At 35.2% G+C, this 144,179-nt stretch overlaps 5 protein-coding genes across 17 annotated transcripts; 2 read left to right on the forward strand and 3 right to left on the reverse strand.

The window, feature by feature from the left end:
* Positions 1-12,784: 12,784 nt before the first annotated feature.
* Positions 12,785-24,710, reverse strand: LOC138308557 (uncharacterized). 3 transcript variants are annotated; one of them, XM_069249599.1, is made up of 5 exons: positions 24,654-24,710; positions 21,464-21,583; positions 19,234-19,375; positions 17,040-17,169; positions 12,785-16,008 (listed from the first exon to the last, which is right to left on the reverse strand). In XM_069249599.1, exons 2-5 carry the CDS (start codon positions 21,570-21,572, stop codon positions 15,877-15,879), a joined length of 513 nt encoding a protein of 170 aa, XP_069105700.1. In that variant the 5' UTR covers positions 21,573-21,583; positions 24,654-24,710; the 3' UTR covers positions 12,785-15,876. The 3 variants fall into 3 exon arrangements, with proteins under 3 accessions (XP_069105700.1, XP_069105701.1, XP_069105702.1); XM_069249600.1 differs by lacking the exon at positions 24,654-24,710 and adding an exon at positions 24,097-24,307; XM_069249601.1 differs by lacking the exon at positions 24,654-24,710 and adding an exon at positions 23,887-24,046.
* A 175-nt stretch (positions 24,711-24,885) lies between these two features.
* On the forward strand, positions 24,886-46,368 carry LOC138308556 (DNA endonuclease RBBP8-like). Of its 4 annotated transcripts, none has more exons than XM_069249596.1 (13): positions 24,886-24,961; positions 27,031-27,160; positions 30,033-30,096; positions 30,621-30,675; positions 30,745-30,785; positions 35,936-36,048; positions 36,519-36,576; positions 37,079-37,286; positions 38,070-40,209; positions 41,517-41,586; positions 42,171-42,273; positions 44,910-45,057; positions 45,560-46,368. In XM_069249596.1, the coding sequence occupies exons 2-13, from the start codon at positions 27,097-27,099 to the stop codon at positions 45,691-45,693; spliced, it is 3,198 nt and encodes a 1,065-aa protein (XP_069105697.1). In that variant the 5' UTR covers positions 24,886-24,961; positions 27,031-27,096; the 3' UTR covers positions 45,694-46,368. The 4 variants fall into 4 exon arrangements, with proteins under 4 accessions (XP_069105697.1, XP_069105696.1, XP_069105695.1 ...); XM_069249595.1 differs by lacking the exon at positions 30,745-30,785 and adding an exon at positions 31,436-31,476; XM_069249594.1 differs by lacking the exon at positions 30,745-30,785 and having other exon boundaries at positions 30,621-30,716.
* Positions 46,369-46,727: 359 nt separating this feature from the next.
* LOC138308554 (uncharacterized) lies at positions 46,728-64,809 on the reverse strand. Of its 3 annotated transcripts, XM_069249592.1 has the most exons (13): positions 64,538-64,809; positions 64,242-64,290; positions 62,924-63,059; positions 60,598-60,650; positions 59,596-59,662; positions 59,239-59,288; positions 58,769-58,808; positions 57,854-58,345; positions 55,386-55,531; positions 54,995-55,060; positions 54,533-54,728; positions 54,116-54,160; positions 46,728-53,260 (listed from the first exon to the last, which is right to left on the reverse strand). In XM_069249592.1, exons 3-13 carry the CDS (start codon positions 62,997-62,999, stop codon positions 50,985-50,987), a joined length of 3,507 nt encoding a protein of 1,168 aa, XP_069105693.1. In that variant the 5' UTR covers positions 63,000-63,059; positions 64,242-64,290; positions 64,538-64,809; the 3' UTR covers positions 46,728-50,984. The 3 variants fall into 3 exon arrangements, with proteins under 3 accessions (XP_069105693.1, XP_069105694.1, XP_069105692.1); XM_069249593.1 differs by lacking the exons at positions 64,242-64,290; positions 64,538-64,809 and adding an exon at positions 64,406-64,516; XM_069249591.1 differs by lacking the exon at positions 64,242-64,290 and having other exon boundaries at positions 46,729-53,260.
* A 246-nt stretch (positions 64,810-65,055) lies between these two features.
* LOC138308543 (leucine-rich repeat-containing protein 14B-like) lies at positions 65,056-84,932 on the forward strand. 3 transcript variants are annotated; one of them, XM_069249567.1, is made up of 9 exons: positions 65,069-65,169; positions 66,391-66,412; positions 75,300-75,576; positions 75,999-76,144; positions 76,563-76,667; positions 76,962-77,069; positions 79,659-79,791; positions 81,659-81,734; positions 82,528-84,932. In XM_069249567.1, the coding sequence occupies exons 3-9, from the start codon at positions 75,317-75,319 to the stop codon at positions 83,335-83,337; spliced, it is 1,638 nt and encodes a 545-aa protein (XP_069105668.1). In that variant the 5' UTR covers positions 65,069-65,169; positions 66,391-66,412; positions 75,300-75,316; the 3' UTR covers positions 83,338-84,932. The 3 variants fall into 3 exon arrangements, with proteins under 3 accessions (XP_069105667.1, XP_069105669.1, XP_069105668.1); XM_069249566.1 differs by lacking the exon at positions 66,391-66,412 and having other exon boundaries at positions 65,056-65,169; XM_069249568.1 differs by lacking the exon at positions 66,391-66,412 and having other exon boundaries at positions 65,056-65,169; positions 76,977-77,069.
* Positions 84,933-87,278: 2,346 nt separating this feature from the next.
* LOC138309494 (uncharacterized) lies at positions 87,279-115,742 on the reverse strand. 4 transcript variants are annotated; one of them, XM_069250707.1, is made up of 14 exons: positions 112,971-115,742; positions 111,751-111,879; positions 110,519-110,756; positions 109,936-110,099; positions 109,491-109,627; positions 105,292-105,432; positions 104,645-104,783; positions 103,969-104,050; positions 103,386-103,619; positions 102,670-102,799; positions 101,720-101,925; positions 101,041-101,163; positions 99,626-99,661; positions 87,279-92,954 (listed from the first exon to the last, which is right to left on the reverse strand). In XM_069250707.1, the coding sequence occupies exons 1-14, from the start codon at positions 115,608-115,610 to the stop codon at positions 92,755-92,757; spliced, it is 4,599 nt and encodes a 1,532-aa protein (XP_069106808.1). In that variant the 5' UTR covers positions 115,611-115,742; the 3' UTR covers positions 87,279-92,754. The 4 variants fall into 4 exon arrangements, with proteins under 4 accessions (XP_069106808.1, XP_069106809.1, XP_069106810.1 ...); XM_069250710.1 differs by lacking the exons at positions 99,626-99,661; positions 109,491-109,627 and adding exons at positions 98,850-98,875; positions 107,244-107,380 and having other exon boundaries at positions 92,816-92,954; positions 112,971-115,737; XM_069250708.1 differs by lacking the exons at positions 99,626-99,661; positions 109,491-109,627 and adding an exon at positions 107,244-107,380 and having other exon boundaries at positions 87,279-92,972; positions 112,971-115,737.
* Between the last annotated feature and the right edge of the window lie 28,437 nt (positions 115,743-144,179).

Genomic DNA, 144,179 nt, shown 5'->3' on the forward strand with positions numbered 1-144,179 from the left:
ATACAATGTACAGGACTTGAACATTTCCTTACAACAGTTACACAATGTACAAGATTTGAACTATTCCTTTCAACAACCATACAATATACAGGACTTGAACCTTTCCTTACAACAGTCATACCAATGTACAAGATTTGAATTATTCCTTACAACAACCATACAATGTATAGTTGAACCTTTCCTTACAACAGTCATACAATGTACAAAAATTGAACTATTCCTTTCAACAACCATACAATATACAGGACTTGAACCTTTCCTTACAACAGTCATACAATAAACAAGATTTGAACTATTCCTTACAACAACCATACAATGTACAGTTGAACCTTTCCTTACAACAGTCATACAATGTACAAAATTTGAACTATTCCTTTCAACAACCGTACAATGTACAGGACTTGAACCTTTCCTTACAACAGTCATACAATGTACAAGATTTGAACTATTCCTTTCAACAACCATACAATGTACAGGACTTGAACCTTTCCTTACAACAGTCATACAATGTACAAGATTTGAACTATTCCTTTCAACAACCATACAATGTACAGGACTTGAACCTTTCCTTACAACAGTCATACAATGTACAAGATTTGAACTATTCCTTTCAACAACCATACAATGTACAGGACTTGAACCTTTCCTTACAACAGTCAACACACATTAATGTACAAGATTTGAACTATTCCTTTCAACAACCATACAATATACAGGACTTGAACCTTTCCTTACAACAGTCATACAATGTACAAGATTTGAACTATTCCTTTCAACAACCATACAAAGCACAAGATTTGAATTTTTCCTTACAACAGTCATACAATGTACAAGATTTGAACTATTCCTTTCAACAGCCATACAATGTACAGGACTTGAACATTTCCTTACAACAGTTACACAATGTACAAGATTTGAACTATTCCTTTCAACAACCATACAATATACAGGACTTGAACCTTTCCTTACAACAGTCATACCAATGTACAAGATTTGAATTATTCCTTACAACAACCATACAATGTACAGTTGAACCTTTCCTTACAACAGTCATACAATGTACAAAATTTGAACTATTCCTTTCAACAACCATACAATATACAGGACTTGAACCTTTCCTTACAACAGTCATACAATAAACAAGATTTGAACTATTCCTTACAACAACCATACAATGTACAGTTGAACCTTTCCTTACAACAGTCATACAATGTACAAAATTTGAACTATTCCTTTCAACAACCATACAATATACAGGACTTGAACCTTTCCTTACAACAGTCATACAATGTACAAGATTTGAACTATTCCTTTCAACAACCATACAAAGCACAAGATTTGAATTTTTCCTTACAACAGTCATACAATGTACAAGATTTGAACTATTCCTTTCAACAGCCATACAAAGCACAAGATTTGAATTTTTCCTTACAACAGTCATACAATGTACAAGATTTGAACTATTCCTTTCAACAACCATACAATGTACAGGACTTGAACCTTTCCTTACAACAGTTACACAATGTACAAGATTTGAACTATTCCTTTCAACAACCATACAATGTACAGGACTTGAACCTTTCCTTACAGCAGTCATACAATGTACAAGATTTGAACTATTCCTTACAACAGTCATACAATGTACTGAACTATTCCTTTCAACAACCATACAATGTACAAGATTTGAACTATTCCTTCAAACAGTCATACAATGTACCAAGATTTGAACTATTCCTTCCAACTGTCTTACGATATACAAGATATTGAACTATTCCTTCAAACAGTCATACAATGTACCAAGATTTGAACTATTCCTTCAAACTGTCTTACGATGTACAAGATATTGAACTATTCCTTCAAACAGTCATACAATGTACCAAGATTTGAACTATTCCGTTCAACAACCATACAATGTGCAGGACTTGAACTATTCCTTACAATAGAGATACAATGTACAAGATATGAACTATTCCTTATAATAGTCATACACTGTACAAGATTTGAGCGCACTGCTATATCAAAACGTGAAATAAACCGACACCGTTTTGTATCGAGCCAGGTCATCTCCAATTCAGACTGAAGTACCACTAACCTTAGTCTTTTCAACAAATGAATATCATATCAACCCAAATATAGCAATCCGTCGAGATTAAAGGTGATTTGCATACTACGAGAAAATGGCGACCACGACGAGGGAAATTTAAAGTTGCGGAAAAGAAACTACTGTGTTGAACAAGCATGCGTGATAAAATGGATGGCTATGAGTTGATAAATTATTCATTTGTTGAAAAGACCAAGGTAAGTGTCGATTTTCGGTGGTAATATTTTAGAAGTAGTCTGAATCGGAGATGACCTGGACCGATACCAAACGGTGTCGGCTCGCTCTGGCCCTACACAATACATCTATCTGTCATAATGTCCAAGTCTGGAATGAGAGCCAGAGTATCTATTCTAACAGTCAAACGATATACAAGACGTGAACTATTTATTCCAACAACCATATTATAACAAAGTTGTGTTTGAAATAATAATAATTGGATAATGGTATACATTCATATGTCAAAGCCTTGATTACACCTGCTTTAGATTTTACTTTAATTTTACGAGCATTTCCAAGCGAGGTTCTGTCTGCTTTGTATATAAATCTTGACAGACCTTTGATCTATTAACGCGACGTGACGTAAAATGTGGTAAAAGAAAAACAATGAATTAGCATCAAATTAACTTATTGTCCAGTAACAGGATATTGGTGAACTTACATCAAAATATATTCAATTGGTTCTGTATCTAGTTACAGGATGTATGGAGCGGATTTCATATCGAGCCATTAACCATCGAGTCTTAAGAGAGGGAGAGATTATACATTGTCTCGTTCGATTCGGTACACGTTACAACACAGTACGTAAGGTTAGTTATCGCAACTCACTAGGGTAGGGTGTCGGTCCCAGGTCACAATAATGATTGTAAGATGAAAATATTAGCCCTACATATCAACAATCTTTTTGTGACCTGGGACCGTGCCTACCCTGTGTCGCAACTTTATTATATAGATTCGGGAGAGTCAAAAACTTTGCTCCATAGAATAACGAAAAGTAGTTTCGAAGTGATTTCCAAATCGGAAGTCAAACTTTTGTTTCGTCATATTTTCGTCTGACGCGGGCCGTGGATGTTTATGTTGTGTTAGACGGAAAAAATTAGGCTTGGGATTCTGGAGTACTCATGATCAGAAAATTTAATATCTAAACGCGATGAAAATAGCATTTCTAAATGAAATGTGGCATATAAATTATGATGAAAGAATTATTTATCTTTATATATAATAAGGGCGCAGACCTTCGTGCACCTCTAAGGTAACAGATACACGAAAATGTAAGAAAAAACAGAATCTTCAAAATTCAATAATACACACCGACAGTTTCAGTTTGCGGCCGCCATTTTTTCATACATATGGGGAGGTTGTGCGTTGCTCCGTATACATTTATATTTTACTAATGCAAATGCATAACATTTTTTTTTTTTTTTTTTTTTTTGAATAATAATAATAACACTTTGAAAATTAAAAGCTATAGAATGCAGTCAAAATATCCACCAAGGCGAAGATGAGCACAAGGAATCATGACGTCACATAACGTCAACAAATGGCGCGAAACCATAGGATTCGCATACGCGGCACTCCAGGCCTTGAATGGAAAGAGAAACCGACTCTTTGAGTTTATTTCTTTGAGTTTATGCTAGACAATTATAACATCATATACTTCTATAGTTTAAAGTGCGTCCTTTTATTTGTAAATTATGTCCTCTACATGGAATAGAAAAGAAAATAATCTGGCTGCGCCCTTTAAGGCCTTGCCTTCAGTCATATTATGTAAAACATGTTTAAACATGTACACTAAATTGCGTTTTCATTACACAATTGTCCTAAAATTAAGAAACCCCCTCACCCATAGTTATCCAGAAAATATTTTACGGAACTTCGAACGAAAATACAACTTGTAAACATTGCGTATTTATCAGTTTTGTCTCAAAGTTTCTGACACTATTTTGACAACTTTCGATTTTCGTCGTCAATACCACACAAAACAAATAAGACAACAGCAAACATTTATTTCTTCTGATCAATTTGAATAAAACCGTCGCAATTTGATTTTCAAAATATGTCCAAAGATGATCTTGTAAGCTTATTGGTGTGACTTATGATCTCTACGAGATTTTCCAATGCTGATAGATAAATCCCAAAGTGTCGCGTACATGTATTTGATTGTAGGAACACCGGACATTAGTATATACGCTGACATCCAATCGATATAACAGAAATTTCAGACAGCACGTGTGGTCAGCGTTAATTCGTCGTGTCCAGCTCCAAGCCAGTTCCGGTCAATTCATTAGAGTGAGGCTTGACGTGTCTCCTCTGACCGCCAATTTCCAGGCCAAAAGATCAATAAGGGGATGACCACACGGGATACTGCAAAGCATGATAAGCTTAACGGCATGTCATGAAACGTAAAACTGCACGTGCAGATACCACGACGACGGTCAATACACTTAAGATTATTTCCTTGTTATGTTTTCCTTTTAAAAATCTTCCTGCTGAATTCCCGCGTGCCATGTCAACTGAATCTTTAACATTAAAAACCAATGAAGAGGAATACTAACTAGCCTTTGATTGTATCGATATGTAATCCCGGGACATTGAAAAATAGTACTTTAATGGAGCTAGTCCCATATCGGTATTGGTCTTTATTGACCTCCTTGACAGGAGAGCTCCAACTTTTACTGCAACAGTTGGGCTATTATGCGTGAGGCTGACAGTAAATTACCAAGGGGGTCTCAAAAGATTCGCTTTGTAATGGAGAAACTCACGAACAGTCATTTATCTAATGAATTCTGAGATGTTGTTTTTATCGCCGATATGTGCAGGCTAGGAGACGCTGTAAAACTGCATAATAAGCCTATCTGAAAATACGAGAATTGTGTAAATATAGGGACGTAACGTACAGAAAAGTAAAGACGTAGATTTTCTATAGTAAATGGTACTATTCTGTACTGCATTGTCATCGTGTGTATTGTTATGTAACGCTTGACACAGACTACATCCGGGAAGTTCAAGATAGAATCCAGAATGAAGTCATATACCGCACTAGTAAACAGTGACGTCTAAGTGTACGAGTGTAAAATAACGTAACGGTGTAAGAGTACGAAATTATTTCACACAACGAATGTAAGAGGGCATACACGTTTTCAGCATCAAAACCAGTTTATTATCATTCGGGGAATAACTACTGGAAACACCTTTGGAAGGAACATTTCCCCAATAGGGAATGGCGTCACATACATGTATTAAGAGTACAGGATGGATGTCACGCTATGATATCATAAAAGAATGACGTCACAATGTCACAACGTCACAGAAATAGAACAAAATTGTACTGATAGTTAATTAATTAAGTCCATTCTATTCTTAAGATATGACGGCAGAGAACTAAGCGAATACAAAATAGTATCACATTTCACATCAAAATCTCCGCCGTTTTCGCAGACCGATGGTTAATTACATAACGCTATGCTGTAGTTACTGTACAACGGGAATTATTCGTGGGACACTATACTCTGTGGTTTGGGAATTTGAAATCATTTCGTGGTTATCTTATAGAACATCATCGATAATAGTGATGTGTACAAGCCATGCGTTGTACTACCTTCGGAAACCAGTGTTTAAAGCGTATATAGCATAGGCGTTTGGCTGTAGACATTTTCTCTCTATATATATTCTGTATTTGCATATTACAGAGTTATCTGCCCTTGCGGGTAGGTACCGATTGTTACGTCATGTGATTAAGTGTGTAACGTCATACTTTCCGGAGAAAACGACGTGAGTTGCGTGCTGACATATTATTACATATATAAAAAGATGTTCATACAACGACAATATCTACACAACGAACATGTCCTGTTATACAGTATAGTATCTGTAGTGGAGCGTAACACAGTCAGTCAACCGAGGATCTCCGGCGAATTTCTAACCAACGGTATATACAGTGCAGTCAACCGTGGATCCCCGACGAATTTCTAACCAACGGTATATATATTATAGATACTATATAAAAAATACTGTGGGTTAGAAATTCGTGCCAGGTCCCTGTGCAAGTAATCGCTAATTAATCGTTACGATTTTAATACGATTTTATATGAAATGATGGACGTAGGCCACGAACTGTTCTATGTCAAAAATCATTTATATATACAGAATTTAATTAACAATAACTTCGGATGTACAATTGTCTATTTCAATGTGTGTAACTATTAATATAACTATCAGTGTTTATATTTGAATTGTTATTTTTTCAGTTATTATCCCAGCAGTATTTCGAACTCTACACATCTTTGGCATCGATAAAATCTTAGGGTAGACCAAATGATGAAATACAAATAATGTAATGTATGAATAGAACCAGCTAGTTTTCTTTATACAGCTCCCATTGCTTTATACCGTGAAGAAAAACGTTTCCATTTCTCCTAACATTGACTTCAATACAAGGAAAGAGTTTTAAGGAAATGATAAATGTGTTTTCCAATTGTGGTATATGAACATGCAAATATTTGATAGTATGACAATGCTGATTTTCAAAGAACTTCCTTAAAGATGACAAAAAGGGAAAACTAATATTGTATAAATCTTTCAGGGGGACGTTTAAATAATTACGGGAGTCGTCGTAGCCACGCAATCACCCTACACGAGTTACGGTATAAACAGGACGTAGTGGAGTTTAGACAGTTTTCTAGAGTGGTCATTTTTTAGACTATCATTTAATCAATTATTATTCAGGGGCGTAGCTAGAGTTTTCTTTTACATGTGCAAGCCCAGGCGAGGGGTCTGGGGGCCGCCTAGGCCCCCAGCGGGTCCATCAGAAGGCAGCGCCCTGGTTAGGGGGTTATACTGGATCGCAGATATGTTTTATATAATATTAATGTTATGATATTCTTTACAATTACTCTTAATATATATATATATACATGTATATACAAACGTATATGTTTCATATCAGTCAAAAGAGACTTCATTGGACCTCATTCATGAATAGTTCCACACACATTTTTTCTTATTATCTGTGATTTCAAATAATTTGTAAAAAAAGTAATTAAAATTGTAGACAATATTACGATTAAATAATATGAGATGACGCTTTGTTACGAGCTTTAAAAATCCCAGAGTCAATATCTCTAATCTATACATAGCATGCAAAGGGAGGCAACTCCAATAAAGAGCGGTTACATTGTGATTACCAGCATATGTATGAACAATTAAGACGCCTAATTTGTCCAGTGTCACAGAACAGGGAAGAACGACAATGCGACAAGTGACCACGCGACAGTCCAACAATGCGTATACAGTTAGCAGTATGTTTGTTGCATGACGCATTGTCTCTCATTGCTTGTCGTATTGTCGCTCATCGCTTGGCGCACTGTCGTATTGGGCGCATTATCGAATGGTGAGGTCGCTAGGTCGCCTAATGCGATAAAGCCGAAATCAGCCACCATAGAAGAGCAATAGTGTGTCTGTACCTTTGTCGCACTGTTGCGTGCTGGGGTCGCCATTGCGACATGTTCGAAATCAGCCACCATACCGGAAAATACATTAGAAGACTCCTTATCTTCTCCATAATATTACATGTCGATTTCAGCAGATACAGTATATATGGTGCCGCACACGTGAACTCACTGGAATGTAACCCTAATGGTTCTTGTGAAAAAAAAATTAATGGATAAACACAGTATAGAAGTAAAGTTAGGAGTTCTCGGGCTAAGGGACACTCATAGAGCGAGTCATTTGGAAACAAAAAGGAAGTGACACTAAACCTCTGAACGAGCGAGAACAAATTCTGCAGAAAGTCAGTGAAATCATCAGTAAGGCAAGAATGACTTCATCATGGGGTCCAGAATCAATCAGCATTAGGTCTCAAATATATGTCCCAAGTTATTTGCACGACTGTTGAAGCTGGTGAAGGTGGTTTAGAGGAATGGACAGTACCAAACTGTTGGCAGGTAATAGCGTTCAAAGAGGAAAATTACATAAAGCAATTCCGGACAAACCCACTGCTCAAGATTGAAGAAAATATCTTCTTCGCTATTCTCGCCTGGCATCCTACATAGTTGAGAATTAGTATGTCGATACATCTGTACAGAAGGGAGACCCCGTATTCTTAGGTTTTCTGGAATCATCTATAGGACACACCAGCATTATCAGCCATGGCTAATGAATTGTCAGAAACCTTAGTGCCCTCAGTCTGATTAAAATACAGATCCTTATAACCACTACCTTCAATTTAGCGGATCTGACAACATCCCATATGTTGTCATAAATTGCTACTATGTGAATTTCAGGGGAGGAAATAGTTTGAAAAAGCTGTCAGAATTATTTCGTGTGCGTAGTCATCTCGCCCAAATAGTACAACAAAGCTTAATGTAAATGCATACTTGGACGAAAAAGCGTTTTCAATTTCTGATCTGAAGTACACGTGATATAAAGGTAATCCGAACTTGACCCCTTATGGGATGTTGTCAGATCCTCTTTTTAACGGAGTGGTAATAAGAATATGTATTTTAATCAGATTGAAGTGCCCCAGAAATCAGTGGCGTAGGAAGATGAAACGTCATGGGGGGGGGGGGGGGGGGGGCAAAGGTCCTCAATATTTTCCCCCCCCCCCCCCCCCCCCCACACCTACAGGAGGAGATTAATTAAACTCCCAACCATATAATATATGCTTTATGTTCATTTTTCATATATCACTTAATTTAATCCTTGTACACATCAGAATTTGGTGTTAGGGGGGTCCGGGGGTCTCCCCCGGGAAAAAATTCCGATTTAGAATGGCTGAGATGAGTTTTACGATGCATTTTGATGAATTTGCGAGCGCCCAAAGGCGTGAGAATTTGGTGTTAGGGGGGTCCGGGGGTCTCCCCCGGGAAAAAATTACGATTAAGAATGGCTGAGATGAGTTTTACGATGCATTTCGATGAATTTGCGAGCGCCCAAAGGCGTGAGAATTTGGTGTTAAGGGGGTCCGGGGGTCTCCCCCGGGAAAAAAATTACGATTTAGAATGGCTTAGATGATTTTTACGATGCATTTTGATGAATTTGCGAGCGCCCAAAGGCGCTAGATTTTGGTGTTCGTGGGGTCCGGGGGTCTCCCCCGGGGAAAAATTACGATTTAGAATGGCTGAGATGAGTTTTACGATAAAGTTTAATGATTATAAAGCGTTCTTAACATGGTAATTTTTCGATTTAAAGCTACCTGCATTTAGAAATGACAATTGTGTCGTCATAACATTATGCAACCCTATTCGATCTGAATATACCGGCTTCACACCATCGGCACATTGTTGTGTAACATAAAAAAATGAATTAATTGTCTCGCTAAGACATATAAACAAATTGATCTTTTAAGAGACATTTTTTTAAATAGCACATAGAATCCCTTGATGGACATTTTTAGTCTAGTTTGTGTGTATTGGATTTTCACTATTTAAGGTTTGACATTATGTGCTTGAACGTTTTAGGAAATGCGCCGCGCATTTTCTAGAATGAAGTACGAAAAATGTGTAGGAGGACCCTTTTTTCTTTCAAATAAACATTTTTAGAAAATTTCAGTCGGCGAAAATGGGGGGGCAAAAAGACATGTTTGCCCCCCCCCCGTCCTGGGGAACGGGCAGTTGCCCCCCCTGCCCCCCGCTTCCTACGCCCCTGGAAATGGAGTATGGTGTGACTTGACTTGGTGAACTCATATGACACAGTATCACACAAATTGATAGAGATTATAGTGCAATAATACCGCATCCCTCGAGAGCGTCTATGAAAAAGAATGTCCGTCCGATTTTTGTGTAAGACTTCATAACCTCAAAAGAAATTGAGAATAATGCTTATACTTAAATTTAGATAACTTAATTAGGTACTTAATAGGCATAAATTTTTGTGATTTTACTTACTTTTACAATAAAACAAATGGAGCTGAGGCGCATTGATATCTTATCCAATAATTCAGTTTGGCCAATGACTATGCCGCTTTTAAAATTTCCCGCGAAACCGTTCGGTATGTATGACGTCATAATACTTGACGTACCATGGAAAAATAACCTCAAAGATCTAACCAATAGAAATAAGCATAACATACGAAATTAAATTATCATGGGATAACGATCATTGCTACATCTAACGTTCCTCAGCTCTTCTTTTCGGCAGGATGATGGAGGCACAAGTTTTTTGACATGACTAAATAATGACCAAACATTGGCTTTATTTTGAACCAATACTTGATACCCATTTTCATGTAAAAATGTGCTGTTTTTAAAGAGACAATTTTTTTTTTTAGAAAAGCCAAATCAAATAAGGTTTTTGACGTAATATCAGTTTCCTAACCATTGGCCATTTTCAGTTTTAAACTAGACGTCATAAGGTGCATTCTTGAACAAACATTATATTCCTTCTCAGTAAATATTTATTAGTTTATAGTTTTATTAAGAATGTGCTGCTTTGTTTCTTAAAGGTCCATTGACCTCAACGATAAGCTGACTATTGACACAATACAGCACAGTCAAAGTATTCAGTAGGGCAAAACAGCTTTGCATCAATACAAAAGGAATAACATAGACTGGACTACATTTTCTTCAACTAAAAAGTGCTATATACTACGAATTCTCCGGTAGTTTCTGCTATATTAGACATCAGTGAACTTGAATGAAGGTCAAGGTCATTCGTTTAAACACACTTGGTAGACCTTCATTCCAGCACGTGCCAGACTCAATATCAGGTTCTAGGCCTCTTAGTTATTCATAAAATGTTGTTTAAAGATTAAAACCATTTTGACCCCTGTGACCTTGAATAAAGGTCAAGGTTATTCGTTTAAATAAACTTGGTAGATATTTATCCCATCTTGTCCCAGACACAAGGTCAGGTATCAAGGCCTCTTAGTTATTCAAACAAGAGATCCCAGAGGGATCTTGGCGCCCACCAAAAAATGATCAATGTCTGACAATGGAAAGAGGGATCTTTTCCCTGCTTTTCAAACTTTTTCAAACACACTACATATAAAATTTGAGACAGATCGCTATAGTACTTTCTAAGAAATAGTGGTAACAAACTTCAACGATGAAATCTAAGATGGTGGCCGGTTGCCTATCTTGTGCACCGATCGGTCCCGAAAGGCATTATGCATCAGTCCTAAAAGGTACTATGCACAACTAGGATCCTTGGAGAACCTATATATGAAATTTGAGAAAGATCCCTTCAGTACTTTTTGAGAAATAGCGGAAACAAACTTTAACTATAAAAATCCAAGATGGCCACCTGTCGGCCATCTTGTTCATCGATCGGTCTTAAAATGCAATATGCACAACTAGGGTCCTATGGGAACCTGTATATGAAAATTGAGAAAGATCCCTTCAGTCCTAGGGGAACCTATATATGAAATTTGAGAAAGATCCCTTCAAAACTTTTTGAGAAATAGCGGTAACAAACTTTAACTATAAAAATCCAAGATGGCCACCTGTCGGCCATCTTGTTCATTGATCGGTCCCAAAATGCAATATGCACAACTAGGGCCCTAGGGAAACCTATATATGAAAATTGAGAAAGATCCCTTCAGTACTTTTTGAGAAATAGCGGTAATAAACTTTAACTATCAAAATCCAAGATGGCTGCCTTTCGGCCATCTTGTTCACCGATCGGTCCCAAAATGCAATATGCACAACTAGGGTCCTAGGGGAACCTATATATGAAATTTGAGAAAGATCCCTTCAGTACTTTTTGAGAAATAGCGGTAACAAACTTAACTATCAAAATCCAAGATGGCTGCCTGTCGGCCATCTTGTTCACCGATCGGTCCCTAAATGCAATATGCACAACTAGGGTCCTTGGGGAAACTGTATATGAAATTTGAGAAAGATCCCTTCATTAAAAATCCAAGATGGCTGCCTGTCGGCCATCTTGTTCATCGATCGGTCTTAAAATGCAATATGCACAACTAGGGTCCTATGGGAACCTATATATGAAATTTGAGAAAGATCCCTTCAAAACTTTTTGAGAAATAGCGGTAACAAACTTTAACTATCAAAATCCAAGATGGCTGCCTGTCGGCCATCTTATTCACCGATCGGTCCCAAAATGCAATATGCACAACAAGAGTCCTAGGGGAACCTGTATATGAAATTTGAAAAAGATCCCTTTAGCACTTTCTGAGAAATAGCGGTAACAAGAATTGTTAACGGACGGACGGACGACGGACCATGGACGAAAGGCGATTTGAATAGCCCACCATCTGATGATGGTGGGCTAAAACGTCGTTAAAAGATTTTAAGCCATTTTAACCCTGGGACCTTGAATAAAGATCTAGGTCATTCATTAGAACAAACTTGGTAGCCCTTCATCCCAGTATGTCACAGGCCCAATATCTGGTCTCTAGTCCTCTTAGTTACATGTATTCAAAATATGTAGCCTTTTTAACACCTATAACCTTGAATGATGGTCAAGGTCAATCATTTGCAAAAAAACCTTAAAAGAGTCTAAACCATTCATGCGATATAAAATAATCTCCTTAATGTTAAGAGCAATGGACATATCTCTGTACCCATATAGCCTAGAAGTACCTTTACAGCCAAGAAGGATAGAGTGTTTAGACAACAGGTTATTAAGAGGAGCCATTGACAAAAGGTTAAACTCTTTATCATTGATTCTTAAAGTCTTGTCATTGTCCATCTGATGATGGTGGACTGAAGAAAAAAAACCAACATAACACATATTTCTTGGTTTTATTTATTAAGCTGAATTTGGCAGATTGTCTCTATACCAGTATACATTACTGAAACAAGAGCTCTAGTTAGATGCATACATACAGCGACAATAAATATCTGTGGCATGTATTTGTTCCCATACTTAATTATTCTACATCAAATCTTCGGTATGATTTTGTTCATTACATACAAAGATTCAATACACAAGCAATATCACTACAAAGAAATTGCCCAGACGCTTGGCACAAATTTCAATTCCTCTTCTTTCCATTGCGTGCACATATACAAATGTAAATTGGCTGAAAATTTGTACAAAGCCCCTGAAAACACATAAAAAACTCTCTGTTGCTATGGTAACTTGTCCCCTGACCTATGGACAGGAAAGCAATATGTACAGCAACAAAGTTTATCATTGGTAAACCAAAACAAAAATTACTGAGTATCAGACATTTAGAAGTGTGGTCTGTAATGATAGGGTAAATATCTCAATATCTTGTATAATAGAACAGGACACACAAATTATTGTTATCCCACATATTCTGTATCTGTCCTTGTGAGTGGTATTGATTGTGATGTCTTGTGGTTTTTTTTCGTAACTGAATGTAATACTTTCAGAGAAATAGACTCGAGTTTCACTCACAAAATAATGATGTCACAATGAAAACCTACCTGCAAAGGAGGCTACTATGAAATATGCAAAGAGGAAATATTAATGTTCAACACAGTGTTTCAGGAATTTTTAATAATATTTCATCAACTGGTACAATATCAATATAATGAACATTTATTTTATTGCTTCTTGAATTGTCAATGGCAGAGCGTAAAACATGTTGGTCTGAAACTGTAAATCATTGGTACTAATATCCCCGCTAGCCCACATTGCATGTTTGATATTGTAACTATGGCAACCAAATAACATTTAATGTTTTTAAAAAAACCTATAACCATTATACTGTAACTGCCATTTTTTTTAAAACCCTTAAATAGCAATTTCTGACGTGATCGGACAACATGTAAATTTTTGACCAATCAGAAACCTCCATTATGTTTCCATGATAACCATTATAAGCTGTGTTAGGTATGAAATACAGGCACCTGTTAAATCTCTTGACCAAGTTTAAAAAAAAACTGACCCAAAGACTTATGATTTATTGGATATTATACAAAACTTGTGTATAACGAACTGGTTACCATGACAACCAAGCTTTTTTGGGGAACAAAGGCTTCTTGCATATCCCAAATATAACTGTGAAGTTTCATTGAAATTGGTTCAGTAGTTTAGGAGGAGTTGTCCATACTTCTGTATATACCCTACCCCACACTTTGTAGCAGAGGGTATCAGAATGTCAACAATTGTTTTTGTATTACAATATTAAGGCCATTTTTACATCTTTTTATCTTTAAACCTGCAATAAACTGTCAAACTGAGATCTTTTTTATCACAATTTTAGAAAAATGGGCACACAATGGACAATACTTAGAAAAGACAGGGGAAGAAAAAACACAGAAAGTGTGAAGGAGAAAAATTGTTCATGTACTAATGAAAATTACAACAAGATCATGATACTTATATACAATGCTAACTGTACTCACTTTGAAGCACAAAAATACAAAAAAAAAAAAAAAAAAAAAAAAAAAATAACCAACACAAGTTGGCACAAATAGAATGCATGTTGATGCAATACAAAATATATGGAAGATGAAAGTAACATGCTTATAGGTTATTCCTGCTGTAGGATTGGTCAGCAGTATAGTTTTGTAAGCCTTTACACATATTAATAAATATAACTCTTAGTGTTAATGTCATGATCTGACAAAAATCATGTCATGAAAATTATACAATATAATTTTTTCAAAACTGGTCCTTGTCTATTGAATTTGGAACCTTCTCTATTCCAGTGTTATCGTATGGCATTTTCCTTCTTAATTATAGTAATTAAAGCCTGTATACTCTAGAAACTTGGCTATACTGGTCAAACATAAGGTCCTAAAGAGATCTGGTTAAGACAAGTTTACACTGAACATTTTTTTATCTATATAATGATAGGCAAGCTAATGATGGGAAAGCAATCGATCATTTCCGTTAGTCTGCGTATTGTTTACAAACCTAGTTGACTAATTAACAAGGACCATAATTAACTATACAGATTATACTAATGAATAATCTTAGTTTTTGATACTATAAATAATTCTAAATCATATATTAAATACACTATAAATAGAGTTAGAAACTTGCCATGAGCTAAGCTTGACAATGCAATTTTAATAAATATCGATATTTTGAAGATTATTTGTTCCCGAACCATTTGGAAATATGACAGTCATGCAAATCTCTTGGAAATATGACAGTCATGCTATATGTGAAGTGAGAATTTAACTGGTTGTTATTATGCATTAATCCCTCAACTCTTTCTCCCTTGATGATACATTTGGACTTATCCACTTCAGGGACTGGAACAATACATTATAAAATTTCAGGGGTTTAATAGGTTTATTAACCACTAGGCCTCCACAACCCAGAGGCCTCATGAACCTGGGGCTGACGGCTAGTAGACAATAAATACCCTGCCTTGAAATAAGGAAGGCTAGAAGTTAGACGTCTATACCATTCGACATATACAACCCAGTATATCATAACTGATTTAAGTACAATTATTATGCAACATTTATCAGCAGATCTCGTATTTGTCCATGCATTAATTAATAAGAGATAAAAAGTTTATACTTAAATATCAATTACACCGGTTATTTACCATGGCCACGACTGTGAATTCTCTATCATCCAGCCATACTCCTTAAAAGAGAATGGCTTCCTCTGTTCTATTTCATGATATACTACCGCTTTAAAAATTCCAAAATAAACAAAAAATATTGTCATGATATGCTATTCCAGATAAATCAGCGTAAATATATTCTCTGTTCTATACAACATAAAGCATACACGATTTTGATTGCACCCATTCAATGTAAGTACATATGTTTACCATTCAGGGTCATTTGACCTTGTTCTGTGACCTTCGTAGGGGTCAAAAAGTAAGCATTAACATGGAATATTGTGACACCTCTGATAATCTTCCTCCAGAGGGCGCCACTTTGCTATCTCGTTGACAAGTCCTGCATGCCTTCCGTTAGGGATTTAGAGGTGGTGTTCCGCTTCCTGTAGGCGTTCTGTGTTTCTATAGGAAGTATGCATTTACCATCCCAGTGAGCTTTGTGGATGGAATGAGACTGAAATGCAAAAAAAAAAAAAAAAAAAAAAAAAAAACATGAGCAATCGTTTCACAATAGAGAAGATTTACACAAGTGGTTTTCATTTGTATTGCTTTAATATATATATCAGTAGTTTATCACAAAATATAGCATTAACTTATATATATCAGTAGTTTATCACAAAATATAGCATTAACTATTTCCCACTATTAGGGTTTCAAAATAAAAAAAAAAGAAAATGTGAAAATTATTTATTATACAAATTTTTCAATAGAAAAGGCAGTTGCACTCCATTCAATAGAGAATCTGAAAACATCCCATAAGGGGTCATCTTCGGATGACCTTTATACCATGTGCACTTCAGATCACATGTATTTTATACACCTTGTTAAATCAATCGAAAACAATATTTCTTCCAAGTATACATATATGCATTTATCTTTGTTGTGCTCTTTGGGATAGATGACTATGTACATGAACATAATTTTCAAACTGTTTCGTCCCCAGTGAAGATTCCAGCAACAGCAATTTGATTGGCTATTTCTAAAGGTCAGCAGAACATGACCCCTAATAGGATGTTGTTAGATCCTCTTACCAAATGTAGTGATAAAAAGGATCTGTATTTTAATCAGATTTATAAGCACTGGTTCTTACACCTTTTTGAACAATTTTTTTTCTATTTTTGATAATACTGGGACCTAAAGCGGATGTGCAGTGTACTGCTGTCAGATTTTGTTTTCTATTTCTAAAGCCCCAAGGTATGCATGTTAAGTTTGATTTTTCCCCCTGGTTGACAATTTGTTTACACAAATGTTAGTCGCAATAAGACATGGAGTCAACTATTCAAAGGTCAAGGTCACTGCATCAAAGATCAAAGTCACGTTTTATGTGTTTAACTGGAAAGTTTTGAGAGGTTGAGGACAATGGATCAAAATCTAAAGTCAATATAACAAAATTTAGGAATCAACTGACAAGATGTCAAGGTCAATTAATCAAAGGTTTAGATCATAATTTTTTCTCTGAATTAAAAATTTGTGTATCAAACTTACAATCTTGACGTCACGTTTCCAGACCTGATTGCATTCTCCGCCACACACTGCACATGGCCGGGTCATGTGATGTCCGTCGCACTCGGGACAGTCTTTGCTGTACTTACCCTCGTACCAACACTGACCACATCTACACACAAACAACACTGCTGATTAGAGTCAATGCAAGAACATACCATGGGAGGTAACTCATATAGTTATAATGTATTGTCCTAAACACTGCTGATTAGAGTCAATGTAATGCAATACCAGGGGAGGTAACTCATATAGTTATAATGTATTGTCCTAAACACTGCTGATTAGGGTCAATGTAAGGCAATACCAGGGGAGGTAACTCATATACTTATAATGTATTGTCCTAAACACTGCTGATTAGAGTCAATGTAATGCAATACCAGGGGAGGTAACTCATATAGTTATAATGTATTGTCCTAAACACTGCTGATTAGGGTCAATGTAAGGCAATACCAGGGGAGGTAACTCATATACTTATAATGTATTGTCCTAAACACTGCTGATTAGGGTCAATGTAAGGCAATACCAGGGGAGGTAGCTCATATAGTTATTATGTATTGTCCTAAACACTGCTGATTAGGGTCAATGTAAGGGAAAACCAGGGGAGGTAGCTCATATACTTATAATGTATTGTCCTAAGCACTGCTGATTAGGGTCAATGTAAGGCAATATCAGGGGAGGTAACTCATATAGTTATAATGTATTGTCCTAAACACTGCTGATTAGGGTCAATGTAAGGCAATATCAGGGGAGGTAACTCATATATTATAATGTATTGTCCTAAACACTGCTGATTAGGGTCAATGTAAGGCAATACCAGGGGAGGTAACTCATATGTTATAATGTATTGTCCTAAACACTGCTGATTAGGGTCAATGTAAGGCAATACCAGGGGAGGTAACTCATATACTTATAATGTATTGTCCTAAACACTGCTGATTAGGGTCAATGTAAGGCAATACCAGGGGAGGTAACTCATATACTTATAATGTATTGTCCTAAACACTGCTGATTAGGGTCAATGTAAGGCAATACCAGGGGAGGTAACTCATATACTTATAATGTATTGTCCTAAACACTGCTGATTAGGGTCAATGTAAGGCAATAACTGGGGAGGTAACTCATATACTTATAATGTATTGTCCTAAACACTGCTGATTAGGGTCAATGTAAGGCAATACCAGGGGAGGTAACTCATATACTTATAATGTATTGTCCTAAACACTGCTGATTAGGGTCAATGTAAGGCAATACCAGGGGAGGTAGCTCATATACTTAAAATGTATTGTCCTAAACACTGCTGATTAGGGTCAATGTAAGGCAATACCAGGGGAGGTAACTCATATAGTTATAATGTATTGTCCTAAACACTGCTGATTAGGGTCAATGTAAGGCAATACCAGGGGAGGTAACTCATATACTTATAATGTATCGTCCTTAACACTGCTGATTAGGGTCAATGTAAGGCAATACCAAGGGAGGTAACTCATATACTTATAATGTATTGTCCTAAACACTGCTGATTAGAGTCAATGTAAGGCAATACCAGGGGAGGTAACTCATATACTTATAATGTATTGTCCTAAACACTGCTGATTAGGGTCAATGTAAGGCAATACCAGGGAAGGTAGCTCATATACTTATAATGTATTGTCCTAAACACTGCCAAAATTTAAACAAAATCTGTTTCCCTTCCCCAAAGGATGTTTGTGGCCAAATTTGAATACAATCCATGTGGAAATCAATGACTAGTAGCAGTTAAAAGGATTTACCTCTATTTTCTTTATTGGGCCCCGCCCCTCCTTCCCCCAGGGGGTCAGAGCCCAAATTTATACATTCTTTATTCCCCTTCTCCAAAGGATGTTTTTGGCCAAATTTGTTTAGAATCAATGTAGAACTCTATGACTAGTACCGATTTAAAAGAAATGTTGACGGACGGACGGCGCACCATGACATAAGGTCATCGGGCCAGGTGAGATAAAAATACCATTTGTCAGTGGTGGAGCATCTTTAAACAATACATATAATATTATATTATCTCATACTGGTAAGTAAAATAATACATTTCTTGTAAGTTACATTTCTTGTAAGTTTATAGAAACACTGGCTATTACATGCCAGATTTCGAAATGTGCTTTATTTTGTCAAACTGACTAATACACCAAAGACTTTTACTTACAAATGACAAGTATCAATTTTCTTTTGGTACTCCTCAGATTTCATCATTTCTTCCACTTCAGACTTAGTAAAGTCTTTGCCTTTATCATCCGACTGTGGTACCATGTAAAATACACTGGCTCGGGGACCATTCAAAAGCTCATCTACAAAAAATCATAGAATTTAGTTGTTTTAAATGAAGATGATGAAAGATGGTTAATTTGTAATTTTATAATACATTGAAATACAATGTAACTGATTCTAGTGCCCTGTACCCCTACCCTCTACACCGTACCCTGTACCCCCTACATCAGTTGCTATTGCGGCGTATAGGCTTGCGCATGTGTGGGTAATGACGCCTTAAATGTTTGAGTAAATAGAGGTTACATAAAGAGTGATTATTGGATATGGAATATATTCCACATGAGTGAGTTATTTTTTAAAAGTTCCAAAAGACACAAGCTTTAGCAAGTGTCTTTTGTAGCTTTTAAAAAATAACTTACGAATGTGGAATAAATTCCATATCCAACAACCACGAGTCGTGTGACCTTTCTACCATAATTATATCCGCTTTAGCCAATAGAAATACGACGAGGATAATTATGCTATCCAACAGCAATTTTGACATCAAGCGGCGATCACAGCATAGCATAACATCATTCAATTATTAATGATGTTGACAAATGATGAGATGACACTGAGAAATAAGTAGTTTGGTCAAAGTTCATTTTACTCGATATAAAAGTAATTTCTCAATTGCTTTCCTAACAATGGCAGTCAGTCATTTTATTTCGAGTCAAACTTGCATACCCCTACCCTGTATATAACAGAACAAAAACAATAAGTCTTTCCATCCCAAAGGTGAAAATCCCTAATGACCGACTGCCATTGTCAGGAAAGTAATTGAGAAACTATTTTGATATAAACTAATAAGAGGTTCATTGAATTGATTCATTTATAATCTTTTGTAATTCACTTCAACATCTAAGGCATCATATCCCGTGCATGCGCAAGCTGATAGGCCGCAATAGCAATCCATGCAGGGAGTAGAGGGTAGGGGGTAGAGGGTTCAGGGTATTAGAGTCATGCAGTTACATTTCATTCTTCCTCACCTTCATTTTCAGTGATTATAAATATTTCATATTATTTGGGGCTGAATAAAAGCCCCTTTCCCTGGAGGAATTTTGACGTATTTTCTCAATTTTATATAAATATTTTCCCAAATAAAGACAAGAATTCCATGAAGTGGGTGTGTCATCTACACAGCATCACAATAAATAGTTATTTACACTTGAAAATGTTGTTAATAATTAGGTGAAGTTATCAAGTCCCGTAACTCTTACAAATATTGATGGATTTTGACCAGTATTCAACCACTCCGATACCTCATCAATAAAAAGCAATATACCAAATTTAGTTGAAAATGGACAATAAATAATAAAGTTATCGAGCGAAAACCATAGATTTATCTGTTTTGACGATTTTAAAGTCCTGTAACTATTGCAAATATTGTCGGATTTTGACCAGTATTAAACCCATCTATGATCTCATTAATATAAAGCACTATACCTAATAAAGTTGAAATCCAACAATAAATACTAATAAAAGTTATTGAGCGGAAACCATGGGTTTATTTGTTTTGACGATTTTGAAGTCCTGTAACTCTTGCAAATATTGACAGATTTAGTCCATTATTAAACATATCCGAGATCTCATTGATATAAAGCAATGTATAAAAATTTGGTTGAAATCTGACAATAAATACTTAAGCTATCGCACAGAAACCGTTTCCTTGACAACGCCGTTGACATAGTGATACCTAAGTGTCGCTCTTGCTTTGCAGGCAACACAAAAAACTCTCTAAAATATACATATTTCAAGTGAAATACTATGCAAATTGTTCGCAATCGAAAAAGTACAGGCCCCTGAAATTATTGGATAAGAAAATCACTGATTTTGTCTTCAAGCAATTATCAATTTAATTCAATTTCTATCAAACACAGGATGAAAATAAACAAAGAAGAAACTGATTCTGTAACAGCTACCTGATATATACCCATACACTTTCACATGGATTGGAAATGATTACAGGTTAATTTTGCTTAGTGAATTTACTAAATTAGTAAGTGCTATTTAAAGATGTAAAAGATTTAGGATTAACACAAACACTTTGAAACAAATATTGTCCACCTGACATAATTAGCGTAGCAATTCAAGGTCACAATTTTCTTTAATGTCAATAAATACTTCACCTTCTCCTTCTGTGGCTAAGTTGATGTCCATGGGAACATTTTCTTCTTCAGCTTCGTCGCCATCATCGAATCCCTCATCCCCATCATTACTCTGCCAATCTCCATCCATTCTTTACTCGGCTGTAAATTTATAAATAATTATCACACAGATATTACAGATAGTTCCATCTTCAGTAATTAATACCATGTCAGTTTAAATATTAATGGAAGCATATGGGAGAGGGCATATGACAACAATCATACAGCATTATAAATAATTATCACACAGATATTACAGATAGTTCCATCTTCAGTAATTAATACCATGTCAGTTTAAATATTAATGGAAGCATATGGGAGAGGGCATATGACAACAATCATACAGCATTTATTCAGTTAGTGTTCTAGTGTCTGAACCTTTTGTTGGTCTGTCTGCATCGCTCCTCTTAAATTAGATATGGTGCCTGCATGTGACCAAGCAGTACCTTAATTGGTTTATTTCCTGATATGACATCACATGATATCATGTTAAAGCCCAAACATACATCTGTCTTTTTTTTTTTGCAATTTCCGCTGCTTTGCATGTAAAACTTCCAAATGGTTGATATCCAGTTAAGTACAATATATAGCAGTGTAGTAGGATTGGACTGTGTCAATCATCAGTGACCAGGGAGCTCAGCGGTAGTGTATTCGGCTAGTGTTCGGAGGGTCCCGGGTTCTAATCCCAGTCTGGCCTCTGCAGGGAGCTCAGCTGTAGAGTAATCAGATAGTGTTTGGAGGGTCCCGGGTTCTAATCCCGGTCTGGCCTCTACAGGGAGCTCATTGGTAGAGTATTCGGCTAGTGTTCGGAGGGTCCCGGGTTCTAATCGCGGTCTGGCCGCTACATTTTCTCCTCTTCTGTCAATCATCAGTGATCAGGTAGTTCAGCGGTAGAGCACTTGGGTAGTGTTCGGAGGGTCCCAGGTTCTAATCCCGCTCTGGCCGCTACATTTTCTCCTCTTCTGTCAATCATCAGTGATCAGTTAGCTCAGCAGTAGAGTATTCGGCTACTGTTTGGAGGGTCCCTGGTTCAAATCCCGGTCTGGCCTCTACAGGGAGCTCATTGGTAGAGCACTTGGCTAGTGTTCGGAGGGTCCCAGGTTCTAATCCCGCTCTGGCCGCTACATTTTCTCCTCTTCTGTCAATCATCAGTGATCAGTTAGTGTCAATCATCAGTGATCAGTTAGCTCAGCGGTAGAGTATTCGGCTACTGTTTGGAGGGTCCCTGGTTCAAATCCTGGTCTGGCCGCTACATTTTCTCCTCTCCCGTTCTGTTACAGCAGTATGATTATATTATGGAATAGTTAAAACCATTCAAAATTTAATATATACCTAAAAGCAGCAAACAAGCAAAAAACTTAACTGATATCATGTTAACTGCAATTCATGTAGGCCTGTAATGATAAAGATTAAAATTTCGTCATCATAGTGGAACTAATGTAAAAGTCTAACTAAACCATATTGTAGCACGATTGGACTGGGTCGATCATCGGGGACCAGATAGCTCAGTCAGAGCTTCAGATGATTTTGCATGAGCATGGGTCATCGGGCCCATCCGAGCCAAAAGAGGGGGTCATTTTTCAAAACCATGGGCCAGCTTTTACGTGATTGTACACTCATGTTACTTTGTATGTTGAAAACATAAAATAGAATTTGTATGCGATTTTGACTTTATTCTGTTTATGTTTTAGTAGAAAAAATGACCCTTCTTTTCTTGCATCTCCACAAATACAGCTTTTTCAAAATCAAACTCAGTTACTATCTTAATATATATTAGCTCACATTCACTCACACACAAGCATCAGTCTGTCACAGGTCTCTGTCGAAATGCTTGCTCTTTTTGATGTTGTAATCTAATTTTTGATGCTGAAATGAAAAGATCTTTCTGTACTGTCTATGCTTCACAAGCAAGAGCAGCGTATTTGATAAGGTTTGGAAATTTATACAGATTTTATTTTAACATTTGCAGTTTGTTGTTTTATTTTCTTTCAAACTATTCAATTAACCCATAATGTGTATCTATTTCTCAATAACTTTAATTGTATACTAAACGTAAACATCAATCATTAGACATGTTGAGGCCCCCGGTCCAGTCGGCTATAATTTCCCGTCCATATACTGTTGCACGGAAACTCTATACTTTTATCCGATACTGTAATTTTGGTTAAATATCATTTTTGTTTTGTTCAAGAACTCTTTTCATTCAACACTCATGTAATGGGCCGTTTAAATGCTGCATTAGAAACAGATTCAAACTCTCTGCACAGACCCATATAATTGCGGTGACAGGTCAAGTCGTCACTTGTCAAAACAAATTTAAAACAATGCTAACAGCCATTCTAATTTCTGTCTCCATGTCTAAGAATAATAATAATAGATTCTTCAAATTCTATGTAATAACTCACCGATTCTGTGACAAATTTATACATGCTAACATTCCTTCAGGATCTGACAAGTCTCGCCATGTGCCAACTCCGGTTACATGATTTTACGGAATGGGCACAAACTTGCGGACTGCAGTTACTTTTGTTTTAGCTTATATTTGCACTGCGCCGATTGGCGCATGCAGAAGGAATATTGTGCATCATTTTCAAAACTATGCGTGATTGGCGCACCGTACATCTGAAGCTCTGCTCAGTTGATAGAGCACTCTGCTAGTGTTCGTGGTGGTGGTGTTTGGAAGGGTCTCGTATGTCTTCGAGGGCGAAGACTTCGAGATAGGAGGGAGGAGTGTAGCGGGATTGGACTGGGTCGATCATCGGTGACCAGGTAGCTCAGTTGGGTCCCGGTTCGAATCCCCGTCTGGCTGCTACATGTTCTCCTCTCCTGTTACACAATATTTGTTTTAGATCTCGAAATTGTTTCTACTCAGGTTACTGTATAGGGACACATAAAATCTAAAATCCTGTCCATGTTAATTCCAAAATTTGATCGTTTCAGTATTTTTCAAATTGAGAAAAATTAAATTGACATTTTTATGATTTTAGTAGACCAAAATATGAAAATATTGACTCGTTCTTGTAAGTTTAGATTGCTTGCTATATTATATTCGTTCATTAAAGCACAAACAGAACTTAACGTTAAACTAAAAATTTCAATTCTACAAAAAATGTAGTTTAGTTTAGTAAGAAAGTGCGAGAAAATGAAACAAAATTGTGATATAAAATGTTACCAATCAAGCCCGTTCTCGGTCAACAACTGTTCACTTCCGGCAGGATTTGATTACGACAACGAACAAACGACAACACATTTAAACAGTTTTTGGAATGTGTAGAGAATATTGCATATTGCATTTAGTTAAAAGTGCAATAATATAATTAGTTATTATGAAACAAATAAAGAATTATGAAAAAAATGCAATGTATATTTTACGACATACAGTACCCCTAGTTATTTCACTTTCGGCATTGGATAACAAAATGGCGCTACTTACGAAAGACGAGATGATGATGTCTGCCAGTCTGCCGATGAGATGTTTATGTAATTGTTAGGATTAATGCATATCTTGTTATACCCCATATCATTTTCACTAATTTTGTTTTCATATTTCCAGCCATCAATCATGTTTAACATCCGGATGTATCGACAGTCTTGGGACATAAGTATTGTTACTTACAACGTATCATAACATCGATCAAAAGCTGTTTTTGAGCATTAACTACTGTACTGGCAGGCGACCAGTTCTCGCCGAGTACCAATTCTCGCCATCGTATCTGTATCTGCACAATTTACATGAAATTTTAGTCACTAAAACTATCTGCTGATAGAAGACACTACCATTATGATTTCCACAAAAAGTGATATGAAAATTCGTGTGTGATCATACAAGTATATATGCGATGGCGAGAACTGGTACCAGGCGAGAACTGGTCGCTTGCCAGTATAGATATAAAACTTACCTTAATATTTATTGAGGTTTCCATTCATACGTATCACTTCTTTTGTACGGACCGGAATCGACTCATATAGCCTTCCTCCTAATCTACAGGGATGTTCTGCAATAGTCGGAGAATTTCGCAAAGTAGCAGATTGCGAGTTTCAATGTTTCTTGATGTTACAGATTTTAAGTCATGCTTCAGTTTTAGCCTAATATTTTCGATCACATTTATATCAGGCGATTGTGGAGGCCACTCAGTCGTATTTATGTTGTTTTCCTCCATAAATTGCGTGATGTACAGTCGCATTGTCATCCATAAATATGTAGCTGTTGTTTGGAAAATGCTGGGCACAAGTTATTATCCAGTGTATCAATATATTTTTTGAGCATTGATGTTACTATCTACACCAACCAATAGCCCATGCCATTGAAACATAAGCAACCCCATACCATCAAATTCAAAGTCACCTTGCGGTGCGACGGAGGACACACAAGATGGGGACTTAAGTTCGGAGTCCTTTCTCCAAATGTATACACGATTATTTGTACCAATGACGATTTGTCTTTCGTCAGAAAAGATCATCTTTTTCCATTCATTGTCAATTAAAGATTTTCATTCTTTACACCACCTAACACGCTTCTTAAACTTCATTCACTTTAGAACAGCTTGTCTGCGATATCCTTCCTCATGCAATTTTCTCATAACACTTAACAGTCTTCCTACAAAATTTCCTTTCCTTCCCCTCCTTAAATACCTTGGTAATTTCATCCAAAGTCCTTTATCTATTACATTAAATAAGACGAACTATAGCGGTCTTGTCTCTGTCACCAAACAATTTCCTCCTCTCACTTTGCGGCTGGTTTTCAACAGTTTCCTGTACGTGAAATTACTAGTAATTGTTGTCCTAGGGATGTTAGATAATTGTGCTTACTCTGATTTACATGGCATTTGAAATGACACCTGGATAATCAATTCTGTCTGCTCAGTAATCGGCTCTTTGCTTTTGTGTGCCATGTTTTCCAACAATCATGACATCAACTCCAATGTAAAGTGACATCATTGGGATGTTATGAACACATCTCAGGACGTTTCTAGTTTATTCCATACAACAGATGTTGGCTTATTTGCTATACATAAAGAATGCAGAGCCGAATCCTGCATTAGACCGAACAAAAACTAAAACAATGTCATTAAAATAACGAATACTTATATGTCCCTTGACTGTAGGCCTAGTTTGGAACATTACAGTAGACAACAGCTGATCAGATAATCGAAAATGACATAAGCTGATTGGTTTTTATAAGAATCAACACCCAAATCCAGAGAAGATTACTCAATTCATCATGTTTTATTTTTTTTATGGTTTGTGATTGAATTTTCAAAACTGTTATTTAGTATTTCGATTGTTGGATTTGGCACATTTAAAATACAACAAATCAATTACAAAATAACAGTTTTGAAAATATGATGGATTTGGGGGCCAAACCTAATAATATATATAGTCTTTGAGTTGCACAGTAAATCACAGGCCATTTTAAATGCAAATTCAAGGTGACTGCTTTTTAGGGTAATCTATTAAAAAAACAAAAGTAGTGTAAACAAACTGTTACCTATTTATACAATGTTATGTATATATATAATACATATATATAAACATTAATTTTTTTACAGTTTTCCTTCATTAGAAGTGATGGTGACCTCCTGCTCTTGAATTGTGACAGAAGTTACAAGTAAACCATGGAGAGGACTTTTGAGGAAGTGTATAGAGAACTAGCTCAAGTTCATAACCGAGAAACCAAGGGTTTGTATACCTCGTGTATATTATAAGCTGGCCTGCTTTTCAGAGAAACTGAGGCCATGAAATCAGATTTTATCCTGCAACTGCCCCACATACTGACGCATAAGATAACTATACTTCTGCTGGAAAAACTTGTGCTTAATCTGTCAAAACAAAATGCTTTATCCATCAATACGATTATGTGAATTTGTTCCTTATCTGACAGAAATTTTTCTAACTTGACCAGGAACTTTAACCATTCGGCCATTCAGTCCCCCTTAAAAGTGATGTTACATTCATTGGAATGACATCATTTTTCTGATATTGAAAATCTCATAGGTGGTGTCATCTTTTTCTTGTCTCATAGCAAAGGTTTGTATTGTAAAGTAATTCTTTGATGGGTAATTCTTGTTTTTTTGGGTAGTATCATATTGTTTCAGTGGTATTACACACTTAACAGAATTACTAGAACTTTTTGCGAATGCGCTTGTATATTTATAATTATAGATTATAAACTTTATTTCTTTTACATTGATTATGAAACAAGTTATTAAACTTATGCAAATCACTCTTGATGGCACGGATGTAAGCGCGCGAGGGGTCTTAGTGTGGGAGGAAACAGGAGTGCCCGGAGAAAACCCACATGTTCGGGCAGCTGACCTCTAACCTTTCAATGTTCGTGCCGGGGATAGAACCCCGGCCGGCTAGGTGAAAGGCGAGCAGCTTAACCACTACACTACCCGATCACCCAATGCTTATATATTTCCCACGGTGGTAAAAAGGATTACACTCTCCTTTGGTTTTGAGAATGGATCTTTACCTTCGCATCAAAGAAGCAAGACGTAGCCAAGAAAATAACTAGCATTTTGCTTTCATTTTGAATGTCATAATGGTTGCAGGATAAACAGAACACACAGTTATAAGTATCTAACAATACAAGTTTTATTTTGGTCGTCAACACGGAAAGCAGAGATGACTCAGCAAAGCCTCATCATCTCGGCTTTCCTAAGTGTGGCACCAAAATAAACCTTGTATTATAAGATACTAACCATGTATTTTCTATGTATTCTTATTTCACATACAAATGTGAAACAGATTGCAAAGACAATAGCGAACTACAAAAACAAATCGTGCATTTACTTTCTTTTTATTTTTTATCAGAAGTTGGCGGGGGATATACAAATGGGTTCCTTCCGTCCGTTTGTCCGTCCGTCCGTCCGTACGTACGAATGGTTTCCGGAACATAACTCTAAAACCAGTAGAGATATTTCTACGAAACATCATACACACATTGGTCATATGGTCTAGTAGTGCCTTTTGCTATTTTTAGGTTTTCATTTTTTGCATTTTTTCCGTAACCATGGAAACATTGCTGGAAATATCATATTTTTTTACCAGGTTCGTTTCCGGAGCATAACTCTAAAACCAGAAGAAATATTTCCACGAAACTTCATAGACACATTGGTCTTATGGTCTAGTAGTGCCTTTTGCTATTTTAAGGTTTTCACTTTTTGTACTTTTTTCGTAACCATGGAAACATTGCTGAAAATATCATATTTTTTTACCAGGTTCGTTTCCGGAGCATAACTCTAAAACCAGCAGAGATATTTCCACGAAACTTCATAGACACATTGGTCTTATGGTCTTGTAGTGCCTTTTACTATTTTAAGGTTTTCACTTTTTGTACTTTTTTCTGTAACCATGGAAACATTGCTGAAAATTGCAGATTTTTGTGTAAGAATTGTTTCCGGAGCACAACTCTAAAACCAGCAGAGATATTTCCATGAAACTTCATAGACACATTGTTCTTATGGTCTAGTAGTGCCTATTGCTATTTTTAGGTTTTCATTTTTTGCACTTTTTCCGTAACCATGAAACATTGCTGAAAATATCATATTTTTGTACCAGGTTCGTTTCCGCAGCATAACTGGAAAACCGGTTGAGATATATGCACGGAACTCCATAGGCACATTATTCTTATTGTCTAGTAGTGCCTTTTGCTATTTTAAGGTTTTCACTTTTTGTACTTTTTTCTGTAACCATGGAAACATTGCTGAAAATGGCAGATTTTTGTGTAAGAATCGTTTCCGGGGCACAACTCTAAAACCAGCAGAGATATTTCCATGAAACTTCATAGATACATTGTTCTTATGGTCTAGTAGTGCCTTTTGCTATTTTTAGGTTTTCACTTTTTGTGCTTTTTTCTGTAACCATAGAAACATTGCTGAAAATATCATATTTTTGTAGCAGGTTCATTTCCGGAGCATAACTCTAAAACCAGCAGAGATATTTCCACGAAACTTCATAGACACATTCTTTTTATGGTCTAGTAGTACCTTTTGCTATTTTAAGGTTTTCATTTTTTTGCACTTTTTCCGTTACCATGGAAACATTGCTGAAAATATCATGGTAAATGGTAAATGTTACTTTGCAAAACTCCACCCATCTTTGTGTATATAGTCTAATATAAATGTCAAGGCTGTATACCTGATTCAACAATTGCAGCCCCGCTCCACTTGAAATATACTCATCTTTCTTTAGCTCAACTTCCTTTTTCCTGTTTTTTTTCATACACATAAGTCTCCACAATCAAACTTACTTCAGCTTTGATATCTCCATTGGCGGGGGATCTGAATGACTATGTCCTTGTTGCTTTTTAAGTTTTGATAGAGTATCAGTTCTTTTTAATATACCAATATTTGATAAAACTAGTAACAATATGTTTTTTGTATCCAACCCTGAACTTAATCAATGCTAAAAATGCCTGATTGTTACAAACACACAGGTATATAAGCTATGTTAAAAATAATTAATAACAATGTTTTAATATTAGTTTGTAATGATCTTTTATTACTGAATTATTATTACAGATATAGTTTCTTTGTTGTTTTTGTAGAATTGAAAGATAAAACTGATTCATGGAGAGAAAGATTTGAAAAACTAAAGGCACAGAAGCAAAAGTAAGTTGGAATGCTACTATATTTGTATCTACTGGTGCGATTTGATTTTCAGGCTGTAACACAGTGGTCTGTCATTCTACTATCACAGACCTTTCATCATTTGTATGCAATTTTGGTTGATATGTAAATTCTACGCTTTTCTGTAGGATCCAGCTTGCCTTTCAATGACTGATGACTCTTTATACCAATCACACCTTTAGTCTTTGCCTGTAAATCAACACACAGTTGGCCAGTTCGTTTGTGTAAATTTTGTACCCTAAAAGTTATAGTATTTGCTTTTATTCTTAGACTAATCATTCTCAGTTGTTGGATTAACAGTAGTTAAACAATTTTCATTACAAGAGCTAGCCACGGGATACTAGTTCAATTTCCAATTGGATATTAACAACTTTGATGTGGTGAGCCTGATCGTGTGAAATTTGCTGGGTACAGAGGTTTTCCTTGGACTATGTCTTTTAAACCCATCAAAAACATAGGTGATTAAGATCAGCTGAATAACTTTTATTTTTGAAATCTTGTTACAGGTGTCAGGAAGAGTACCATGCCCAAAGAGAAGAGAACCGTCGTCTGTCTAAGGAGGTGGTCAGTCTACTGGACACCATCAGCAAGCTCCACTCCAGGTAAGAGAACTGTCATCTGTCTAAGGAGGTGTCAGGTCTACTGGACACCATCAGCAAGCTCCACTCCAGGTAAGAGAACTGTCGTCTGTCTGTGGAGGTGGTCAGTCTACTGGACACCATCAGCAAGCTCCACTCCAGGTAAGAGAACTGTCATCTGTCTGTGGAGGTGGTCAGTCTACTAGACACCATCAGCAAGCTCCACTCCAGGTAAGAGAACTGTCATCTGTCTAAAGAGGTGTCAGGTCTACTGGACACCATCAGCAAGCTCCACTCCAGGTAAGAGAACTGTCGTCTGTCTAAGGAGGTGGTCAGTCTACTGGACACCATCAGCAAGCTCCACTCCAGGTAAGAGAACCGTCATCTTCTCTGTGGAGGTGGTCAGTCTACTGGACACCATCAGCAAGCTCCACTCCAGGTAAGAGAACTGTCATCTGTCTGTGGAGGTGGTCAATCTACTGGACAACATCAGCAAGCTCCACTCAAGGTAAGAGAACTGTCATCTGTCTGTGGAGGTGGTCAATCTACTAGACACCATCAGCAAGCTCCACTCCAGGTAAGAGAACTGTCATCTGTCTGTGGAGGTGGTCAGTCTACTGGACACCATCAGCAAGCTCCATTCCAGGTAAGAGAACTGTCATCTGTCTAAGGAGGTGTCAGGTCTACTGGACACCGTCAGCAAGCTCAAGTCCAGGTAAGAGAACTGTCATCTGTCTAAGGAGGTGTCAGGTCTACTGGACACCATCAGCAAGCTCCACTCCAGGTAAGAGAATGTCTTCTGTCTGTGGAGGTGGTCAGTCTACTGGACACCATCAGCAAGCTCCACTCCAGGTAAGAGAACTGTTGTCTGTCTAAGGGATAAGATAATTCTAATTTCTGTGTTTTGGGAGGTGAATGTGAAGTAAGATAAGGGCTTTTCCAGTAAAAAATCTACCCCACTCCAGGACTCCAGCATTTTTTAGGGGGACCATGAATAGAAGCAATTTAATTTGATGTGGTACCAGGGGTAGAAGCATTTTTTACAACATTTGGACCACCCATAGAAGCGTTTTTTAAACCCATAGAAGCAATTTTAAAATATGTAGAAGCATTTGTACCTGCAAAGAAACACTGTAGTGAAATTGGATTAGACATTCATTAAAGAATTTAAGATTAAATTTAAGATACTATTCATAATCATTGGTTTTTTGAAGTACCTACATTTAGGCCTGTATTCAGAATATGTTACAGGAAAAAGTTACATTGCTAACATTTTCCTACAATATTTTACGCTCATGTCATACCTACCATCGGAAAATAAATAACAGATACTTTAGAGGTTCCAATCCATTTGTCCTAAAATAAATTATTTTTATTTCCTTCAACTTGTTTAAATCCGAAAGTATGTCATGTATATTGACATGTCGACCCATTTCCACATTCAACACATCACATTGTTTAGTTCCTTGACATGCAAAAAATTACCATTCCAAAGAAACACTATTTTACCATGTAATAACAATGTATACTTAATATGTAATACAAGATCAAAAGGGTACTATCAACTAGGGAAACAGACTAGTTTCATTTTCCTTTGATCGTTACCGTAATGGTCATGACAATTTAATTTTTTCTGAGAAATGGACAGAAGCAAATTTAAGTTGAACAGAAATAAAGGACCATGGATAGAAGTGTTTTTTTTATTGACAATCAGCCATGCATAGAAGTGATATTTCTGAGAATGACACCATGGATAGAAGCAAAAAAATTCTAGAGTCCTGGGGTCAGGTAGATTTTTTACTGGAAAAGTCCTAATTTCTTATTTGTGGTTTTAGGGAGTTGAATATTGAGTAAGATAATTCTTATTTCTGTTTTAGGGAGTTGAGTGTGAAGTAAGAAAATTCTTATTTCTGTTTTAGGGAGTTGAATGTGAAGTAAGATAATTCTTATTTCTGTTTTAGGGAATTGACTGTGAAGTAAGATAATTCTTATTTCTGTTTTAGGGAATTGACTGTGAAGTGAGATAATTCTTATTTCTGTTTAAGGGAATTGAACTTGAAGTAAGATAATTCTTATTTCTGTTTTAGGGAGTTGAATGTGAAGTAAGATAATTCTTATTTCTGTTTAAGTGAGTAGAATGTAAAGTAAGATAATTCTTATTTCTATTTTAGGGAGTTGAATGTGAAGTAAGATAATTCTTATTTCTGTTTAAGTGAGTAGAATGTGAAGTAAGATAATTCTTATTTCTGTTTTAGGGAGTAGAATGTGAAGTAAGATAATTCTTATTTCTATTTTAGGGAATTGACTGTGAAGTAAGATAATTCTTATTTCTGTTTTAGGGAGTTGAATGTGAAGTAAGATAATTCTTATTTCTGTTTTAGGGAGTTGAATGTGAAGTAAGATAATTCTTATTTCTGTTTTAGGGAGATGAATGTGAAGTAAGATAATTCTTATTTCTGTTTTAGGGAGTTGAATGTGAAGTAAGATAATTCTTATTTCTGTTTTAGGGAGTTGAATGTGAAGTAAGATAATTCTTATTTCTATTTTAGGGAATTGAACTTGAAGTAACATAATTCTTATTTCTGTTTTAGGGAGTTGAATGTGAAGTAAGATAATTCTTATTTCTGTTTTAGGGAGTTGAGGGTAGAAGTATAAATTATTTTATTTCTGTTTTAGGGAGATGAATGTGAAGTAAGATAATTCTTATTTCTGTTTTAGGGAGTAGAATGTGAAGTAAGATAATTCTTATTTCTATTTTAGGGAATTGAACTTGAAGTAACATAATTCTTATTTCTGTTTTAGGGAGATGAATGTGAAGTAAGATAATTCTTATTTCTGTTTTAGGGAGTAGAATGTAAAGTAACATAATTCTTATTTCTATTTTAGGGAATTGAACTTGAAGTAACATAATTCTTATTTCTGTTTTAGGGAGTTGAATGTGAAGTAAGATAATTCTTATTTCTGTTTTAGTGAGTTGAATGTGAAGTAAGATAATTCTTATTTCTGTTTTAGGGAATTGAACTTGAAGTAAGATAATTCTTATTTCTGTTTTAGGGAGTTGAATGTGAAGTAAGATAATTCTTATTTCTGTTTTAGGGAGTTGAATGTGAAGTAACATAATTCTTATTTCTGTTTTAGGGAGTTGAATGTGAAGTAAGATAATTCTTATTTCTGTTTTAGGGAGTAGAATGTGAAGTAAGATAATTCTTATTTCTATTTTAGGGAATTGAACTTGAAGTAACATAATTCTTATTTCTGTTTTAGGGAGATGAATGTGAAGTAACATAATTCTTATTTCTGTTTTAGGGAGTTGAATGTGAAGTAAGATAATTCTTATTTCTGTTTTAGGGAGTTGAATGTGAAGTAAGATAATTCTTATTTCTGTTTTAGGGAGATGAATGTGAAGTAAGATAATTCTTATTTCTGTTTTAGGGAGTTGAATGTGAAGTAAGATAATTCTTATTTCTGTTTTAGGGAGTTGAATGTGAAGTAAGATAATTCTTATTTCTGTTTTAGGGAGTAGAATGTGAAGTAAGATAATTCTTATTTCTGTTTTAGGAAATTGACTATGAAGTAAGATAATTCTTATTTCTGTTTTAGGGAGTTGAATGTGAAGTAAGATAATTCTTATTTCTGTTTAAGTGAGTAGAATGTGAAGTAAGATAATTCTTATTTCTGTTTTAGGGAGATGAATGTGAAATAAGATAATTCTTATTTCTGTTTTAGGGAGTTGAATGTGAAGTAAGATAATTCTTATTTCTGTTTTAGGGAGTTGAATGTGAAGTAAGATAATTCTTATTTCTGTTTTAGGGAGATGAATGTGAAGTAAGATAATTCTTATTTCTGTTTTAGGAAATTGACTATGAAGTAAGATAATTCTTATTTCTGTTTTTAGGGAGTAGAATGTGAAGTAAAATAATTCTTATTTCTGTTTTAGGGAGTTGAATGTTGAGTAAGATAATTCTTATTTCTGTTTTAGGGAGATGAATGTGAAGTAAGATAATTCTTATTTCTGTTTTAGGGAGTTGAATGTGAAGTAAGATAATTCTTATTTCTGTTTTAGGGAGATGAATGTGAAGTAAGATAATTCTTATTTCTCTTTTAGGGAGTAGAATGTGAAGTAAGATAATTCTTATTTCTGTTTTAGGGAGATGAATGTGAAGTAAGATAATTCTTATTTCTGTTTTAGGGAGTAGAATGTGAAGTAAGATAATTCTTATTTCTGTTTTAGGGAAATGAATGTGAAGTAAGATAATTCTTATTTCTGTTTTAGGGAGTAGAATGTGAAGTAAGATAATTCTTATTTCTGTTTTAGGAAATTGACTATGAAGTAAGATAATTCTTATTTCTGTTTTTAGGGAGTAGAATGTGAAGTAAAATTATTCTTATTTCTGTTTTAGGGAGTTGAATATTGAGTAAGATATTTCTTATTTCTGTTTTAGGGAGATGAATGTGAAGTAAGATAATTCTTATTTCTGTTTTAGGGAGTTGAATGTGGAGTAAGATAATGCTTATTTCTGTTTTAGGGAGTAGAATGTGAAGTAAGATAATTCTTATTTCTGTTTTAGGGAGATGAATGTGAAGTAAGATAATTCTTATTTCTGTTTTAGGGAGATGAATGTGAAGTAAGATAATTCTTATTTCTGTTTTAGGGAGTAGAATGTGAAGTAAGATAATTCTTATTTCTGTTTTAGGGAGATGGATGTGAAGTAAGATAATTCTTATTTTTGTTTTAGGGAGATGAATGTGAAGTAAGATCATTCTTATTTCTGTTTTAGGGAGATGAATGTGAAGTAAGATAATTCTTATTTCTGTTTTAGGGAGATGAATGTGAAGTAAGATAATTCTTATTTCTGTTTTAGGGAGTAGAATGTGAAGTAAGATAATTCTTATTTCTGTTTTAGGGAGATGAATGTGAAGTAAGATAATTCTTATTTCTGTTTTAGGGAATTGACTGTGAAGTAAGATAATTCTTATTTCAGTTTTAGGGAATTGAATATTGAGTAAGATAATTCTTATTTCTGTTTTAGGGAGTTGAGGGTGAAGTAAGATAATTCTTATTTCTGTTTTAGGGAGATGAATGTGAAGTAAGATAATTCTTATTTCTGTTTTAGGGAGATGAATGTGAAGTAAGATAATGCTTATTTATGATTTTAGGGAATTGAATGTGAAGTAAGATAATTCTTATTTCTGTTTTTAGGGAGTTGAATGTGAAGTAAGATAATGCTTATTTCTGTTTTTAGGGAAGTGAATGTGAAGTGTACCATGTGTGAGACCTTACAGAAATCTCTGGACACACTGAGTCAGTCTTACAATGATAGTCTGGCAGAAAAGGACAGGATTATCTCTATACTAGGTAAGTATGTCATGATCAATAATTAGGTCACCTAAGTAAGTAGGTCAAGTTAATAGATAAATCATTTCAGTATCCAGGTCACCACAGTCAGTAGGTCAAGCTAGTAAAAAGGTCTTTCCAGTAAGTTGGGCAACCCTGGATATAGGTTATTTCAGAAAAAGGTCAACTCAGTATATGCTGTATATTAGGTGATCATAAGGTTGTCTCAGTCAGCCAGTAAACTTAATAAATGGATCATTTTGATAAGATTTCACTACAGTAAGTTGGACAACTCTGGAATTAGGTCATTTCTGGAAACAGGTCAACTTTAGTAAGAATGTGCCTGGTGGCCAAAAGAAAGGGCACCTTGATAAGGTAATTCAGGAAATAGGTCAAAGCACAACATGCATATAAATAATGTCACACATGTAAATGACTATTTCAGTGAAATGAATTGTTCTTATGTGATATTTCTTTTTTATTTCTTTTAGATGCTAAGTTGGCTGAAACGTCAGGTGGGGAATCTTTCTTACCAAAAATCAAGCTAAGGTATGTACTTTACCAGTAGTGGTAATGGTTGCCACAGTATTCAAGGCACAGTGGACCCTCAATAATCCAGACATTTTTGACCCCTATGGTTAGCCAATCAGCGTTTCGCCTACGGAATCTTCGGTGTGGTTGATTCATTCGGAAGTGTAAACTGATAATAATACGTCCCGAGATGTTCCGATTCTAGGCCAGAGGTCATGCTGAGGTGACCTCGAACGGGGCATCGTTAGATCTTGTATTGGAGCGTAACGTAGAGTATCGTAGTGGAGCGGAATTAAGTCTAATATTACTTAGATTGATTAGCGTCCGTACAATCATGGGTCCACTGTTTCTGACATTTATTGTCTTTTATAAATATATATGTTTGTCACACTATAGATATTGCCAACCTTGTCACAAATAATTAAGCTGACAATTTCTGAGTTTCTGTGAACACTATGTTTTGAGTAATGCCAACTGTTATCTAGGCTCTTTGACCATATTTACATATCTTCACATACAGATACTCAACGCCAAGTAAACGAGATAGAGCAAAGTCAGGATCGCTTCCAGACCGCCCACCATCCAACAAGAAACAGAGTCCAGATTCCACTATTAGGACAACACCCGGAAAAGATGGGGATAAAACTGGAAACCTTAATACGACAGGACAAAGCAAGGGGACAAAACTCTGTTTATCTCGTGGACAGAAACGACACAGATACACTGAGGTACATCAAAGCTTTATTTATGTTAAATATGATTAATAGGAAATGTCTCTACACCTGCAAAAGTAAGTAGCAATGACCATTTGCTTATCTAAATCACTGTCTTGGGGTCCAAAATGATTAATTCATCACAATTGTACAGTGGACCCTCGATAATCTGGACACCTTCGTTCCCAGCCTAATATTTACTTATTTTGTGAGTATTATCTCACTTTATTGTATCCGAAACTCAGAGCGATATATTCTGCATGCGAAAGCGAAATTACAACACTGAAGCTTGATCTCTTTTAGAAAACCAATGAACCGTTACATGACTGCATGTACCCGTGTGAAAGGTGTTCAGGTAAATGTCCATGGCTATGACCTGGCAGCCGTCGTTATGACAACAGTGGTAGTATATGGGTATTTTACACATGACTGTAGTTGGCCTTGGATTTTCTCGGCACGTAGCGACAACAAATTGTCTGGATTGTTGCGGGAATATATCAACGAAAATTACATTCCCAAAATGAAATTCCAAATTCGGAATCTGAATTTCCGGACTAGTGAGTATAAATAACGTTACCTGACATTTCTGTCCGGATTGTGGATTTTCAGGACTTTCGGCGTCCAGATTATCGCGGGTCCACTGTATATAAAGACCACTTTGCTATGAAGACCGTATTTTCTTTGCCACTAGTGTGGTCTTCATAGACCGGTTTGACTTCATACAAAAGACAAAAACATTTTATCATAGACATTGTATACATTCATACAATCTGAAATATATTTTTGTTTCTTTCCCAGACAAATTCATCACCAGACAAGAAACGGCAGAAGAAAGTGGAGAAAATGAATGAAAAGAAAGGAAACAAGCAAGTTCTTGTTCCAGAGACATGTGATCTGTACAACCAATCAAATGTCAGTTCTGGAAGTGATGTTATTTCATTGGATGATAGTTTACAAAGCCCAGTTATTTATAGAAGCAAAGATCAGCAGCAGAAGAACGATGCGACAGACAAAATGGACGATGTTTGTGCTGCGGACGTTCAGATAATTCCTGAAACGGTAAATTTTTTTGATGCATATCCATCATCTTCGTCAGAGGAGGAAGAAGATTGTACACAGTCGACAATAAAACGTGCACCGAGTCAAAACTACAGTCTTAGAAGTGTTTTGTGTAGTCCTCAATCGTCTGATGACGAAGATGGTTTCGTAGATATGAGGAACGTCGTAAATCATCGCACCATGCATCTCAGCGGACAGAGTGTTGTAACGGACGTGGAGGACGATGTGAGATGTTCAAGAAATATAAAGCATTCAGAATCGACTAAGACTGTGATGAATGATGTGAATCAGAATGATAGACTTGTGTCCAAAATGATACAGAAAAAAGATGAATTGTCAAAACAGAAAAATACAATGAGTGTTAAACCCTATCAAAATGGAATTTCCCAAACATCTCAAAGGAAAAGTCAAAACAGAACAATAAATATGTCTGATAGCAGACAAATAAGTAATAAAACATCACCGTCAGTACAGAGATCTCCTACGGTTTTGTTTCCAGTTACCAAGACTGGGAGAGTAAGACCAGATCACACTGAGATTGGGTCACCGTCAATTCTCCAGGGGTCATCAACAGAAGTTAGACGAGAGTCGGAATCTCCCTCATTACTCAATGCGTCCAATACACAGGATGTTGACATCACCATACTTGATAGTCCAGTATCAGTTGTGCCGGAGAAAAAAATCAAGAATACAGACGAAATATCCAACAAATCTAAGAATGATAAACAGAAACATGGAGAAGTAGATGAAGATGAATCTCCTTGTATACTACGATCTAAGGCTAGAATAAACGATAAATCTCCAAAAAAGAAGGCTAGAATAAACGATAAATCTCCAAAAAAGAAGGCTAGAATAAACGATCAATCTCCAAAAAAGAAAACACTCAAGTTAAGTAAAGGGAGTAAGGTAGAACTTGTCAGCAGGAAGGATGTTTCTTTATCACCAAGGCAACTACGCCAGACCACACTGAGTCAAGTCTTCAACAACAGTCCTCCGAAACGAAAGAAGAAGAAATCAGACTCGCAGGAGGAGGAAGATCTGCAGAAAGCCATACAATTATCTCTGAGAGACGCAGAGCTTATGAGTATCCACAGAACAAGAACTGATGATGTTGAGGAATCTGTGGAGGAAACCGTGACAGAAAATACTCCACCATTTAAAAAGCCTGTAAATCCCGCCAAAAAATCAAGAAATCGTCATCCGTCAAGTGATAGTCCACTGAAAAGTACAGGGTCCACTCGCAATGAATCTTCTGTGATCAAGGGTCAAAAGTCACCAAGAAAACAGTCAACTATACTACAGAGTCAGAGGTCACCAGGTAACAGGTCATCTGTACAAGTTCAAAGGTCACCTGGTAAGAGTTCACCTGTGCAACAGTGTCAAAATTCCAAAAGTTTAGATTTGGATGAAACATTGTCACCTGATTTGGTAAGAATGCAGAAATCGTCCAGAAATAGAACTAGTGTCAGAAACAGAACGTCGCCGTGTGATGATGGTGATCTCTGTAGAAATGGAAGTATTGACCCAGACGTTCACTTATCTGTGTTATGTGACGAAGAGTCAGAAGCAATTCTAGAAAACCATCGTATACCAACAAGAAAGAAGTTATCATTCAACAGACATGATGATACGAGAAGAAAGGAGAGTGCATCTATGGACTTTGATGTTGATGATATGAATGTTCCATCTCTAGACGACAGCGTGGCAACACTTAAGGACTTCCGTATCGATGATTTAGAGCGAAGCGACAAAGATCAGCGACGTCTGACCTCCACCTGTATAGACGAAGATTCACAGAGTATCCCCTGTAGCTCACGAAGTGTCAAGTTTGGGTCACGGAAAAAACGGGTCATTGTCACCAGCGGCTACAACTCCCAGGGTATGTATACTTATATAGTGAAACATGTCAATTAAGACAATCCGGAGATATTTGTAAATATCTTCTTACAAAGAATGGTTTATGTAATGATATTGCTCAATTATAAATTCGATGATTGTGTAACAATGTCATTCAATACATATTTAAGACTAGAAATGGATTTAACAGTAGTAAAAGATTCCATCTCTGACCACAAAAATACTGACTACAGGGTTCTCACTAAGCTTTGTAATAGATGGTTGAAAATTAATAATAGGTGGTTGGGGGCAGCAGGCCCTTCTGGCGGCTAATACTTATTTCTGACAAAAATAACCGATTGTAAACAAGGAAATAGACGGCTGTTTTTGCCAGCAATCGGCTTTTAATGAGAACCCTGGACAATGAAACTGTCACCAGAAATGTATATATATAGGATTTCTAAGGGAATCCAGAACATTAATTTTCAAATTTTAATGAGTTCCAGTACAAAGAAATATAGAGGGTTCTCTAGAATCTGGAGTGATTTGTCAAATCCTATAAACCACCGTTAACCACAAGAAAACAAAATGTGTGTGTATTAAACTTATTTAACAGTATTTGAGAGGTTTTTTTTAAAATGCTCTTGAAGAACTATTTGCTGCATTTCATAAGCTTCTAGTAATATACTGGGACCAGACGCCAAGATCATGAAACAGTCTTTATGTCTAAAAAAATCTGAAGTTTACACAGACCCAAGTTACAAAATGCTATGTCATATTTGATTGACTATGTCTAGATTTAAGTTGATGATTGTTTCATCCCGATCCCGGAGCCAGGCGGCCCCTGGTGATATGTAAGTGTTGATGCCTGTTACAAAGATTGTTTGATGACCTGGAGTCAGGCGGCCCCTGGTGATATGTAAGTGTTGATGCCTGTTACAAAGATTGTTTATGAATGTTGATGACTGGAGTCAGGAGGCCCCTGGTGATATGTAAGTGTTGATGCCTGTTACTAAGATTGTTTGATGACCTGGAGTCAGGAGGCCCCTGGTGATATGTAAGTGTTGATGCCTGTTACAAAGATTGTTTGATGACCTGGAGTCAGGAGGCCCCTGGTGATATGTAAGTGTTGATGCCTGTTACAAAGATTGTTTGATGACCTGGAGTCAGGAGGCCCCTGGTGATATGTTACAAAGATTGTTTGATGACCTGGAGTCAGGAGGCCCCTGGTGATATGTAAGTGTTGATGCCTGTTACAAAGATTGTTTGATGACCTGGAGTCAGGAGGCCCCTTGTAATACATAAATGTTAATGCCTGATACTAAGATCGTACACATTTTAATGTTTTAGAGGAGAATGATGCAGCGAAGTTTTCAGAAGAACAACAAGATGGAGCAGAAATGGATGACAGTTTTGATAAGTATGGAGCCTAAAACTATATTTTTCTGACAATGCTCTATGCTATCATGTCTAATTTTTATATCAATGTAATTTGATATAATTCAATTTGCCACTCACCTTTCACCTTACTGGCTAGAGTCTGATCCTCGGCACAGATGTGGAAAGGTCAGGGGTCACTTGTCCGATCATGTCGGTTTTTTCCCACTCTAGACTTTTTCTGCACACTTTTAGATGGCAGGAATTGAATTTCACTAAGGAATCGAACATAAAGAATATAATTCCATATTCTGCAAGTTTATATTTTAAAATATTCTACAATTATAATTTGTTGAAAATTATGAGCCATCAAAAGCTGTTTGTAAAGTTATATTTATATATGCTTGGTTTTGTAGTTGATTTAAAATAGAAAGATTTAATTTATTTTCATCAACATTATAAACATATGGAATAAACCTTTACTTTCTATATATCTGTTTGGGCTCATCCAGAATATCTCTTGGGAATGTTATTATACATTGTTAATGCAAATCTGTATTTGCTCTTAATCATATTGATGGCAGATTTATGGTCAAATATTATTTAAAGAAAATTATTTTTTGACAGGTTGCCAGACAAAGCCGGGCCAAAGTTTGCATATGTAGGGGTGGTGAGAAAACAAAATGAAAGACGTAACCTGATCGGCTACGAGTGTAAAGAATGTTTAGAGGTAGGTGTAACGTACTATTCCTTTATTTAAGGCAAAGTAAATGCTTTGTGTGTCATGCGCATAATAAAATTTTTTTTGGGGTTACCTTCCTTAGGCTTTACATCACAGGAATGTCTGTTACTTTGATAAGTCATAAGCTGTACCAACGTCCCATCAACTTTGAGGTAACAGGGTAAGCAATTTATACACCAAGTAATGCAGTTTGTATATTGTTGGTATCATAGGTATTGTTAGGGGAATTCAGAGTTCTATAACCAGCTCCATAGAACTACAAGAAGGCAGAAAACAGAGTATTAACAGTACTTATTTGACTCCCATCAGGAACTGGATGAGGGAGGACTATAGGGGTGTGTTAGATCTGATCACTCGAGTGTCGAGTAAGTGTCTTAACGCACAGTCAGTGTGATTAATTTAAATTACAAATGAAACGCAGAGAACAACACATGAGTGTAAACAAGTGGCAGCTTTGGATTTTTTATCAGTGGATTTTTAGAAAGCGATTCATTTTAGAGTTGTTTGCCTAAACTTTATTGAAATTTCTGTTAGCACGTTTTTATTTCCATGCAAGTTTCATATTCTGCGCGTTACATCAACGTATTGGATATCAAAAGTGATTTTCATCAGTTAAACACTTCACTTCAGGGTTTCCTTTGTGACATCACGACACCTGTTTGCAGCAGTCCCAGCAAAGTAGAGGGTGTGTTCGTGACCCAATTACTTAACACTGGTATTTGGGTCATTCGATTCACCAATCCCACATTCGGGTCACAACACCTAGTCAAATCGAACGCAGCCTAGGTTTTCGTTGTGTCCACCTGTCTGTCCAGTCTACCTTGTCTAGGCTCTATACTATAAGGCTTTGGAACTTCATACTAGATGATACACTGTATCGCCTACCAAACCTGGTCACCTTTACTTAAACCTTTGGCCTTTTTAGCTAAATAAAAATTTTTATACCCCCACAACAAAGTTAAGTGAGGGTATACTGGAATCGGGTTGTCCGTCTGTCTGTCTAAAGACACAACTTTGTGCGGTGATTCCTCCTAAACTACTAACCAGAATTTTATTAAAATTTGTACACAGAACCTTGATATAAAGGGGAGTTTAGTAATCTATACAGGGTTGTGTAATGTCCCCTATTAATGGAGTTATTACTAAATTTGTGCAGTGGGGTGTATTACTCGTCCACATTGGTGACAGTTCTAATTACACTTGTTTTGTACGTTTGTAGTACTACTCTGCGATGGGTTTGAGTGAAGACGAGAGTTACACTTGTTTTGTATGTTTGTAGTACTACTCTGCGATGGGTTTGAGTGAAGACGAGAGTTACACTTGTTTTGTATGTTTGTAGTACTACTCTGCGATGGGTTTGAGTGAAGACGAGAGTTACACTTGTTTTGTATGTTTGTAGTACTACTCTGCGATGGGTTTGAGTGAAGACGAGAGTGACACTTGTTTTGTATGTTTGTAGTACTACTCTGCGATGGGTTTGAGTGAAGACGAGAGTTGCACTTGTTTTGTATGTTTGTAGTACTACTCTGCGATGGGTTTGAGAGAAGACGAGAGTGACACTTGTTTTGTATGTTTGTAGTACTACTCTGCGATGGGTTTGAGAGAAGACGAGAGTGACACTTGTTTTGTATGTTTGTAGTACTACTCTGCGATGGGTTTGAGTGAAGACGAGAGTGACACTTGTTTTGTATGTTTGTAGTACTACTCTGCGATGGGTTTGAGTGAAGACGAGAGTGACACTTGTTTTGTATGTTTGTAGTACTACTCTGCGATGGGTTTGAGTGAAGACGAGAGTGACACTTGTTTTGTATGTTTGTAGTACTACTCTGCGATGGATTTGAGTGAAGACGAGAGTGACACTTGTTTTGTGCGTTTGTAGTACTACTCTGCGATGGGTTTGAGTGAAGACGAGAGTTACACTTGTTTTGTACGTTTGTAGCACTACTCTGCGATGGGTTTGAGTGAAGACAAGAGTTACACTTGTTTTGTATGTTTGTAGTACTACTCTGCGATGGATTTGAGTGAAGACGAGAGTTGCACTTGTTTTGTATGTTTGTAGTACTACTCTGCGATGGATTTGAGTGAAGACGAGAGTTACACTTGTTTTGTATGTTTGTAGTACTACTCTGCGATGGCTTTGAGTGAAGACGAGAGTTACACTTGTTTTGTATGTTTGTATGTTTGTAGTACTACTCTGCGATGGCTTTGAGTGAAGACGAGAGTTACACTTGTTTTGTGCGTTTGTAGTACTACTCTGCGATGGGTTTGAGTGAAGACGAGAGTTACACTTGTTTTGTACGTTTGTAGTACTACTCTGCGATGGGTTTGAGTGAAGACGAGAGTTACACTTGTTTTGTATGTTTGTAGTACTACTCTGCGATGGATTTGAGTGAAGACGAGAGTGACACTTGTTTTGTATGTTTGTAGTACTACTCTGCGATGGGTTTGAGTGAAGAAGAGAGTCACACGTGTTTTGTATGTTTGTAGTACTACATAATATATAGTACTACTCTGCGATGGGTTTGAGTGAAGAAGAGAGTTACACGTGTTTTGTATGTTTGTAGTACTACTCTGCAATGGGTTTGAGTGAAGACGAGAGTTACACTTGTTTTGTATGTTTGTAGTACTACTCTGCGATGGGTTTGAGTGAAGACGAAATTAGACAAAGGGTTCAGACGTGTTCCAAACATCGTGCCCACTACGTACCACCAGAGACTCCTCCACATTTCTGGTCCATAGGCTTCCCCGACACACAGGAGTGTGAGGAAAGAGGTATGTTTATTTGTATTGATATTTCAACATTTTCCCATACTAAAGCACTGTGGCTAGGTGACTGCTAAGGCCAGTTAATTAAGCAAATCAAGATTTTTTGCGATTTTAAGTAAAAACAACAAAAATAAAATTTTAGCTGTTTCATATTTTTGCTATCAGGATATATATAACCATTTCTCAATATTTCACATATCAAATTTTCCCTATCATAGCATTATCCTGTGGAATTGCAAAATGATCATTCTCGTGAAAATAGCAGGGTATATGGTGACTCAATGGCAGAGAATATAATGAATTTGTGATTAATTGATCAGTAAGCTTGGTAACACGTTTGTTCAGTACACTGTTTTGTAGACAGGAGTATTATACAACCCCCATTTTAGATACATTTGGCAACCACTAAAAACCTACAGCTGATCAATCAAACTCCTTGTTTAAGATATCCCTCACCCACAGATGTAGCATTGTAGGTATACAACTCTATACATTGATTTCACTCCAGGTTACCTCACCAAGGAAGAAAACATGGACAAAAATGATATACGACCAGCATTTAGGAGGCGAAGGAAGCTGAAAAAGATATTCAAGTCTAAAAATGAATCTGACGAAGAGGAAGAAATAGACTTGGAGGGATGAAATCTAATCAAATATAATTAATTTCCTTGTTCAAAAATGTGACAAAATGTGTTCTTACATGAATCGCTGATATACCTGTTTTCTATATGTGAGGTTACATGATAAAGGTATTGTGTATCGTTCCTTAAATGGATACAATTATCGTAAACTCTGTAAAGTGACCCGACGAAAAAATGGTGTTCCTTATATGGTGATATGATATAATTGGAGTTCCTTATATGGTGATATGATATAATTAGAGTTCCTTATATGGTGATATGATATAATTGGAGTTCCTTATATGGTGACACAACAGAATTGGATTTCCTTATATGGTAACATGACATTATTGGAGTTCCATATATGGTGAAGTATATGATGATTTAACATAACTTGTCTATGGTCATCCCATCTTCTCCACTGTGTATCCAATAACTATGATAGTTTAAACAATGCAGTATGACATGGTTTTAGACTTTGCTGGGTTTACGGGTATAACACAAAACAAACTCATTTTAGAATTATCAGTCTAAATATAGACTTTGAAAGATATATTTCTGTCTACATTACATATGTATAAATTATTCTATTAATAATTCTGTATATTTCAAGCAAATATGAAACTATGAATGAATTACAAGTAGGAAATATTATTTTTTTCAATAAATTATCTTACTTAATCAATTGGTAAACTTATTGTTTTGTCTCTCATTTCATCCTATAAATTTCAGAATAGCATCTAATCTCCTTAAAAAGTATGTGACGACATTGTAAAACATCTTCTAGTTATATGTACACTCCCCTTAATCTCTAGTATTAAAGATGCTCCACCGCCAACAGAGCATAAATGATATTCATCATTTGAACAATAATTGGTGTTTAATCGTGTATATATATGTCCAATTAGCACACAAAGTAATATTAAAAAAACGATTTTGCTTTTGGTGCATGGGGAATCATTACTTCATTCCATACAGGATATAGTGTCACGGAATTTTTTCGGGATGCAATTAATTATTTTTCATATTTTTAACTTGAAGTAAAATTAAAAGCTCAAACTTTTTTTGGTGGTAATAGTGCAAAGTAAGTAACTTTTGTAACTGAAGAAAAATACTAAATCTTCTCCTGTTTTTGATAGTGAAAAAATACCATTTTTCAGCGGTGGAGCATCTTTAATCTCTATTTACGCATATTAATCTGTCAAGATGATCAACAAGCAGCCATCTTGAATTTTGACCCATTTAACTTCAAAAACTTTTAGGAGTCGGAAATAAAGAATGTATGATGGCTCTATATATAGCTCCTGTTGAGCCTCCACTCCTCCGCCATATTCTAGAAATGATGGGAGGGGGTCTTACCGTATTACCGACTGTAGTCTTCTACATTTTCTTTGCACCCAGTAATCTCATTTACACAAACAACCCATCACATTTTCTGGCATTCACATATTTTATTCATCAATTTCTGATGCTTTATCAAATTTATTCATATGGCACTCACAGTAATTCCATTGATAACATAAACAAATGAAGCAGTTTGTGAGCGATTCATAACATCGAGGAATTTCTCAAATTCCTTTATAATACATGTAGTGTCCCAGACTGGTCGTACCAGAATCTGGACCATCAATTAGTCAATATATTATACAAATACCACCAATATTGACAAATACCACCAATATTGACAAATACCACCAATATTGACAAATACCACCAATATTAAACAATTCCTCAATATTTACTCTAAGTTATACATATTTTGTAGATTCTGTAATTTAAAGAATGTTGTATTTTTCCAGGATAGAAAATAATTCTTTTCCTTTCCCGTAGAATTATTCTAGCTCTAAGGTCATTGCAGTTAATTGTGAAGTTTTAAGGGGTGAGGGAGATAAGGAATGATGATATCAACAACACATTCTGTAGCTGGTATATATTCCTGGTCTTATCAGCAATACTTGCATTGTCGGAAACCCACAAGTCACCACTCGCCCCTTTATTTGTGATAAACGATAAGAGTGGTAACTTGTGGGTTTCCGACGATGTACAATGATTCTCTCATAAGTCTATAATTACATTTATATATAATATACAGACCTTATCGAGGTCGCTGTGAATCAATTCAAATGATGATGTTTAAGGATAAAATCAGACTCGGATACTGTAACAATGATACCAAACACACGAATGAAAATCATACTTTAACCCAAGCATACACAGTACAGTAAAACATGTTTATAGTAAACGCGCTGACTTTGTACAATGAATTTGCTATTATAATGTAGTAATTTTCATTCCCCATCAAAGTTCCTATAAGACACATGTAATAAATGTACACTGTCTAATGAACTATGCTTATAACAAAGTGATATAACCGTGTTTTACTGTATCATTAGAAATGAGGACAACATTTGAAAAGGAACCAGAATACATGTCAATCCACAGTGAGCTTTGAGAAAAACAAATCTAGATCTAATTCACTTACAACCTCATTATACTGCAATATAACTTATTTTGCAGCTATTTGATTTTACAATTAGAAATGGAAAATGAAGAACCTGGAAGATTTTTATCATACAGGTTTGAAATTCTTTGTGGAGTTACCAAACTTATTTTGAGCAGACTTTGTGGCCACGAAGATTGATGTAAGGAAGAACCATGTTTAGGCGGTAAAGGAAAGCCGAAGTCCCCAAAGACAATCAACCAACCTACTGTCAGTATATAATTACCTGGAAACTGCCCTACACAGGTTTCTAACTCACAGCCCAGAGATAGAGGGTTAAGTGATATAATATTGGGATTAAAACCTTAACTACGAAGCCATCACATTGCTCTAGGGAATATTTCTTCAGCAAATATATTATGAATGAGTTTTATATACCATGGTACTTCTCAGAAATTGAATGTGCAAATGTGAAGAAACTTATCTGCATCTAATTAAGTTGGCACAAAAACAAATAATTTAACATACAGAATTATCAATATTATCAGAAAATTTACACAAATGTAAACTTAAATCTGTGAAGAGATTATTTTAAATGGTCATGTGTGTTGCTCAAATGCCTAAATATGAAGATTTTCATGGAAAAACAGGAAATAAAAATCAGTGATAAATTTACAAAATTGTATTAATGTAACACCCAAACCTGCCGCCTGACAGCACACTTTCATTCTGTGATTTACCGTATAAAATATAAATTATCAATACCAGTTTTAATGTAATGATCATGTTATCATTGAATCATCAAACAGGATGAATAATTCCTAGGTTTGTACAAATGAAATCAAAACCAAGAAACTGTTTACTATGAGAGTATACTCTTTGTGTATCGAGTAAAACACAAAATGAATCCTAGTACGGGTATATGATATATATTCATTCAAGAAATGTAATGCTGAAGTATAAACAAAACAAAAGAACTGCTCAAGCTTCACCATTTGCAATAGCGCATTTTTGTTCAGCTTTTGGTAAAACTTTTAAAGATGCTCCACCGCTGACAAATGGTATTTCATCACTATCAAAAACAGGAGCAGACGATTTGGTATTTTTCTTCGGTTACAAAAGTTACTTACTTTTACTTACACCATTACCAGCATTGAAAAGTTTGAGCTTCTAATTTTACTTCAAGTTAAAAATATGAAAAATAATTACTTGTATCCCGAAAAAATTCCATGGCACTATATCCTATATGGAATGAAGTACTGATTGCACATGCACCAAAGGCAAAATAAATTATTTTAGATTTTTTTTGTGTTAATTAAACATATCAATATACACGATTAACACCAATTATTGTACGTAAATTCAAATGATGAATATCATTTATGCTCTGTCGGCGGTGGAGCATCTTTGTACAGTTTGTACAGTGATTAATTAGTCATGATGTGCTCTAACTATAATGACTAGTGGTAATGCAGACGGACTGTGTGAACGTACTAGAAGCTTCTGTTTACTTCTAATGTATATCAAAACCAAATGAACATCACTTCTTACAACCTTACTAATACCCCACACTGACATTAAACATCATATACACTAATTAACATCTACCGGTGATAATGATTGGAAATTCCATTAAAATTTTAAATCCGCGGATGTTAATTTTTGCAAACTTGTTTTGAAATAGAAATCACGAAATTTAGTAGCAGCGAAAGAAAGCTGAGTTACAGTATTGATATCAAACAGAATTGGATGAAGCTATTGGTTTTTTTTTTTGACCCCCCCAGTCATAAGTGATTCATCCAATGAATTTAGGAATTTTGAGCACTTCTCTAAACTTTGATCAGAGAACATCAATGTATATATATGTCAAGATTTATATTACAGTATGTATTTCAATTCGCTCTCATTACCAAATACAATTTATAGTTTAAGGCAAGTGAATTTTATCTTGAGAAATTATTTACAGTAAATTATATTATTCCGTCTCTGTGTTCCAATGAGATATAGCTATATTATTCTGTATAACATTATCACATAAAGATAAAGGTTACGAAGCATCAGATTCAAGAAACTGATATTCATACAGAAATTTATTCTTAATGAAAGAATCTAAAATAGTAGAAAATGTATAAGCCTCTGACACTATTTTGTATTGTAAATTACAGCGAAATTGTCAATCATTCGTGGTAAGCAGCTTTTAACATGATATAAGACTTGATCCACTATGATTATAAATAGTCACATAGAGACGTTTTTAAGACCATATGATTTTTATCTTACACTTGTAATCTTATTTTGGCAGCTTGTATAATATGTAATATCATTTCAAAAGTAACTTATTACCAAGTATATCCTAACGTTTCTTTAGCTGCAATCCTACAAGACATCATTTGAGGTGTTTCAAACATAATATCTAACTTAATGATTACCCTAATAACAAATACCCTAATAACACCATCCAAGCATTGTTTCTACAGCAAGACATCGTCTCATGTTTGACATTAGAGTGTACCAAAAGAGTGATTCCTTCAGGGTTGTTCCAGTAAAATAACCGATGGTAGATTTTAGAGTTACAATCCATAGAATCTGTTTGATGTATTACATGTAAAAAGACAGAAAATACAACCATTAAATAAAATAGATTGCTGAGTTCAATTGTACAACCTTGACCTTGAAAACTAAAGCAGATTTAATACTTATGTGATAATCTTCAATTGATAAGTGACAACATTAAAGACTACATTTTGTAATCCCATCATCTTTTTATCTATGTTTTGACTATTCATGTCTATTTCACTTCCATTTGAATACAAGCTTATTCTGTGAGATATATACTGTAGAAATATATTTAACTTATTACTGTAGAATCTCTATCACTTATCACGGTAAGCTCCCTTATACATGTTTTCCTGAATACCAGCAGGAATGTATAAACTTCTTCCACCTAGTACCTGTGAGAGGTCAGAGTTCATGCTGGTTTCACTCTGACCTCTGAACTCTGACCTTTCACTGAAATTAAGGTTTACATCATCAATGTCGTCCATATCGTCCACATGCCGAGTTGTTGCTGCATACGACGTCGTTTTGCCCGGATGTTCCACTGGAACTGTGGGTATAGGATTTATACTGTCACTTACAGATTGGTTGCTATGGTAACCATACTGGTTGCCGTATGACTGAGGATGAGTGATGTTGTTTTGGTGACTAGAGGTACTAGCGGGTTTCCCAATATTCTGTCCATACATGCTTCCATACATGTTACCAGATACTGGATTTGGCGTGTTTTGACCACTGTACGATGTACCGATAGGGTTCACTTGGGGCCTGACCTGGCTCCCATACATCCGTCCCGTGTCTCCAGGAATGTATGCACCGTTCAGATGACCAGCATTACTATAAGGGGCACTTTGTTTCCTGGGGGCACTTTGAAGGTTCACCTGGGGGCCTCCATACATTTGACTTGTAATTGTATTTGGAGTCTGTTTGCTAAGGTTGATGTTCGAGCCGTAAGCACCAGCAAAAAGTCTGCTCCTTTCTATATTCATTGGATTCCCATGATGAGAGGCCCCCGCTGGTATACCATGATGAACCCCTTGAGGGGCCCCATCTGGTTTCCCCTGCGGAGCACCAGTAAATCCACTACTAATATGTATTCTGTCATTGGGGTTCCCCATGGGGTTTCCAAACAACTTGGCGTGATCTGCACTGTTTGCTTGATTGTTTTGACAAGTTTTGTTAATGTGTAGGTCGGGGTTTGGGATTAATTCAGAACCATATATACTAGATTTTGTATACTCCTGGTTGGCTCCCCTGTTCTTCTGGAAGAACATTGGATCTCTGTAGAAACTCATACCGTCAGGGTCGGCTTTCGTGTCCTTGGTAGACTTCGGAGCATACACAGAACTTCCATAAAACTCCGGAGTTTCTCCTTTTCCAAATCCTTTTGAACTAAAAGGGGGAACTTTTGAATCACGGTAAAAACTTAAATGTTGTTGATCAGTCTTTGAATTTGGCTGATACCTGAAGTTGTCTGAATTCTGCTGTTTGTGATCTTGCATGCTAGGCCCGGAATGGAATGGCTTATTTCGTCCGTGTAGACTATATGGCTCTGGAACTGTCTCTCCTGTGTAGAAAGACTTGTTGGACCGGTGCTGATTGTACGGTTCAGGAACAGTCTCTCCAGACCCACCCTGGAACAAAAACGGGTAACCGGCAGACATTTTCTGTTTCTGACATTCCGATTCCTGCTCTGTGAAGGGTGGCTGTATTGGGCTAGGCTTTGTCGGCTGGTTGATCGTGTAAGGATCTTTTGGTACGTGGCGGACAGACTCACTGTTGGATAATCCCATCGGATAATCTGTGCCATGCCGATTATGTGGGAATGACTGTTTAGGAACTTGCCCCACATCAAATTCATATATATTTTGATGAGAATTCTGTTTATAACCTTGAGATGAGTTTGAAGCATCATTTTCCCCCTTTAACTGACTTTCTGGAATGGCTTGCCATTTCGTTTTTTCATAGAGTCTAGAGTCTTTGTTTTGCATTGCTGAGTCATTCCAGGTGTCAGGGGTGCCATTCGACCTGAAGAATTGAGAATTGTCAAAATAGTCTGTGTCAGAATCGATAGAAGAAAGCCGCGATGGCAAGGGTGCATTTCTACTCTCTTTATCTAATCCAAGAGAGAAGGCCTTTTCCCCAATGGGATCTTTAACTTCCCTGTAATATGTCTTTGTAAAATCGATATCATCAGCATCCTTTGAAGGTACTGAACCAATACTATCATACCAACTGCCAGTCTTTTTCTCACAAGGTTGCTGAGAGCTGTTTCCTAAGTCTTTGTAACTGTTTGGCACTTTAGAATTTACATCCAAGATCACGTTCGGTGGGTTCTCGGATAAACTTATATTTCCGATATCGTCTATACCATTAATGTCTGTATGATCACATCTGTTTTTCTCTATTTTCCCTGAGGATTGTCTGTCTGTCTGTTCTTCCTTCTTTTCGTTGTAAACTTTACTCATCTCCATGGCTATCCGAATCATTTCCTCTTCTTCCTGTGCAGACTTTGGCAGCAAATCGTTGTAGTTTCCAGAAAAAGAATTTCGTTTGAGGATGTCTTCTTCTTCAGATCTCTGCTTTTTCTTTTCTGTAAAAGAAAATAAAAAGTTTCATAATCATCAATAATTTACATTCATAAATTAGAGATTTGTTATGTTTTTTTTTTAAATGGTTTGAAAGTGAGGCTTACAGAATGTGGCACTTTGAGTGTTCTTGACCTCTCATTTTTTTGTCAAAGCAAAATGATTGAAAATATATTCCATGCATAACATTATTTAAGGATTAACTTGAATAGATTTTTTATGTTATAGAGATATAACACAAAAATCTGAGTATACTCTAAATAAACCGCGCAGCGGTTTATGATGAGAGTACACTCAGATTTTTGTGTTATATCTCCATAACATAAAAAATCTATTCAAATTAATCCTTATAATTCAATTTACTAAAGATAATCTCTTCAACATTTAAAATTCATTTTGGGACTCTTTTGTCTATGAAATTATTACGCCGTCATCTCAGCCAATCAGAAGCGACGTTACAAATGGCGACGCCATTTTTTCCTTTATGGGCTGATAAAGTAAATTTTTAAGCCAATGGAAATGCTCGTAACAAGCAAAATTGAATTATAGAGAAGTATATTACAATGTACATCTTTCTTTGATGTTGGATGACTTAACAACACATTACACATTGGCTTTAGGTAATGGAGAACCATTTACCATGATCAACAATAACATAATGAAAGTTATGGTCCAGATAAAAGTATTAAAACACTACCTAGTAGTTCTTATACTAATTTTCAATACATGTATTTATTTAAGAATTATGCTCGATATCAAAATTGGAAATATCCATACTTTATTTAACTTTGTTGGAATATTTACTATCAAGCAAACATCTTCCTTTAGAAACATAATTTTTCCAGAAAATATCAATTTACCATTTTTCCTCATTCTCCTTGACTTCTTTTCATAACTTTGTGTATCTGAAGGAAATATCAAATAAAACATATTAACTTCATCAAGAATTAAACATACCAGGTATGTATGAGCTACTTATACAGGCTCTTAAATGTGTATATTTTATAATAATAATTTTTAGCAGAAAACTATGAACAAATGATTTATAACACTAATAATCCTCCTATTTCCATTTAAACTAAAATGTACAGTTTAAGTTTTGATCTACCAGTATTCAATAAATATAAATGCATATCAAAAGCACCCTGATCAAAATGTTTACAGAAAATCAATGTGGGAAAACATAAATAAAGTTTTGTAAACATCTTAATTCATCTCAATTTATTTACTTAAGGATTGCAAACAAAATGATAACCATATTTCTTTTCACAACTTACCTTCGGCAATGACTTCAGGGTCGTAATTGGTTGCGGAGGTCGATGATTCTGTATCATCTCTAGTATCATCGTCACTGTCACTTTCTTCACTCATCACATCTTCTTTATCATCAACATCGCCGAGATCCTCTATAACAGGGCGGTGTCGTTCCTTGTCTGTTGTATCACTAAGTGTGGCTGTTGAATCATTGGTATTCTGTTAGGTTAGAAAGAAAGTTCCTCAATTTTTATACTATTGACTTTTTTTTGTAGTGACTTAACTTATGACGCCGAACAACTTTCTTGTATCATCATTTACATTTAAGAAGCCCTATTGATGTAATTGTAGATAAAATATTTTTTCAATGCTTTGTTTGCAAATTCCAATAGCAAGAGAGAAATGCAAAATTAAATGAATAGATAACTTCAAACACCAAAGGAGGTTACTCCAGTACCAAGGGAGATAACTCAAGGGGACCGTACCTTCTCTTTCCTCAGGTGTTCACGCTGTAACTTCCTTCTGGCTTTTTTATTCAGTCTTTGTGGTACCTTTGATACAATGAATGTGTTTTGCAAGTCATAAAGTATCTAACTAAAATGTGCATATCAAAATAAAGACATATTCTACCACTTACCTTTTAAAGCAAAATTGGAATGTGGTATACTATAAATCACTTACATTTCATGATTTAATTATTAAGTATTTGATTAAGTGTACTTGAATATTAAGAGAAGTTTTAGTCGGGCCTAATGAAACATTTAAAATTACCAAGGAAAGTGATATGATTTTGAGTTAACAAGGTTCAGTTGTTAACGACTGACAACATTGAACTTTAACCTAATGGAAACAGGAGAGATAGAGAGATTCACACACCTCTTTCTTTGGTTCTGGCTCCTGTTTTTGTGGTGGAGGATTTGTAGATTCTTGATTATTGAAGTTTTTCTTTTCCTGGGGATTCTGTGATTCCAAAATGGGTGTTTCCTTGGGAACTTCAATCTTTTCTGTTTCTGCTAAGGGATCTGAAACATAGATGTAGCCTGTAGAATATCATAGAAACAGAATGTGAACTTGGTACTGTACTGACAAAGTGAGATAAGGGAAGTAACTCAAATATATAAGAATGGCACTGGATTATGATGACATGTATTTGAAAGTGTTATGTCATGTGGAACTTGGTTGATACGAACTCGAATAATTCAACAAGAGATCCCAGAGGGATCTTGGCGCCCACCAAAGAATGATCAATGTCTGACAATGGAAAGAGGGATCTTTTCCCTGCTTTTCAAACTTTTTCAAACACACTACATATAAAATTTGAGACAGATCGCTATAGTACTTTCTAAGAAATAGTGGTAACAAACTTCAACAATGAAATCTAAGATGGCGACCGGTTGCCTATCTTGTTTACCGATCGGTCCCGAAAGGCATTATGCATCAGTCCTAAAAGGTACTATGCACAACTAGGATCCTAGGAGAACCTATATATGATATTTGAGAAAGATCCCTTCAGTACTTTCTGAGAAATAGCGATAACAAACTTTAACTATCAAAATCCAAGATGGCCGTCAGTCGGCCATCTTGTTCATCAATCGGTCCCAAAATGCAATATGCACAACTAGGGCCCTAGGAAAACCTATATATGAAATTTGAGAAAGATCCCTTCGGTACTTTTTGAGAAATAGCGGTAACAAACTTTAACTATCAAAATCCAAGATGGCCACCTGTCGGCCATCTTGTTTACCGATCGATCCCAAAATGCAATATGCACAACTAGGGTCCTAGGGGAACCTTTATATGAAATTTGAGAAAGATCCCTTCAGTACTTTTTGAGAAATAGCGGTAACAAACTTTAATTATCAAAATCCAAGATGGCCGCCTGTCGGCCATCTTGTTCACCAATCGGTCCCAAAATGCAATATGCACAACAAGGGTCATAGGGGATCATGTATATGAATTTTGAGAAAGATCCCTTCAGCACTTTTTGAGTAATAGCGGTAACAAACTTTAACTATCAAAATCCAAGATGGCCACCTGTCGGCCATCTTGTTTACCGATCGATCCCAAAATGCAATATGCACAACTAGGGTCCTAGGGGAACCTTTATATGAAATTTGAGAAAGATCCCTTCAGTACTTTTTGAGAAATAGCGGTAACAAACTTTAATTATCAAAATCCAAGATGGCCGCCTGTCGGCCATCTTGTTCACCAATCGGTCCCAAAATGCAATATGCACAACAAGGGTCCTAGGGGATCATGTATATGAAATTTGAGAAAGATCCATTCAGCACTTTTTGAGTAATAGCGGTAACAAACTTTAACTATCAAAATCCAAGATGGCTGCCTGTCGGCCATCTTGTTCACCGATCGGTCCCAAAATGCAATATGCACAACTAGGGCCCTAGGGGAACCTGTATATGAAATTTGAGAAAGATCCCTTCAGTACTTTTTGAGAAATAGCGGTAACAAACTTTAACCATCAAAATCCAAGATGGCCGCCTGTCGGCCATCTTGTTGACTGATCGGTCCCAAAATGCAATATGCACAACAAGGGTCTTAGGGGAACCTACATATGAAATTTGAAAAAGATCCCTTTAGCACTTTCTGAGAAATAGTGGTAACAAGAATTGTTAACGGACGGACGGACGGACCACGGACCACGGACGAAAGGCGATTTGAATAGCCCCCCATCTGATGATGGCGGGCTAAAAACCCTGCTTAATACGAAATACTTTGCCGGTCACGGCCGAATTCCCTCTTTATCTTTGTTTAAAGAACTTGGATAATTCGAATTTGGAAAACTCGAAGAACTCGGATAATACGAAGTACATTTTGAGTCCGAATGACAAAAATCATACATAAAACGTTCTTATAACTCGAAATGAGATTTTTTGGACAACGAGATTGTCGAAAATGCCGATTTCTTTTTCATAAATCTGCCGTAGAACGGCATTTCAAAATATATATATCTCGGTTTTATTGTCATAATTTTGCAACTACCATCGGCGATTTTGACATCTCTCTTGTTCACATAGTTTTACGACATAGAACTAGTCGATTTGTACAAAGTCAGTAGACACGAGAACTCGCTTAATTCGAACGCTCGGATAACTCAAAGTTTTAACTCGGTCCCTTCGAGTTCGTATTAACCGAGTTCCACTGTACTTTTAAGAGATAACGATGTGAGGTTCACTCACAAAATAATGATGTCATGATGGATACCTACCTGGATTACTCTACTCTGCGAAAACGGAATTGATTACAGATGACCAAGCAGGAGAGTAAAAGTTACCAAATGAATAAATTGTCTAAAATTATTATCATTAGCATATATATATACTTACCTAAAGTATCTTCATTTTGATTAGCAGATTTCTTTTTCTTCTTTTTCTTTTTCTTTTTATTATTATCTGATGCTGGTTTCTGAGGCGGGAGTTCTGTGTGGAATGTCTCCTGATTTTGACTAGAATTATTCTGGTTTTGTTTGGCCGACTTCTTCTTATCTGCAGCACCGTATGCTTGTGATCGAGACATGTTATGTCCTGGCTGAGAATAAACACTATTAAAACTTCTAGAGTTCTGTCTATTTTGACCAGACGACCTGAAGCCTGTGGATTGGTGTCTATGGTTACATTGTAGTATATGGCCATGGGATCTACGCGAGGAAAATCTTGGTGATAGTCCAAAGAACGGATCTGGGTCATCATCAATCACAAAAAATCCTTCATCAAATCCCATAAATAATGAAGTCCGCTGGAAACCAAATGGACTGCCTCCAAACAAACCACTCTCACCGAAGGGTCCGCCAAACATAAAAGGGGAGCTTACTCCCATATCTGGAATACATAATAGTTTCATCAATTTATAAAAATTGTTTACCTGGTATTATTTTTAAAAGAAGAAGGATTTTTCACAATTCTCATACAAGTTAAATATAAAACATATTGACATTAATAGATTTACAACAATGTTTGAATATGACATTGCCATTTATGAAAATTCTAAAATACAGCTTTTTATTAACAGCTGATAATAGCAAATTATATACTGTAAACTACATTACTTTATTCATAATGAAAAATATTACTCAGAATATGTGTCATCAAATCTTACGAGGGTACAATATCATATGTGCAGAATGATATCACAGCTGAGTTTGTTTAAATTAAGTGTTTGGAACAATCCAACAAAATTGATGTCTTTGCAGGATAAATCATAATGTCACATTCATAACTATGGTAGAGCTACTAGCCCCTTACCTTGAACTAGCCATGGGAACAGCCTGACCAGGATATCAAACTATGGAAAGAGAAAAATATTAAATAGTATAAATATCCCTTCCACAAATTTTCGGCTTCTTGGCCATCTTCAGGTACATAGAAACACAAGAAAAGCTAGGTGAAATCCTTCTTGAACAATTAATATATAGGGGAGCGAAAGGAGTTATTTTTAATATTCTAGATAATATTATATTGGTAACATTTATTGTAGGATCTAAATCACCATTATAACAAAATAAATAGTGAGTACATTAATTTGGATGGTAAAATATGTCACAGCTCAACTATCCAGATAGACTATAACACCTGTAAATAGCAACAATTACAAAGTCATCTCATCACATTTTAGACATACTGGACATGTAGGCCTTCAACTTGTAAAAATGCTTCCAACAAGGGAGATAACTCTGTAATATGCAAAGACGGAATATATATTGGTCCATACTTACTGGAATACCGTCGCCTTGTTGTTCCCCTTGACCCCCCATAGAACTTGGTCCTACAAATACAAAATATGCAAAAAGACAGGTTTTAAATTCTTTACATTGTCATTCATGCAGACATGTAGATTAATTTCATCTTCTCGATATTCCTGACATCTAATGATGTAATGGTATATTTCCTTGTTTATAGTCATCTATTTATAGAAAGTTTTCCAATACATTACTTAGCTGTATATTATTATTATACATTTCTTTTGTGAGAATTTTATTACAATTATGGCAAAAACAATTTTAATAGTTATTACATTATCATAATATAACATTATAAAGTTGTCTCCCTTGTGAATATGAAATCAGACTTACCTTCAGTGAGATATTTGTAGGCATAGCTGATTTCCTGGAACTTTTCCTTTGCGTCTGTACTGTCATTCTGTAAAACACAAAGTAAAATATAGACCTAGACAAATACATTTATTATGGTCTCAGAGAAAACTGTTAATTTGTCAGTGGTGTAGCATCTAAACCAATCAATATGTTGTGATGATTTAATTAAATAACATATTTTGTGATATTTACATGGTAACTGGCACAAAAACCTCAACCTGTCTACAAGAGCATTGTGTATAGTGACCGTTTTTTGCCTCCCCTTGGGTGGTCAGTATAGACAGAGTGGACTAGTATTATAGTATTCTCTTGTTAAACTATCATCTAAGCTAGCTTCAAAAAGATCATTTTTATACATTCTAGCAACACAGTCAAACCTGTTTATAAAGCCCACCCAAAGGTCAAGGGAAACAGTTTTTTCTACAGCTAAGTGGTCTTTATACACAGGTAAAATTGTGTTATTAATGACCATTTGGGATTCTAAGAGTGGTTTTTATACAGAGGTGGTCTTTATACAGAGGTGGTCGCCAGGGCAAGTTTCACTGTATTGGTCTAATGCTGCTTCTTGGATGGGGGGGGGGGGGGGGGGGGAAAGGACTTACAGATACTATTTAAAAACTATAAAACTATAAACTTTATTTATTTTACATCGATTGCGAAACAAGTTATACAACTTATGGCCGGCTAGGTGAGAGGCGAGTGGCTTAACCACTACACCACTTGTTCACCCGAAAACTATATAAAACTATATCTATCAACTTTTCTGGTAACAAAATCAACTGTTATATGTCTTTCGATGTTACTACAAAATTTGATTCTTCTATATTAATGAAATGCTTGGTGTATTTCTTACTTTATTTTGTGTAAAAAAATGACAAAAGACATACAATAACAATGGTTATGTAAAGAAAATCTTGATCTATTGGTTATCCTGATTTTGAGCTCCAAATTTAAGATTTAAAACAAGGTCACATAACTTACTTTGTCAGGATGGTAGCGAAGTGCCAGTTTCTTGTAAGCTTTTTTTATTTCATCTGAAAAGAAAAATTCAATAAATAAATTGGAGGAACCAATATGTATCTAGAGCAAATATACCTTCCCAGCCTACTATATCATTAAAGGGTTTGTGACACAAAAACCTTTTTATACATTTAATGATAGTTTGATCCCATCAATGTTGGCTGACACACGTTTCACAGCACTCCGCAAAGCTGTTTATCTAATTTAAGGGCAGTAAGGATAAAATTGCTGCGGCTGAGAAAACTTTAATGAGCTAGCCAGTCACGTGGTACCAACGCGTCAACTGTTTCACCATGCTCTGCTGTCTGCTGTAGATACTGTATATTTATAAAGAAAAAAACTACAGAGTCTTCTAGTATTTTGTAAATATCTGCAGCGGAAAACAATGACAGTGATATCCCTGCTTTGGGTTTTGTTCCGGACATGATACCATACCAGTTTGAACCTTTGATGAATACTGATAATTCTCTTTTTACCAAGAAGGGAGGATAACATTGCCAGATGTTTCAGATGCTGATCAAGTGATCAAGAGTATCATGTGACAAACACAGGATGGTTTGTAATACACCTGTTATTTTTTTAATCTATTGGCATTGAATATAAATGTGGATGCCTTCATGGGTATACATCAGATAATTTCTGTGAATGTAAGCTGTCATATGTCTTACATAATTTAATTTTCTATATTAAAATAATCCATTGAGAACAATTAATTTCTCCTTTTCTTACATTATAACTGCATAAACCTAAATGCATTTGTATGCTACATTAATTTTACATGCCTACATATACACATAATGTTACAAACATACTTGTATCTCAATAAAATGTCTTTTATTAATCAACATCAATGACAACAATGCGTGATATACTTTATTACTATGTCAATGTACAATTGAAAAATTCAGTAAATAAGGATTACAATGTAGATAACAACAGAGAAATGTATAATAATGACATTGGTTACTACTGTCAGACAAAGCTAATTACATGGTTCAAATACCAAAAGTCAATTTTTCCATTATATGTTGTGGATACATATATTTAGTTATATTTTTTTTAAATTTTCAACAGGTGCTCATGTGGTTTCTGTGATCCTATGGTTACGGAATTGGAATCTAAGGTCTGCTGTCAATTTCATAGTTTTCAATAAAAACATCTCTGTAGATTGTTCGCATTGTTATCAATTTTACCTATTGATATGTTTATTATTAACGAAATGTGACTTTTGTTTCAATAATTTATATACATTACATTTATCCTCTTCTCGATATAATGTATTTATATGACTCTTCAGCCAGATATTATTACTGATATTATGCAATTATTTATTTAATAATGTGTAATGTAGCATTCGTATGAGTAATTAAGTAGCTGGCAATGGTGATTATTTTTTTTTCTTATGCTGTTACAAGCAAAAAAACTTTTGAAACACGCACATTCCATGTATAATGTTTACTAACAAACAGGGCTGAGTAAATGTACAATAAATACCATAATCATGTCATATATAACAGGTCAACTTTTCAAACTTGAATTAAATTGACCCTGAAGTAATTTAATGCCTCCATATAAAACCCCATTCATACAAATGATGATTTTCTATCAACTCAAACTGGACTCTTATGTAATTCAACCATGCATTTTGAATACTCTTCTTCTTCTTTAGGAAGTGAAAACTTACTTTATTTAACTTGTTTTATTTATGTGATTGCACCACACTGGATTCTTATGACATACTGTAATTATTTCATGTGACACACAGGATAAGATAGCTGTAAGTTTAGGTGTTTAGCTCTATGCTCAGCAGCGGTGATCCAGTCGGTGAACCAGTGACGGCATGCTGGCTGCAGCCTCGTTATCGCAATAAATTTTTGCAAATAGGTCAGCTGCCCAGATGGTCCTATGCCTAGCCTGGTATCTCAGTGTGTGTATTTGCCATCCCCATGGAATGGGCTATTTCGGTGAACTTAAAGGGGGTCCAATCTATAGGCAACTTATCACGTTTTGTGTCACAAACTCTTTAAGATTAAAATTCTTTGTTTGTAAGTCTTTAAAGCTACGTATATTCATTGCAGCTATTAACACAAAAAGGATAATTGGTAGACGTGGAATTTCAAGTTTCTCACATCGTAATCTATGTTGATAACTATTTTAAATGTCTTGTCAAAAAAACATCTTCAGGAAGTTTCTAAAGATCAATATTGGAATGAATATGTGTACATCTATTATTGTCCTTAATTTGACTCCAAACATTATTTACATAACATATATATATATATAATACCTTCGCTTGCTCCTTCTGAGACACCAAGTATCTCTCTACAGCGCTTCTTCTCTCGCACTGGATTTCTTCCTGCCATATTTGGTTTATTTTTTTATCAAGCTTGGAAATTGGCCATAATCTTCATAAAGTTGAAATACTGAAATAAATGTCCAAATTTAAATTTCCAATGTGTATACAATTGCAAAATAAGCTGGCTAATTCCATAAAGTAAAATGCATAAGTATAGTCATTTCGACAAAAGTGAGTTTCTAAGATGGTGGATGTCATGTTACAGGTTTGTAATTATGGACAAAATGAAAGTTGGATTTATAATTATGACAAAAATTATTTTGGCCATTTTGAGAACTTACTTTTGGCCACTGAAAGTACTAAATTAGAAAAGGTTATATAAATAAAACAAAACCTGATGAACAAATAATTTTCTAAGCATACATGATTTAGCAAGGCAATTATATCAACAAAGTTTCACTAAGTGTTATATTGGTTTTGATCAGTCTCAAAATGTGAGATCTATAATTATAGTAAATTGAGCAGAAAAATGCACAGCTAAGCCAGGATTGGAACCCAGGACCTGTGAACCCTATCCAGAGAGCTGTACCAATTGAGCAACATGGTTACTGACATTTAATAATCAAATCAACCGTTACACTATATAGTATCCAGTAAGAGTCTAAAGGAAAGGAGTGATATGAGTGTTGTTTGTTGTTTGTTTGAACTACATGCAGTCTGCGACTTTAAGCACTGGTTCGAAACCCAAAAATTTTAAAACCAGAGTACCAATTGTAATGAACTAATCCGATTGGACTAGTAGCTCCCCATTCTATTGATATCTTTAATTGCTACAATTTACAAGAGCGGTGGTCAATTGCATTTCTCAACACATTTTGAGTGTATTCTTTATGCGATTATTTCAGTCAGACTGCATCATTTTGTGAAAATTTGTGTTCTGGCCATGACTGAATTTGAAGTGCTAAAGCAACACAGCTGTACTTAATTTGGACAAGTGTTTAAATAGTTGGACTAGTAAAATTTTGTGATTTATGAAAAAAATTAGCATCACAGACTGGACTAGATCATTCATTGGTAATCAAGTAGCCGTTGTGTAGCTAACAGCTCGACAATTTGTAGAACATAATCTGGGTGTAACGTCACTGTTTGGAAGTCCTACAGTTAATTAACTTATGCCCCAATTTTTTAAAACAAAATCACCGACTTGAGTCAAAACTTTAGTTTCTTTTAACTCTATATGTAATTTGTGTGAAAAAATTACTTAAGTTTCTTCTTTACTGTCCTAGATCTTCCTGACAACGAAGATTACCTGGAGTTTGTTTTGAGAAATAGGGGCCAGGTTCGAACCAATCCAGACACTACAAGTATCAAAATGAAACAACATAGTATCTAAATCACATGAACGGTGACGAATGACCATTGGTTAAGGGTAGGCCTACAGTTATGGTCTAATACAGGTTTAGGAGACATTACCTAATTGGAGCTCATGAATAAAAAAATCCCGCACCTCTGGTCTTTCCGTTAGGTTAGGCTAATTGTAAAATAAAATAAATCGATCTTAATCTATAGAATGATATAATGACATCTATAGGAAATGTCGAATACCTGTGCAAATGACCGACAAACATCCAATTTGTCGCTTCTGTACGTGACCGAGTCCAAACTTTCCAGGAAGGAAACAATGAATGGTGGAGTTCTCCACCAAAAACGAAAGTTGACGTGCGCATGTGCAACTCATTCCATAGTTTCGATACACAAAATGTTGAGAACATCTGCTATCCATGGGATGTTACCAAAAAATCAAATACAATCGATCAATTCATGCTCGTCTTAAATCAAAGAAAGTGAAATTTGAGCTGAACTTTCCTCGAAATTACTTCATCAACTTATTGTATCAAACAACAACAAATTAATTTACTTCCGGTTAAAATTTCATTATTTAGCAAAATGCTTCCGAAACGAAATTAGAACGATTGTAAGTGTTTTTTACTTGCAAGGCTCTTTTGTCAAGTACTATAAGTGGCTTTTTAAATAATATTAGTTAAGATTGAATTAATCACTCAGTTTTTCTGTATATGAAAAAATATCAATATTTATTTCCACATGATACAGGTATTTCGTAATTTTTCTAAATCGTAAATTTTGTGGAAAACGTTTGTTATCCACAATGCACGTCGAGGATAGAAGATACGTTTGCTGATGTGATTGCAATATTTTGTCAAAGGTTATCAGAAAAGGTAATGTTCAAATGTCACTAAGGAACCTTATTGTGTAAGACAGAAACCTTATTATTGTTGTTTTCGAGCTGTAATGCGTTGAGTTACAAAACTGCATCATTCATAATCATGGACCGTCATTCATAACAGCTAAAACTGATCCTGCACTATCAATCTCGCCAGTTGTTTCCAGCGTCATCAGCATAAGGGTACTGTCATGCTGAGTTGGTCTATGATATTATTAGATTGCTTCAATCCCTTTGATATTAATTAATTGATTTAGACAGGCTTCCTTTGATGCAGATTTCAGCCAAATGTTCAGCCAGCCAAATGATATCACACTCATAATTGTTACATTATACAGTACTGATCACTGCACAGGTGTAGGGGGTAAAAACAGTGATAGCAAACAACTGGAACTATATACCTCATTTTTATAAAATTTCTTATAACCTAAATTCTCGAAAAGCATCATTACAGAAGCTAAGCAGACATTGCAAGTTAACAATTTTAGATTGAGGAAAAGAAAATATGACAATCATTTCAGTCATTTCTTCCATTGAAGTAGCAGACATTCTAGTAAAAATGCCTGCTAAATTCCAAGCCTTAGAATGGGCCAGTATATAAAATAATGTGCTACTTGTCAAAGTGAAACGTCAAAAAAAACAAAAACGTTTTCATTTCATCATTAAATGCTGAACAATTCATAATATTAAGTTAATGTATTATAACAATCTTTGATTTACAATTTGGTGTTTTAATTTTTCACACTTGGTCATAGTTTCATAAACAATCTAACTTTACATTTACTACATGACAAAAGCATAAAATTTTCATCCTGAATGCATTTATGTAAGATGGAAAAATCTGAAGATACAATTGAGATTGTTAAAATTCTTAATAAAGTTCAGTAGAACTTTGTCGACAAGTTCAACTTAATGGATTATTTGACATCCTAGCTTAATACAACTTGAAGTTAGATTTTTTGACTTAACAGGTTGCCAAAAATGCTGACTTCTGTTTTATAATTCTGATAAACCACTTCAAAATTTGCTTCCTAAAGGATTAACTTGAATAGATTTTTTATGTTAGGCCATAGTGGTGTTTTTTTCTGTTTTGCGTCCACGTGCGGGTAGGTTTTGTGCTATTGTGTGGCAAAAACAAGCACAAGTCGTAATCATTTTTAGATTTCATTAAAAAGTCGACCGAAAATAAAAATTCCTTGAAAATGTCTGTTTCCAGGTATTGATTTTAGTCAATTGTGGTAAGTATCACCTCAACGCTTAACTCACGTATACACTGATGTTTCTATCGCTCAAGCACCGCAAAGACCACAAGTATACATCTAGCAATCGAGAGGTGATGCCTGGATGTAGTATCAGTATGCTTTTGATCTTTTTTTTTCTACGAAATATGAGGGGATGAGGATGACTGAAAAGTAGTCAAATTCAGTGATATGTGTTTTCGGTCATTCAGAACAATGAAACGATAATATATATCCATATGCATTGGATACCAAACTTATTCGCAGATTATTGAAGGTCTTTTTTGGCCAGTGCCCGAAATACAATAGATTTATGAGCAATAGCTGGTTCGAGTAAAACTCTGATCAAATGTTTTCTTTCCTCGAAAAATGACTCGCCTGTTGAGGTAAACTTAGGAATAGAATGTTAGAGGGGTTTGTTTTGCATTCTTTGAGTTTAAACTTCAATATTATGAAAATGAAAAGATTCAAAAGTTAATGCCTTTCACATCATAATGTCGACAAGTAAAACTGATACCAGAATATCCCAATCCAAGTGAGTGTTCTGGAGGCTAAGGTATTTAAGGTTATATATAAAAATCTGCCAAAATACTTTTGATATTAAATATATTGAATCATTTTAGGTCACCTAGCCCGAAGGGCCAGTGAGCATATGTCATGGCGCGGCGCGTCGTCCGTCTGTCAACATTTCCTTTAAATCGCTACTAGTCATAGAATTCTGCATGGATTGTAACCAAATTTGGCCAGAAACATCCTTGGGGAAGGGGAACAGAACTTGTATAAATTTTGGCTCTGACGTCCCGGGGGCAGGAGGGGCAGGGCCCATTAGGGGAAATAAAGGTAAATCCTATAAATTGCTACTTGTCCTAGAGTTATTCATGGATTGTAACCAAATTTGGCCATAAACATCATTTGGGGAAGGAAACAAAACTGGTATAAATTATGACTAACCCCCGGGGGCAGGAGGGGCGGGGCCCAATAGAGGAAATAGAGGTAAATCCTATAAATTGCTACTTGTCCTAGAGTTCTGCATGGATTGTAACCAAATTTGGCCAGAAAACATCCGTGGGGGAAGGGGAACAGAACTTGTATAAATTTTAGCTCTGACCCCCCGGGGACAGGAGGGGCGGGGCCCAATATGGGAAGTAGAGGTTAATCCTGTAAATCGCTACTTGTCCTGGAGTTCTGCATGGATTGAAACCAAATTTTACCACAAACATCCTTGGGGGAAGGGAAATAGAGTTTGTATAAATTTTGGCTCTGACACCCCGGTGCAGGAGGGGCAGCGCCCAATATGGGAAATAGCGGTAAATCCTATGAATCGCTACTAGTCATATAGTTCTGCTTGGATTTTAACCAAATTTGGCCCAGAAACATCCTTGGGGTTAACAGAATTAGTATAAATTTAAGCTTTGACCACCTGGAGCAGAAAGAGTGGGGCCAAATAGGGAAATTAGAGGTAAATATTCAAATTCCTTCCGAAAAGAAACATTGAACCTGTATTCAGAACATTACTAGGCATTACAAACCAGGTGAGCGATACAGGCCCTCTGTGCCTCGTGTTTTAAATATTACATTTAAAATCCACATCAATTTATTTGATTGAATACAAGTCATGTATTTTTTACACAGTTATGCTAGGTTTACACTATGTTCCCGGCGGCTACGGCAGCCCCGTTTCAGGCCACCGTAGACAAAACGTGGTGACCGCGAGACAATGTGAGACAACGCAGAAGGATGTGATAGACAAACGTGAGCGGTCGTGATTACCGTGGATGCCGTGCCAGATTTTTAAACTGTCAAAAAATTTGCCACGGCAGTCACGGTACAGATGGAGAACTCCACATGACGTAATAAATTGGGATTGACGTAACAAAACGTAACAGTGTGTACGAGGCCGTAACAGAACTTAAAGATGGTCCGTGGTGAAATGGGCAGCAAGCACTTTCCCCAGAATCTCACGAATTGAATTATTTGTATTAATAAATAGAAATGGTCATTATCAAACACATTTAAACCCTCAAATTATACCAAAGCTATTATTGCAAAAGGCATATTAAATAAGTACAGAAAAAAAATATTTGCGTAGAAACACTTGGCTATAATAATTATATATTTATACCAAATATGCATTGCTTTTAACAAATTTTGTAATTAAAACGTGTTTGAAATTACATTTTCGGCAATAAATATTGTTTCAGTTGCTCCAAAAAGCCTGGCATCAGACTTTTATCCTAGTAAGCCCTGGCGAACCGTGAAAAATGTATTGGAGTTCGATCAAAACGTGTAAAACGTAGCAGACCTCATCAGATTGTAACATGCCTAGAGAGAACGTAGTGGTATCCTTGATAGACCGTGCTAAAGTTGTAGTGTACCTTCAACCTTCGGGAACAGCACTTTCCCCTATATCCATGGTCCATCACGTAATCCGTAAAAGACCGTGGCAAAACTTTACAAGACCTAGCTCAACTTGAATACAGATACAAAAATAGCCAAAATTCCACGGCGCACCACGTTTCGGGCAAACAGGACTACCATGGTCGCCGGGAACATAGTGTAAACCTAGCATTATGATAGTTGTCAAGCAAGTTCCACTGTAGCTTAGATTAATGAAAGTATGAATCTCTGCCTGCAGAGAATGGCAAGGCAGGATCAAGATGGATATACATCTGAAAGTCAAAGTTTGTAGAATTGTTTGTACTGTTGTCAGGATGGAGCATATGTATGTATAAATTCAAAACAGAAATCTAGTTTACAATACGATGTATAAAAAGGCCATTAAGTATACTTTTATAAAGGCTATGTATTATATTGAGCAACAGTATTAAAAAGATTAATCTTATAACAAATACCAAGAAAAACATAATTTTCACTTATTTCAATCTGACAATCCTTTTAATGATTTTTAATAGTGAGATATGTTTGTGCTCCATACCAATGAGTCATTGACAAGGAGATTATTTATGAAATATTGTCTACTCTACCACTTGCAAGAACAAAACTGGTCAAAGTGTTAGCATCCCAGACAAAGCATGGGGTCCGTGGTTTTTTTTTTTTTCGTGTTTGTTTTTTCTTTTCTTTGCTGGCTGGTAGGTTTTTGAGATTCCAAAGGACACAAAACAGAAAAAAAACACAACTATGGCCTTATGGAGATGTAACACAAAAATCTGAGTGTACTGGTTTATGATGAGAGTACACTCAGATTTTTGTGTTATATCTCCATAACGTAAAAAAATCTATTCAAATTAATCCTTATAATTCAATTAACTAAAGATAATCTCTTCAATACTCAAAATTCATTTTGGGACTCTTTTTGTCTATGAAATCATTACGTTCGTCATCTCAGCCAATCAGAAGCAACTTCACAAACGACGACACCATTTTTTCCGTCCGTCAACAATCGACTTCTTCTCCATAACCGCTGGTCGGATTTCAACAAAATTTGGCTGGTAGCATCCTTATGGGCTACTAACTGAAAATTTGTACAAATGATGGGGCTGACCCCCCAGGGGCCTGAGGGGGGCGGGGCCAAAAGGGGTCAATTTGGCTACTTCCATATAAACGACTTCTTCTCTGAAACCAAGCATGGGATAGCACCCATAATGCAATAGTAGCATCCTTATAGGGTGGGGATTCAAAATTGTACAAATGATGGGGCTGACCCCCCGAGGGCCTGAGGGGCGGGGTCAAATGGGGTCCATTTGGCTATTTCCATATAAACGACTTCTTCTCTGAAACCAAGCATGGGATAGCACCCATAATGCAATGGTAGCATCCTTATAGGGTGGGGATTCAAAATTGTACAAATGATGGGGCTGACCCCCGGGGGCCTGAGGGGCGGGGCCAAAAGGGGTCAATTTGGCTATTTCCATATAAACTGACTTCTTCTCTGAAACCAAGCATGGGATAGCACCCATAATGCAAATAGTAGCATCCTTATAGGGTGGGGATTCAAAATTGTACAAATGATGGGGCTGACCCCCCGAGGGCCTGAGGGGCGGGGTCAAATGGGGTCCATTTGGCTATTTTCCATATAAACGACTTCTTCTCTGAAACCAAGCATGGGATAGCACCCATAATGCAATGGTAGCATCCTTATAGGGTGGGGATTCAAAATTGTACAAATGATGGGGCTGACCCCCGGGGGCCTGAGGGGCGGGGTCAAAAGGGGTCAATTTGGCTACTTCCATATAAACGACTTCTTCTCTGAAACCAAGCATGGGATAGCACCCATAATGCAATGGTAGCATCCTTATAGGGTGGGGATTCAAAATTGTACAAATGATGGGGCTGACCCCCGGGGGCCTGAGGGGCGGGGTCAAATGGGGTCAATTTGGCTATTTCCATATAAACGACTTCTTCTCTGAAACTAAGCATGAGATAGCACTCATAATGCAATGGTAGTATCTTTATAGGTTGGGGATTCAAAATTGTACAAATGATGTGGCTGACCCCCGGGGGACCTGAGGGGTGGGGTCAAAATGGGCCAATTTGGCTATTTCCATATAAAACGACTTCTTCTCTGAAACTAAGCATGGTATAGCACCCATAATGCAATGGTAGCATCTTTATAGGGTGGGGATTCAAAATTGTGCAAATGATGGGGCTGACCCCCCGTAAGTGCGGCCCTGGAGGGGACGAGGGTCCGAGAAGTTGGCGGACAGATTTGGCTATTTTCCATATAAAAATCGACCCTTCCTTCTCTTGCAACTAAGGCCAGGTATAGCAAACAGGCCATAAAACAATTGTTAGATAATCCTTAATCAGTGTGGGAATTCCACAATTGTGGCAATGATTCAGGGCTTGCCCCCCGTGGGCCTGAGTGTCGTGGGGTAATCAAATGTGGGGTCAATTGACCATATAAAAAAACTTTTTTCATCTGGCAAACTTAACACATGGGATTTACGCTTCATCAATGCAATTGTTACCATCCTTATAGGGTTTGGAAATACAAATTTTGGCAAATCGATTGGGGCTTACTGCCCCGGGGGGCCAGAAGTGAAGTGACAGGTCAAAAGGGGTCCTATTTAAGACTATTTCCATATAAACGACTTTCTACTCTGCAACAAATAATGGAAGGAGTCACCTATTAATGCAGATGGTAGCATCCTTCATAGGTGGATTTGGATTTGAAATTGTTACAAAAATGATTGTGGCTGACACCCGCTGCGGGGGCCTTAGACCGACGCAATAGAAAGCTGAGGTCAAAAGGTAAAGTTAAGTGCGTAGGACTCATGTTCATATAACACACACACTTTTGTCTACTGAACCAATGGTATTGTGGATACCCAAGTTGGTAATGGGTATCCAAGTAAGCAATCAGTTGTAGTGTTATTGAGAATTCAAATTGGAACTTTTTGGAAGTCGCTGTTTTGCTTATTTTTCTATCTAATTATGTCTGAGTCCACTGTGAATAAATTTAGCATAACCATAAAAACGGCATGATGATTGACGAATACAGGGCGCCTCTTTTTTCCTTTATTGGCTGATAAGTAAATTTTTAAGCCAATGAAAATGCTCGTAACAAGCAAAATTGAATTTTAACTGTATAAATGTGGAGAAAACTTGAATGTTAGCAATATTTATCCTTAATTAAATTGCATCACCAATCATCATTGATCTGCTGTTTGAATTATCAAACCAGGGCTTTTGCCAGCTATTTTGGAAAAAGGACTCTAAGCGAAAATTGGGAGCACATCATCAGTGTTTTTCAAAATTGGGAAATATGAAAAGAAGAAGTTAATAATTTTTGTTTCAAATTTTGAAAAGTTCTAAAAAAATTCATGATCTTTGCAAAATGCCTTCAACATTAACAAGATATTAATATTATTGTAATATTATTGTCGTAGCTTTTCACATCATTTGGAGGTTTTAATTAAATTTTAATAACCACCATATAGCTATTTTTCAATTGGGAATGAGTCCTTCTTCTGGACCCTACAAAGGCCGGCTAAAGCCCTGAAAACTGCAGTCAGGAAGATGAGTACATGGGTAAAATACCCATTGAATATCCGTCAATTACCTCTAAAAATTGTTTGAATGTGTATAAATTACCCCTACAATGTTTGTATTACTCAACCCAGTTAGTATGAGCGCTTACATCCAGAAATAAAATCAGAAGAAATTTAGTAAAATCAGATGAATTGCAGCATTTTCAAGAGTTTGCCAACTTTGCTCTTGTTTCAGATAGATATTTGTACAATAGCTAGCTTGATCACTAACACAGTGACATGATCATTTTGATACAAAATAGGTGCTCTCAGACCAGCTGCAGTGATCACTGGTATGATCACTCAAGCAAAACCAAGCTTTATCACCTTGCTTGTGCACTGTTACTTTCACAACATGGAGCTGTACTTGATAACTGGTTTTATAATGTGATTATATACCATTGTATCTCTGGATGTGAACAGTGTTAGTGCTTTGAACTTTTTACTCAGGAAAATTTAAGCGCCCCACCATTCACCAGTAACCAATGATAAAATGCTATCGTTTGAGTCGACATTAGCATAGTTCCTTTCTGTATAACCTCCTGTGAACACGGTTCATTCCAGTCTAGCCAACCTTCTAAGTGAACACCATTCCAGTCTAGCCAACTTTCCTGTTTTCACACCTTGGTTAGGCTTGGTCACACCTGAGTGACCACCAGGGTAAGTTCCAGGTAAAAAGTGGTCACTTACCTGTATATATGGTAATTTTTAAATCTGCAGTTCACATTTCTACTATGGCCAATGCACAGATACAGATTGATTTTCTTGTTAACGGAAGACTCAAAGAGGGGGGCCATTATCTTCTCAATGCTGGATACAAATTTTCCATAAAAAAGGCAAATCGAGTGTATTGGAGGTGTGTGAGGACGGAAGATTTAAACTGTACAGCAACGTTTGACATTTTTCAGTAATGTTTCTGTTGGAAATTATGGCCAAATTCATAACCATCAGCCTGACACTATTGGCCTTGCTGTTGATGCATTTGTGGTTAACTTGAAAAAGATGATGCAGAGATGAAATAACAACCAGTGCCATCCCTGTATGATGAGGAATTTGATCTATTGGGAAAAAGAGAATTTGACGGAGACATCAAGACTTTGATCGAGAAATTACAGTTTTCGACAGCGTATAAATCAAGTTTTTACAATAACAGAATAACAGCAAAATCCATTCCAAAACTACCAGCTTCGCAAAAGGAAATAGATCAACGAGGAGAATGGAAAGAAAACATGTGCTGGAGAGAGATTTCTTGTAACCGACAAAGTTATAGCAAATGGATAAAGACTCCTCATTTTCACCATACAGACACAAGTTTGGAGCACAGTTTAGTGATACTTCCATCATCACGGAGATGGAACATTTTATTCATGTCCTGGGTCTGTTCTATCAGCTATATATTACAATACATGGGCAGGTACAGAATACTGTTTTTCCGTTCATATACGGTCTACTACCCAACAAGACTGAGCAGACTTACAACAGTTTCTTTCGTAGCAATAGCCAATTTTTAACAGACAGAAACCTACATTTGATAGCACACACTTTGAAGTTGCTGCAAAGAATGCCTTTAAGATTTATTCTAGACTGCAGATTCTGAAGGACAGGTTCAGGAATGGGAAACGGGATGTGTATGCCTATGCTGATGGAGATTCAAATATTGTGCTCATTAACTGTGCTGCTAATAAGGAAACTTTGCTTTATATTTCAATATGTATGTTTTGATATGAATATGGTACTATGCTAATATTTTAAAATGTAAAAACATAATTTCATTTCTGTGATCATATTCGATTTGAGAATTTTATGGATTTTAAAATAATGTTTGTCTTAATTACTATAGTAAATTGCTTAAAAGCATATACATGTGCTATCATAATGTAAACCTAATGTCATTTCTGTGATCAACGTTTGTTCGAATTTTATAGTTTTAGATGAGAATAATGTTTGTCTTATCAACAATAAATTAATACATTCTTACATAAATTGCATTTAATATCATTTCAGGGATCATTTTTTTATTTAGAATTTTATGTGGCATTAACATATTCTTAATTAAACTGTGATTATTACAACATATTTGTGAATATTTTTGATAATGTAATATGTTATAAATAATGATAAATAAATATTTTATTAACTATGATGTTATAATTTTTTGCTGATGTCTACCTGTAAATTACCTGTGCTGTCAGTGTTGTGATAGTAGAATTTGTGTTGTTTTAGTAATATTAAAACACACCTATTCCAACCTGGCCAACCTTTTACCCTTCCTGTTTAACACCTAAAATCCCAAAAGTTGGCTAGACTGGAAGACACCGTGAACACATATGTGTCTCCATAAACATAAGTTACATCAAGTCAGCTATTGAGTATATTACTCTGTTATACTCTTTTTACATGTCGAGATCTGTGAATAATTTGTTGTGATGTTAATTATTAATCAACAATTTGGATATATATTTTGGTTTTATAGTTATAATTTTGCAACCTTCATTTACAATTTTGATACCTTCCTTGCTTACACTACTTTTCAACACTGAACTTTTATATATATATATATATATACTAAGTACAGAGATTGGCAGTGGACTTGAGAACTCGCTTAACTCGAACACTCGGATAACTCAAAAGTTTTTTCACAGTCTCAAAGGAGTTTGGTACAAATTATTTTTGGGTCGTCAGAGTGAAAGCGCATCTGTATAAATATATGGAGCAAATCAAACTGCCAGGATAACAAAGTACTTCCATTAGTCACCTTCAGGTTCGCAAACCTAACATTATCCAATTCTAGTGTGTCAATCCGTCACACACTTCACAACAGTCATTTGAGATAAATTCAAACTTTTTTTTAATAAATTGCCTGGTTAGCAAACAAAAGATCTTCTGTTTTGTTGCAGAATAAAGGACAGCCAACATGTTCAAGGCTCTGGACAAAGTTAATTACGACAACCTCGTGTTGAACCATAACACAACGAAGGCTAAAGAACCTCCTAAGCCGGACAGCCTTGTGAACTTGAGCTGCTATGCCTTGAACAAGAACCCAAGCAATGCTGAGCGTGCAATCAAAACCATACCAACTCACCTAGCTCCGTGTGTGCTAAGAGCTGCTGTAGAGAAAAAGGAATCGGAGACTGCCAGTGTGGTTTTGTCTAACTGGCCTCTTAAGGACCTGTGGTAATTAATGTTGTTTCTCTTTCTTGTATAAATATGGATTATTGTATTACTTGAAATGTTAATTGATAGAATTTCTTATGGTTGTGATTGTTTTAGACTTTTAGTGGCTGTTGTTGAAAGTTCTACGAAAGTGTGAAATGAAAATGTTTTTTTACGGTACACATTATTGTGACTTTGTAAGCAATATTTAGTGAATGTTTCACCCTTGAAATAATTTGATATTTCGAAGACTTCAACAAGTAAGTAAAGCCATAGCTAAAGTAAACAAAGTGGGCGTTGATATGATGTAAAATATTATAATATCTTGACCTATTTGATGCGTACATGTATGTGATTAGTGTGCCTTTGTAAACTAATGTAATGGTATTGAATTTCCTGGTAATTGGTTAGATATTATTGTGCTTTGATTATGTTTCTTTCAGTTTTAAAGAGATCCTTGGTTCTGACCATCCAGACATATTCCAACAAGGAAACAGTTTCTACTTCGATCTGATAGTATTCCGTGGAATTAGAAACAGGACCAAGTATTGTAAAATCACAACAGTGGACTTCCGAGGGTTCAAACTCAGTAAGTTTTCCAATGGTTTCCTAGGGTTCAAACTCAGTAAGTTGAGTTTTCCAATGGTTTCCGAGGGTTCAAACTCAGTAAGTTTTACAATGGTTTCTGAGGGTTAAAACTTTCGTTCTTATCTTTACCATTAAAACTATTTATCCATTCATCAAATTGATTGGAGAAAAAAATATATAATTATGAAAAAAGACTATTTATCTAAGTGTTTGAACTATAAGACACTGATAATTAATAACATTTTGAATCATCGGTTTGCTAAAACATTGTCAGTATAAACATCTTAAGGTTTACTTAGAAATAATTCAGTTACTTATATCAAATTTATTCATTTATTAAGAAATAATTACGAAAAATTTACAGAATGTACAATTAGCTTTTCTCTTGAATTACTAGAACAAATATGTGTTTTCTTTAGATCCAACTTTCTGTCAGCTTGTGATCCAGATGTGGCCTCTGATGTCTTTAAAGAAGTCACAAATCAAACCAAAGTACCTAGCCAAGGTCATAGCTAAAACAGCAGGTAGGATTTCTCTCTCAAGTATCTGTCAATTAAATAAAAAATTTCTTTTTTTTTTTTTTTTTTTTTTTTGATAGAGACTTAACATTTTCACTTCCTTCTGTGACACAATTTCATACCAGGTATTTTCTAAATCAAGTAAATGAACATCTGAATTTTCAGGAGAATGAGCGAGTGAGCTAACAATAGGTTTTGGACTTTTTCTGCATTATAGTTTTATGTTATTACGATTGCTATGCTCTAATTTCTGCTGATTGTTATAAGACTGACAGGCCATAAGGCCGAAGGTAATAAAAGGATTGAATTATTTAGGTGTTGCTGTCAGCCAGCTGACGGACGAGGTGCTGCCGAGATTACTGTTTGATAGAGCAATAGAGCCCAGATACCGAATCAACATTCCCAGAGGTAAGATAATGCCCAGATACAGAATCAACATTCCTGGAGGTAAGATAGCACCCAGATACACAATCAACATTCCTGGAGGTAAGATAGCACCCAGATACACAATCAACATTCCCTGAGGTAAGATAGCACCCAGATACACAATCAACATTCCTGGAGGTAAGATAGTCAGACCCAGATACACAATCAACATTCCCTGAGGTAAGATAGAGCCCAGATACACAATGAACATTCCTGGAGTTAAGATAGTGTCCAGATACACAATCAACATTCCGAGGTAAGATAGTGTCCAGATACACAATCAACATTCTCAGTGGTAAGATAGCACCCAGATACACAATCAATATTCCCTGAGGTAAGATAGAGCCCAGATACAAAATGAACATTCCTGAAGGTAAAACAGAGCCCAGATACAGAATCAACATTCCTGGAGGTAAGATAGTGTCCATATACACAATCAACATTCCTGGAGGTAAGATAGTGCCCAGATACACAATCAACATTCCCTGAGGTAAAATAGAGCCCAGATACACAATCAATATTCCCTGAGGTAAAATAGAGCCCAGATACTCAATTAACATTCCTTGAGGTAAGATAGTGCCCAGATACACAATCAACATTCTCAAAGGTATGATAGTGCCCAGATACAGAATCAACATTCCCCGAGGTAAGATAGCACCCAGATACACAATCAACATTCCCGAGGTAAGATAGCACCCAGATACAGAATCAACATTCCCCGAGGTAAGATAGCACCCAGATACAGAATAAACATTCCTGGAGTTAAGATAGTGCCCAGATACACAATCAACATTCTCCGAGGTAAGATAGTGCCCAGATACACAATCAACATTCCCAGAGGTAAAACATAGCACCCAGATACACAATCAACATTCCTGGAGTTAAGATAGCACCCAGATACAGAATCAACATTCCCTGAGGTAAGATAGCACCCAGATACACAATCAACATTCCACGAGGTAAGATAGTGTCCAGATACACAATCAACATTCTCAGAGGTAAGATAGTGTCCAGATACACAATCAACATTCCCTGAGGTAAGATAGCACCCAGATACACAATCAACATTCCTGGAGGTAAGATAGCACCCAGATACACAATCAACATTCCACGAGGTAAGATAGTGTCCAGATACACAATCAACATTCTCAGAGGTAAGATAGCACCCAGATACACAATCAACATTCCTGGAGGTAAGATAGTGTCCAGATACACAATCAACATTCCTGGAGGTAAGATAGTGCCCAGATACACAATCAACATTCTCAGAGGTAAGATAGCACCCAGATACACAATCAATATTCCCTGAGGTAAGATAGAGCCCAGATACAAAATGAACATTCCTGAAGGTAAAACAGAGCCCAGATACAGAATCAACATTCCTGGAGGTAAGATAGTGTCCATATACACAATCAACATTCCCGGAGGTAAGATTAAGCCCAGATGAACAATCAACATTCCCTGAGGTAAGATAGTGTCCAGATACACAATCAACATTCCCTGAGGTAAGATAGTGTCCAGATACACAATCAACATTCCTGGAAGTAAGATAGTGTCCAGATACACAATCAACATTCCTGGAGGTAAGATAGCACCCAGATACACAATCAACATTCCTGGAGGTAAGATAGCACCCAGATACACAATCAACATTCCCTGAGGTAAGATAGTGTCCAGATACACAATCAACATTCCCTGAGGTAAGATAGCACCCAGATACACAATCAACATTCCTGGAAGTAAGATAGTGCCCAGATACACAATCAACATTCTCCGAGGTAAGATAGTGCCCAGATACACAATCAACATTCCCAGAGGTAAAACAGAGCCCAGATACACAATCAACATTCCTGGAGTTAAGATAGCACCCAGATACACAATCAACATTCCCTGAGGTAAGATAGCACCCAGATACAGAATAAACATTCCTGGAGTTAAGATAGTGCCCAGATACACAATCAACATTCTCCGAGGTAAAATAGTGCCCAGATACACAATCAACATTCCCGGAGGTAAAACAGAGCCCAGATACACAATCAACATTCCTGGAGTTAAGATAGCACCCAGATACAGAATCAACATTCTCCGAGGTAAGATAGTGCCCAGATACACAATCAACATTCCATTCTCTGAGGTAAGATAGCACCCAGATACACAATCAACATTCCTGGAGGTAAGATAGTGTCCAGATACACAATCAACATTCCTGGAGGTAAGATAGAGGCCAGATACACAATCAACATTCCGTGAGGTAAGATAGTGCCCAGATACACAATCAACATTCCACGAGGTAAGATAGTGCCCAGATACACAATCAACATTCCCTGAGGTAAGATAAAGGCCAGATACAGACTGAATATTTCTGAAGGTCACATACAGTATCAAATAGTATAAAATAGTGTTAAACTTGTCCTCTATGTGGATTTTCTATCTAACCAAAACCTGCTCTGGATTTTGGGGCAATGATTTGTCTAAAGTGAAGAAGTTTTATAATGACATCTGTACTGATCAATGATTATGTTGTTCATAATATGTATTATTTGATTGAACTTTGACTTTGGTCTGTTTCAGGAGAGCGTATGGTTGTGAAATTAGACAGTATTCAGTTTACCAACAGTAACACATTGTTCCTGGACTACCTCATTTGTAACTGTCTGAGAAGTATCACCCCTGTCTACGTGTCTGTGTCCAACATTTATATCAGGTACAGTTAAATCACCCCTTGGATTTGTTAGCCCACTATTATCTGATAGTGGGCTATTCAAATCGCCTTTCTTGCATGGTCCATCCGTCTGTCCTTCTGCTAACAATTCTTGTTACCTCTATTTCTCAGAACATATTAAAGGGATCTTTCTCAAATTTCATATGTAGATTCCCCTAGAGCCCTAGTTGTAGGAACCAATCATTCAACAAAATGGCTAACTGGCCGCCATCTTGGATTTTGATAGTAAAAGTTTGTTACCGTCATTTCTCAGAAAGCACTGAAGGGACCTTTCTCAAATTGCATATACATGTTCCCCTTAGACCCTAGTTGTGCATGTTACATTTTGGGACATATCAGTCAACAAAATGCTGGTCTGGCTGCTATCTTGGATTTTGATAATTGAAGTTTGTTACCGCTGTATCTTAGAATGTAATGAAGGAATCGGTTTCAAATTTTATATGCAGGTTTCCCTTTGGGCCCTATAGCTAGTTGTGCATATTACATTTTTGGGACAGATTAGTCAACAAAATGGACGACAGGCCGCCATCTTTTATTTTGATAATTGAAGTTTGTTGCCGCTGTATCTTAGAATGTAATGAAGGAATCGTTTTCAAATTTTATATGCAGGTTTCCCTTTGGGCCCTATAGCTAGTTGTGCATGTTACATTTTGGGACATATCAGTCAACAAAATGCTGGTCTGGCTGCTATCTTGGATTTTGATAATTGAAGTTTGTTGCCGCTGTATCTTAGAATGTAATGAAGGAATTGGTTGCAAATTTTATATGCAAGTTTCCCTTGGGCCCTATAGCTAGTAGTGCATATTACATTTTTGGACAGATTAGTCAACAAAATGGCCGATTGGCCGCCATCTTTGATTTTGATAGTAAAAGTTTGTTACCGTTATTTCTCAGAAAGCACTGAGGGGACCTTTCTCAAATTTCTTATGCAGGTTCCCCTAGAGACCTAGTTATGCATATTGCATTTGGGACCAATCGGTCAACAAGATGGCTGACCAGCCGCCATCTTGGATTTTGGTAGTTAAAGTTTGTTATCGCTATTTCTCAGAAAGTACTGAAGAAATCTTTCTCAAATTTCATTTGTAGGTTCCCCTTAGACCCTAGTTGTCATGTTACATTTTGGTACAGATAAGTCAACAAGATGGCCGTCCGACCGCCATCTTGGATTTTGATAATTGAATTTTGTTACCGCTATTTTGTAAAAAGTAATGAAGGGATCTGTTTCAAATTTTATATGCAGGTTTCCCTTAGGGCCCTATAGCTAGTTGTGCATATTGCATTTTTGGATAAATTGTTGAACAAGATGTACAGAAAGTACAGAAGCGATCTGTCTTCAATTTGATATGTATTGTGTTTGAAAAAGTTTGAAAAGCAGAGAAAATATACCTCTTTCCATTGTCAGACGTTCATCATTTTTTGATGGGCGCCAAGAACCCCTCTGGGATCTCTTGTTGTTAATTTATTAATGAATAGATGTAATATTACAAAGATTGTGGAAATGATTTACCCTGGTCTTCTTTTAAGGTAGGATATAGGTATGATTACTTTAATACCAACAGGCCTATAGGACCAGTAGTAAAAGTTCACCAGGTAGCAGGCCAGTAATTTGGCTTTTACTAGTTGTTATTCTGTCTGCATGTTGCAGAGTTATCTCCCTTGTGGCTAGGTATTGCTTGTGATGTCATGTTTTTCTGAGCGAAAGTCGCACTGTTTTCTCTGAAAAGTATGATGTTATGCTCGCAAACACATGATGTAACAATAAAAATTACCCATAAGGGCAGATAACTCTAAAATATGCAAAGATGGAATACAAGTGGTTGGTTTGTAGATGTTGTTTACCTGTTTACAGGTCCGACCCCTCATTAGGAGATGCCATCGCTGAATCACTAGCACCATTCATTGTACTGCGAGGACATGACATGGAGGTTTGGTTTATTTAATGTTAATTCTTTCACCCCTGGAAATATATAATGAAGCATTCTAGCCTTTCAATGAGTTATATCTGTGTGATAATGTGTTGTTACTATATGAAAAAAATAATGGCTTTAGTCAGGCTGTGGTTTAAAGCAAATCTTATGGTAACAAAAATTCTAGCCAATATTTAAAGATAGGTTCCCTTCTATTTGCGCATAGTTTACTTTCTCAGCAAATATTTTTCATTTCTATTTTTTTTTTTGTATCTTTCAAACACAAACAATAATGGAATAAGTAATAAAAGATGAAAATAGAAATAATAATAATAAAGAGCAAATTACTTATACTGTACGAAACTTTACTATTAAAAAGCTTAAAAGAACATTCTATAGAAATGCAAAAAAAAAGTTTGCAGAGGGTAAAAGCATAGACATACATAGAAACCCACTTTTATCTGTTGGCAAGAGAGGTATTTAAATGATTTTTTCACAGTCAATAGAGTAATTGTTGATGATGTTTCGATTGTTATCTGACAGAGCCCAGTTTCATGAACACTCCTTAACCTTAAGGAATTCTTTATCTTCACATTGTCCATTGGAAAGCAATACAGAAATTAAGGAAAAAACTGAAGTTAAGAAACCTTCTTAAAAATATGTAATGCTTTTCCACGGAGACTTTGAAGTTAAGGAATTCCGTAAAGTTAAGAAATGTTCATGAAACTGGGCCATGATATAGATAAATAAGTAAATAATGTACACTATGAAACTGACAATTACGAATGACACTTATTGGTTTTATTTACAGTACCTGGAAGGAATCTCCCTGAAACAGTTAGAGGATGGAATATTTTTCATGGTGTGTTCAGACATTCAAAAATTCTCTCACTTGCGTGCCCTAGATCTTCAGGATTGTAACATTTACTTACAAGAAGGTCGCACGCGCAGTCGGACATCGGGTCGGCTTCAGATGGTCAGTACGCTCAGCTCCTTTGTACACCTTACGCGACTAGATCTCGGCTTTAACTACTTATTGGGGTGTCTTGGTGAACTTCTAGACGCTCTTAAAACCCCTCTGGAGTATTTAAGTGTTCGAGGATGTGACTTAAACGAAGATGATTTGACTGCCCTTGCAGAATCAAAGCACGCTAAACATCTGCGAGAATTAAATCTAAGTAAGGTGTGTCAGTTTTCAATATACGAAAACGATCGCATCTCACCAGTGTACCTACTACGAATCACAAAACATTTTCCCAATGTGAACATCTTTAACTTAACCCAAAACCATTTACCCGACGCCTGCATCTCCGAATTTTGTACGATACTAACGCAGAATCTCACCAAACTGAAAGCTTTAGACATTTCTGGGAATATCCTCACAGAAAACAACTTACTAGACATTACTCGCTCTGTGGGGAAGCTCAAAACCATGCAGTGGTTTAGGTTTACATGTGCCAGTAATTTACTGGAGGAGCCATTCATCCCGTTCGACAATTCTGGTGAAATGAAGAAAAAGTTCTGTGATACTCTGGCCTCCGTCGGGAGACACGACATCAAAGTGGACCTCGTCAAGTTGTCGTATGCCATCTTTGTTGATCTGTTAGATGTCATGGACTAACGCCAATGTGTCAAGGCTTAATAACTACTTTATGAAAGACTGAAAACACCATGACTAATTCTAGTCATGTTGATGCAATATTTAGTGATATCGTTGTGGCTACAAGTAAAGTCGATTATTGCAGATACTTCCTACAGATCATGGAACTTGCTTCGCTCATTCAAGTTATTGAATCGGGCTTATTCTTGTATCTACACAAGTTGATGCCGGTTATCATGCCATTTACTTAGGGGAACATTTTGGGTGATCAAAAAGAAGTCCAGTTATGTAGGGAACAACTTATTAACAGTATTTGATTCAATAATTCTTGAAGGAATCTTGATATCCCTTCTTTTTTAGCCCACAGTCACCATCATCACATGGTGGGCTATTCAAATCGCCTTTTGTCCGTGGTTTGTCGCATGTTTGTATATGTCTTCTTCCATATACAAGTTTTGTAATCACTATTTCTCAAAAAGTACTGAAGGGGTCTATTCCAAGTTTTATATGTTATATCATTAGTTCCTAAAGGGCCCTATCACATTTTCAGACTGACATGATCGGATAGCAAAAGGACCGACAGAAGATTGAAGGGATCTCTTTTATATTTTGTATTTAGGTTTTCCTTAGTGCTTAGTTGTACATATCACATTTTGGAAGTGATCAGATAATAAGATGGCCGATTGTCAGCTATCTTATTTTGACAATAGAAGTTTGCTATTGCTATAGTGCTTAGTTGTACATATCACATTTTGGAAGTGATCAGATAATAAGATGGCCGATTGTCAGCTATCTTATTTTGACAATAGAAGTTTGCTATTGCTATAGTGCTTAGTTGTACATATCACATTTTGGAAGTGATCAGATAATAAGATGGCCGATTGTCAGCTATATTATTTTGAAAATAGAAGTTTGCTATTGCTATATCTCAAAAATTACTAAAACTGACCTCTTTCAAATTTCATATAAAGGTTTTTCCTTGTGCCTAAACATTGGGTTTTGGCACCATTTGGAAGACAAGATTGCGAGGGAACTTGGAATTTTACACGTAGCGGGAAGAAGGGAAAGCATACGTGGATCAATTAATGGCGGGCGCTAAGATCTCTCTTGGATCTATTGTTTCAGCTTCTGTTCATAGTGTTTTGTGGAATTGACCAGAGAAAAGTCTAATTAAAATAGCTATGGTCACTACACAGCTACTCTTGAAGTGTTGTGGCAAATACAATGCTTGTTTGAGTCCACCATAAAATTTTCTGGTACATTCGCCTTCAATTTCCAGTAGTTGTTATATAAGTTTAGTGGACTACAGTAAATGGGTGGTATGTATAAAAAAGCATGAAGACTTGGTATATAACATTGTGTAGCAGATCCACCTTATTACCATATCTGATACTCCATCTGACAAGAGACTGTAACATACTGATGTACTACAAACATATGGGTAAACTATTCTGTGTATTACTAAAGGCTTGTTAAAGTCCTGGTGCTACGATGTAACATGTAATTAGGTAAATCTTCATTATTATAGCTGTAATGTGTATATGTGTTTCCTCAACCCTCATTCTTTTTTGTTATAAAAATTTCAAAGTCAATAAACATTGATAATGTTGAAGAAACTTTTGCTTGATTTTTCTCCTACCGTATTTTCCGGACAATAAACCGCACCTGTGTATAAGCCGCAGAGGCCTTTTTTACGATTTTTTCAGGTTTTGTACACGTATAAGACGCACCGTAATATAAGCCGCACCCAAAAGTTAGGCCCATGCACACACGTAACCATCTGTATTTCATGTTTCTGATACGATCGATCTCTATTGAACTACGGTAATGCTTATCGATGTTTATAATCACGAAAACTATCTGTAAACTTATACTGTAAATATATAACAAATAAAAACTCACTATGGTGTAAATATCTTTAGCGAAATGGACTTGGTCATGTTTCTGTTCGTTGTTTATTCTGCCATTACGTAAGCCTACTTGTGTGTAAACAAACATGGCGCCCGTACGAATCCACGCTTACTCTCTCTCATATTTCAGCATGCCGGTTAAAATACTTTCTTCAGTATGGATATGATTTTATTTTATCTCTATTTTGATATATTTCGCGTATTTATTATATTGATGTGTAAATCATTAACCTGAAACCGACTTCGTTTAGAGTGTTCTCAGTCAATTTGCCATCCCATGATGCAATTCACTGAAGCCTTATTTTTGTAAACTTCCGGATATTATTTAGTGGTGTTTGCCGCTAAAGAGATCGATTAAATGATTTAAATATGACTGTGCGGTGTTTTACACTCGGTATAATGTTCTAAATTACATGTGATTTACGTGTATAAACTTGATTGCTGATTATTTCATTAAAATCACGGCGACAGGATTCTGGGAAATTCCCCTGTTGACCGACATATGTGAAACACGTGTGCAAGTTTGAGTTCATGCTTACTCTCGCTCATATTTCAGTACGCCGATAAAATACTTTCTTCGGTAACGTTATGCATAGGAATGGATTATATATCTTTTTTGATATATTTTATGTATTAAATATATCTTTGAGAAAAGAGTTACTGTATCAATCGACTTCGTTTAGAGTGTTCTTCCACTGTTTGTAAACTAGGTATCCCATGATGCAATTCACCGAAGCCTTATTTTTGTAAACTTCCGGATTATGACCTCGTGGTGTTTGCCGCTACAGAGATCGATAAAATGGTGTTTTATAGACTATTTGATGCTTATAACATTGCTATAATGTTCTATATAACATGTAAAACACGCGAATAAACTTGATTGCTGATTATTTTATTGAAATCACAGCGACAGGATTCCGAGAAATACACATGTTGACCAAGTGTAACATGTGTGCACGTTAGCAATAGCAGTCATTCAGAAGATCGTTTTCTTGCTGTCCGTGGACATTTCTTGCACACACCTAATATTTAAATAATATATTTAACTTATTGATTGATATTTGATGATTTTTGACGTTTTAATTAGTATTTTCTTGGTAACAATCCTGCAGCAAATCGATAGCGAAATCAGTCCGCCATTTTGTTGTGACTGTAAACAACCACGCATCAGACGGCCGATTTTCCGTGAATTAAACAATTTTACGATTGAACATGTATCTGGTACGTTATTATTTTTATCTTTATTATATTTTCATCACGTTATATCGTTTAAACACTTTTACAGTGATTTTTTCGATGTATAACTTTACTAAACCGCCATTGTGTTGTGACTGGAAACAACCACGCTCCAGTCGGCCGATTTGCCGTGAATTAAACAATTTTACGAATGAACATGCATCTGATACGTAATTATTTTCATCTTTGATATATTTTCATTGCATATTTTATCTTTTAAACACTTTTTACAGTGATTTGGTCGATGTATAACTTAACAAAATTGGCGAGTAAAACTAACGATTTTCACATGTGAATCACGACGTAATCATGCAAAAACATGGTCAGATTTTGGTTTTCGTCCACGGATAAGCCGCACTGATGTATAAGCCGCACTACCGATTTTCAGGGAAAAAAGTAGCGGCTTATACTCCGGAAAATACGGTATATCCAGTTGTTACATACATTAGAATTCATTGATTTTTTGACGTTCCTCTTTTCTGACAAATGTTAGTAGGGTATGGTTATATCTGCTCTAGGCCGTTTTCGAATATACGGTTTGACTGGTTGGACCTAGGTGTTCGCTGATGAATTAAAGACGGATTTGATGATTATATCTTGTTTTCAGACGAGCCTTGACAAAGCCCCCATAGGTCTGTATAAAAAAACTGCAGGTCCGTGAGGAAATAATGACTTAAACGGTCAAACTGGTTGTTCCGTATAAATGAAAACGGCCCTATTGTTTTTAGGTCAAGTTAAAGGTTATCCAGTTGTCCTGTCTTGTCGTGTTCAAGTACTGTGCTCTTCTGAACACAAAAATAACAAACAACTAGGACCTCAGCATTTTACACATACCATTTAATTGTTTTCATCCGTAGTGCAAGTTCAATTTTATATGTAAATGATACACATTATAATGTTATGAAATCACGCATATATAGTTTGGATGTGTGGGACCTGTACGAAAAACACTGCATATTCAATAATTTATATAAAATAAGGAACCGCGTGTTTCCAAGAGACGAAGTTTGAAATTTATAAACTTAGTACTGGTCATCCAATTTTTGAAACAGTGTCAATTTGAAAAGATAAGGCTGTTCATTAATAAAATACAGTCCTAATGTAAATACAATGGTATAGACGAAGTTAGGATCTGACGTTAATGGGTTATGATGATATTTCACAAATACGCAATATCATGTAGATTTTCAATATCAGTAAAAAACAGTCATCATAAAAAACAAGCTTTGGACGGAATTATACAGTATATTAAAACATTTGTACATTCTAACGAAAATAAATATGTGGTTCCAATATATTTCACACAAACATAAACCTGCTTAGTCCTTATTTTATACAAAGGTATATCATTAAAGCGAAAAATGATAACTTTTATTAGCTCATCGATAACCATTTGAAAAAAACGCTAGAATAAAAATGTTGATTGTTCCACGTCATACAGTAACTCGTGTTAAATCGGCTGTCTTCCCTGAGGCTGATGAAGTGACCACCATTTTGATATTTTTATTCTGAAGGACTGGGGAAACTTAAAAAATCTACTAAAATTTATTACGATATATATTCAAAATATAAAATGTAATCTTGTTATGATTTCATTTGTATTCTATTATGAATATTGCACAAAACAAAATTGGTTATTTTTAAAAGTTTGTCTTTTTTTCTAATGTACTAAGAAAAGTGTTTATATATAAAAAGCAGGAATTTAAAGTTGACTTGCATAAATAAATACTTATTTTATGTGTATTATTTTGATAAATCAACTTTTACTAGATGAACTTTCTCCTTTTATGGTAGTGTGCATTTGAAATAAAAATTGATTTTATTGATAGATAATTTTTTTCCTCTAAAAATGAGGTTCACTCTGTGATGATAAAATAAAATAATAAATTATTCACAAATAACTCACATGGATGCACTGATACAATGACATACTGTAAGGTAAACAAACAATAACAAATGTATGTATTTTATAGTAATACAGGATTGATAGGGTAGCATATACCCCTTACTGTAACAGCATATATATAATATGAAAGTTTCAGTATCATCTGAACTGTAACAATAATTATAAATATACAGGTAATTTGTAAAATATAACATAAAACCAGAGTAAACCTTCACACAGTTTTGACTCTGAACAAAATTTACTATTTCAAAAGTATTACATTCTTAAAATCAGATTTACCAATGTAAAAATATTTTATCTGAGCTAGGTAGCATATACTAGCGAATCTCTGAAAAACTCTGCTTGATCTGTTTTTACAGAGTATTGAAACCTATAATCAGCATCAATTTACATATACCAAACAAAACATGACAATGCATGCAATAATTACTTTACATCGCTTTAAGGACGGAATATAATATATATAGTACTTATGGAAATGTCATTGAAGTTTTTACAGGCTTGGACGAATTATGATGAATTGTCCCATAAAAACCAATACATTCCAGTACATGTAAATGGATTTTCTCCATGTGTGCATGATGATCAACAAATTTAACAATGAACGACAGTGACAAAGGATTGCATTTCATACACGGGAAGACCATCACTTCAATATAATGATAAAAATAATTCACACAAAAATTGAGCAAATATAAATAAATTAACTATAGACTTGAGTACGAAACAAGTACTGTAATATTACAATATGACTATTGAATGGTGGGAATCATCTTCAGAAATAACGTACTATCTGCTACGACTCTTTTTTCCTTTGTTAAACATACATAAATGTGTGTAAATCGCACCCTTCATACTAGTGTGAGTAATCCTGTACAGGAAAACAAAAATAAAATGTTCTGATATTTAATCTAAAGGATGCCAAAAAGTGAAGGCTTATGTAAGGCAGATACTGATATAATCATTATTAAAGTGAATAGTCGGACAAAGAAAACCAGTCTAAATGCGTTCATTGGCCTTCCAAAAGTGCTCACATATTAATACGACGGTCAAGTTCTGCCTACGTTTCCCAGTTCTGACCATTGAAATAAAGAAAAGTTGAAAGCATTGAAAGCGAGGCTGCGTGGAAATGTAACCACAGATATAGTCAGCTGGGAGGACGTTTTAGGATTCCTATACTTTTAAATAAATTACTACGTACGCAGACAGATTTTGACGAGAAAGTTTATTTTTCTATTCCATAAGAAATTATACTGGATACGTTCACACCATTTTTACCGACTTTAGCCATCCTTGTCCGACTGTTCACTTTAATATTTCAATTCCTTGTTATCATAAGTGTTTTGTGTTTCCAGTGATCGGTCAAGAGGAGTAACAGGCAACAAGCACATTTTATTAGAATCAAACGGATATAGAGGAAGGTCAACACTAAAAATGTATAATAGAACAACTAATAAACAAAACTATGTACATAGAAAATACTGACTTTGGTAAATAGATCCCAAACAGCGCTATCTATACATCATACAACATCAAATCAATTCAAAGCTCTTCCCACTTTTGCTAAGAGAGTTATTGCTCCTTTTCTGAATTTTGTAACAGATCAAATGTATTGTCCTGTATTTAACTATTTATAGTGTATTTAAAACCTTATTTGCATATAATGAGGCACTTCTGCTGATCGTAAAAATGGCGGAGTTGCCAATCTCTGTGTATATATGTTTCTGAAATTACACATGTATTTTTGGTACACGCTGTAGCAGATCAATGGACAAAATAAATGTATTAAAATACTAAGAACAATTGTTGTTAGCATAACCGATCAGCTGAACTTGCTGGTGAGAGCAGATAACTGTCATAGGAAACAGCAGAATGATGTACGTGATGAATTGAATTTGATGTGTATGATACGATAAACAACATCTGTTTTATAAATGTCAACAACACAAAGTCTACAGAATCTACTGGGTAACAAAATATATAACTACTACAGTGATAAGTCCTTAGAAAGTCATTAACTTTTAGAATTGAATGGAGGATGTGCAAAAAGAAGGATTTATAATTGACAGAAAATTTCCTAAATTACACATATGCAGTGAAAATAATGTTCCCTTTCAACAATTATATCTAGTAGCATGCTTCTAATAATTATAAAGTTAGGCAGGCTTTGTTCTTAAAAGCTAAAACAAAACAGATACAGAAAATCTACGAAACCTTGACTCCCGATGTTGCTGGAATAATACTGTTATATTTGCTTTTTATAGCTCCTTGAGTTATACATCCTTGTATTAGTTTCTAACTAGGACAACGGGCTAGCGTAACAATAAAGCTATCAAACTTAACAGAAAGCATAACTCAGAAATGCAACACATGATGATCAATGTTAAAAAAAATTCTATCATTGAATATGTGTTACCTTCTATAGCGTGAAAAGCAAAGTGTTCTACTTTAGCTTTTATCGAAACAAACGAAAAAGAACAAACAACACTGTCCTAATGAACACCTACGCCTCAAACAAAAACTTGTACTAACTTCCACCATAGGGACATCGCTCATTGACCTAGAATTATGTACTCCACTAGAAGGACCAAAAGCCCTCTAGATAAGGGATATAGTTTTCTCTTACCCCAGACAGGGATATCCACAGTTTTACCAGTGTGAGATTTTTCTATCTCCTGAACTAAGAACCTGTAATTATAAGTGCTGCATGGGTTATATGTTTTGTTCTAGGTCTTACAAAATGTTTTTAGGTCTCGCTAGTTCAAACCATGCTGATCGATCTGGTATTAAAGAATAACTGAGAAAGTGCTGCTAAGACATATAATACAAAACGGGTGAAAAATATAACAGTTATCTCCCCTGAAATTTCTTGATGAACTACTATGAAGCCTTGGAATTAAACAACGTTCAATACTACTTAAGGGATGAATGAGTGTCTTCGTAAAGAAATGTTCACAGTGGCAGTAGAAATGTAATGTAATAATCACAAATATTATTCTGTAGATGTCTGTAATGTTGTATCTTTAGAACCTGTCACATTAACAGAACTTGTTGCTTAAACGTTAAAATAAGTAACACATTTTTAACAAGTATATTTATAAATATCTATATATTTCAACACAAAATCTTTGTAACGAGATAGAATAAAATTTCTTTTAAAAAGTAAACAATGAATAAGCACAAATTGATTTTGAATCAGCACATGCCTATTAATATAATATATACTAAATTACATCAGTTAATTAAAATGGGCTGAAATAATAAAATTTATCACAGAAATATTAGTGACAGCCAAAACAATTAATTTTGTAAAACAGCTAGTACTGTAGAAATTGTAAATTCAACATAGAATGCACAATAATCTTTCAAAAGGAGAAGTCCTAATAACACTTTAACTTGAAGAAAAAAGACAAACAAACTGTGTTGAAAAATTATAAAATGTCTTTCAATACTGACGATAAAATCAACTGATACTAACATTTATGGCATGAAGTAATTCCGATAAAAACCAAAATAAACACCTATAGTTATGTTATATCATCTATCTAGAAAGTAAGATTTCTGGGTCAAAAAGCAATTTTCAATAACAAATTATTTTCAAAATAACTGTTTTAGGGTGACGAAATAAAGTATTAATAAATATAGAAGCTAAAGTTGTTCATTTAGGTCATTTAAATATTGTCCCTGCCTCGACATGACACACTTGCCTAGGTATTGTATATAACATGAATGTAGTAAAATATGATTGTCATTCTAAGATTGTCCAATGTTTCATTATGTCTCAGAAGACTAACAAAATAGTCAGTTTCTTGCACTGCTTAATTATGCATATTCAAATGGAGAGACACAGAGAGAGAGAGAGAGAGAGAGAGAGAGGGGGGGGATCACAGGAACGAGAAAGAGAGGGAGAGAGCACAGAAAGAGAGAGGGAAAAAGAGAGGGGCAAATACAGAAAGAGAGAGAAAGGAGGAAAGGAAATGACAGAGTTGTGGGAGAGAAAACCAATCTTTAACCATATAGAAATGTTGAATGTACGTGTCGTTGATTTCATGCTCAGTTATGTTGTAAAACAATTGTTTTTCTATGCTTGAAAATTCCTTGGCAAAAGTATGACTCTTTTTAATGAAACTATTTACATACTACACCAAAGTGTTTACAAATACAAAATATACATAGAAACATTTGTGAGTCTGCATCATTAAACAGTTTGTAGTTTCATGACAACAAAACTATATCAAATATCAATGTTGTATACATCATTCATCTTAATGAGAGTGCTAACATGACTAATGATAGTTTAAAACACAAATTATGTATGAAAATATCAAATTTATCATTCATTTTATACATATTCGAAATTAGCTTATAACAAATTGCTTTGTGTAATTATTTCCCAATGGGTGGCAAGAATTTATTTGACGAGGAATCATCAGCCAATCCGCTGTCTTGTTTCTGTAGCTGCTGATTAAGATTAAGTTTCACGACCTCCTCTGTCACCACTTGGCCTCCGGTATCCGTGTCGGATGTCGTCGTCGTGGGGATGGGTGGTTTTCGGGCACTCCTTGTGACCGACTTAGCACTTGGAGCTGTAAAGTAATTCGGGCCTGTATAAAAACAGAGCAGGAACAAACACTACTGTAACAACGCCACCACCAAGCATGCACATGCAAGGAATACTGAAGCATCCAAACTCACTGGTTTTGTGTGGCACCTAACAGAACTTTTATTTGGTATTTTCCATACCGTATTTATTACAGAATTATCTACCCGCAATTAGATATTGATTGTGACGTCTTGTTTGGGAGCTTTTCAGAGAAAACATGAATTTTGTTCACAAGATTATGAAATCACAATAGATACCTATAACACTGTGATATTCAACGACAGAATACTACGTGCACTTGTCCATGAAGTTAGAACCTATTGGTTAAATTCACTAGAATGTGACATCTTATGGATGTGCACCCTTTATATGATTCGTCCATGAAGTTAGAACCTATTCAATCAAATTGATCAGGACATGGCCCTTTATGCCTCTGATGAAATCACCAAGACTTGATAAATTCTGATGATTTCCTTGATCCACTTGTTCAAAAGGTGATAAGACTCAAGTTAATTTCTTGACTTATCTATCTAAAACAGATCATGGTAGAGAGGACCGACTAGTATTGAGGCATTGATAGCAACTCTCAAAATTGCGCCGGTTCTATGAATATCCTTATCTACATCGCGGCCCTGATTCCATAGTTAAGTGGTCAATTGAGAGTCATTGCTTCTTTACCATATTTCAAAGACTGTATGTAGGCCTTATAGACACGAAGGTCAAACTTATAAAAGATTATTAAAACTAATCTTTATCTACTTCTTGATATTAATGAAGAAAAAATAACAGTTTTTACTGCATATGAGAAATGAAAAGGACTTAGTATGGTTTGGGCCCTTTTAGGCTCCCAAATGTGGAAATTTTGACAATTTTGGCCATTTTTGCTAAGTTTTTGTTTTAGAAACCATAGAGCGCATCATTAAACAAACTTTATATTTCTCCTAAAGATTCATTGGAAGTACCTACAGATTCTTAGTAAAAACTAAGGTCATTGGAAGTACATACATATTCTTAGTAAAAACTAAGGTCATTGGAAGTACATACATATTCTTAGTAAAAACTAAGGTCATTGGAAGTCCATACATATTCTTAGTAAAAAATAAGGTCATTGGAAGTCCATACATATTCTTAGTAAAAACTAAGGTCATTGGAAGTACATACATATTCTTAGTAAAAACTAAGGTCATTGGAAGTACATACATATTCTTAGTAAAAACTAAGGTCATTGGAAGTCCATACATATTCTTAGTAAAAAATAAGGTCATTGGAAGTCCATACATATTCTTAGTAAAAACTAAGGTCATTGGAAGTCCATACATATATTCTTAGTAAAAACCAAGGTCATTGGAAGTACATACATATTCTTAGTAAAAAATAAGGTCATTGGAAGTCCACACATATTCTTAGTAAAAACTAAGATAATTGGAAGTCCACACATATTCTTAGTAAAAACTAAGGTCATTGGAAGTACATACATATTCTTAGTAAAAACTATGGTCATTGGAAGTCCATACATATTCTTAGTAAAAACTAAAGTCATTGGAAGTCCATACATATTCTTAATAAAAACTAAGGTCATTGGAAGTACATATATATTCTTAGTAAAAACTAAGGTCATTGGAAGTCCATACATATTCTTAGTAAAAACTAAGGTCATTGGAAGTACATATATATTCTTAGTAAAAACTAAGGTCATTGGAAGTACATATATATTCTTAGTAAAAACTAAGGTCATTGGAAGTACATACATTATAATTCTTAGTAAAAACTAAGGTAATTGGAAGTCCATACATATTCTTAGTAAAAACTAAGGTCATTGGAAGTCCATACATATTCTTAGTAAAAACCAAGGTCGTTGGAAGTACATTTATATTCTTAGTAAAAACTAAGGTCATTGGAAGTCCATACATATTCTTAGTACGGTAAAAACTAAGTCATTGGAAGTACATACATATTCTTAGTAAAAACTAAGGTCATTGGAAGTACATATACATGTATATTCTAAGTAAAAACTAAGGTCATTGGAAGTACATATACATGTATATTCTAAGTAAAAACTAAGGTCATTGGAAGTACATATACATGTATATTCTAAGTAAAAACTAAGGTCATTGGAAGTACATATACATGTATATTCTAAGTAAAAACTAAGGTCATTGGAAGTACATATACATGTATATTCTTAGTAAAAACTAAAGTCATTGGAAGTACATGTATATTCTTAGTAAAAAACTAAAGTCATTGGAAGTCCATACATATTCTTAATAAAAACTAAGGTCATTGGAAGTCCACACATATTCTTAGTAAAAACTAAGGTCATTGGAAGTACATACATATTCTTAGTAAAAACTATGGTTCAAGGAAGCGCTCTATAGTTTCAGACAAAACCTTCCAAAATGGCCAAAATTGTTCAAATTTCCACATTTTCATAATTTATGCGTATTCTGGATGGTTACCATGGCAACTACACCTGCAAACTTAGACAAAGTCATTTTAGTTGAATCAGGGATGTACTAAATATCTAAAATACAACAAATTTATAACTAAATAAATTTCATGGATTTGGGGGCCAAAAAGGGCCCTAACAATACATGATCTAGTGATTACGCTTAATTATCACCCTTCGAACAACTGGGTCCAGATCATTAATGATAAGGAACAAAATTTCGCCTTCTGAATGAAGATTGTAATCCTATTTCATTTTTAGTTTGGATTAAGACCATTATCTTATCTACATGAACCAGTGAGTTCGCATGTCTTAAAGCAAAGCAAAGAATGAACAAAATACAAAGCAAAGCAATTCAAAAGAGTTGTGTTCACGTAAGAAAGATGCAATTTCTTGGTGTTTTAATACTAATGGAAAGTTTCTGAAATAGGACATGATCAAAAATACCAGAAACAAACTGACAATACGGCTCTCAAGCATGTTTGAATAAATCAATCATTTGTACAAAAAAATCTTCCTTAAGAGAACACACAAATATAAAGCAACTTTAAGAACTACAGAAAAAAGTAAACTGAGGGATCATGAAAGATATAAGAGAAATCTTAAGTTTAAAGAACTCAATTTGAAATGGTACTACATGTATATGATGTATACTTGGTGCTATGATAGAGAAGATTGAAATTCAAAATAGAAGCCAATTCTATGTATGGAAAGCTTAAAAAAACATTACCTAAATCAAATATAAAATACCAACGTAAACAGATTTTAATTTATAATAAGGTAAATGTTACAAGGTTAATTCAGAATCCAGTCTCTAAACTCCTTATAAAAAGTTAGTGTATGTCACCCCAAACAACCCAACTCCGATAAGTCTTAGTGAAAGTCTACACATCTCATTCAAATATAAAATGCTTAGGCCTAACAAAAAAAAAACATGTTTTAAGTCCTTATAAAGAGTTAGTGCCTGTCACCCCAAACAACCCAGCTCCTATTCTGTATTTGCATATCACAGAGTTATCTACCCTTGCTGGTAGGTATCGATTGTGACATCACGTGTTTGCAAGCGTAACGTATACTGGCTGGCGACATATTATCGTGAAGAACATATTATCGTGATTTTGATTGGCGTGGCATACCGAATGCGATTTTTAAACGATTTTGTGTTTAGAAAGATGACACTTACCAAAATTACCAACAATATTTGTCAAATTTAGAAGAAAATTTAATTTTTAACATAAAATACCAAATTTCAGTAAATCTTACCTCCCAAGTACAACATTAGTCAGGGGGGTGCATGATATCGGCTTTATTCTTAGATAATAGTTCCGATTTATATATCGTCTGCTTCCTCTGATGATAGACAACAGCGTTCAAAAAACGAAAGGTGTAAGGGAGGTAATTCAATTTTAGAAAAGAACGCTGATCGGGGTCACTCAAGCGCTTTTGACCAGACGACAAAATACAAGGTAGTAAACAATGCCGATTTTATTTGTTATTTTATTGTTTACATAATTAATCACCACCAGAAATCATTCAAATATCTTTAAAATTTATTCAGAATGCTAATAATCTATACAAACATGAGAGAAATTTTTGTCATTTTACCAGAAATAGATCGGTAAATGGCGACCTCTTCATTTCCCGTGTCAGCGTAATCTAACGATTGGACATGTCATAAACAATACACGATTTCTCTCTTTTGCAACGCAGTTTTTACATCAATTATTTTTTTTAAAATAGTTCAAATGTTTATCTTTATGTTGATACCAAATTTAATTTATTCCATCACACGTAACTATTTTTAATATTTTTTTGAAAAAAATCACGATAATATGTTCAGTAAAATGACACGAAAACCTATTTGACCGACTTTTTCCAAAGGGCTGTGTTTATTGTAAAATATTATATAAATTCACTTAAAGCTTATTCATTTGAAGTGTTGTGAACTAAAGATTACTTACAACTCTAAAAATCTAAATTTAAATACAACGTTTAGAAAAAAATAGAGAAAAATCGGCATTTTTTCACGATAATATGTCGCCAGCCAGTACAGTTCGGAGAAAACGATGTGCATTGCGCTCACAAAATAATAATGACGTAACAACTGATACCTACCCACAAGGGAGCTAACTCTGTAATATGCAAAGACGGAATAGGCTTAGTAAAAGTCTACACACTTCATTCAAATATAAAATGCTTAACAAAAAAACAACTATGTTTTAAGTCTTTATAAAGAGTTAGTGCCTGTCACCCCAAACAACCCAACTCACTTCATAATGATAATTTGACATGTTAAATGTTAAATTACAGTTTGTATACAACAGTTATTTCCCTTTGCTCTGGAATAAACTTATATCATATATTATATGGATTAATTAAGTTTATATTTTTGTTGTTTGTTTGTTTTGTTAAAGGTTTTTGAAATTTTTAGACTGATTTATGTAAGTGACTGTGTTGTTCTTATCATGTATGCAAATGTTACAGTACTATGTATAGATTATGCTAATGAGTAGTTTAGGGGTTGCGACTGACCAATCAGGATTATCCCCTAGAGGGGGTCACCATTATTGACCATAGCTTGAGGCAGTGTTTGACGTAGGAGGTGGCTGTCATTTTTTCTAAGCACCCACCCACCATCCCCTGCGTCACCATTGTACTATTTATGGATTCCATTTTCTGTCTTTTGTTTATCTCATGTTCATTACTGTCTGTATTTTCTTTTTGTTATGCGCTACTCACTCTTTAGGCGTGTATGGTTTAGTTCCAGCTTTTAATATTTGGTAACTTCTGCATTAGTTTTTTTTTAAATTTTAATTCCCTGGCTTTTAATTCCAGGGGAATTTTTACCCCCAATAAATCAGTAACACATACATTATATTTTCAAGAATACTTTGAGTCAAGAAGTTTCTCTGGCTCCTAGTACAGAGTCAAACTTTTTCTCATGTCTTCTTTTTACGCTAACACTAGAGTCAAGTTGCATCTTCACACTTCTGGGGAGTCAAGCTTCTTCTCTATATATGCTTAGCCATCTCTTTTATACGTAAAGTCAAGTTGCTTCCCTGAAGTTCGGCAGGGTCAAGCTTCTTCTTTATGTAGTTCTATACTTAGAGTCAAGTCGCTTCTCTGGAGTTTCGACAGGGTCAAGCCTCTTCTCTATTTATTATTTTAGTTATGTAAGAGTATGTTATGTATATAGCTATATATTGAGTGAGTAGCCCCTGATTGCCAAAATTTATGTTTACTGTAGTAATAAACAGGTACTGTTGATTGCGTTTTTGTTGTATATAAACAAATATAAAAAGCTTAACAAAAAAAAAAAAAACATGTTTTAAGTCTTTATAAAGAGTTAGTGCCTGAATACCCACACACCTAACTGTACACATGGTTATCACTATCATAATCCTTATTATCATACCAACACAAACATTCTACCTTCTCATCTTCTTACAGCTTTTTTCCTTCATGAAATAAAATCATTTCTCAGTAATTTACAAATTGCTGAATATTCTTTACACATAATTCGGTATTTATACCTGGGTATATGATTTTTGTACCAGACATTTTCCACTAAAATATCATTACACTAGAGAGAATATTTGGATAGCATTACTTTAAACTTGTTCAAGTTGTATTCTGCACTAAAATTTGATTCTGTGAACATCAGTGGGTTTACAAGGCTCCCGTTAGTTTGGCGTACATTTCACAACTTTTATACACTTCTTTTTATCGAAGATAAATCCCAGGTACTGCTGAAAATCTTATAAATATAAGAGTATTCAGTCCTAAAAAATGTAACCACCAGTGATTCTTTATCAGCCATACTTTCGTAAGTCAAGCCGAGAGGCTTTAACACATATAAGGTAAACAATTTGCTGGGGTTTTTTGCATTAAGCTTTAGCAAAGTAAAGTGAAAATGTTGCAGATTCTCAAATGAAGGAAACATTACATCAGCTATTTTTCTTCCTCATTGTCTACTCTTAATGTCTAGAAAGTCATGTTGGGGATTCTAAACAAACTTTATTCAATATTTTGTACCATGAAATTTTGCATTCTGATCAAAATACAGACCCTTTTTATCACTGTTTGATAAGTTTGATACAACTACTAAGCAGCAAAGGGAAACATTCAATACTTTCCTACTGTAAGCTCTATCTGGGACATAGAAAGGTGCAGCAGACAAAATAGGAGTGCAGGATAACGGTACCTACTGATAACATGACAGGAGAACAACAGAGAGTCTATATCTACAAAACAAAGGTCAAGGTTAGTTAGAAAGGTCAAGGTCAAGCAGGATTGATAAAGATTAGTATCAAAGGTCGAAGTCAGGGTTAATAACCAAGGTCAAAGTCAGGCTTAAAACCAATGTCAAGGTCAGTATCAAATGTTAAGGTCAAGATTAAAACTTACAAAGTCATGGTCAGGGTTAAAAGACAATGTCATTATTAAAATTACATTTAACCTTAATACAAATGTATTGTTATAAACATCAAGATTGATTTTTTATTAAATTATAGTCAATATTTTACTGGCCACCAGTCTCTAAAAAATTAAAAACGTCACTAAAATTTGATGCGACAATTTTTGTCACTATGACAAGTCTGATCTTAAGTTTAGGAGGAGACAATCTAGTGTTAGATTTCTGGCGAGAAAATCACTTCAATAACAAAGGGACTGATGGCCAGTGTAGGGCAATATATTGAGGAATATTATTAAGACAGTATTAGTTTATGGTCAAAATACGACAAAATCACAAAGGTCAACGTTGATTTTAATCACTATCATTAAATTTATCAGTAAAGAAGTGGTTAGTAGAATGGTCAGCAACATTCAGAGATTAATGTCAGCATATGTATATATAGACATCAATCAACAGAAGAATTAATTAGTTAACATGGGAGGGAGATCTATCTTGTAAATACAAACAAATGTTAGTATCAATACAAAGTGTTTAGAAGGAAATTTGGAACAAAGATAAAGGGTAGGTATAGTATAACATGTTCAGGTGACAGTTAAAGGTGACATTAACAAACAACACATTTGTACAATATTCAAGGTCAAAGGTTAAAATATTAAGTGATAATTTCCATTGTAGGTATCAAACTTGACCAACATATACTGAATCAATGTAATAATGTAATGCTTGCATCGATTCTGATATAACAATAGTGTGGGTAAAATATGATTTACCCTCTATTAGTCCCATCTTCCGCTGATTATGATACCATTATTTTTGTACTTTACCAACGTTGGTTTAGTATCTTGAAACCCCTGTATTATCATGAATATTTGAAATGTAAAATGCAATTAGGCCAAACAAAAAACTAAGTCTGTTTAGGGTTACCCGACCGACCCTAATTTTTTACCCCCAACCCTAAATTTTTCCCCAACTTTTCTGTGAAAAAAATTTAAAACTTGCGATTTCGATCTCAGACTCTGGTTCCGGCCATTATTTTAGAGTGAAAGACACTAAAAAAAACCCACAGAACTACTGACCCTATTTTTTTGAGCTAATGTAACTCTAAACAGACATATTATTTTTTTGGTCTTATAACTATTTTTCCACTTTCGTGTGTTATATCAATGATTTTTAAATTTCAATATAATATTTTGCTAATCTACATACCTCGAGCTACTTCGTCGTGTTTCTGCTCGGCTGAAGCCCCTACAGGAGGCACACGCTCCCTTACTTTGGCACTCTTTCTCTCTTTTAGATTCACTTTCCAGTTCTCTCCACTCTTTTGACGTTCTAAAAAAAACAGATAACATTTAGATTTAAGTGGCTTCTTTTTAAAATGCTACTGTACTTGATATACTTAGACCCTTTAATTTCAAGTTGAATGCATTTGGTCTTTTACTTACACAGTACATTTGTTTTCAATAATGTCTTAATAAATACAACTATTGCTTTCAAGAAGTAACAGTTGATTTTATAAACAACATGTATTTCTTTAATCCTGAAGTGTTTAAGGTTAACAGAGCACATGCAAATATTATTTTGTAGAGTTGCAACCTTTGCTAATCTTCAATCTCCTGAGTAAGAACTTTGTAGACTTCACAGTGCTTTCAGTACTTTGATTTTCCATTTGGCTTGGCTTTTAATTTATCTCCCACAAATGCCCTACAGGTCTTCATATCTTGTTGTAAAAACTCAGTCACTGTGACCATGGGCTGTCACACATTCTTTTACCAATAAATATCAAGATCTTATTCAGTCTAGATCAAAATGACCGGCGAGTTTCAAATGTTTTTTAAGATGCATTTAGACAATACCAGTAACAGGTAATTAAGAAAGTGCTGATTACCTTTAACAGGGGGCTGTGCTGGAACCTTATAGGGATCCGGTTTGTAAGCTTCCGAAGCGTTTGTGGATTCTGAGACAGCTGGTGATGTGCGATGTGTTGACTTTTGATTACGGTTAGATTCCCTTCCCCTTCTATGTACAAGTCCTTCCTTAATCCATTCGTGTTGTAAAGCCTCCTCAGGAGTCAGTCGTATACTGGGGTCCCATCTATAACACAAATAGACGATCTTACATTGAGTTCTCTATATTTGTGCAAAAACTGTGTTAGTTTCTGTTTTGCACAGATTTACCAAAAATTTCATGCACTAGCTTGCAAACCAAAAGTGTAAATTGTAGGGTATATAATATGAAATGCTATTAAAGGAGTTCAAAAATTTATATGACATGAGCCTTTAAGTGAGTTCCATATTAAATTATTTAATGAGTTTAATAAATTTCATATTAAGTAGTCACAAGTATTAGATTCTGTTTATCATATAAGTACCAGACCTTACATTTTGATTACGGTATCATTATTATCAGTGACATTACAATAGTGATAAGACACATGTGTCTTGTGATATCTATAACATGGCTGTATGATGTGGCTTAATGGGCCACTTACTGTATTTGATCCGATAAGCGCCATGTCACTATAAGCGCCCCTCCCCCCTTTTGAGGTCTCAGTTTCAATTGCTCAAGACATAAGACCAAGACTATCAAAACTGTATGGGTTTGCAATAATTTCGTCTTATTAAGCATATTTTTATTTTTTCAATTTTTAAAATGATCTGGGCACTTATTGAGTCGAATATGGTACGTAATTAATATCAATTCATATTTACACGTCCTTTTTTGGCAATCTTGCTATTAAACAATCCTCAATATATGTTATTTTACTAGCAATCTTTCTCAAGCCATTTTAACAAAGAACAAATTTGTAAAGAGTGTTTACATGATGTAATGACTTACTCGAGACATCGTCGGATGAAGTCGAGGAAGTTAGCGTCGCTCGTTTTGACAGCCTGCTGTAGATCCTTAGATCCCACACGTCGTTTCTTACCCTTACTGTTGGTGATGCACCGTGGATTGCACTTAGAGTCTACAACAGGGAATTGGTGTCAAAACTGTAACTCATAGCTACAACATCATCAAATAATATTGTACTTCATGTATAACTTCTTAATAAGATTGTTTATAATAAAACATAAATGTATTTTCCAATTTGAAACTAAGTTGAAACTAAATTACAAATTAAGGCTAGATTATGGGTATCTAAGAAAAATCCATAGCCATTTTTCGTTTTGTCCAGTGTTATACTTCCCTGAAAGATTTAATTAAATATTGTTGGCCATAGCACCATCAATAGATTAAATTCTCTGGAAAGTTTTATTCTTATGGTGGTTTACTTAAAAAGGGGAGATAATTTTTGGCATTTAAGGTGAGGTAAGTTCGAATTTCCAGAAAGTCATCTAAGTGTGAATATCTTGCACTAAATGATCGATAAAACAGTTTGATTTTTTCAATTGACAATTTAACATTAAGGAATTTCTTTAAAATAATAAATGATTTTGAAACCATGCCCAATGGCCAGATGTTTTGCTATCATTGATAACAAACACAAAAGTATAAAACAAGAAATATCTGCTTAATATTTTAGACTTCAACTTTATATATATGTGATGTACCAAAGAAAAGTCTCCTCCTGGTAGCCTGGTCTAGAACTTGTGAGGGAGGTAAACCTAACACCTCCATTATACAGGCGAGTTGTTCCACCTCGTTTTCCCCTGGGAAGAGTGGATAGCCTGTGTAAAGTTCTGCCAGGATACAGCCAAAGCTCCACATATCTATAGGCATGGAGTAGGGGTAGCCCAGGATCACCTCCGGCGACCGGTAAAATCTACTCTGGATGTATGTGTAAACTGTAGCAAAAAAAAAATATAAAAAAAAATTTCAAAATAATATAAAAGTTTAAAATAAACAGTTAACACTATTATTTCAAAGATTTTTTAAGGCAAAACTGTATACATAAACATTTTTTTTAAATGTATCTATTTATAATTGTGTATGATGCTCCATAATCTGTATGGCAACTTTCAAAAGCAACATTATTACATGAACATTCCTGTTGTAGCATATTTTTTCAATCAATTCGATTTCAAATGCAAACTCCCTAGTGTTAAACAATTCTGAACAACATTTTTCAACCTTTCTAAGTCTGAAAATTATGAATCATATTATAATTTGTTAGAAATACATTTTTATACTGACCTCTTTGATGTTCATAACAACTTGACCCAAAATCTATGACCTTTATTGAGCTTTGACCTCTCTGCCGTAATAAAATATTTTCCTGTGAAAAGATTAAGGACATTTTGTTACATAAGAGTTCCTGTGGAAGTGAAACATCAATAAATAGCAACAGATCACAGAGACAACAGCAGAAAGAACTATATTCAATGCAAATGAATTCATCAGTAGATGATGTTTAGTTTGGTTTATTAGCTTATTAACAGCAAAGGTCATTCAAGGACAGCCTCCCATACATACAATGTGTTGTGGTGTGTGAATGTTTGTATGTTAAGGGGAGCTGCAGTATATCCATGGTGTGTCTCCTTGTGATAGGGGAGCTGCAGTATATCCATGGTGTGTCTCCTTGTGATACGGGAGCTGCAGTATATCCATGGTGTGTCTCCTTGTGATAGGGGAGCTGCAGTATATCCATGGTGTGTCTCCTTGTGATAGGGGAGCTGCAGTATATCCATGGTGTGTCTCCTTGTGATAGTGGAGCTCTTGCCCTCATGCCTCAGAAGACACTGAACAAGTACATCCCATCTGGTCACAGTGTACTGACAAAGGCAAACCAGTGATCCTACTCCCTTGATGCTGAGTGCTAAACAGAAGCTGAAGAGAATGAAAAACAATAACGAGTTGTGAAGTGACTTACTGGTTTTAAATCACAGTGGATTATTCGGTCCCGCTGCAGTAGTTTGAGACATTGTAGTAGGGAGAAGGCAAAGCGGCGTATCAGGGCTATACTGAATCCTTGGAAGTTATTCTTCTTTATCAGCTCATACAGGTTCATCCTGGCAAGGAATCAGGAAAAAAATACATAAAATAATTGCATGAAATACCGAATAGCTGGTTTTCTTCACAGGAATATTTTTTTGCACTTTCGAGGGACAGAGCTATGATTGTGAAAAATTCATCCACAAAAATGTTAAGAAATGTTGGACTTTTACAGACCTAGAAAGTCAGAATGTAAACATTTAAAACCTCTGAAATTTAATTTTCTTGTTTTTTGCTAAAAGGATGAAAAATTTTACCTGCATATATAACTGGTTTTAAGATAGTCCATCATTTTACTTTCAAAAGAAATTTGTGGGAAATCTGGTTCATTTGACAAACACACATGATTCTCTATGACAACTAATGCAATGTTGAGCTTTGAATCACAATTTCTGATTGGTTGTTGGACTGGGTACTCAGCCTATTAGTAACTCTGTTATATATTATGACCTTATTTTTTTTATAGGTTGATCAGGATATGAGAATACATTCATTGAGGCATGCTCACCACCAGGTACGACTTACCCCATGAGTTCGAATGTGATACACAGGTGGTTACGGAAACAGAAGTATTCACCCATGTGTATTATATTAAACTGATTGTCCTTGTCTTTACGTCGTAGTGCATCAAGGATCTTTACTTCTACCAAGGCTTGGTGATGGAACCTGATAATGGGGAGTAAACGATTAGGAATGCATTGTTTAACAAATTATTGAAGAGTTTATGTTAGAACAAAGACCATCATCTTTGTGTTAAAGGCAGGAAATTATAAATGTTAAAGTGAAGAGTACCAAACTATTTTTATATTGAATCTTAGCATTTGATATGGAGCTGATCTCCTTAACTTAGAATATTTCACATACAATAAATATTCCATCCTGGGCAATGCAATCGATTTAATTGATTAACCTTATTAACAAAACATCAACATGTATTTGAAAACAAGCAAATTCGTGGAATTTCCATCACCCGCTTTCAGGACATATTGTAGGTAAACATTATTGAGGTTAGGTTTAGCCTTGGTTGAAACACCTTGGCCAAGCCCTTAAGGCATTTGACCTTGTTACCAAGTTTGAAGAAATTCGGTTAAGATTTATTAAAGTTATTGCAGGGAAATTGCAAAAAATGACTTTTTTTTTATTAAATCAAAGGGCCATAACTCTGCTAAATAGGGTCTGTCGTAAGTGGCGATCGAACTTGGCTGAGCCCTTAAGACATTCAACTTTGTTACCAAGATTGAAGAAAATCGGTTAATATTTATTACAGTTATTGTATGGAAGTGGCAGAAAATGACTTCTTTTTTATTAAATCAAAGGGCCATAACTCTGCTAATTAAGATCTGCCAAAAGTGGCGATCGAACTTGGCTAAGCCCTTAAGGCATTTAAGTTTGTTACCAAGTTTCAACAATATTGGTTTTAACATTTGTTAGTTATTACACAGAAACTGCAGAAAAATGACATTTGTAGTAAAGAAAGGGCCATAACTCTTATAAATAACATCTGCTGAAAAAGTTGATCGAACCTGGCCAGGCACTTAAGGCATTCAACCTTGTTACCAAGTTTGAAGAAAATCGGTTTACATTTGTTACACTTAATGCACAGAAATGGCGGAAAATGATGTTTTTAGTAACTCTTATAAATAACATCCGCTGAAAAAGTTGATCGAACCTGGCCAGGCACTTAAGGCATTCAACCTTGTTACCAAGTTTGAAGAAAATCGGTTTACATTTGTTACACTTAATGCACAGAAATGGCGGAAAATGATGTTTTTAGTAATTCAAAGGGCCATAACTCTGCTAAATATGGTCCATCGACAGCTGCGATCAAACTTGGCCGTGCCCTTGAGGTATTTAATCTTGTCACCAAGTTTGAAGAAAATTGGTTTACATCTCTTACAGTTATTGCACGGAAATGAAGCGCTACGGACAGACGGACAGACAGACAGACGGACAAACCCAAATGAATATCCCCCGTTTCGGAGAAAGCGGGGGATAATTAGAAATTTAACAAATTAAAGTAATTTTTTCATATAACCAAATTGATAAGTTGAGTTTTTAAAAACCTTACGCAACACTGAAACATAATGCAAAATCGAAATAAACATGTTAGTAGTGCATTCATCAATTATAATTAGTGAAATAATCACCATATCGTTGTTCAATCATTCATGCTGTATTAGTATATATAATAGAATGTGAGCTAGAACATATGGTGAATCCTAATTTTAACATTTAATATTCAACTCAAATCTTCCCATTTGAAAATAATTTCAAGATGATATATGGAAATTTCATTAAATCATAATTTTTATTTTTTACTCTTTAATCTGCCTTTACTGTGTTATTCTGTTTACAACATCTACAAATTAATTGCAATATGTGCATGTATCTCTATCAAAATAAACCCCGAAATAAAGGAATATTTAGTTCTTTCAATTAGCAGTTAATACAACAGTTAACAAAACCACACTACAAACCTTTTCTTGTTTCGTATGATTTTGATTGCAACCATTTGATCAGTTTTGTGGTCATAACACTTGACCACTTGACCAAATGACCCCTTGCCCAGGACTTCCAGGATCTCATAGCGATACACCATATGGTCATGCATGACCTTCAAAACAAGCGCAAAAACAGCAAGGTCATAACTATAGAAAAGCATGAATAGGAAGGTCAAGGTCATATAGATAGGCAAGCATATACTGGAAAAAGCTATGTGCAAGTGGTAATCAAAATTTCAGAAATGTTAGCTCATGTTCTGTCATAATATATCCTCAAGATTGCTGAAGGCATTAAAAATCATGACACATTTGCAGTAGTGTCCAAGATTAAAGATATTTCAAGGTATTTTTTTTTTATTCTTTTTCGTTTTCGAGACTGTCAAGCTGTAATTTGAAGTTGAATCTATTAATGTTGAAAATTAACTTGACATATTACATGATAATAAACAATAAACAAAGTGTAGATCATTTGCAAGGGTGTTGCAAATTTTGTATATTCTATGTAGAAGCTGAATCAGCCTTTTTCTGTTTTTTTCTCCTTCTAAATATTCCTTCAGTTTTTTTCAACAGGTTAATTTAAATGAAATAAATGAAAGTTTGACATAAGCAGTAACACACAGTGCTTTCAGAACTTTGATTTATATGAGGCTATCTTACAAACTCCTTTACAATACTTTCAGTAATTTGATTTGTAATAAGATTTGCTACAAGTAATACCTATTGCTGAATGTGTTAAAATTTAACCACGAAATATATCTTCGAAGTATGTTGTAAACTCAAGGATCTAGGAAATCTATAAAATCAACAATATATTTATTACTATACATGTACTGTCATTAGATCAACTTAACTTCATTGATACCCATATAGACATACAATACATGCAATCACAAGTAACTACTTCTATGAGCTAGCAGTAACACAAATATCTTAGATCTCTATGACAAATAATGATTTCCACAAGCTTTGCAGGAAAGATATAGCATAAATCTCTATGGGCAGAATCTTCCACGCATCAGCAAGCAAAACAATTCCTTATTAATTAAGGTCTTCAAAACAAAAATAATTTCTATCCATTTGCTATAACTCAAATTTTGAGATATCTTCAATTAGCATATGATTTTCATTAGCTAGCAGCAAATGCACATATCTCAAGATCTCTATAGGTCATGGGTAAATTCTATCAGTAATGTCTATATCTCTACAAGTAAAAATTGAGCTCCAACAGCAAGAGCAGTAGTATTTTGATATTGCTACAGAAAGAAAGTAAAATCCCTTTAACATGAGGAACTTGAGGTATAACTAGTGTAGAAGATGGACTTCATGATCAGTAGGCTAATATTCATTTTGAAGATATCAGAAGCTGACATTTATCAGCTTGAAGTAACACTCAAGACACATACGATATCTACAGAAGGTGAACTCCATCTGCTAGCAGAAACAACTATATCTTAAGACTTCTAGAGGCAATATATGAAATATATAAGCTGAATCATATTTTAAGATATTTACATGTATACAGCTAAAGTTTAAAAATTACACTATGCATCTCACTAGCTCGAAATAACCATTTTTTATATCTATACCTGAAACAACTATTTCTTAAGATTTCAAGAGGCAAAATATGAAATCTATAAGCTGACTCATATTTTAAGATATTTACATGTATACAGCTAATGTTTAAGAATTACACTTTGTACCTCACTAGCTCGAAATAACCATTTTTTATATCTATACCCTAAACAACTAGAAGAAGTGAAGAGATTTACGTGCCGTCACACTATCGTTTCTGGGCACCCGTGAAACAACTATTTCTTAAGATTTCAAGTGGCAAAATATGAAATCTATAAGCTGACTCATATTTTAAGACATGTACAGCTGATGTTTAAGAATTACACTATGCACCTCACTAGCTAGAAATTACCCTGTTTTTATATTTATATCTATCTGAAGCTTCACATTTCAATATATTTATTTCCTGACAGAAAATCATTTAATGATTCTGAAAAATTCAAAAGCAACACTCATTAAATATAAAGACAGAAGATGATTTTTGTTACAAATCTTAAGATATATGATATAAACATGACTTGCGTATCGTTGAAAAGCAGAATGTCACTCTCTACTACGAGTTTCTACATCACTACTTGTAAATGCGATCTTGGAGGATGCAGCAAGCACGAGGAGCGAGGAGTAAATATAATACATCTAGTCTAATGTTACCTCTTTTTATTTCTGATAAGTTTGATTGCAACCTCGGTACCAATTTTGTGATCAATCGCCTTGATCACCTGACCAAATGATCCTTTTCCAAGAACTTCCAAAATTTCATAACGGAATGCAAGATGGTCGTTAACAAGCTAAAAATAGATTTGTAAATAAGACTATTGTCCTAAACAAGCTGTTACTCTAAAAGTATCCTCTGTATATGTGTAGAAAACCTATATATAACTCTTTTTTAAGAGGTATTGTATTATCTATAAATGAAAATTAACTTTTCTGAATGATTCTTTACTCTTGAGCTGTCTTTAAAGACATGTAAATTATTTCATAGGCTGGATTGCGTCTTGAATAACTTCAAAAACATTTCCAGATCCAAAGGTAATATGATTAAATTAAAGAAAATGTTGGTACAACTTTGTACTAAAATAACATAACATGAAAGTACCTTGATGTAAGAACCATTCTCATCATCATATCCGTTATTTTGTGCACCACCCGGAACGCCCTCTATCTTCTTCGCTTCCAATCCCAGGAACCATATTTCAGGGTAGTCGAGGATTTCTGTCTGTTCAAAGGCCGTTAGCTTGTTCCTGTACAGCTTTAGGGCCTCTGTGTAACCAAGATCATCATAGTGTAATAAAACACATATTTAACAACTCTGCTTACAAAATCCCCAAACACACTTACATGATTCATAACATCAAGCAAAATATAAAGCAAATTCAATAAGTTCTTATCAGAAATTCCATTCGTTATCATGATCAATAATGTTCCCAAACAAAAGAGAAGCTTTTTGCAACTGCCTTATGGTCTTGATGTCACCAATGTTTCTATTCGTATTGAGAACTTATTTAGGATCTGAATAAAGTGTTTAAGCGTTGTAAGTATTATTAATGAAGCTAATGATTATCATTTCTTTAGGATAACTTGTCTTCCATTTCATTTAAGAGTCTCGGTAAAAATGTATCTTTAATTTTAATCTAGATATTTTTCCTGATTGTTTCGCTTTCAAGCAAACCAGGACATACCCGAAGGAGACATAGGAAGCTTGTTGCCATATTGATCGCGTTTCGTGCGATCGGGCGTGGCGGTGGTGGAGAAGGAGTTTTGCCGCGTGACTGATTCGGGTTGCGACTTGTTTAGCTGTGGCAATGTATTGGAATCGTTTTCATGGTGACCATGTTTGTGGTGGCTATGATGATGATCCTTCTGATGGCTAAGATGAGGCAGTGTGGTAGGTGCTACGGTAGCTACTAACTTACCACCCTGAAGCAAAGAGAAACACATATATATTATCTATATTCTGACAATACTAATCAAAGATGAGGCAGTGTGGTAGGTGCTACGGTAGCTACTAACTTACCACCCTGAAGCAAAGAGAAACACATATAGCTACTAACTTACCACCCTGAAGCAAAGAGAAACACATATATATTATCTATATTCTGACAATACTAATCAAAGATGAGGCAGTGTGGTAGGTGCTACGGTAGCTACTAACTTACCACCCTGAAGCAAAGAGAAACACATATATATTATCTATATTCTGACAATACTAATCAAAGATGAGGCAGTGTGGTAGGTGCTACGGTAGCTACTAACTTACCACCCTGAAGCAAAGAGAAACACATATATATTATCTGTATTCCGACAATACTAATTAATCAAACATAATAAAGTAGTATTTAAAGTGGCAACACTCAAACATAAAATACCTTTGTTTTATAATCAGTGTTTATGGCAATAAGATTTAATATTTTAGAAAGACAAAATAACTATAAACAGGCTTCTCAAACATGCACAAATGCATGTTATAAGAAATCAGAATACCTGTATGACCTCTACCTTTCCATGGACCATTCCTGATCAGTTTGACTTCTGATCTATTAACAGTCTTTTTGTTTTTTTGACTTCTTCCTAAGTACTTTCAGTACTTTGACTTAAATGATTCTATAACTCCATCGTCAGTACTTTTAATTCTTTGACTTCATAGCTCCTCAAGAACTGATATAGCTGTGTAGCTCCTAATAGCTGCATGAACCCAGATCCTAGAGATAGTTTGTGTCTGCAGCCACTGTTCTGTATATATCCCAACCTAAGTGACTCCTGACCTATATGTGACCCTTGACCTATATGTGACCCCTGACCTGTATTTACCTCCTGGTGGATGACTCCTGCCTTGTGTTTTGAGGATGCCTTGTGTCCTGACCCACTGTTGTGTGACCCCCTGACCTATGTATGACCCCTGACCTGTACTTACCTCCTGGTGGATGACTCCGGCCTTGTGTTTTGAGGAGGCCTTGTGCCCCGACCCACTGACTTGCGACTGGTACTTGCTCTCCCCTGCATTTAGCCTATTGGTGCGCTGTAAATTAGCATGCTGTGGGCTCTGTAATGATACAAAATCAGAAATCAGTCAAAGAGGCAATTATAGATAAATCCTGTAAAATAATGTTACCGTATTGGACCCAATAAGCGCCCATGTCCCTATAAGCGCCCTCCCACTTTTTGAGGCCTCGATTTCAATTGTCCACGCATAAATAAAGACCAAAACTGCAAAATACTGTCTAGATTTGCAATAATTTCGTCTTATTTTTTGGGTCGAATACGGTAAGTGTGTACACAATAGCTTAAACAAGCAATCATATATCATTTTTTGATGAACATTTAAAGATAAAAATATGAATTTGTAAATTTCTGTAGCTCTGTTAATGGTATAAATAACCTCCAAGATTTTATAGGTATTTTGGGTAAGATTGTTTCATTCACTTCATAACAGAAATATATAGCCATGAAATTTTTGCAGCAAAAAAGTGAAATATGTGGTAATACATGAGCTAAAATTTACATATTCATTATTCATCAGAATAATAAGTAATTTGGGTTATCTTTCCTTTCACCACGTATGATTTCATTTTTCCATTATTATAACCATAAGTGAGAGTTATCTCCCCTATAACCCCAGTAAACATATCATAAAACTGGCCACCAGACCCTAAGCTGATGATAAAACTTTCTCAGCAGTTTTTTACTAGATTATCTCCCCCTTGTTTGAAACTTCAGGCATGTAGTAGAGACAAAAATAATCAAGTCAAATTTAAGTGGTTTTTTTTATATTCCAGAGCCTGGTGGCCAGTCTTATTCTAAGTTACATGTACAAAATCTAATTAGCAGATTTCTAGCAATGTCTTATAATAAGTTTGTTTAAAAGAAATAAAAGTTGAAAAAATGGAAGGAAACATAAGCTCTTTACATAAAGATTGAAGTGTTCCCTGTGTTCACTGAAAGAGTTTCATTTTCAAATAGATCCATCAATATAACAAGAGGTACTTGCAATAAAAATCTTTTGGCTAAAAAGCACTAAAAACGCACATGTATACAAATTGTCTAAATCCCTTACAGCACATGTACTCCAATTACAATCTCTAAAAGGCTGTACATGATTATCTCATTAAGATTTTTCAGACATGCAAAACACACCTGATGTAATTGTACCTTTGACATGGAGCCAAGGCTATCCTCACCCAGACTTTGAAAGCTCCTGCCACATTTACTGCAGACAGGAGATTGTAGTGGTGGTGACTTAGGAGTACATGATCTGTACTCTAAAGTGTTCCCATAAAACTGTTGTTTAGTGGGTGATTTCAATACTTTATAATTGTCATGGATGTTTTGGGAGGGTTTTCTTACAAAGTTTTGTTTCCGTGGTAATGTTGCTGCATTGGCATTAACAAGCAGACAGTCTGTTTTGTTCCAATAGGAATTGCCCAAATATTCTCCACTTCTATTAACATGGGAGCTCATTGGCCTTTGACCTTTACAGGTTGTGCTTAGACCGACAAGTCTATGATGACCTGAGTTAGGACTGTCACTGTAAATAACCTTTGCCTGACTGTCATTACTTGGTACACGGTTCTGATGGTGACATTTTGAGATATTTTGCTGGAAGTTGATTTTCTCATCCTCCGGCTCACGGAGATGGTGTAGGGACATCCCAGAGTGACCGTGTATATGACGGTGGCACACATTTTCAGGGCAATGAATACAGACCAGTGGAGGTATCAGTTCTGTTTCAGGGCTGGGCTCCTGGTACTGCTGGGTGTATAACTCTTGGTACTGTTGAGTATGGAACTCTTGTTGGTGGTGAGGTGTGGATTGTGATGCCTGCTGATGGAAACACAATGTGGATTGGCAGGATGAATCAACAGGAAACACTATCTTCTCTGGAGTACAGGACGAGAAACTCTCTTTAAATGTCTCCTGATCACTAAAGCATTCAGACTCTGTAGAAGTGTGTCTTTGCCGACTATGGAGATCACAACTTATGCTGGGGTTTGGGCTGCAGCTATCCGTCCACTGGAAGACGTTCTCATCTACTAGTTCCTCAGAGCACCTCAGTTGACAGGAGGTATCATAGCCAGAGTCTATGGAACTGTTGGTTTGGTAAAAAGACGATAACCTTTGATATCTGTGTTCACTGTTTGTATTGCCTATTTCTGGTTTCACCCCATACCAAGCCTCATTGTTAGTACTGTACTTGCCTTTATTTGAATTCCATCCAAATTTTCTATCATTGTAGGAAGTATCATTTCTCCAAGTCATCCTCGTCTTAGAACGATCAGGTCCATCCCTAATAGTTATCGCCTTACTGTTTCCATGGCTAATTGTATCAGAAGCCTGTGAACCACATCCTGTGTTAGTGTGAGTGTAGTAGTCGGTGTTGTCATCATTAACTCTCTGACAAAGATCACCAGACTTTGTATGAATCTGTGGTGTAGATGGAGTGTCGTACTTACTATTACAAACTACAACAGGTCTCACCAGAGAAGATCTGTGAATATTGTCTGTAGCACACAATAGAGCCCTCCTTCTCTGTACCATAGGTGAAGCCACTTTGTTCCCAATACTTGTAACTCTCTGAGACTTTCTGTACATGGCTTCATTACCTGTGTTGTCCACTGGTCGGATACATTTGTAGATATTACTATTTTCATGTTTCTCGTCCCTATAAACATGACAGTCATCGTTTCTCCAGATTCGTTCTCCCACAGACACTGAACCCTCCTTGTTGTCATTGTATGAATCGGACGGTGATCCCCTCAGCGGACATGTATCCCTGTATAATCTTCTTTCAACATAAGGATTAAAGTTTCCATCTTCACATTTTTCTGTCCTATATCTAACCTTTGACTCAGCATCGTGATGATTTCTTATATCTTGAATGGTGTTAGAATTCAAGTGCCAATCACTTGACATTTCAAGATGACTAATATTCCTGTTATTTTGAATATTATCACTTTTTCTCTTAATTACACAATCTGGATGATTGACCTTTGCCATTTGATCTTTTCTGACCTTTACAAGATCAATCTTATCAGAACAATAGCTATTATGTTCCTGAGGAGATTTTTCTGTCTGACCACCCACTTTCTCCCCCAAACTAGAATGGTCACTACCATAACTCTCGGGAGACACTACTGACCATAAGTCTTGACCTTCAGGCTCTCTACGAAGGTCAAAGCCTCCAAGGTCAGAGTCATACTTCTCTTGTCCTTCAGGACATTTGTTTTTCTTCTTACCTTTACTTTTTGTGAGTCCTTGTTTAGTTGTCTTGCTATTGATATCCTTATGGTTCTGACTCGTACAAGAATATTTCAACAATTTTCCAAGAAAGCGTTTTGTTTTATTTTCCCTCTTAAAGGCAAAATCAAAACAGTTTTGATTCACTGAACCATGACCTTGAACATTTTTAGAACTTATTTTCATCTTTTTATCAGTTTCTTTCTTGGGTAAATTAGCGTCGTTATTTCTATCAGAGTCTGAACGGTCTATTTTTGAGGAATGACTACTCTTGTGTTCAATAAACACTAAGTATTGACTGACTAGTCGTTCATGAGAGGGAGTTTTTACAGCATTCTTTAAATTTCTATTTTTAAATTCGGTGAATTTTTCATGATTTTGCTGTGAAATACTTTTGTCTGATTGTAACGTTTCTCTAGAGGAATTTAAACTTTCGTTATCTTTCTGTCCATAGCGTTTATGTTGCTGATGCCTAAACAGTCTCATACTAACTCTGGGTCTGCTTGTCTCTAGCTCTCCCCTGTATCCTTGGAGATCCATAAGGTCAAAGTTTAACCATTATGATTAATTTAAAATAGTGCTATTTATCTTAACAGGAACCCACATATCAATTATCATTGTCATTATAAAATATTGACATTAAACTATAAAGAGAAATAACACATATATCTCAATGTTAATTAATTACTATGAAGAAATATTTCTAGTAGAACTCAAACTGAACCTTCATGAACATGAAATGAAAGCATATCTGTAACTTAATACCAATTCCAGATGTATTATATATATAACATATCAGACTTCAAATACAACACTTAACGCCTCATATTACCAATATCAATAAAGAAACCTTTAAATGTGGAAAAAATCATCACTACAACAATTACCTATACATCACAACAGATCTAGGAACCTTCATTCATTACACCCAATACCAAAATTACCATGTGACCACTAATTGACCAATCAAATCACCTCTCTGAGATAATTTATCTCCGTTATGTCCTCCAACACATTACCATCACTCATTGACAAGCTCCGAGGTCTGATAAAGATCACAATGTCCTTCAAACGTTTCTGCTCCACAGTAAACGGTCACCTCGACCCTCGGCACGATTACCACTGTAGTTTATACTCTGGTGGATGAGATTGATTTCTGTCAATTATTTAACAGTTCAATAGGGTCTGAGTGGAGAGCTTCCTTCGGGTCAATTCAATTGATCGGCAGTAACACACAGTTTAACAGTCATGTAGTTCTCCTTCGTTTATATTAAGTATAAAATATAAATATGTAGTTTCTTTCCAAATTCAATTGGAATTCAGGTATCATCAACTGGCAAAGTTCAGTTCCCTGTACTAGATAGATAGAATAAAGTTGACAAGATTCTGAGATTGAACAGGACGTTTAATAGTAACACACAGGACCCTGTGATTAGGAAACGGCAACTTAATTATTAACAGAAAGTATGCAAGTTATTTTAATTCCATGTCTCCTCGTATCATCCTATGAGGTAGATCCACTTCAGAATCTGTACCACTGGCTTGTACTTATATATACTAAAGATATGGTTAAGGAAAACAGAACATCTGCAAACTTTAAATTGCAAACAAATAGTCATAGATGTAGATATCAACTCAATACAAATATAACATATTGCTAGAAACTTCATTTAAACAATAATTTCTGTCATAGACACTATTTTTACTATCTGATTCATTTCAAATCCTGATGTCTTAATGATATTTTATTTAAACCTTTCTGTCCAAACTTCAGAAAATACAGAAATACGGTTAAATTAACAAGAGGCCCAATTGATTTGATCAATTAACAGGGTTAATTATTGATTTTGAATTTGCAGTGACTAGACAGACACTTAAAAAATAAAATTGCTCTTCTTCGTTTTTGTTTTTTAATAAACTGTAACTATCCACTTCATTTTCAATTACAGTAAAACCTAGCAGCTTTAGCAACAACTTCTGTATATCGCAAACCTCATGAATATCAATACCACTTTCTCGGAGTCACAAACGTCTAATTATATGTAATTAAAACCTGGGCAGACACCTCGAAAGCTACACAGACCATTTTCTTTGTCTCTTAGGTAGTCTTTATAGACAGGTTTCACTGTATGGAAATAATTCAAGGTTAACACTGGGTTTTTCATAAGTGGGACCCTCCTCAGATTAAATAGGGTCCCTTAATTTTTGGTTGTTTATTAGGTATTATTTAGGTTACAACATCTACTTGAGTTTCTATCCCTCTTCCTGTCCCCTAATGTAATTGGAATGGAGTTTGTGAAAAAAGTGGAATCCTTTGGATTTTTTATGCTTAAAAAAGGTCATGAGGATATGTGGACAGCACAAACGTAAATCCTAAACATTGAACAAGAGCACAATCTGAAAATCCCATGAGTGCCAAAGAGATTTATAATAGGAATAACAGATGCCATCAAATTAGTTCTCCTCTGTAACCTCAGGGTGTAAACAAATACAAATGTAACTGGGAAACAAGACAAACACTAACACCACCAGATTATAATGTTATAAATACAGTGTAAATCCCTAACACACATGTCAGCTCTACTGCCAATGTATTCAACATGAGTGGGAGGTAATGAATATGTTCTTAAATTGGTGGAGTACTTCATCATGAATATGTTCTCACATTGGTGGAGTACTTCATCATGAATATGTTCTTACATTGGTGAAATACTTCATCATGAATATGTTCTTACATTGGTGAAAACACTTCAGCATGAATATGTTCTTACATTGGTGGAATACTTCATCATGAATATGTTCTTACATTGGTGGAGTACTTCATCATGAATATGTTCTTACATTGGTGGAGTACTTCATCATGAATATGTTCTTAAAATGTAGGCTCAATAAACTATTGCATATATTGAAAAACATCTTATTGAATCCTAGCTGTTATTGTAAAATTCTAATAAATATTCAGCGATTCATTGCTGTGAATGGTCCTTTCTTCCAATTTTCAGTTTAATTAAATAATTTAGATGACATTGTCTTAAAATACCAAACCGGCTTATCATACATTTATCTTATTAGTCCTACCAATGCCTATGCCTATCAGTATAAAAACTAAAATTTTGCTGATCTCAAGGAAAAGGAACATGCATGAACTTGCATGTCTATAATAAGAATTCATCAACTTACTTCTTACAATAAAAAATTCCTCATGCATCCGTTCCATGCAAGATTTAAAGTAAAGGATACAGAAAGTAGATGGTTCCCAACTTGGTGCCAGAGTTCAAAGTTCAAAATATATACACAACACTCCGGGAATAAATAAATCCAAGAATTTCCTCAAATTATATGGATCCTCATTCCTTTGAAATCACTCTTTTATAGTGCTGTACAGTATATTGGAGTGTCAAAACCTTCATACAGCAGCATTAAGTAAACTTAATGTTAGTGTTAAAACTGATAGAAATAAAGCTGTGAGAAGACTCAAAACTTGGTCAAATTGTCTTTTCCTTGGAATAGTTATTATCAGTACAACGCAAAAGTTACATTCCAACTTAGTAGAAAGCCACATTCAACAAGATGTATCCAAATAAATTGATAATCACAGTTCAACCTCTTTTAAGATTTGTTTGAAGTAATTTTCATCAGTAACATCCAATAAAACTTGACCTCAGTATTAAAATTTATGTATCCATTGTCAATCTTTAGTTTGATTCTGTCAAGATTTCTGGGACATACTTTTGTGTAAAATCATATCCAAACACGATTCTCTAATCTCTGATATGTCACCCTTCTGTCATTTGACCTTTCTCAGAATCTGAAGTAGTCGTATAATAGACCCAATGTGTTGTGATATCTGTGAACTTCCATTCCAGGCTTCGGTACTTCACATTTTATCTCAATTTTTAGGACAAGGGTTCAACATGTACAGAACGGAAACTGATGAAGATATTTCTACCTGTCCAATCTCAAGATTTCACGACTTATCCACAACACAACAAGGACACCAGATACAAAATGGTCCAATTTATCTTGATCTGGGTGACTGAAGATTAGATAATCATGAAAATAATATCAAAGTCTGGAATTATTCAAACAACTAAATCTAATATTGACAGGTAGAAACAAACTCTGACAGGTCAACATGAGAAAACCTTCAACTTTTAACATTTTAACAACTTTCAACTTTTAATGCTTGATTGAGACATCAGCTAGAATACATTAAAGTCTTGATATTGATACCAAACTTCTTTGAACAAGTTTTTATTTTATATTTTATTGGTGTCTGTTTTTTCCAAATAACTTATCTAACTAAAATGAAATAAAAAATTCGTTAGGCATTTATATTTTCAAACACAAAAACTTCTTAACATATCTTTTAATTAAATTTTACATAAATAACATATTTTTCAATTATACTTGACATGAAAGTGTCTAATTTACTTCAGAAATGTGTTCATCAATCATTTTTAAATGTTCTTTTAAGAGCTCTTAATTCACTAATTAACTTTTAAAGGGAATGCTTAAAGTACCATCAAATTTTAGGTGCACTGATGTGTATTAGGAAAAAAAGTTGTTAATTTTAATTTAAAGGAAATTAAAGTACCGGTAGTGAAAAATTTAGAAAATTCTAATTTGCCTAATATTTGTCTATATGAACATTTCAGATACAAGTACTAGAAGTATTAACACTAAGCCTCGTAAGTTAAAAACATTTACACCAAGTGTTTTAATTTATGGACGACACATATACAAGTATTGTAATTAACGCTTAGGTAATCCTAAGGTGTAGATAAGCCAGGGCTTGTTATGGTATTCACAATTCAATAACGAAATCTTGGCCTTGAATTAAATCTGTATCAGTCTTCAGAGACCATCCTGATAAACTGTACCCATGAGATTTAAAACCTTTTTTCATTTCCTCTGTATCATATATTTCTAAAGTAATGTTTCTGTTGATATATTGTTATCTCTTCAGCTCTTACAAGCCCCACATGAGGCACCATGCATCAGGAGCCACAACTTCTGATCACCACCACAGGTCAGCACAACTTCCTGTCACCACATCCATTCATCACCACAAGGAGCCACCACAACTTCTTGTTACCATATCCAGTCACAACCACAAGTCACCACCACAAATTACTGTCACCAAATCCAGTCACCACCATCAGGAGTCACAATATCTTCCTGTCACCACAGTAAGTCACCACAACTTTCCAGTCACCACCATCAGGAGTCACAATAACTTCCTGTCACCACAACTTTCCAGTCACCACCACCAGGAGTCATCATAACTTCCTGTCACCACATTAAGTCACCACAACTTTCCAGTCACCACCACATCATGACTGTGAAGTGCCACTATCCACTGTACAGCCCGCTTGCCCTCTCTCCCCTGGCTGTGTACGAAATACTACTCCCCTCTATACTCTCTATCTATATGTAGGGGAAGCATGCAGCAGGAATGATGAGCTTGGCATGCAAATCAGCAAGTGATTATAATGAAATCAGGCCAGCAAAGAGAGAGAGACTCAGTGGGATATCAGAAGTTTTTTGTAAAGTCAACGTCTGTTATTTCTAGTACTGTTAACACATGACTAATTCAATCATTAGTATAATGAACATTCTAGAGTTAATTACCAGACTCAGAAATATCAAACATCCACAATTATCAGAAACATTGCACATCCACAATTGCATGTATAAAGAGCTTGATTTAATATATCATTGCAAGTGCAATGATGAACCATTCAGATAAGGTATAACATTGTAAGTATTTTATAGAAGCAATTTCATTTCAGTTATACGTTATCATAACTTTAGTATGCAAATATGCTACCTACACCCATCTTTGTGGACCCAACAAACATAGATTTGGTAGGCATTTTATAGAACCAATATGATATTACAGACAATGTTTTGTTGAGAAGACAAATTGTTACTGTTTTGTTAATTAATTTTCTAACCATATATATAATTCTATAAGAATATTATAATAACACCAATGAAAGGATTTTTGTAACTATAAGTATGACTTGACTATAAACTTTGGTAATTTAGTTACTGCCAATTTGGTAATGGCTAAAACTCAATTGTTCCTGAAGTCATCATGCTCATAGGAATAAACATCATGCAATAAACCTGATCCCTATAAATACTATTTCTATTTACTATTTTTGTAAAACTCATCAGCTATCATGTAGACTGGCCGCCAGTCTGTAGAATATTACAATCATCACTAAAATTTGGCTTGATACTTTTTTCTTTGTGATAAGTCTAAGCACAAATTTAAAACTAGGGGGAGTTAATCCAGTAATTCAAGATTTTCTCAAGATTTTATTTTTAACACTCAGACACATAAGATATGTGTAACAGGAGGAGGTATACAAATATAATTGACAGAATGTACAGATAAATTTGGTAATTAACAGTTATATATACATACAAATGTGTATATTAACACCAGCCACACACATACATACAATGTATACGTTCAACCATAATATTAATAGTAATAGAATTTTGCTTAGAAAATTTTTAGGGCCTGGTGGCCTTAGTCAAGCTATAAAGCAATAATTAAGATTTGATCCACTATCAATCTTCTTGTAATTTTTAGTACAAGATATTCTCAGCTGAAGGAATAAGCTACAGGTACAAAGGCCAATACCATAAATATATATACAAACATAGGTGATGAGTGAGGAATGATCTCCTACTCAGATAAACACCAGAACTAATGCTGGTAATTTTCAACTCCACTTCACCTCACCGACCCCCACAAAAACATCCAGTTACCTGACACAGGGAAAGTCTGTTGGATATATAGGTGGTACCTGGGTGTTCTATAGACGAGGATCAGCAGGTAAAAAATAATGGGGAGGGCAAAGAAGGGAGACGGATTTGACCCAAACAGAAGCACCCCCATCCCTATATAAGCACCCCTGACCTTTCACTTACCAGTAACTCAATGTACTTGGAGACAGAAAAAATTAAAAACTTTAATGTTAAACTTTAATGTTTCTTTATTGATTTCTCTTACAAAATGATTTATGGCTTATTTGCTTAGTACAATCATTTTATGAATGGCTAATCTAGATTTGGTTCTTTTAACTATCACCTTATTTGTTTTATTTTTAAGCATTGTGGGCGCTGATTTGGTCAAATATCGTAAAATATAAAGGAGTTAAAGAAGGAAGAGAAAAGGATTAGAAGGACCTGAAGGAAGAGAAAGAGATTTAGAAGACGAAGGAGTCTTAGAAATTTTTCTATATATTAACTTATCAAGGAGAGATGGGAGAAATAAATGAGAAGGAAGAGGAAAGGGGGGAAGAAAGAGGAGGGAGAAAGAAAATGAAAAGGAAGAGGAAAGATGGAAGAAAGAGGGAGAAAGAAAATGAAAAGGAATAGGAAAGAAGGGAAGAAAGAGGAAATTAAATGGAAAAGCAATAGGTGTATTGAAGCAGATGATATTACATGGAGCTAATGTCCATACCAGTCATGACAGTTAATAGCCATTAACTTGTACATTTAGGATGATGAGAAAATGACTGCATCATGAAACAGAACCATTTCTTTTATTTTAACATTTCACCATACAGATAAGTGGTTAACAGTTAATTATAATGTGGTGCTCCCAGTGCAGCGAATCTTTGTCTTAAAGCTATTTGTTTGTAACAGACTTCAATAGGGATGAAGTTTACAACAGTTACAATCTGCACTGAATCCCATTAGACATAGCTGGGTGGACATAGAAATGTAATTAATGTCAGCATCACAAACAAGATGTACCACACACAGCCAGGAGGTGGCCACCAAACAAACATCAGAAATTGTGGGGACTTAAAATCCTAACAGGAACTGCACTTGACTGTAGTAAGATCTACAACAGATTACACAATGTTACAGTCAAACTTGTACATAAAGATCATCCAAGGAAAAGGAAAAAGTGGTCAAATAGCCAAACTTTACACCAGTGATTTACAGCAGTTTTAATACACCAGTCAAATTGTGTTATAAATGGCCATATGGGACCATAAGAAAGTGGTCTTATTCAGCAGGTGGTCTTTATATAGAAGTGGTCAATAAAGCAGGTTTTACTGTTACTTACATTCTGAGGAATACCAGTTTATTTTATTCTTAATACACTTTGTGTCCCAGGCTTCACTTTAATTAATAAATCTATTGTTGATTAAAAGATATAGCCTCCACAGTAAGTGATGTATTGTGTTTCTGAAGACTCTAGTATAAATTGTGTCTCCTTGTGATAGCAGATATTTCCTTCCTATGTTATAGTGTTTTCTCACGGAAGTAGACTACCAAAGGTACTGAACAGCACAACAAACCTTTGGAAACTAACTCATTTTAGTGATAAAATTTTGAACATTTCTCAGATGATCAGAAACTGTGGAAAAATTGATTACGAAGGAAATAATGCTCTGCACAAAGATATATTTAGACGCATATTATTTAAATTTGCGAAATCAAGTTACTGTGACAAAAAGTTTACAGTATTTAGTTGTTGACTGGGATTGAGGGCAACAGATCATTTGTTGGACCCGTAGACAAACTGCTGCCTGAGGCCGAAGGCCGAGGGCAACAGTTTGTGTGAGGGTCCAACACATCATCTGTTGCCCTCAATCCCAGTCGATAACTGTTTTGTTATAACCCATAGTGACATCACTCCCGTCCAACAGCACATTTTAACAGTTGATTTTAACAGTTCTTTGGACCGCTCGACGTAACAGTTCATTTATTGGCATTTTTGTCAATAGAGTTTATATAGAAACTATTTTATCGGGGTATAACAATACATATGTTATATATCTTTTTAGATGCTGTTAACAGCATGCGAGTTACTTTTGTAAATTTCATGATCCATGTAAATTCTCAGAAGTTTATCTGCAAGAATTAAGGTCTATATCATTTGAATCAATAGTAATTTCTTTGAATTTCTTCTTTTAATCCATAAATGTTAATCTTTGAGAATTTAAAAAAAAAAATGGAAATTGTGAAATTTAGTAGCCGCGAAAGAACATTGGTTTATAGTATAGGGAGAATAGTACTGGTAAAAACCATCTGTTTAGTGATGGTGTTGATGGGAGGCCACAGACCCATAACAACTCAACAACCATACCAACATGTGTGATGTTTTACAAGAAGGCCTGCCAAAATTATTGTATTTACATTCAATATGTCAAGCTAGACCCAAATTATTGGACAAAAATATATACCAGTATAGGTTGTCAAGTATTTCATAAACATAGCAAGTGAATGAAGGAACATATGCTTATATCAATACAAAAACATCATCATAAGTGAATGTAGGAACAAAAAATTAAAAACACTTGGCACTTAAAGACACTCGCTCTTCTTCTGCAAAATATTGTAAGTAAGCTATATTGTACACAAACAGTAGATAAAATCAAACCGGTCTATAATGCCCATGCACCCAAGTGGCAGAGGGAAAATGATCTTTATTAAGCCAGGTTTATCTTTATACACATGGTGAATTGTGTTGTCGTTATGAACCCTAGAATAGTTGTCTTATTAAGCAGGTGCTCTTTATGCAGAGGTGGTCGCTATGGCAGGTTTTACTGTAAATTATAAGCGATGGATTAAACTGTCGTTATGGGCTTATAAATAAGTATTTCATGGTAAAAGAAATTTTATAGAAGTGTTCAAATATATTTTTATGAAAATATTTTTATGTGGAATAAAATGTTGTAATTTATTGAGAGCTTGATATTTCATCTTTAGGAAGGGATGAAGCATTCCCCTTTAACATTTGTATTGTAACTAAGCCATCTGTCAGGGATATTCTTGTTTTCTTACCTCACATCTCAGCATGAAACTTGACAAATATTATTATAGATTATTCAACTTGCCAAAAGATACCATAAAAAAAAAATCAATGAAGACAACTTCCAATCCACTTAAATCTAAATACACATCCATTTTGGATTCTGACATTTAGAGAGATTACATGAGCTAGACTGATTAGATTAACTAGAAATGTCTTAAAGTCCAAAAATGCCATTGAAATCTTGCTGGATGAGACAGGAAATGACTGAACAGAACGAGACAGTACAGGACAAACAACATAATCTCTATAAGGACTGTAAATCATGATATTTTTGTGATGACTCAGGTAACTTTACAATCACATGTTAACTAATTTTTCACAGTAATTAACTTTCATAATTTAGAGTAATTTTTGTTGTTGTTCTTATTGTACATTTTTTCGCAGCAATTCATTTTTTAATATTTTATTTAACACAAAATTAAATCGAATGTGAAAAACCAGTTTACAGTTTCACCATTCCATAGCGGAGGCCATACAAGCCTTACAGACACATGCTGTAGTGTTGCTTACCCAGATTGATCAGCCATCTATAACTAAGCCATCAGGATTAATGCTGTAACTACAGACCCACAAACACATGGTATAGGTGTGATTATACACTGCAGCCTCCACAAAAACAAAGTGTCAAGTTTAATCTGAAGCTTTCACTCCAAATCCTACTGTAGATCTATCTGGTCTCTATCAATATTTCACCAACAGCTAAGTGTGGGGCAACAGCAGGAATCTCTCAAACACACCATTTAGTACATATAAACTATTTTCAACTTCCCTTTTCATTCTATATTAAAATACATTTAAATTCAAGCCCCCTAAAACAGCCGATGCCTCTATCTTCTATCCTAGAACCCTAAATTTATCTTACCTTCAAAACCTAATTGACAACTCCTTTCATGATCTGTTACCTGTAATTCCTTGACCCTTCAAATGATAGAATGTCCCCTTAACACGGACCTCTTAATTGTTATTCTTAATTATCTCCCCTTTTCCTGCAAATCAAAATTACTAATGTGCTCCCACTCTAACCCTTCCTCTAAATGCCCCAAAGTGTATAGAACTCCTCAATCACAGAAACACCAATTATCTCCCCTTTTCCTTCAAATCAAAATTACTAATTTGTTCCCCTCTCTGCCCATTAAGAACATCTCAATTACAGAAACACCTTTAAATTATCTCCCCTTTTTGTTCAATTTAAAATTCTTAATTTGTTTCCTTCTCTGTCTCTGTAGAACACCCGAATTACAGGAACACCTTAAAATTATCTCCCCTTTTCCTTCAAATCAAAATTACTAATTTGTTCCATTCTCTGCCCCTGTAGAACATCTCAATTACAGAAACACCTTTAAATTATCTCCCCTTTTCCTTCAAACCAAAATTTCTAATTTGTTCCCCCCTCTGCCCCTTCACTGTTCCCTTGAATGCCCCAAAGTGTATAGAACTTCCCTAGTACAGAAACACCTTATAATTATCTCCCCTTTCACTCAAAACAAAATTTACATTTTTTCCCCCTCCTTTGCCCCTTCACTGTTCCCTTGAATGCCCCAAAGTGTATAGAACTTCCCAAATACAGAAACACCTTATAATTATCTCCCCTTTCACACAAAACAAAATTTACAATTTTTTCCCCTCCTTTGCCCTTTCACTGTTGAATGAAAAGTAACATCAATCACTAAAGCTAAATAGAGAAGGTAATCTGCAACAATGTATCTCCGAGGCTCCTGAGATAACACCACCACCAATTCTATATGACGGGCCTGTCCCACACCTGACAAATGCCCTCGAAAGATAAGAAACATTTCTGAGATACGCGACAAATGTCAGATATTCTGTATTTTTTACATATTTTAGAGTTATCTCCCTTGTGTACTCTTTGATGGGGAATGTGGAAGTAGGGCATCCTAGTCTTCTGAAGTAGCCCACACTCACCGAAGCTATGAGATTGTGTATAATATTACTCCGGTAAGGTCTCTTCGACAGGTCGGTTTTCACACAGAAAAACGCGCCTAGCAAACAAGAACATTCATGGTGACTTGCGGGCAGCTGCACAATTCTCCTAAGGGACTCCAGCTTAGCTGGCTGAGAGGACAGAAGGTCCATCGTGAATGGCAATCAGAGCCTGAACTCTGGAATAAATCACCCTCTGAATGCCCCAAAGTGTATAGAACTCCTCAATTACATGAGGTCTGTTGAAGTGCTTGATCTGGCTAAGACAAAATAGATATATATGTTATTACCTGGTAGGATGGCCTCACCATCTGTCAGACTAGGAGTACACTCATTATATAGCTTGTCTATCTCAGGATTTATCTCAGGATTTACACAGTAAAACACTGTAAATCACCAGTGTAAAGTTCATACTCAGGCGTCAGTTCATAGGTAAAGAGGATCAGGCATCCTAGTGGTAGTATGTCCTGAATTCTTACAGATTACATTATATTGACCATGAAATGTACCATATCTCCATGTAATCAAACATGCATTTGTTATCTCGGGTGCATGACATGTGGAAGAAAAGTAACATCAATCACTAAAGCTACAATGCGTCTCCAACACCACCACCAATTCAGATAATCTGATATATTCTGTATTTTTTACATATTTTAGAGTTATCTCCCTTGTGTGTAGGTATAATATTACATGGTGATGTCTTGTGTGTAGGTATAATATTACATGGTGATGTCATTATTTTGTAAACAAAATTTTCTGAAAAGTATGATATTAAGGTTGCAATCACATAACGTCACAATCAATACCTACCAAGAAGGGCAGATAACTCTGTATAAATATATACACAGAACATATGTTGATGTTTTTTAATTGCATAATTCATCATTATGATATTATGTTATGGAGAATTTAATAACACAATTCCTCCACTTTATCTTAACACTATATCATGCTCAATAAAAATGAGTGCAAGTGGATTTTATACCCACCACTTATACACTGAGGAAGGCCAGTAATAGATATGGTGTCTAGACAGAATCTGACCCATCGTTATAGGGGAGCTACTATATCTCAAACTGATGAATATCTTTTATTGATGTATATGAATCCTTTCCTATAAAAAATACCAATATAAAATTACAGATCACTGATTCTAAGACTCCTTGTTAAAATATTATATTCCAAAAGTGAGGGGCATTCAGTGATAGTTAATAAAAAAATTGTTAATTTTAAACTTCGATTTAACTAGCCAGGTTGTACAGATATTATGTATATTGTATAGCTCTCATGCAGCTGTCTGGAGAACCAGCAAAATATATTTTAATAATTGCAACAAATTGCATGCTAAAACACTGAATACATCAAATAACCTTACAGTTAAGTTCAGCTCTGATAAGTCTCAACAATATTAAATTTCCATCACCCAGTGCAATGTATTTTATTTAACACTCTTCCTTTAATTTCACAATGCCTTCAAATATCATTTACACACTGTCAGACATCCTGCACAACTGTGTAATTTGGAATGATGTAAGTGTGAGTTGTCTCCCATGATATTTGCATGTTCCCCAAACATCAGAGTTTGTGACTTTAACTTGATTCTTTTATTACACACAAAAACTATTATTGGTGCATTTACAATCACTGACATTATATCCACCCCTGGATTATCTCATTGTAAAACTGGAGGCAGTTCAGGAAAAAACAACTGACCAATCACAGGCCTGCACAGACTTCCTATGAAGAAAACCGAGGGAGCGACACCTATGGCTTCAAGGCTTAACGCAGTCCACAGTGTACTATTATTTGATTGTTTTTATGTACATCACACACGACCAAACTACCTGTGTCTCTTGAACTGCCTTCAGTTTTACTATGAGATAGTCCAGAGATGGATATAACATCAGTAAGGCCATACAAAAAAATATTTGTGTTTCCGGTAACCCGACCGACCCTAAAAAATCAGTGCCTACTCAAAAACTTTTTACAAATTTTGTACTCAAGCAAACAAATAACAACTTAAATTTTTGTTTGGTTTTACACAAAAACAAAATCAGAAATTTTGGTACAAATTCTGTAAATTTGAGACATCAATAAACCCCTGGGAATCAAATCCATGGTTTTTATAAGGTTGAATAAAGTCTATTTTAGTTCTTTAATGCAAGAAACTGGGATGAAGAGGAAAAAATATTAAAAAAAAAAAAGAAAATCTCTACCTACCGAACCTTCATTTTTAAAGGGTGTTATCAGAAACAAGAATATTTTTTTATTTGGCCTAATAGTAACCTCTGGAGTAACGAGGATGAGTCTAAGGTGGCAATTTATACCTGTGTAAACATGAAGTATAGTACCATGGAAATTCTTGGTATACCAAGTTCAATTTTCTGGGTACTATACTCTTAGTCTGCTCATATAACATAATCAATTCTATGAGTACTTTCAAGTCTGCTTAAATATTTAAAACATGATTACAACAACCTTCTGGAGATCTTAAATGTAACCTTCAAAACCTTAGATATATGGTACATGTACCTTAAGAATTATCAGTAATGAGGCATAAACTAAATGAAAAAAAAAACCTTGGCCCCATATAACTTGAATATCAACATATCATAGAATATAAAGATACACTGTGATAAAAAATTGCCAATTCATGTTCCTCAGGTACCTGGGTTTTAACAAGTATAGGGGGTGTATCAATCTATATAGAAATATGAAACCTCTCGACAATCAAAATAACTACCTAAACCAGCACTATTAATTAAAATTTTATAATGAGGCTAATTATAAGCAGAAAAAATGCTATCAACCCTACTTTCGGTGTAATTAGAAGTAAAGTTAAACAACTTTTAACAGTATACCTTTTCCTTTTAATCATTTTTTTACACAATTATTGGAGCAGTCCTTTATGATTTTAGTTACTGAGAATATGTGACACTTTATTTTCTGCACAGGCATATACATCTGGAAATAAAGGTTACGTACAGGTATCACAGCTTGAACAATAAGAATAACTTGTGTTCTTATCAAACACAAAAACTCCAAAAAATAGAAGATGATATCAAAACACTAACACTTGTATGGCAGCCAATTACGTAAGCAGAAGATTTCTGCAAATGAATCAACATGATAGATACGAAATGTATTCTACACATTGACTGTATTCCGACACCCCAACCTAACCAGACATTCCGAGGGACGTGTCTATGTATATCTTTGTTCACATGTCAGAGTCTCTATAACTAAACAATAGTAGAATGTCTAATGACAAAAGCTCACCGAGTTTCCGACCAGTATTTATACCGTACATTGTAACCTAACGCCTGTGTTATGCATTGTATCATTGATGAGATCAAGTTGAATTATTTTTGAATATTGATAGACTATTTACCTAGTATATCTACTCTGTGTGATATAGGCCAGACTGGCAGCACTGCCTAAATATGGTAATAGATCTCATGTCGCTGAAAGGCAAGCATTTGGCCCCCAAAGTCTGTGATTTCAATGGGTTTTGTTTAATAATTCAGTCGGAAGACGATCATAACATGTTTGTTACAGTTATATTAACTTGGGTAGTTCATCCAAGACTTATTTCCATGTTTGAAATAAGATCTTAATAGAATGCTTTCACGTCTATGAAAATTATAGAAATGTCTGAAAGACAAAAATACCCCCACCTGCAAAGTCTGTATTTTCAGTGTGTCGTTGTGTGAAGTAATTCAGCAGGTGGACCATAATAACATGTTTGTAACAGTTTTATTAACTAAGGTAAAAGATTGTACAAAATTATCCAAATCTAATATTACTAAAATCAAGATGCCTTGATGGGTCAGACAAATGCACTAGCACAAGAATGCCCCCATGCCCTACCCCAATGGCACTATAGATATGAAATATATCGTTAACGAGTTGTTGTTACGGTACATTATGTTTACCTGTTTGATGAGACCCCTGTGTCCATGTATAGAGAGAGGGTCCACTCTCTCCTTTTTCACAGATCCTAGACCATAATTCCGCTGGAGAGCAGAGTGTAAATCCCTAGTAGTCACGGACAACTTCAGCAGTCGAATTTCCGTCATTGTTTATTATCAAGAATGAATCCGTCAATAGAAGACAGGACAGATTCAGCAATTTCCATGTACCATACATCAATATGATGAACTCCTTTTTAGAGGTTCAATCAGTCCATGATTTGTAAACGGCTAAAAGTCAAGAATTCCTTTTAGAGTTCCAATCATTCCTTGATTTGTGATTAATTAAAGTCAGTTCTGAATCAATCTCCATACACATATTATATACCTTTATTCACTTTTCACATATTCCACATTTATGTATCATTTCTCAAATCCAGGTATTAGATTAGATATTGTTTTTATCCAAATATAATTTTCATATTATTTTTTGTTCACCATATAGTTCTGCTTTATCAAAACATCGAAGGCTTAAAGGAGGCACCTTGAAGAATGCCAATGTAAAACTGTTAACCTACCAATGTATTATTTTCATCTTTAAGTGTATCTTTATCATTATGTCAATTATTTCAATAATATTTTTTCCCTTTTAAAAATTAATTGAAGTCATATCAATGCTATTTCATAAGCAAAAATATATTTCATGAATCAATTTTAATGCAACCAATTAACATTAGAACTTTAAAGTTTCAGATACCAAAATCAATTAACTCAATATTTTTTTTTACAAAAGTAATTGCTTTTTTATTCAATAATCTAGCAATGGCTTTGATCAATTTTTAACAAGAGACTGTTCATTTAAATATATCAAATTATGAATTTAAAGAGGTAGAAGGAAGCTTGAAGTCTGACTGGAAATATTATTAGAGTATTGAATATTAGCTTTTGACTGCAACACAATTTTATAAACACTAAAATGGCTTAACAACAATATACTAGATCGTAGAGATTGTGGGTACGGATCATAGCTCCTATTCAGGAATCACAGATTACAACTACTTATAGTAGAACTAAATTAATTAGTCAAATAAATCTATTGTTCTTATACTACACTATAGAATTAGATCTGTATTTATATATTTCATTTACTATATAGTGAAGGTTAAAGACAACTATCCAAGTTATTGCAAATTAATCGCCAAAATGGTTAATATCAGATGGTCAAGAGGACTGCCAAACTCAAAGAATACAGTTTTGTTTTATTTGAAATTCGATGAAAAGACCATGAGATATCCATTTTGAGATTTTTTCAGATGGTAAGTTTGTAATAAAGTATTATTATTATCATCATTAATAGTCAACCTACTTTTTCCCCTTTTGTAATGAAATTGGAATCCAATGTATGAGAGAACTTTTGTTAAAATCTTATTTCTGCAAATGAATGCATGCATTCCAGATTTTGCTATAGTTTTACAACACTAGATGTGCATTCCAATTGTACTATTTCCTTGTTGTGGTACCCATTTGCTAGATATCCTGAAGTTTTTAATCGGTAATTCACATTCTGTTATGCAACAAACTTTCCTATTAACTGCTACCAACTGCCATGTTTATTAACCTGGAATCTTTGGAATGTTATTTTCCTGTTTTCCTAAAATTAGGCACTTTCAGAGTATCCAGAAATGTCTTCAACTTCAACTCAGAATTCTGTCACATTTCACACATCCAGATTGGAGCCAAACACAGCAATAAAAACAGTGATTCACTTTTCATTTGGAGATCTTATAATTTTCTCTTGAAAATCTGTCACCAGAGAGAACCATTGCTTCTACATAATTTTGCAACAGTACTTCTATCCTTTGACAACTATCCTCAGAGTAATATGCTACATGTTAAAGAGCACTTGGTGAGTATGGTTACAAAGCTAGACCTATATGGTTGGTCTGGATTTCACCAACCTTTCCCATTTGTCTTTTTGTACATGCATGTTTACAAATCTGTACGATAAATATTGATCATTAACATTTTGACACAAACATGTCTTCTTACTGGACGGCCAAAACACTTCATGAATACCAATCAGTCTTTGGTATTATCTCTCTGCATTAATTGCTCTATGTATTCTGGCACATTTATAGGGATATAATATATTTTTAAACAGATTGTACAACCTGTAGATTATATGACATTATAATGTAATTGTATCTAGTTGTATTACCGGTGTGTCAATCACATAATCTGATAAACAAACGGTCCACCTGTACACTGTCTACACCCGACAGGTGAGAAAAGAAAGCTTAGCCTTAATGTAACCTTTACTAACAGATAATCACGGCCGTCTTGAGAACCATTTCAGTCACTTTGCCCAGACAATACCATTCTGGCTCCCCTTAGTGTTAAGTAATGTCCCCACAGAACAACTGAGTAAACAATTTAATCATGAAATATAATATTTCATATTTATACTGAATTGGAACATTATTTTGCATCAGTTTATTGATTTTGTTCATTATAGTTTGTAACCAAATAAATTCTTAAAGGAAATGGAACTGTGTCTTTTAACACTTTCAATATATCACCGGATAATCCTCTGCTAGCTTTAGTGACAAATTGGAAAACATTTGCCTACTGAAATATGGCAAAATTAGCCTTGATGACCACCACACTATATTATAATGATTTGGTGTAAAGTATCACCCAGATTACTCCCGCCCCAACCACCACCTCCTTTCATTTTAAGCATAGAAAGAATTTTCAATCAAAGTATTTACATTTAGTAAGTAAGTGTTTTTAAAATTGTTCTGAGCTAAGCGAGGTGAAGGTCACGACCAAAATCTAACAGTACATTATTATCTGTAACATAAACAGTGATGAATATCTGTAGCACTTTAAACAGAATTACAGGGGGACAGAATTGGGTTTAAATCCATCAGATATCATCCTGGTTTGTATTACTGTAAAAGGAGCAGGTTGGTGTGGCTTTTTGTACAAAGTGTTAGATATGGTCTCTGTCACTAAGCTGACAAAACAATAGTATGCTTCTTTGGCTCAGTCGTTAGAGCTATAGTTGTGGATTGGACCGGGTCGATCATCGGTGACAAGGTAGCTCGGTCGGTAGAGCACTCGGCTAGTGTTTGGAGGGTCCTGGATTCGAATCCCGGTCTGGCCGCTACATTTTCTCCTCTCCTGTTACAGTTGCATGTTCACATCGGAGACAGGGTTCAATTCCTGGTCAAGTCACACTCGACTATGGGATAAGTCTTTTTTCTGTTCTTCTACATTACCCTACTGAAACCTTAGTCTTTAAAAATACCATCTTTAACTATAGATAATTTTCATTACCCTTTAATTGTAAATTTCTAATAATTTTTCAAAGTTTTAAATTCTTTTAAATAATGATTTTCTTTTGAGTTGACTTCTATTGGCCTAGATCACAGACTTTGGAGGATTAAGAGGGAAACCTAGCTTACTATTGCCGTATATGAAGCACTACCATTGGCAAGTAAAGAATATTGTGAAATTTCAAAATGACAAGAAACAAAGTTACAGTATAATATATGTATACCATAAATACACAAGGATTGATAGTTTGTACTTATAGGTTTAACATTATTCTATGGCCTGAAATGTAAGCCCCCAAATCTTAATTTCCCAATGTAAGAACTTGTGATTGAAATCCATGTCCACAGGATTAAATCGCCACTAAATCCCCCAACGTGTTTAGGTGACCTTAATTCAGAGTGTAGATCTAATTACAATTCTCATAAAAGAATAAATACATTGTGTTTATTCATACATATCCATCCCGAGGCTTAATATAACCCAAAATCCAAAGGATATAGCTACAAAAACCATATACATGTAACAGGTATATATATATCACGTACACTAGTACTCTTTAAGATTCTCATATACCCAATAAATACATTGTGTAATATATCCTTAAATATCCATCCTTAGGCTTTATATAACCCAAAACTCAACAGATATAGCTACGAAAATCATATACATATTGTAATGGGTATACATACGTATAAAGAACACCAGAGTTCTTTAGGTAATACAATTTATATTCCCATATACCGTACCCTGAATCCTGAGGCTTTATATATAACTCAAAAGTGGCATAATTATAACTTGTGAAAACTTGTTTGTTTGTTTGTTTGTTTGATTAATTAACGTCCTATTAACAGCTATGGTCATGTAAGGACGGCCTCCCATGTATGCGGTGTGTTGCTTGTATGTTGTGCGAGGTGCGTGTTTCGGGACACTGCGGTATATTCATGTGGTGTCTTCTTGTATAGTGGAACTTTTGCCCTTTTTATAGTGCTATATCACTGAAGCATGCCGCCGAGGACACCAAGCAACACACCCCACCATATATATGTGTAACAAGATTATAGTACAACAGTTTTCCTTAAGTAAGATCAGGAATTGTCATATATCCAATTAATCATATATCCAATTAATACATTGTGTTCATTCTGAGGCTTTTAATTAATAACTCAAAACTGGACAAATATAAACGTGAAAATCATATGTATACATGTAATGGCTATTACCGTATTCGACCAAATAAGCGCCCGGGGCGTTTAAAATATGAAAAGGTGCTAATAAGACGAAGTTATTGCGCACCTTTACAGTTTTGTGTAGTTTTTGTCTTTATTTATGCCTGGGCAATGGAAATCGTGGCTTCAAAATGGGGGAAGGGCGCTTATAGGGACACGGGCGCTTATTAGGTCGAATACGGTATATAGAGTACACTATGACTATGTATTATAAATAATTAAATGTTATGTACTCATATACCCAGTAGATATATTTCACAAACACATCAGGTACTTATAGTACCCAAGTATGTCAGTATTTATTGTATATAACCTTAAGATTTAAATGTGAATATAACCACTGATACACAACATAAGTACACCATTCTGGTATTAATTATCACACAACATTAGTACACCATTCTGGTATTAATTATCACACAACATTAGTACACCATTCTGGTATTAATTATCACACAACATTAGTACACCATTCTGGTATTAATTATCACACAACATTAGTACACCATTCTGGTATTAATTATCACACAACATTAGTACACCATTCTGGCATTATCAAAGAAGCCTGTTTAATTCAAGTCTTAATTTTGGTGGTCCTTACCAAACCTAACTGTTCACTTCTGATTTCAAATTTTTTTAATAGTTTTACTTTCATAAAGACTATACCCAGGATACAAAGAGGTTTATATACTATTTGGGCCCAATGAAAGTGGTCTAATTAAACAGTGCTTTTTATATACAAATGGTCACTCATATCTTTATGAAGGAGTATAGTAATCAAACTAGGTAAATTATAGTTGAATTTTATGATAGATTTCAATTCTGGCCTGGGTTTCAATTCCTTGAACCACATGATAATCATTAAATTTTCCTATGGACAGTTTTGAGCTAAAGAATTCCTGAAAGCTTTAGGAATAAGACTGAGGCTCCATAACTAGATATGAATTGTGAGTTTTGTTCAATTTACCTTTACAAATAATGTTCTGATGGATGTACAAGATTTTTATTGTCGAGGAATTTAAGGGATTTAAGATATTGCAGAAAACCTGCAGTTATTTAATTTGGTACGAATGAGGGCAGAACTTGACACTATGAATACTGAGGTTATTTTTTTTTAATTGATATTAATGATAAGTAACTATAGAATTGTGCCATAGGTCACTCAGTTCATCAGGTTAATTCAATCTGATTTGTTAACAATACCTGTAGGATTGGAGCATAAGTGTGAGTGACAAATTAACCTCAATGTTCACAGTGGTCCCCTCTGTGTATGACCACTGAACACAAATGTCACGTTATGGCCACAAATGTCCGCACTCCGGTCGACAAACCCCAGTAAACTAATCATCGCGGGTGTTTTACACTCTGTAATTTCTAACAAAGGCCCAGTTCTCCTAGTCACTTACGGTTTTCTGTTTTTTAATCTACGACTACAATACTAAGAGCATTAGGTAGAATTGTACAATGTCTAATCATAATATCTCATCTTATGTATGAAATATCAGATCCACCGGCCAATATCAGATTAGAAATATTTGTTCTGTGCTTGTGATATGGCAATGATAGAATGTACTTGTAGGAGCCATTTTGAACTTGAAGCTACTGTAAAAATTATGAAGTACATGAAAATGAATATTTTTTAATGTACCTGTCATCAAAGACCAACTTATATCAATGATAACTATTCGACATGTCTATTTAGTATGACATCATTTATTTTTTAAGTCAATTTGTCATAACCATATAGAGACAATCACCTGTCTTTAGAGACCGACCCTCAACAGAGTTCACCTGTCTTTAGAGACCACCTGTCATTAGAGGTCACCTATCATTAGAGGTCACCTATCATTACATAAAATTGCCTTTAGAAATCAACTGTCCTTAGAGACCACCTGTCACTAAAGACCACCCCTGACACCAGAGTCTATCATAAGAGACTGTCTTTAGAGACCAATGGTCATTAGAGAAAACTGCCTGTAAAGTCCATTATCTTTGGAGGTCACCTACAAATACAGTTCATGTGACATCAGAGACTATATGTCATTAAAGACCACCTTTGATTACAGACCACCTGTCATTAGAGAATCTGAGACCACGTTTCATCAGAGAATGTCATCGGCAGCTCCCTGTTGTAAACTATCTACTTTTAGACCTAGACCTCAGACATAGAGCTAATACGATATGATAAGATAGAGTTTAATTAACATTCAGCTTTCATTTGGTATTAATTAAACAGAGCAGATCAATCCCTATCTGATGTAGACAAAAATCACCTTTAACATCGTCTACGGGAGATACGGTACAAGTCAATAATCAATCCCAGGAGGCAAAGGAAATTAATTCTTTACATTCAATAGCTCCTATAATGAACTCCAGGGGATTCAGGAATTAATTAACATACACATCATTAAAGACTTTTATAACAATCAATTGTGTGCCAAGTTAACCAGTCAGATACAACTTTGAGGTTTCTTCAATCTGAAACCAATTTTCATAATGTAACATTTACCATAATTTTATGGATTTCAGTATTTGCATACTGAAGTTTAGGTAACATATTACTGATCAGAAATAAAATAATGTTTTCAATGGGGTTTCCTTAATTACTGTAAATGTTATAATACTTATAAATATGTAATGCCACTTTGTCTTATTTGGACATGTAGGCATTAATTAACATTCTACTTCCTGTGTTAATTTATGTATGACACAAATTATGAAAATTCTACCTACAACTGGTATCATTAAGATCTTAAGTTGTTCAAGGTAAGAATCACTTGAAATGGATATTGCTTCATTAAGAGAATAATAAAGTGAGCATGGACATTGTCTATAAAACTAATTAGAAATACAAGCCACGAAGAAAAACAATCTTTTTACTTTGGCTTATAAAAGCCTGTCCAAGCACTGAGTTTTACGATAAATGACACCTAATTTCCAAGCTAGATGATACACCACAGATCATATACCACAGCACCACATATATTCATATAGAAACAGCGACCAACAATACTTACAACATTAACATCAATCAGCGCCGGTTTACTAGCCTCCCCTTCTGGCTTTCGCCTCCGGCTCGTATCCACTAGGGGGAGCCTCATCCCGTAAGTGTCAACAGGCTTTATCCCCGCAATTTTGAATGTCCAAGTATAAAACCAATTCCAACAAAAAATTGATAAATTTTATCCATAAATCAGTAAATCCATAGGTTGAAAATTTCCTGACTACATTTCTTTACGTAGAGTTATCACACCTTAATGAAGTGTTTATGTGATTATCACACATGAAAGACGTCTTTTTCGCCTTCTTCCGCACTCATATTTCACATAAACGCAAAACTGTTCGCCATCAGTATTAATTGAACTACGAGCTGGTGCATTAAGTTTGAAGCTAAGATCTGCTAACAAACATGGAAATCACAGCATCAAACGATATACGTGGTGTCGCCAAACACATCAAGTAATACCTATAATATTTCTCCACAATACAATGTCCCTTACAATACACAGATATTGACGGAAACCAATCAGTCGTCACAAAAAATTACGATCGAATGAATATTGAAGTTTTTTTTTAAATTCCTGTCGGCACTGCATCCTGAGTTAACCAGTAGAATTGGTATCAGTAGAGTCGACTTGGATGAAGGGAGAGAGAAATAAAATCCATCTAAATTCATTAGCAGTTTTACAAACTGTGAGAGCTAACTGGTGAACATCAATACCCATTATCTGGGGTATACGGGTTGGCCATTTTGCAGTGCCGAGATCATGACGATATGGTATTGAATCGTTCACGCTACGATTGAGACGGTCTTTATAACTATTGCCTTTCAATCAAATACACAGACAATATATTGGTCATATACATCAGGCCTAAATGTATAGTTTTCATAAAGAGACAATGGCCGGTCTAGTGTCTCGGGTCGATGTTTTACAGAGAATAGGCAACTTAACACTGTATCAACAGAAAACAAATTACTTCCAATTGAAAATAGATTTCTGTTCTTTTAATTATATATTTAAACTTTATGTTTAGATGTACTGTGATGTATATTTGAGTTAATTAATTTTCGTTTGAATGGTTACATGTATAGCGTATTGAGTGTGATCCAAGTACAGGAGGGATTATCGGTTTGTATTGCTTGACTAACAGGCGCTATAACAATATAGTCAAACATTATACACAGATCTCTAACAGTGACTGACATTGGGCTACATCTCTATACCTGTGCCAAATTATTACATACAGGTGTTAACAGGTGTTACATATGTCTAAACCCTTGTCTATATGTGTCTATACAAGTGTGTTTAAGTGTTGTCAATACTGTCTTCAATAAATACATTTGTATCCACCCCCCACCCCAATATACAGTGAATTGTCATCGGTATAACATTTTTTGTTAATTACTGGTGTGATATGCAGAGCATTTTTATTGGCTAATGGGATTTCACTATGACATCATGACTTGACATCAGTGAAAAAATTACATGATGTCAGAATATAAGGATGTTATGACAAAATGGTCGATGGTCTGCGCTAGAAATTCAAAAATACATTTTGACATTAAATTGTTTGAAATGTACATTATTAGGTTGTTGTAGTTAAGTGATAACAAGATCAAGGCCAGTGGGCCCAAATAGTCATCGACACAATACAGCACTGATGTCAACGTGTGGTTTAGTGTCTACAAGTGTCTTAATCATAATAGTATGATAATGTTCTCTATCATCTGTGTAAAAGGAGCGTGTCACTGTGGTTAGTATATAATAGTGTTAAAGATGCTCCACCGCTGACAAATGGTATTTTTTCTCTATCTAAAACAGGGGCAGACAAATTAGTATTTTTCTTCAGTTACAAAAGTTACTCACTTTACACCATGACCACTATTGAAAAGTTCTAGCTTCAAATTTTACTTCAAGATAAAAATATTAAAAACGATTAATTGCATCTTGAAAAAATTCAGTGGCACTCATAATATTCTATATGGAAAGAAGTACTGACCGATCATGCACCAAAAGCAAAATGAATTATTTAATATTATTTTTTGTGTTAATAAGACATATGTATCCATGATTAAACACAAATTATTGTTTAAATGATGAGTATAATTTATGTTCTGGCGGCTGTGAAGCATCTTTCAAGATAGTCTCATGGTCTCTGTCACTCAGCTGATGGAGCATCAATGCTTCTTTGGCTCAGTCATGGATTTTCATGCCTGAGACTCTGATTCAATTCCTGGTTGGGGCTGTGTAACTCGACAGGAATCTTATGTATGTTCCTGTTGTTCTACATCTGAAATATCAGCGTACATGTATGTCTAATGTATCAAAACTGTATGTATATAGATGTCCTTACATGCTTCATATTAAGTCTTGTCAATTTTTTGTATCTTAAGTGTCAGTAACATCTGAAAATTCTTACAGATGTCTTCAACGTATATATGTATATCAATCTTTAAAGATGCTCCACCGCTGACATATAGTATTTTTTCACTATCAAAAACAAGAGCAGACGATTTAGTATTTTTCTTCAGTTACAAAAGTTACTTACTTTACACCATTACCACCATTGAAAAGTTTGAGCTTCTAATTTTACCTCAAGTTAAAAATATGAAAAATAATTAATTGCATCCCGAAAAAATTCCGTGGCACTATATCCTACATGGAAGGAAGTACTGATTGCGTATGCACCAAAGGCGAAATAAATAATTTTATATTATTTTTGTGTTAATTAGACATATATATACATGATCAAACACCAATTATTGTTCAACTGATGAATATCATTTATGCTCTGTCGGCGGTGGAGCATCTTTAATTGAAAGAGTCAATCAATCTTTATATTGCAACATTTTTCAATAAATCTCTTGAATCTCCATATGTTTATCACAATTCTCTTTGTAACATCACTGTATCTCCATAGCATTCAATACACTTTTTGTCCAGGACTTTAAGCTGTTAGGGTTCATATTTCTATGTAATACTGACATAATCTTTTCTTGTGACTCTGTATCAACAAAAATATTAAACACGGTCTGTATTGAGGTTGTCTCCCTTGAAATGTAGGTTAATGGTCATGATAATCATTTAATGACATGGTCACAGAAACTCAATCCTATCTACAAGCATAATGGATTTCAACTTCAATTCTTTATGAAGAATTAAACTGGCAATGATAGAATCTGATATTAAACATTAATGATTTTATGCGTTGATGTCACTTCACCATTACACATGTGATCAACAGATAGAGTGAACTCGTAGGTAATACAACTTTCACTTGTAACTACGGGATTTGTATCAAACATTCAAAGTTAAAGTATGTGCCGTAATTTTGATACTGACAAATCAAGGTATACCATTAAAATATTATAAGAATCGAAAGTTATATTGGCATTTTGAATTTGAGAATTACCACACATCTGGTGTGATTGATGTTACTGGTGATTTTGAATACACTGCATTTTGGCCTGAATTTTAATGACTTTTATAACTGCCTTAGATTAAACAGAACTTGTGAGTTTCAATAAATCACTGAAGAAAAATAAACAGATTAAAATTTCCCACACATGAATTTAACTAAAATACAATAGAAGCATGATTAAAATCATAATAATCATAAAATATAATGGTGATTTAAACTTCATGTCAATAAATAAAAATTAAATCATTTCTATTGTTTATTACTTTGATAAAAAAAATCCATATAGTGAGTGGAGGTTGACTGAGGTACGAATCCCTGCTCATTGATTGTGTTACATTTTCCCCTCTGCTAGCTGTCTGTTGGTCAGATATAGTGAAGTAAGACAAGATTGTTTCATGTGAACCCAGGACTCCAACTTGTGTCCCTGACACTGGAAATCAACTCTTCACTTAAAATTCAGTGGTTGAATTTGTTATGCTGATCGACCTGAATATTCTCTCCTTATATATATACTACCAGGTAATCCTTCCTTCACAAAGTATTTGACCCCAGTATAAAAGAACATCCTAGTTTTGATATCAAAAAGGAAATTTCTCAAACTTCTACTCTGTGAACTCCGATGATCAAGGGGACATGATCCAAACGTATCTAGGAGAAATTAGTGAAACCCACAATGAAGGCATCAGAGGTAAAAAATTGTGATATCAATTGTTGTCATGCATAATTAATTAAAGCAGACCATCTACTAATTACCACTTGACTGAAGGAAAATGCCCACTAATTAAGCTGGTCAAACGACATTGTACACAACTTCTTTATCAATATTAGTATCAATATCACTGATGTTTGAATCAGTACATTGATCAACAAACTCCTGGTGAACTCTATTGATTGAAGTGAGATAAACAATCTGCTTTATAGGAGTCAGGAGGTATAAGCTGGTGCACTGGATGTATAATTACTGTAGGGTCTTTTGTAACCATAGCTATACATCACAGGCACATGATGCTGAATGGTCAGCGAAACATCAGTCACATGATGGTGAAAGGTCAGCAAAACATCAGTCACATGATGCTGAATGGTCAGCAAAATATCACAGTCACATGATGCTGAATGGTCAGCAAAATATCAGTCACATGATGCTGAATGGTCAGCGAAACATCAGTCACATGATGCTGAATGGTCAGCGAAATATCACAGTCACATGATGCTGAATGGTCAGCGAAACATCAGTAACATGATGCTGAATGGTCAGCGAAACATCAGTCACATGATGCTGAATGGTCAGCGAAATATCACAGTCACATGATGCTGAATGGTCAGCGAAACATCAGTCACATGGTGCTGAATGGTCAGCGAAACATCAGTCACATGATGGTGAAAGGTCAGCAAAACATCAGTCACATGATGCTGAAAGGTCAGCGAAATATCACAGTCACATGATGCTGAATGGTCAGCGAAACATCAGTCACATGGTGCTGAATGGTCAGCAAAACATCAGTCACATGGTGCTGAATGGTCAGCAAAACATCAGTCACCTGATGCTGAATGGTCAGCAAAATATCACAGTCACATGATGCTGAATGGTCAGCAAAATATCACAGTCACATGATGCTGAATGGTCAGCAAAATATCACAGTCACATGATGCTGAATGGTCAGCGAAATATCACAGTCACATGATGCTGAATGGTCAGCGAAACATCAGTCACATGATGGTGAATGGTCAGCAAAACATCAGTCACATGATGCTGAAAGGTCAGCAAAATATCACAGTCACATGATGCTGAATGGTCAGCAAAACATCAGTCACATGATGCTGAATGGTCAGCAAAACAGCAGTCACATGATGCTGAATGGTCAGCAAAACATCAGTCACATGATGGTGAATGGTCTGCGAAACATCAGTCACATGATGGTGAAAGGTCAGCAAAACATCAGTCACATGATGCTGAATGGTCAGCAAAACATCAGTCACATGATGCTGAATGGTCAGCGAAACATCAGTCACATGATGGTGAAAGGTCAGCAAAACATCAGTCACATGATGCTGAATGGTCAGCGAAACATCAGTCACATGATGCTGAATGGTCAGCGAAACATCAGTCACATGATGGTGAAAGGTCAGAAAAACATCAGTCACATGATGCTGAATGGTCAGCAAAACATCAGTCACATGATGCTGAATGGTCAGCGAAACATCAGTCACATGATGGTGAAAGGTCAGCAAAACATCAGTTACATGATGCTGAATGGTCAGCAAAACATCAGTCACATGATGCTGAAAGGTCAGCAAAACATCAGTCACCTGATGCTGAATGGTCAGCAAAATATCACAGTCACATGATGCTGAATAGTCAGCAAAACATCAGTCAAATGATCCTGAATGGTCAGCAAAATATCACAGT

This window comes from Argopecten irradians, chromosome 15 (genome assembly GCF_041381155.1).
Source record: "Argopecten irradians isolate NY chromosome 15, Ai_NY, whole genome shotgun sequence".
Lineage (NCBI taxonomy): Eukaryota > Metazoa > Mollusca > Bivalvia > Pectinida > Pectinidae > Argopecten > Argopecten irradians.

Coding starts and splice junctions, on each gene's coding strand:
- LOC138309494 (XM_069250707.1), bottom strand. CDS start 115,610: ATGGATCTCCAAGGATACAGGGGAGAGCTAGAGACAAGCAGACCCAGA. Junction 101,926..102,669: donor TTCATCCGACGATGTCTCGA/GTAAGTCATTAC, acceptor TTTGTGTTATAG/ATGGGACCCCAGTATACGAC. Junction 99,662..101,040: donor ACACGACGAAGTAGCTCGAG/GTATGTAGATTA, acceptor TTTGTTTTGTAG/ATATAGACTCTCTGTTGTTC.
- LOC138308557 (XM_069249599.1), bottom strand. CDS start 21,572: ATGGATGGAGATTGGCAGAGTAATGATGGGGATGAGGGATTCGATGAT. Junction 17,170..19,233: donor AAAATTGATACTTGTCATTT/GTAAGTAAAAGT, acceptor GTTTGTGTGTAG/ATGTGGTCAGTGTTGGTACG. Junction 16,009..17,039: donor GGAAACGTGACGTCAAGATT/GTAAGTTTGATA, acceptor TTTGCATTTCAG/TCTCATTCCATCCACAAAGC.
- LOC138308556 (XM_069249594.1), top strand. CDS start 27,097: ATGGAGAGGACTTTTGAGGAAGTGTATAGAGAACTAGCTCAAGTTCAT. Junction 27,161..30,032: donor TCATAACCGAGAAACCAAGG/GTTTGTATACCT, acceptor TTGTTTTTGTAG/AATTGAAAGATAAAACTGAT. Junction 30,097..30,620: donor CTAAAGGCACAGAAGCAAAA/GTAAGTTGGAAT, acceptor ATCTTGTTACAG/GTGTCAGGAAGAGTACCATG.
- LOC138308543 (XM_069249566.1), top strand. CDS start 75,317: ATGTTCAAGGCTCTGGACAAAGTTAATTACGACAACCTCGTGTTGAAC. Junction 76,145..76,562: donor CTTCCGAGGGTTCAAACTCA/GTAAGTTTTCCA, acceptor TGTTTTCTTTAG/ATCCAACTTTCTGTCAGCTT. Junction 79,792..81,658: donor GTGTCCAACATTTATATCAG/GTACAGTTAAAT, acceptor ACCTGTTTACAG/GTCCGACCCCTCATTAGGAG.
- LOC138308554 (XM_069249592.1), bottom strand. CDS start 62,999: ATGGCAGGAAGAAATCCAGTGCGAGAGAAGAAGCGCTGTAGAGAGATA. Junction 55,532..57,853: donor TCAAAATGAAGATACTTTAG/GTAAGTATATAT, acceptor TCTATGTTTCAG/ATCCCTTAGCAGAAACAGAA. Junction 55,061..55,385: donor AGCCAGAACCAAAGAAAGAG/GTGTGTGAATCT, acceptor ATTGTATCAAAG/GTACCACAAAGACTGAATAA.